Source organism: Cavia porcellus, unplaced genomic scaffold (assembly GCF_034190915.1).
Source record: "Cavia porcellus strain 051 isolate PalLab524CR breed Dunkin Hartley unplaced genomic scaffold, mCavPor4.1 scaffold_11, whole genome shotgun sequence".
NCBI lineage: Eukaryota > Metazoa > Chordata > Mammalia > Rodentia > Caviidae > Cavia > Cavia porcellus.
The window spans coordinates 7898427-8006578 of NW_026947494.1; the positions used below are offsets into that span (position 1 = coordinate 7898427).

The 108152-nt window shown below is 55.5% G+C and overlaps 2 protein-coding genes and 2 long non-coding RNA genes across 9 annotated transcripts; 3 read left to right on the forward strand and 1 right to left on the reverse strand.

The window, feature by feature from the left end:
* Positions 1-4089: 4089 nt before the first annotated feature.
* Ropn1l (rhophilin associated tail protein 1 like) lies at positions 4090-49051 on the forward strand. Of its 4 annotated transcripts, none has more exons than XM_063257964.1 (7): positions 4090-4243; positions 4327-4479; positions 7852-7975; positions 9299-9460; positions 15429-15604; positions 47765-47891; positions 48319-48827. In XM_063257964.1, the coding sequence occupies exons 2-7, from the start codon at positions 4349-4351 to the stop codon at positions 48589-48591; spliced, it is 993 nt and encodes a 330-aa protein (XP_063114034.1). In that variant the 5' UTR covers positions 4090-4243; positions 4327-4348; the 3' UTR covers positions 48592-48827. The 4 variants fall into 4 exon arrangements, with proteins under 4 accessions (XP_063114034.1, XP_063114035.1, XP_003466766.1 ...); XM_063257965.1 differs by having other exon boundaries at positions 48125-48454; XM_003466718.5 differs by lacking the exons at positions 47765-47891; positions 48319-48827 and adding an exon at positions 17113-17282.
* A 144-nt stretch (positions 49052-49195) lies between these two features.
* On the forward strand, positions 49196-56070 carry LOC134478054 (uncharacterized). The gene is made up of 2 exons (XR_010050397.1): positions 49196-54703; positions 55139-56070. It is a non-coding gene; the product is annotated as an uncharacterized LOC134478054 (long non-coding RNA).
* A 2117-nt stretch (positions 56071-58187) lies between these two features.
* On the forward strand, positions 58188-94995 carry Ankrd33b (ankyrin repeat domain 33B). Of its 3 annotated transcripts, XM_063257968.1 has the most exons (4): positions 58201-58660; positions 77850-77979; positions 84802-84942; positions 93510-94995. In XM_063257968.1, exons 1-4 carry the CDS (start codon positions 58295-58297, stop codon positions 94340-94342), a joined length of 1470 nt encoding a protein of 489 aa, XP_063114038.1. In that variant the 5' UTR covers positions 58201-58294; the 3' UTR covers positions 94343-94995. The 3 variants fall into 3 exon arrangements, 2 of the variants coding, with proteins under 2 accessions (XP_063114038.1, XP_063114039.1); XR_010050396.1 differs by lacking the exon at positions 77850-77979 and having other exon boundaries at positions 58188-58660; positions 93510-93665; XM_063257969.1 differs by lacking the exon at positions 77850-77979 and having other exon boundaries at positions 58424-58660.
* Positions 94948-100892, reverse strand: LOC106026984 (uncharacterized). The gene is made up of 2 exons (XR_001200578.3): positions 99092-100892; positions 94948-98250 (listed from the first exon to the last, which is right to left on the reverse strand). It is a non-coding gene; the product is annotated as an uncharacterized LOC106026984 (long non-coding RNA).
* Between the last annotated feature and the right edge of the window lie 7260 nt (positions 100893-108152).

The following is a 108152-nucleotide window of genomic DNA, read 5'->3' on the forward strand; positions in this document are numbered from 1 at the left end:
TAGACTGGTACTGGGAACGAAACTCAGGACCTTGCGCCTGCCAGGCTGGTGCTGTGCTGTTAAGCTGTATCCCCAGCCCCAAAATAGCTCTTTTACAACAGCAGACAGAAACAGAGCCTTCCTTCTGAACTAAGGTGTCATTAGCCTACAGTAAATTGTATGCATTTAAAGTATACACTTCCTCCAGTTTTGACACACTGATACATGTCAGGCCAGAACCACACCGAGGTACCGGGCATATCCGTGGCCGGTTCCTTCACGTCCCCGCCCGCCGACTTTCCCGGAGATTCGTTTTCCCCACTGACTGCTCGGCGTCCCTTTCCTTTCCCTTCAGCAGCTGCCTTCAGAGCGCCTGCTGCCTTCCAGCCCCACCCCCGCCAGGTGACCCTGCCACTACTCCATCAAAATTATCTCGTAAACATCTCAGGTCTCATTTTTCTTGTCTCTTCTGACCCTGCTGATCTCCGCTCTCCATGGGCACTCTTCCTCAGCTGCAGAACACTGCACTCCAAATTTCCTTCCTGCCTGTGTACACTCTGCTGCTTAAACTTTGCTGGCTTCACCTTTTCTTCCAATTGTTACAAACCCCAGGCCTGAGTCTGGGATCCCCGATTGTGTGGGGATCAATCTCAGGGCTGTACAGATCATCTGACACCCACTCCATTTCCTTCCCTCACTCCATACCAATGTGCAGCTGCCTATGTGAACTCTTTCCAGAGATCCCCACTTAGGTGCAAAGCACAGCCTAACTTTACTCCTGTGTGGTGGACCGATATGGCGGTCCACTTGTAACACCAGCTGGTCCGAATCAGCGTGGTGCTGAGCATGTATACCACCTGAGGACTGCTGCCAGCACAGAAAGGGGAAGTGGAGAGGGAGAGAGTAGTGTGCTGTTTGGTGCTGCTGGTTCTCCTGTTGCTGTGGGTTCTCCTGGAGGAGCTTGCTGAGCTCCTTTCCTGATACCAACTGTGCTGTTCTCAGGGAAGCTTGGGGCCTTGTCCCTGAGGATGGCTGCGGTGCTTTTCAGGGGAGCCCTGGCCCTTATTTGGAGCATCACTCCCTGGCTCTGGTGCAGATCCTTCAGCCTCTGACACAGATCCTGCACCATGCTGGCACAGACTTTCTAGCTCCCCCCGCTGACCACGGCTTTCCCCTGCAGATCTGTGAAACACACTTGCAGGAGACATTGACACGGGCTCTAGGTCTTCAGCTGGACTCATGCAGGACAATGCTGTGGGATCCGGGCCCTTGACTGGATTCTCTAGGTCTTTAGGGTGGGGAGATTTCCTGTACTGATTGTATTTAACTCTGGGGGACTATCATAAAATAATACTATAAGTATGTGTCCTGTATGTAACTGTTTTCTGTGCAACTCCTGACTGTAACATCCTGTTACAGTTGATATCCGAGATGCTCCCTGAAGGTCCCATTGCTAGGAAGGCCTGGTCGCCAGCTGATGGGCTTTAGGTGGCTGGATTGTGGTGGCTGGATTGTGAGGGCTTTAACCTCCTCAGCGGGTAACATGCTGGTGCATTTGTAGCTTAGCTGACTGGGTGTTGCCTGTAGGAAGCGGGTCTGGGGTGACCTGGAAGGACATGCTTGCTCCCTGGCCTCTTCCTCTCTGGCGCACTCTCCTTTTGTTTCCTGGTGCCTGAGCAACTTTCTTCTACCACATCCCCCACCTGCTGTTTCTGCTTGAGCAAAGGCCTCAAAGCGGGGGAGCCAGCTTCCCAGGAATTGAACCCTACCCTCTAAACTGAACCTCTAAGGTGTTTCACAGCAGCAGAAAGCTAACTCAATCCCTGATCTGCCATTTCTCAAATTCCCCCCATCTCCAAGGGTAAGGAGTTGGATCTAAAGATTAAAGTTGCTACATCAAAAATGTTGGGAAAAGCCAGGCATGGTGGCATGTACCTATAATCCCAGCACATGGGAGGCTGAGGCAGGAGGACTGCCCCCAGTTCAAGGCTAGACTGAGCTACATAGTGAGTTCAGGGTGACCTGAACTATACAGCAAGACCCTGTTTCAAAAGAACAGAGCAAAAAACAAAATGTTGGAAAGACCTCCGACAGTTTTTCTTGCACACTCCATGTCCAGGATGAATGTCTCTGTTCTCTTCAGAATGAATAGGAACGAGTGGCTTTGCCCACCTTGCTGCCAGCCTCCAGGGTAAGGCCGGTGGCTTCTCTGCCCCTGCCTGCGCCATTGCTGTTTCTCCCAGGCTCCCTGCCTCTGCCCTTGACCTATTTTTTTTCATCCCTTCTCACAATGAACCCAGATGGCTGTCGAGAAGACTGATGCCAGATCATGTCACTCCTACAGTCCAGAGCCTTTTGATGGACCACCACTGTGATGTCAGCGGGATTACTGTCACAATGGCCTTCAACCAGCGAGACCTGACACCGTTGGTTTCCCCTGTGATGCTTATCCCAGTGTTTGCAGCCCTGGGCCTCAGGGCCTTTGCACTTACTGCTCGCTTTGCCTCAAGTTCATTCAGGCTTGCCCCTTCTACTCATTCGTTAACCGAGGCACATGTAAATTTGCAGCTACTGGGTATTCCTGTCTGGTCCTCTACTGCATTTTTCGTACTTTGTAAAATACTGTGTGGTTTACTTATTTATATGTATGCACATTTTTCTCACTTGGAGATTTTATTTGTAAACCAAATTACTACTGTATGCTTAGAATCTAGAATGGTCCCTGGCACATACCTGGTTCTCAGCAAGTGATGCCAACTAAAATGGTTAAAATAAAACTTGAGTCCTCTGTTTTTAAAAAGTTTCAGCCTCCAGTGGCAACTGCATCTCCAGCCCCTGCTCTGCAGACACCCACAGAATCACAATACAGGGGTCACGCTGCACAGGTGATTCATGGTGTGCTTTTCTTCCTCACTTCACACTGCATGCACACTCCACGTGCCCCAGCTGGATTGAGTCCAGGGTCTTCACACCAAGGTACACTTGCAGTCCTTTCCGTTTTGAGACAGGGTCCTGCTAAGTCGCACTGGCTGGGCCCCACCTCCAGATCTTCCATCAGCATGGGGTGTATCAGTGCATAGAAGCTCCCTATTTTTTACCCCGTCTGGAGCTTTGAGGCATAATCTTGCTTGAGATCCTTCTGCCTCAACCTGCTGAGAAGCTCTGATAACAGGTGTGGGCCATCTGGAGTTATTTTGGAGATGAAATTTGGCTGGCTGTGTGGTTCAGGCTGGCCTCCAAGTCGGGTTCAAATAATCCTCTCGCCTCAGTCCCCTCAGTACCGCAACACTCACCTTTACCTAATTCTGAAATCCTGGCTGTGCTGTACTCAATTATGTGCCTAGACTAGCATTTTAGTTTTCTGAAAAAATAGTTAACTCCCTTAATCACATGTGATAGTTACCATTTTGCCCATGTTCTTTATACTTGGGCTAGTGTTTCTGCAGGGTATATTCCTAAGAGACTGCAAGTCTTCGGAGATTTTTGTGGTACGAACAAATGTAGTAATCAACACTGCTGTCTTCAAGGGTAGAAGATTCTTGTCCACACTGTCAACTTTCTTCAGTATGTGTCAGCGGTATTGATTTGAACGTATGTTTGTGTGTGTGTGTGTGTGTGAGTGTGCTCGCGCGCGCGCACACACACACAGACACACACACACACACACACATACACGCTCGTCTGGCCCGTAGGTGTACGGATCACAAGGAAAACTGACAGGGACCAGTCCCCTCGAGGGTGGGCTGGTCACGAGTCCGTCCCGAGCAGTTCACAGGTTTGCTGGCTGCCAACGAGAAGAATAAGAAGCAGCTCCCAGGCTCCCGGCCAGGTGCGGGTACGCGGAACCACAGACCTGGAGCCTCGCGCTGGCTTGGGACACCCCGCCAAATGCGCCGCTGCCTTTCTCAGATGGCCGAGGCGCCTGCCGCTAAGCCTTGGAAGCCGGAGCAAGGGCAGAGGGTCGTGTGGGAGCTCGCCGCTCGCCTTCGGTGTAATCTGTGGAAAGTCGCCTTCCAAGTGAAGAGAGCTGTTCGTGCAGTCGCGGTCTTTGGCGCCAAAGACCTCCGGGCCCAATGCGCATGCGCAAGCCCCGCCTCTGCCCGGCCCAAAGCAAATACGCGTGCGTAATGCGCGGAGCGGGGCCCGCGTGTCTGGTTGCCTGGATACCGCTACGCAACAGTACCTAGCGGGCAGAGCGGCAGCTTCTGCTGAGTCTCTGCCCGGTCAGTTGGCCCTTATTTGCCCGGAGCCAGAGGAGGAGCTGGTAAGGGTCGCCCGCGGAGGGCGGGGAGGGAGGCGGCCCTGTCCGGCCGCTGACGCCGGCATCCGCACACCTGATTCCCCCAGGCCGTCGCGGACCGCCGGAGCTATGCCGCTTCCCGACACCATGTTCTGCGCGCAGCAGATCCACATTCCCCCTGAGCTGCCGGACATCCTGAAGCAGTTCACTAAGGCTGCCATCCGCACGCAGCCCACCGACCTGCTGCAGTGGTCCGCGGGGTAAGCGGACCCAAGGCTTCGCCCTGGCCCCGGCCCATCTCCCTTGTCTGTCTGTCTGTCTGACTGTCTAGTCACCATGGCCATCTCTGATCATGAGGGCAGGAATTGTTGCCTAAATGCTCGTTTACCTACAGGGTGACGGCAGCTCAGTTGTGCAGGCACACTAAGGTTCGCGAAGCAATCGCCTTGGGTAAGAAGTTTGTTAGAGCCGGAACCCCCAGGGCCCTCCTTTGGCGCCCCCCCCCCCCCAGGCGGTGACAGCGGGGGTCACAGCAAGTGGATCTCTGGTTTCTTAGGCAAGCAAGCAAGTTAGCAGACCATAGAACCAACGTAATTAAAAACTTGGCGGAAAAGCTCTTTGCCCCTCTCAAGAGCACACAGACAGAAAGCCCCCTTGGTTAGTGGCCGAGAGTCAGCCCAAGTGTGGCATTAATATTTTTAGCAATCAACACATCGAACTTTGCTGACTTTTTTCCTAAACTGCGTACATAACAGGGTAAATTAGTTCCCTTTGCTGTTATAGCAAATGACCACAAGACTCACAACAGCATTATCTTTACAGTTATGGAGGCGAAGTGTCCAGCATGTTTGATTAGGCTCAGATCAAGGACCCCTCTGGTGGCTTAAGGAGATTCCCCGCCCCCCCCCCCCCCCCCGTGTGCTCCTTGGCTTCTGAAGTTGCATTCTTTGGACTTCTCTGTTCATGGGTGCTTCCGTTCTCTTTCTGCTTCCCTCTTTTGAAGTTTTTGAGACAAGGTCCTGCTCTGTAGTTCAGGCTGCTCTTGAACTCACTAAGTAGTCCAGGCTGGCTTTGAACTTGAGGCAGCCCCCTGCCTCAGCCTCCAGGGAGCTAGGATTATAGGCATTTGCCGCCATGCCCAGTGTTATGCCTACTTCTTCTGAAAACATGTGTGGTTTACATTTAGGAGGTGTCTAGTTCCTGCTAAAATGGATAACCGCTGAGACGCTGTTACCATATACAGTGACACAGGTTCAGAAATGAAGACCGGGATGCTGGAGGCGGGGATCATTTAAAGGAGCAAGGAGGCTCTTTGTTAACCCCGCTGCCTTCCTTCTGTGAGGCCCTATCCTACCTTCAGTTGCCTTTGAAAGCTTCTCTCTAGGTTCTTGCTACAAAAAAAAAAAAAAAAAAAAACAAAGAAAACCCTCTGGCTGTAACCATTATTCAAGTCTAAGGAAAAGATAGTAAAGATTTTTATAAGTTTTTTTTTTTAACCACTGTACAAAAAGAGTCCAAAGATTTAGCTTTCTCTTTCCCTCTTGGATCCTCAAATTATATTTGGTAACACATTAGAGATAATTATCTTAAGCTTCTTTTTAATTTGAAAGGCTTCCTGGAGAATTTTCTGCATGCTCCATGCTGCTCATTTCTCTCAAGAACAGTTTTAGAGTTTGGTAGAAACTCTGGTGTGCGCCAGTCACCAGACATCAGAGGCAAGTTTTCAAAGAACTCCAGGGTGAACCTGCTGAGTGTGTGGACACAGCTTCCTTTTTTCAAGAGTTTTTTCTTTCTTTCTTTTTTAATGGTGGGGGGGGGGGGATTGAACTCATGATTGTGCTCTTGCAAGACAGGCACTTATGCCGCTGAGCTAAATCCCCAGCCCCTCAGCTTCCTGAAGGTGGAGCCTCAGAGAGCGCCTGGGCTTTAGGAAGGCGTTTTAGCAGAGCATGGCTCATGTACACCATGGATAAGGAAGCAACATGGTAACGAGGGACAGGGACACGAAGAAGACAGCCAGCTAAAGACAGGACCAAAGCCAGGATGTAGATGACAGTCGCCCTGCTGCAAATGCCAAGGCAGGCAGCCCTGCTCCTTACAGGCCTGTTCCGAGGAGACCCTCGGGTGGCCCGCGTCACAGTCGTGTCCACTGTCTCCCACACCTGACCACTCCATTGGGCTGTACTTCGAGCTGTCCCTTATTATGTCCTCACCTGCCACCAAATTGGCCAAGGGACAGAGGCAGGGAGTGTAGCATTCATTGGTCTCACTTCTCAAGCTGGCTGTGCCAAGCCATGTGTTTTGCCTCACACTCATAATCCCAGCACCCAGGAGGCAGAGGCTGGGGGACTGCCGTGAGTTCAAAGCCAGCCTGAAATATAAAGCGAAACCCTGTCTCAACAAAAAAAAATAAATAAATAAAGTACCTTTCTTAGCTAAGGCAGGACTGGTGTGTGGCTGGGGGACCAGAGGAAGTGTTAGCCTCTGGGCCTGTACCCACAAGATGCCAGCAGGGCCACCCTCACTCTGACCTGACCACACCTGTCTCCAGAAAGTACCAGTACCTCCAGAACGTGGACCAAAACTGCTGCCTGCGAGAACCCCCGCTCCAGAGCCCTATGGGTCCCATGGGTCGTTTGATCTCTTAGGAAGAGTCACTTCCTGGAGATGCTCATGCTCCCTAGCAACACTACCTAGCAACACGCTCAGCACCATCCCAGCTGGCCCCCTCCCTCCGTGCTGCCTGGGTCTGTGCTTTTCCTCAAATTGTTCGTGAAAGCATGAAAAGGAGCTCAAGTCATCTCACAAGCATGAGAGGCTGAGTTTGAGGAGTGAAAAGACAAAGGGGATGAGGTGACACTGCTGTCTGTCCGTCCGGCACAGCTGTGCCATGTGGGGCTCTGTGACTCGTTTCGCAGGATCCCAGCTGCTCTCGCTTTTCTCTTGCTACCTGTGACCATGGTGGTGACTTAGTGTCACTGTCCTAGCCATGCCGCCCCTTTCTGTGTCAAGGGACTGTCAATGGAGGACCCAGCCGGGCCTGTGGGCTGGTGGGACCGCTCATGCCTCAACACCCCAAATTGTTTTTTTGTGTATCTTTTTGAGACAGGGTCTCGCTATGCACTTCAGGCTGGTCTTGAGCTCACTTTGTAGCCCAGGTTGGTCTCAAACTCACAAAAATCTTCCTGCCTCAGCCTTCCCGGTTCTGGGATGACAGGCATGTACCACCGTGCCCAGATAGCACCCCACATTTTTTCTGTACCCTTCAAGCTAAGCAGTGTCCTGGGAAGGAGCACTTTAGAGGGAAAACACAGGTAAGGTCAGGGAACCAATGGCTGCTGTGCTCCCGGGTCACCTGGAGTAAGGACCAGCAAGGCTGAGGGACGGGAGCGGCACCCACAGTGTCACAAGGAGCAGTGGGTGTTGGGGAGCCCCTTCTCAGCTACTACTGGGCCTTCCCCATCTGGGAGTCCTGAGGAGCGTGCAGACAGACAGCACAACTGAGGCCCTTGGAGATGGCTAAGTCAGCCAGAGGAGACACTGGGAAACGTCACTGGCATGTCCAGGGTTTGGGGACCCACTAGACTTGGGTGCCCTGGTGCTGACTGGCTTCGGGGATGTCTTGTTACCAGGTACTTTTTAGCTTTGTTGCATGGAGATCCGCTTCCTATAAAGGACAGAGTGGAAATGCCCATGGCAACCCAGAAGACAGACACAGGCCTGACCCCAGGGCTCCTGAAAGTCCTGCACAAGCAGGTAGGCGGGGCCCTGCTGTCCTCCTTCCTTCCTTCCTCCTTCCTTCCCTTTTTCTTCCTTTTTTTGGGGAGTGGGTACTGGGAGTCGAACTCAGGACCTTGAGCTTGCCAGGCAGGTGCTTATGCCTCTGAACTATATCCCTGGATCCCCCGCCATTCCTAACCCTATGGGCTGAACCTCGGGTCACCCTGCCAGCCTTGCCTAAGAACCCCAAAGAGCTGTTGATGTGTAGGTTTTAGGAGGTGATGTGTGTGATATTGCACACCTGTAATCCCAGCATTCGGGAGGCTGAGACAGGGCGATTGCTGTGAGGTCAAGGCCAGCCTGGGCTACAAAGTGAGTTCAAGGCCAACCTGAACCATATGGTGAAACCCTGCCTCAAAAAAGACCAGTGTGTCTGTCTGGAGATGTGGCTCTGTGGTAGAATTCCCCTGGTTGTGTTCCCTACTAACACACACACACACACACACACACACACACACGAGGTATAATTTCTTTTAAATACAAAATAAAGATGAGGCAGATTCTGCTGAACTAAAAAACATAAAGCAAAAATCACCACAGAAAATTCTAAAACTCAAGTGCCTGCAGTCAGGATCGCCTCTGCTTCCCGGCAGTACAGGAAGCAGTCAGGTGAACAGGGCAGGGCTGGGGACAGACTTCTCGGGTTGCTCTGTGATTCCCTGCGCGCTGCTGGCCTGTCACCGCTGACTGCTCGCTGACCGTCTGCCCCAGCTGCTGGAAACAGTTTAAGGACTGTGCTGGCACTCAGGATATTTCTGCTGGGTCCCAATTCCCATGCTTAGAGGGCTGAATTTTCATTTCTGGTCATTTACTTTTGTGGTCCTGGGGCTCAAGCCTTGGCCTCTTCCCTGAGCGACAACCCCAGCTCAGTTTTTACAAATTTTTATTTTGTGATTGCTAAGTCACTCAGTTGCCTAAGCTGGGCGCAAACATGTGACCCTCCTGACTCAGATTCCCAGAATGGTGGGATTACAGGTGGGTACCCTCAGCCACTGCTGGTCCTGCATTTTAAAATGCTTTTACTTCCTGAAGCGTGTGTGTGTGTGTGTGTGTGTGTGTGTGTGTGTGTGTGTGTGTGTGTGAGAGAGAGAGAGAGAGAGAGAGAGAGGGAGAGAGATTTCAGACAGCAGAGGATCCCGTACTCACCATCTGCCCGTTTTGGGGGTTGTGATTTCCCGTCCTCTGTCCCCTGATGGCTGCCCCGCCCTGGGCTGACGTGCTGGTGGCCCTGCCCTCTACCCCAGTCCTATGCCCAGGGGAGGTGTCTTAGGTCCCCACTCCCTTGCTGTGTCCCCACAGTGCAGCCATAAGCCCTATGTGGCCCTGACCGACCTGGAGCAGAAGTGGCGGACGCTGTGCCTGCCTGTGCAGAGGCTGTGGGCGCTGCTGCAGTTGGACCCCTTCGAGGACCAGATCGAGTGGCTCAAGTTCCTGGCCCTGGGCTGCAGCACGCTGGGTGGGGTACGTACCCTGAGGTGGCATCTTCCTGGCGCATGCAGCCCCACATCTGGCTGAGAGAGACACAGGGGCAGAGCATGTCACTTAATGGGTGTGGTGGTGAATGTACGCAATCCCGGCATGCAGGAAGCTGAGGCAGGAGGATCACACCATTCAAGGCCAGCCTGGGCTACAGTGTGAGTTCAAGGCCAGCCTGCACTGCACAGTGTGCTCAAAAACAAAACAAAACAAAAAAACCAAAACCAAGCAAAAAAGACAAACACATTGAGTAATTCTGACTTAGAAAAAATGTTTTTCCCGCAGAGGCCATGATATGTTCCAGTTTATAGTTATTTTTAAATGAATTATGAACACCTCGATGTCACTGGAATGGTTTCATTTAAAAGACCTTAGCTGGAGAGCCAGGTATTTAGTTCAGCAGCATAAGCACCTGCCTGGCAAGCACAAGGTCCTGAGTTTGATTCCCAGTACCAAAAAAGGAAGATTGTAGCTATAGATAAAACATAGGGGTACAGTTAACATGTAGCTAGGATTTAAGAGAATGCAGCAATGGTGTTTTTATTAAACTACATCTTTTTTGTATCAGGACTTGAACTCACAACCATGCAATTGCCAGGCAGGCACTTGTACCACTGAGCTATATTCTCAGCCAAACTGCATAATTTTGTAAAGCAATAATATCTATTTTCTTTGCTTGTGGAAAAATGTGTGAAATTATTTTATACTTCAGTTACAGTCAACTTTTCTTTTTCTTTTTTAATGCTAGGGATTGAACTCAGGGCCTTCACACTGAGCTGCATCCCAGCCCTTTATCTTTTTTCTTAAATTTGAAATTTAAATTTAAATTTAAATAAAATGAAATTTTTCTTTAAATTTCTTAAGTTGCTAAGCTGCCCGGGCTGGACTCAAACTCACTACCCTCCCGCCTAACAGATACCACATAGGATTAATAGCTGACAGACAGTGCAACTGAGGCATGCAGTGTGGGCAGCCCTCTGTGTGGAGGTGACAGTCCCTGAGCCCGGAGGTCAGGGCGAGGCCAGGCTACCCGCTGGCAGGGGCGGGTGTGGTCCAACAGACATCTCCAGGTGTCCAGAGTCCTTCCGGTCCGGTCAGTGTTGCCCTGGGCTGGGGAAGTTGGGAGGAGGGCATCTGGCATTGCACTACAGAGAGAGGGTTCTAGCTGGTGACGGTGGTGCACGCAGAGAGGAGGCTGAGGCAGGAGGATGGACAGGCCTGGACCCCGGGCGACTTCCTGAGACTTCATTTCAAACTGGAAAATAAGAAGAGCAAAAGCCCTGGGGACGTCGCTCTGTGCAGAGACGCTGGGTCCAATCTCCAGGAACAGAAACAACAAACAAAGGAAAGACAGACACAAAACAGAAAAGAGTTCCGGTCCTCTGCCCCGCACAGAAGAACGGTCTCATTTTCCGAATTCTGAATTCGTGGGCTGCCTCTCGGCTTGCTCTCTCGCCCACACGGAAGGTGCTTTAATTTTAATGTCTATGGATTTATCTTCCTTTGAGGCAGAGTCTTGCTGTGCAGCTCAGGCTGCCCTAAACTCACTTTGTAGCCCAGGCTGACCTCGAACTCACTGCAGTTGTCCCGTCTCAACCTCCTGAGTGCTGGGACTACAGGCATGTGCTACCGCGCCTGGCTTAACTCAATTTTAATTTTTTTTCAATTTTAATTTTTAAAAAGTAAAACTGATACAACCACCACCCCTGAACCCGTCCCACCTGGTCACTAACAGTACCTTCACCCCAGTCTTGTGCTGCCTGCCCGAGTGACAGTCCCGGACTCCGTCCCCCCACTCCCCCGCCGTTGCCTTGGCTCTAGGCAGGTGCTTTCCAGTGCACTGTAAACACAGGGCTCTGTGTGTGTGTGTGTGTATGTGTGTGTGTGTGTGTGTGTGTGTGTGTGTGTGTGCATGGCACCCCCACAACCGCCGGGCTGGCTGAGCTGAACCTGGACATCCGTGGATCAAGCGTCCTCAGCAGCCGGGGCCCCTGGCTGTCACAGAGGGCGACTCTGCTGCTCGGCTGGAAAGGACGCGGAGGACGCCTTTCTCGGGGTCTGTAGGAGCCCCGCGAGGTCCCAGTGGGAGCAGCTCAAGCCGGGTGTGCGCTGAGCGCCCCTCGCTGCTTCTGCCTGTGCACTCAGGTGCGGAGTCTGACCACAGCGGTGACGGGAGCAGGCGAGCAGTTCCGAGCTCTGAATCCAGCTTTGGAATTGACCTTCCCGGTCGTGAGAAGGAAGCCCGAGGTTTCAAACCAACCTGTTGTGGAAACCGAGGTCCCTGATCCATACACTAGACACTAGATGGCGACCTTCTGTTAAAGATGGAGCCTCACCTAACTGCAGTAGGTGTGGTGGCATCATTGTAGCATTTGGGAGGCTGAGGCAGGAGGATCACTGTGAGGTCAAGGTCAGCCTGAACTGCAAATCAAAACCCTGTCTCCAAAAGACAGCAAGTAAGTAAATAAATAAATGGCTGATCCACAGACTGGGCGTGGTGGCCCACACCTTTCGTCCCAGCACTCAGGAGGCTGAGGCAGGTGAATCGCTGTGTTCAAATTTGAGCTACATAGTGAGTTCAAGGCCAGCCTGGACCATATTGGGAAACCTGTGTGAGAACAGATATCTCTGGAGCACTCAGCTTGGCTTCCAGCCTGGTGATGCCTTGATGTGGCTGCGTGTTAAAGGCTTCAGGTCGAGGGCGGCGGGATGAGCCGTGGTCTGACCTTAACACTGGAACAAAGTGGTTCTCATTCAGCCTTTGGGACTTAACAAGTGTGGAGGGCTCCACATGTGATCCCAGCACGCAAAGAGGCTGAGGCAGGAGGATCGCCACAAGTTTGAGGCCAGCCTGGGCCACATAGCAAGCCACCATCCATGTGCAGCAAACCCCAAACCAAAGTGGTTGGTTGCTCCACCTTCCGTCTCCATCGTTATGCTCAGGTGCCTTGAGGGGAGCCCCTTCCAGGGGTTCACGCTTGGACTTGGAACCTCCCAAACCTCCTTTCTTCCTAAATTCCTCACCTCGGGCATTTGGCAGTTGTCATGGAACCCAGCTGCCACAGGACCTAGGTGGAGAGGGCTGTGAGCGCGTGATGGGGCACCGTCCCCACACTCTCGGGATGACCTCCTGTGATGTCGAAGCACCGAGCCTGGCTCCAGGCGTCACCTCCAGCGTGGTGTCCTGGGCCCCAGGCGCTCTGTGAACAGCCAACCGTGTCTGTGACGGCTCCCCAGGTGGCCAACGACGGACGCCCGGCCTCCTCCCCAGTGCTGGGCTCACACGGCCGGATGGTGGCGTGACTTCCATCCTCACCCACCCGGCACCTTAGGGACTGTGCAGTGGAGCGGTGGCCCCGAATCTCTTTGTCCCCAAGCACGCAGATGTTTCTGTGAGATAAGAACAGAGTGAAGAAACTGCGGGCCGGAGAACCAAGAGCTAGCCGCACTGGAAACCGCACCAAGCTTTATTCATCCTGGGAGCGGCCAGCGCAGGTCACCACAGGAAATGGAAGGTGCGGCTGAAAATGTCGGCAGTGTTGGAATTTTAACAATGAAAGCGGATTTATGAAACGCTCCAGGTCCCCTCCTGGCCCTGGACACGTGTCCCCATGGTCCCAGCCACCACCTGCCCAGCACCGGTGTCGTCCTCTCCTGAGTATCTGAGCTGTGCTGTCCCCACGGCCTTGCTGTCCTGCATGCACCGGACTGCGTCTCCCCGTCTCAGGAAGAGCGGGTGACGGGCTGGACGGGGCCTGCCGTTGTCCTGCCTCCCTCCTGAGCTGGTCCCAAGCTCTTGGCTGCAGTGCTCGGAACTCCTGGGCGTGGGTCACGTGGTTTCTGCTCTCGAGGGTGGCCCAGTGACTGAGCCCAGCCACACCTTCCCTCGCTCCCTGCACTGATGGACTCAGGGCCAGGACTCGGCTGTGGGTGTGACACGGGAGGTACACAGCCCCAGGTTGGGACCCCGAGCTGCAGCTGATGTTCTCAATCTCCTGTCTCAGAGGCTCTGAGACCAGTGTCACTGTAGGCCGTGAGGTCATCCCCAGCCCGAGAAGCACTGTTCCCTGGGAGAATGCAGCCCCAGCGGCTCTGAGCCGCTCCTGGTTTTTGCAGCTTTGGCCGCCAGGTGGCGGTCACGCATCGGCCTTGGGTTGTGCCCTGGTCTGCAACTCCCTGCCACTGCCACGCAGTGGCCTTTCAGGGTCCTCAGCATGGGCTCCGAGGACTCCAAAGCAGCCAGGAGCGGCCAGCAGGGTCCCCGGTGAGCCCTGAGTGGCCCGCCCTGTGCTGACCTGGCCCTGCTAAGATCAGAGGCCTGTGCCACTGTGCCCAGCTTACACAGTGGCTCCATTCCCTGGGGGCTTCGTGTCCTCAGGGCTCAGAAGCAGGCACCTCCCACCCAGGTCTCCAGGTCCCTGGGAACAGCTGGGTGTTGGGTGGGAAGGCACCCAAGGAGGGGTTCTGTCGGTGGCCTGGCGGAGTGGGAACCTCGGCCTAAGCCCTTGTTGTGAGCCCGGTCAGCCAGGAAACTCCAGGCAGAGCTCAAGGCCAGGGGCCGCCTTCGCAGGGGCTGCCAAGCGGCCTAGGCAGGAACTCGGGTGGAGATGTGGCCTGGGGCCTCAGCAGACCTCTGTGGAGGATGGTGTTTTGACTTTCTGAGCTGGGGATGGGACTCACGGGGCTGTGCTGAGCCACGTCCGCAGCCCCCTGCTCTACATGTTTGATTACAGTTCCCGGAAATTCACTTTGGACAGGGGCCAGCAGCTCACGAAGGCCCAGGCTGGGCTCACGGTGGAGCCTCTCCTGTCTCAGCCCCTCACAGACTGCTGGGGTCACAGCGTGTGCCGCCACACCCAGCTTTTCCTCCTCCTCTTTGAGACACTTCTTGCTTTTCAGTGAGGATCAGCTGGGGGAGTTGGAGCTGAGAGCCTGAGAGCTCGTGAGGAACACGGTGGCTCCCGGCTGTTCCTGTGGGGACTGAGGGTGGGTGGGTGCCCTGGACCAGCTGCAGGGGGCCCTGTGAGAGGGATGGAGGTGGGGGCTGGTATTGGCAGTGGCAGGACCTCCCACACCTACCCTCCCTCTGCAGGTGGCACCCCTGAGAGTAATAGTGTCTCCCAGTCCCTCCAGCATCCCCAGGCATCTCTGAGCCTGACAGGCATGGGCTTAAGAAGATCACTGAGTAGCTAAACAAAATGGGGTTCTGGTATTTACACACTGGAGTACTACTCTGCCAGAAAGAAGGAGAAACTGGAGTCATTTGTAGAAAAATGGATGCAACCGTTGATTGCAATAAACCTGGCACAAAAGGCAGTTAAATGTCATGTGGTTTCTCTTACATGAAAAACCCAGGGTAGAAATAAAAAAAAGAGAACAGGAACAGGCAGGTGCATCTTTTGCAGAAGGGAAGGCGACTGATAGCTAGGGCGAGCCGGCAAGGGGGGTGGGGCGGAAAAAGAGTGTGTTGTGCGCCGGAGCCTGCTCCAGGGCCTGGCTGTCTTTACACACTGGACTAACCTGCTAGGAGGTTAGTCAGCTCAAACAGCTCAAGAAGATAAAAAGCACAGAAATTTAAAAAATGAACCAGGTGTGGTGGCACAGCCTGTAATCCCAGCACTCGAGAGGCTGAGGCAGGAGGATCATTGCGAGTTTGAGACCAACCTGGGCCACAAAGTGAGCTCAAGGCCCGTCTGAACTGCATGGGAGACCCTGTCTCAAAAGACAAAAACCATAAACAAGAAACTCCCAAAGCCAATCAAATTTACAAATGAGAGGCCATCCTCAGCGGTCCAGCACTGCAAGGTCCCCGTTTGGTCCCACACCCTGGTCCCTGTTGCTGAGGCCAGCTGCTTATGGCGGTCACGGCCCGGTCAGGCCTTTCCGTGTCCCTGGCGGCCGTGTCCTCCCCTCGGGTGGCCCCAGGAGTGACCGCTGCCTCCCTGCGTTCCAGTCCCTGAACAAGGCCATGAAGCACTTCTGCGAGATCCTCACCACCGACCCCGAGGGCGGCCCAGCCCGCATCCCCTTCGACACCTTCTGCTACGCCTACCGCTACCTGTCCCGGCTGGACTCGGACGTCTCGGAGCTGGACACGGAGTCGTACCTCGCCTCCCTGAAGGACAGAGTGTGAGTGGGGCTGGGCCACGGGCGTCTCGGGCTCCGCACGCGCATCCTGAACTGGGCTCGGTTCTTTCTTGCACTGGAGCGGGTGCTTCCCAGGGACACCAGAATGCGGCAGTGCCTGACCGCTGGGCCTCAGGCAGGGCCAGCTGCAGAGAGCCGGGCGGCCTGTTGACTTAACACAGCTCTCGGTTTGCTGAGTGTTCAGGTGCCGTCTTCTCCCGGGGCTGATCACAGACTCTGGCAGGTGGTTAGATTTTAAAGACAGACACGTTGCCATCCATGTCCTCAAATCCTCCTCCTCCCGGCTTTGCAGACGCTTGTCTCATTTTCTTGTCCCTCTCTGAAGCACTTCTGGGATCTTCCTTCTAGAGGGTCTTCATCAGGTGTGATCAGAAAGAAACTTGGTGAACCCCGCTGTGAGCGCCTGCCCTCCAGCAGAAAGGAGCTGGTGGAGACATGTCCGCCTCCATCACAGACCTGGCTCTGTGCCGCCTCTGGCTCCTCCCCAGGGTCAAAGTGACCGTGAACGGGGCCCAGGTCTTTCTGTATCTGAGAGCATCACTGTGACCTCTCAAGAAAGAGGACCTGGAGCTGCTTCTGGGAGCACAGAGTGGCTGACGGGAGGGGATCAGTGCGGGTGTCTCTCTCTGGTACTGGGCATCAGACTCATGGCCTCATGCTGGCCGGGCAGCTGCTTACTCTGCTGAGCTAAATCCCGGCCCCTGGGGTGTCTTACTGGAATTCTCCGTCATCTGCGGTCACCCCCGAGTGTCGTATTTTTGTACTGTTTGCGTTGAGTCTAAAGAGTCCTGAAGGTCGGTGGCACCCTTGGTTATCTCAGCTCCTGCCGTTGTTCCCTGCAAGTGGCCTCAGTGGTCCCCCCGGTGCCCACTCCCTGGTCTGTGCTCCAAGCACCTGTGAGATGCTGGAGGCGTTTCCTGGACTGACGGGGGTGTGGTGGTCCTTTGGGGCGCCTTTCTCTCCCAGTTATTTCTCAAGATCACTGTCAGGAGAGAGTGACTCTGGGGAAGTGAGGGGGGCACAATCAGCATCGCCCAAGGAGGTTGAAGGACCGGGGCCTGGGTCCCTCCACATCTTCTTGACGTGATGCAGAGGACATGGTCCCCCTGGACTCCACACTATTATTAGGGTTGCCATGAGCGGGATGGCCCTCGACAGTTCCCCCCTCCCTCCATCCTTCCCTTCCATTCTCGTTTGAGACAGGGTCTTGCTAAGCAGCCCAGGCTGGCCTTGAACTCACTGTGTAGCCCAGGCTGCCCTTGAATCCAGCAGGCTTCCTGCCTCGGCCTCCAAGTGCTGGCGTGACAGGTGTACACTGCCATGCCCCGATAGAATTGTTTATTTCTGGTGGAGGAATACCTGCTGTGAGGCCATCCATGCCCTGGTGCTGGGGTGACCCTGTCAGTGACCCAGTTCTGTAGAAGTTGTACTGAATGTGCCTTGGGAATGACTAACGGTGTCCTTGTCCATTTCTGACTCGGTGGCCCTAGGAAGAACGACATGATAGGACTCTCGGATTTCTTCGTCCCACAGAGAAGCCCTACGGAACCGTAACGGGGAAGCGCCACCCTGGAGGCCACGCCGGAGAAGGCGTCTCCAGGTCACAGCAGGGCTTTGTCAGCCTTGGCTACAATACAGCTTGCCACTCGCTTGCATGGTACCCTGAGGTTTTCTCTTCATGGAGATGAGGTGTGGCTGGTGCATCCTGGGGCCCAGGCGACCACTGTGTCCACTCTGCCGTGCAGTGGGGGCCTCGGCTGGGTCTGGGCAAGTCACAGGTGTGGGTGACATGGAGACGCATGGTTTCAATGCCACGGCCAGGACTTAGAAGGAGCCTCTGTGACACCACCTCCCCGCGAATTAGCACCTAGAGAGAAGACTTCCCCATTGGTCACTTAAAAATACCTGCCTGGCACGGCGAGCCTGTGGGTTAGAGGAGAAGCCCTGGCCTTGGTGGGAGGGCGGTGCACGGATATGGTCTGTGTTCTGAGCTCGGTCCTTGGTGTCAAGATGCTCCTGGTGGGAGTCCTGGGGGGAGACATCGCGCCCTGGGGACCCTGTTTATAGGGGACGGGGAGGGTGTCCTCACCCGAGCCGGCTGTTCTGTGAGCAAGCCTGAGCCCACATGACTCGGGCTTCCTGCCTCTTGCCGTGAAAGCTCTCTGTGGCCTCACCATGCTCAAGCTAATGCAGGCACCAGTACCCCGAGCCTCAGGGAACTGTGGGCTAAGTCAACCTCTTCTCTTCATAAGGTCCCCCAGCCTTGGAAATCGTGTTATAGCAGCAAAAATGCAAATTCAAAAATATCTGCTTAATATTCCTTAATGGAGGGTTGGAAAAACCAGAAAGTGCAAATCAGCCCCTGGAGACCACTGTGGTAGGGAGTGGCCTGTCCCCTGAGACACGTGCTGGGGGGTGACCTGTCCCCTGAGACACACAGCGGAGGGCCTCGCCCGCTACCAGCTGGTGAATGACTTAATGTGGGGGAAGAGCTTTGTGCTGGCCCCTGCACTTTTCATCTCCAGAGAAAGTGGGTTCTTATCCTCCTGCTGACATCGAGCTAGAAAAAGGACGAGGTAGAGGTGACTCCAGAAATACACTCGCACCTGGCCTGAGGCAGCTCCCATGCGGCCGGGCAATGTGGGGATTTTGTTTTTTAAATGACCAAGCCAAGAGTCTCCTGTCTAACCTGTGATTAGCTGTTGCTTCTTGGCAATCACTGGCTTGCTTATGAATCCTTAGCATGGGAGTTTCAGATGTGGTGAGGTTTTTTTTTTATGTACACCGGTTTAGCAATTAGTGAAGAATTAATATATAAATTATCCTGTGGAGTCTGATTTTGCACCTCCCTTAATTTGCAGCCAATCATTTCTGTCAGTGTCAGACATTTCCAAAGGTCCTTGAAATGCTTAGTGAGGGAAGAATGGGGTGATTTCTGAGAACCCCCACAGGAAGGTGCCCCCTGTACAGTGTTGCTCTGCAGAGTGAGTTCTCCTGGCTGCTGTGTGGTCAGGGGGAGGGTCAGCTTGATTGGATTTGGGGCTTCCCTGGGGACAGGTGGGGTACCCTGCTGGCTGTGTCTGGTGGGTCATGGAGGCGTGGCCTCAGGGTCCATATCTGACCCCCACCCCTTCCTCTCTGGCACCATGAACTGAGCAGCCGTCTTGGTTACTTTTCTCTTATTGCTGAGACAAAATACCCAATGCCCAAAATAAAGGCAGGAAAGGTTTCGTTAGCTCACAGTGTGTGGAGGTTTCAGTCCGTACTCAGGTGGCTCCAAGGCAGGATGGCACTGGGGCAACACCTCAGAGTGACAGAAGACAAGCAAAAGCAGCAGGAGGAAAGAGGAGGGGAGACCAAGCCTCTTCTCCCCCTTTATGCTGTACTCCACCCTGCTCCCTCAGGGCCAGTGGGGCGCTCACGACCTGCCCTCTTCCTGCATGGGATGAGGGTGTTTACAGTGTAAGGACCCCGGCCCCACCAGGTCCCTTGGTGCAATTTCTGAACCTCTCAAGCTGATGCAATGTATTGACTGTAGCGGGGGCTTTGCAGGCCAGGTCCTCCCACCAGATGGTTCTGCTGGGACCCTGCACTGAAACTGTGAGCCTAATCCAGCTCCCCTCAGGGTGCTGGATGCCGGGGATCACGTGTGTCCAGCAATGCAAAGGTGAAGAAAACGGGAGTGGCTGCTCCTGGACCGTGCAGGGGCAGGCTGCAGAAGTGGGGGAGTCCCTGTGGAGGGCACGCCAGGGCACCAGGTCCTCCTGCCCAGGGCTCAGGCCTGCGTCCCTCGTTCTCCCCACACCAGCCTGCATTTCTGTTGTCTGGTACATTTTCCCCAGTGCTGGCTTCCCGTGAGGCAGGAAGACCCAGCACTTGGGGCCGGTGAGTCCGTGTGCAGTGTCTCTGGGTGTTCAGGGACTCCCCAGAGGCTGGGTGGACCCCGCTGTGCACCTTGAGCAGTAGGCAGGTACCCTGTGCGTTCCTGGTTGGATCTGGGCAGCCAGGATGGACACTGCTCCCTTCTGGGCCCGGCCCCACTTGTTGCATTACAGTGTAAGGACCCCGGTCCTGCTAGGTCCCTTGGTGCAATTTCTGAACCTCTCAAGCTGATGCAATGTATTGACTGTAGCGGGGGCTTTGCAGGCCAGGTCCTCCCACCAGATGGTTCTGCTGGGACCCTGCACTGAAACTGGGTCAGCCCGTGCTCAGCCCTGAACACAGGCGTGGACAAGGAAGTGACCAGACGGTGGGCTCTCACAGAGGTGGTCACATAGGGCCTCAGAGGCTGCGGGCACATTTGGATGGGGGACACCATCTGGGCTCAGGCGAGACATTTCAACAGCTGGATCCTGTGCCAGCCGAGGGTCACAGGAAACGGCTTCCACACGACCGGCGTTTGCTGGCGAGGTCCCGTGCCTGGTCCAAGGTAACCCTCAGCAGAAGGCAGGTCAGGGTGCTGTGACCACCCTGCCTACAGTGCCCAGGGAGCCCTGCTCCAAGTAGCTGGTCTAGGGGCATGTGGCTCGTAGGGCGGGGAGGGGCTGGCAGAGTCCTTTCTCAGTTTTCAGCCTGAAGAGGGCTCCCAGTGGGCCACCTGATGGGGAGACCTGCACCCAGGCAGGCGGCATGGATGACTGTTGCTGGGGCAGCAGTGACCCTGTGGATTTCTAGTGCTGTGCCCAAGCTCCACAGGCCAGGCCACTTGTGAGGAATAGAGGGTGCACTTTGAGGAAACAGCAGCCACACTTGAGGGGCTGAATCAGGGAGGTCAGTCGGCTGGCGGGTGATGCAGAGTCCAGCAAACTGGCTCCCCAGCTGTCACAGAAGGGAGCTGCTGCCTTTGAGCCTCCATTCGGGGCTTTTCTACATGCATGTGTGTGTGTGTGTGTGTGTGTGTGTGTGTGTGTGTGTGTGTAAGAGAGATTCTAGGCAGTCACTGTCATGTGTGGTTGCAGTTCATGAGAAGATAAAGAACTCAGTCTCATAAATCCCAGTTTAAGAAGTGGTGCTTGCATTCTGGGAGATTGAAGCAGGATTGCAAGTTCAAGCCCAACTTATATAATTTAGTGACTTAGACCCTGTCTTAAAGTAAAAAACAAAAATAGTTGGAGATGTATCTCAGAAAGCCTGGGGTTTAATTCTCAGTACTGCAAGGAAAAACCAACCCCACCCCCTGCCTATACATATATGTGTATATATATATATTCCCTGTAGCCCCCACTCAGTCCAGCAGGGGCAGTGTAGAGTGCACTTGGCTATGTGACCACTCTGTGCCCAGAGCAGGCTGGGAAATGGAGTCACCCTTGGCTTTCTGTCTTGGGTGGAGTTGCGAGGGGTTGTTGGGAGCCACTCTCCTAGCTCCACCAAGCTCCTCCCCACAGCAAGGAACTGGATTCCTTGTGGAGTCCACGCACTTGCAGTCAGCTGGAGACTTGGGCAGGTGGGAAATACACACCTCAGCATTCTGCTTTGTGCTCAGAGTCGAGATCTTTAAAGTTTGCAAAAAAATAGTTCTCTTAATGCAGGAAAGTAAGAAGGTGGCAGATGTGACTAACAAAACAATCCCAATGCATCTGCCAGGGAACACAGATTTTTTTTTTCTCCTCCAACGTAACAAATTAGGACCCATCTGGGCTCTGGGAAGTCTGAGCCGTTGCTTCCTGGATCTGTTGGCACACGGAGCCGTGATGAGAAGTTCAGGAAATGCAAGTCAGCTTTAAGGAACCACTCTGTACACCTGCTGGAGAGAGTGCGGGGATATTTTTTACACCATTCATACCAGGGAACACGGGCAGGGGTGCTGAAGGATATGGAGGACTAAGGATTAGAACAGTGGGCTGAGAAAATTGCATAACGCATCAGCAAGAGTTCAGACCTTAAACTCTCAAAGGCCCCTGTGTTGAAGGTTGGTACTCTTGAGAGTCGAGGGACCAGCGAGGGCCTGGCAGGAGGGCTTCAGGTCATTAGGCGCATGGCCCCTCCTGACTCAGGTTACTCCTGGCCACACAGTGAGCAGGTTTGCTGCACCACACACCCTGACCTAAGAGCAAAAGGTCTGCCTGATCATGCAGCAGAACCCTTAAAACCACGAGCCCAAATGAACCTGTTCTCTTCATGTTAACCCCTGGGGTATTTTATTACAGTAACAGAAACCTGCCTAGCACACCATCCACAGTTCTCTGCCAGGCACTCTTCTAAGAGCTTAAAAATAATTCTAATTCTTGCAAAATACCTTGAAATGAGGACGATTGTGCCCCTGTTAAAGATGTGGAAATGGAGGCAGACAGGGAAGAAATAGCTCACTAAAGTTGAGTGGCCTGTGAGACGTGGATCTAGGATTTCCAGGTAGAGAGTCTGTTCCAGGTCTGTGCTAGGGAGCAGCACGCTCTCACCGCAGAGCCCAGATAGCAGGCATTTTTGCCTTTGCTGACCATGTGGTCTCTCCACATGGAAAAAGTGGAAAGGAACAGAGTGGCTGTGCGCCACTACAACTTTATTGACGAACTTTATTACATATCATGAGACATCATCATCCCCTTATTCTTTCAGCTACTTAAAAGCCATTAGCTTGGGGGCCAACCCTTGGTCCAGCGATGCACCTTGATTCTCTTGAATGCTTTGGTGCCACCCAGCACATCCTGGGTACCAGCTGCCCCAGGGGCTGTGCCAGAGGCTCTTGGGGCTGGTCCTGGACTTCTGCCTTTCTCTGGGAGCTAGGAATGACTCTGTCATTCACACCAGCAGATAAAAGCAGTGTCCCTTGTATGAGATGGGCACGCTGCAGCCAGACAGGACGGGTGCTGAGACCTGTGGAAGGGGAGGATTGGGGCTGGCACACTCCAGTGCAGGGGTGGAGAGAAGTGGCAGTGCTAATGTCACCTAGGCACGGGTGGCGGGGAGGGCATCATCACATAGCAGCGGTGAGGGGAGGGCACATGTGCCTGACACTCTCCAGTCCTCCAGGGATGAAGCTCACTGCTGAGGTCATGCAGTGAGGTCACAGATCCTGGTCAGGAACAAGCACTCTCAGCCAGGCATGGTGGAGCACCTCTGTAATCCCAGCAATGGGAGGCTGAGGCAGGAAGATAGCAGTGAGTTCAAGGCCAGCTCGGGCTCCATAGTGAACTCAAGGACAGCCTGAACTACAATATGAGACTGTGTCTCAAAAAAAAATTATACATATCCTGAGCACTTGTGGCCTGCACCTCAAGGCAACGGACCTGGGATGGACCAGCTCTGTAACCTGGGTGTCCACAGCCTCCTCGGGTCCCTGCCCAAGCCACCTGGCTTCCAGCTCCCAGCTCTATCCTTTACCAGCTTCCTGGGGTTATACCGTAATGAAGGACCACAATCCCAGGGCTCAGTGACAACACAATTGACCTTTGTGATGGCCGAGGGTCCAAATCAAGGTGACAGCAGGACCGCGTCCCCTCCATGTCCTCCTGTGCCTCTCCCAGTTCCCAGTGGCTGCTGCTCAGCTGGGAATCCCTCGGCCTGAGGACGCAGCGCCCAGATCCCTGCCCCTGCTCCCTGTGTTCCTGGGTGTGTCCCTCTCTCTCTGAGGACACCTGCCCAGCACCACTGCAGTACAGCTCTGTCTCCTCTGGATTATGTATCAGCAAGGCCTGCTCTCCAAGGAGAACCCCAGTCAGAGGTTCTGGCCGGATGAGAATCGGCAGGATGTGGGCACAACTCTACCCAGAGCATCGCCCTCTGCAAATACTGCGCGATTTTTTAATGTGGATTAATTGGAGAGAGCACAAATAGTTTTCCTGCTCCCCCAGGGGTGAGAGGAGACAGCTAAGTGACACTGGCAGTTCTGGAAAGAATACGCAGTGCCTGGTGAGGACCGGGAGGGCCGCGTGCTCACACAGATTAGCTGCCCCGCCTCTCTGTCCACACAGAGGCAGCTGGAAATACTGTAAATGGTAGCACGTGCACTTCAGCACTTCACTGTTCCCGGTATTTTTTGTTTTTGTGGGTGCCTTGACGGTGGTGGTTAACCATGACCATCAACTTGATTGTCTTGGGAGGTTAGTAAAACACCTTCTTGGTGTGTGTATGGGTCATGAGGATGTGGCCTTGGGGACTGTATCCAGTCCCTGTCCCCCTCCTCTCTGGCTCTCCCCCATTCAGCTTCCTGGACACCATGAGTTGAGCAGCTGTCCTCTGTCCTGCTCTTCGGCCATGACACAGAAGACCATGAACTGAACCCTCTGAACCCATAAGCCAAAATAAACGCGAACACAGCAGTGTTTTGCTTAATGGCACGAGTGTCACCGATAAGTGTATGGTTTTACCATTGTGTAGACATCGTAGAAGGTGTGTCCACAAACCTGTATGCAGCTGTCACACACCTGGCTTGTGTAGCATAGGGTGGGTCCTAGGTTACAGTGCACAGAGCGCGTTAGTGTATCAAATGCTATGCGGGGGTGTATCTTGTTAAATCTAAATCTAAAATGTCCCCCATGTCTCACGTGCGTGGAAGGTGCTATTTCATGGGGCACCACATTCATCAGGGATTCATCTTGGAGCCTGGTGGAAGGTGGTAGGGATGTGACCTGGAAGGGTGTCTGCCTATCCTAGATCCTCCCCTTTCTGGTGGATTCTGGGCTTCCCTGGCTGGACAGCTTGTCTCCACCAGGCCCTTATTCCGGGCTTCTTCTGTCCTGGAGGCAGCCCATTGTGGACTGGACCCACGGGGAACCGTGAGCCAGATCTCTCTTCCTCTAAGTCATGAGTTGGATATTTGTCCCACTGAGGGGACATCACTCAATGGTATTTGTGAATCTGAACATATGAAAGGCACAGTAAAAATACCTGGAGGTAGGAATTTCTCAACATCATCATCCACAGGCCCACCATGTGGCAGGCTGAAACATCATTATGTGTCTTCCTGTATTTAAAAGGTTTCCTGAATGACTCGTCTATAAACCAACCAATTTAGAGTGCGGGACAATGAGTAGCTCTTTCAGCTCCTGGGAACAGAAGTGGGGTGGGGGTGGCCCACAGTTATTCCCACATTATCCATGGAGACCCAAAGACCCAAGTCCTTTGGGCCAATATATCACGTGATCAGAAAGTTCAGCCGGTGTTTAAATTTTTTAAAAAATAGACTACCGTAGAAAGCACATTACATTGCCAAAGTTGCCCTCACTTCAAACACAGTGACCCCTCCTCCTTGCCACTCTGAAGCAGCTCTAGAGGCGCCTTTATGAGTGTCTTTAGTTACCACTCCATGGCTGCCTCCGTGCCCTGAGTGGATTCAGAATGTTTCTCTCTTGGTCTTCGTGACTTTGGGGAAGCCCCGGGAGTCACGCGGTGCCGGAACCAATGAGTAGGATTGGTGTGGACCAGAGTGCTGTTGGAAAGCCTGATTTTCCCTTGGATGGCATTCACTGTGTGCTTGATTGCACAGAGTGCTCAAGAGGAAGAGCGCTGAGAGCTGCCCTCGAAAACGCCCAGAGCAATGGCATAAATATGTTCGAAGTGAGGGGTGCTGATGGCGATGCATTCTTTACTATAATTTTTAAAATTTTTAAAGTTTTAAAATTCAGACATCTGCCTCACCTTCCACTCATACCTCGTTCTGGAGAAATCATGAACCCAGCACTGGGGTGGCAGTGGTCATCGCTGTCAGACACCTTCCAGCACGCAGGTGGGGGTTCATGCGTGGCCTGGACACTCCCACTTACATGCAACCCCTGACACTGAACGCCCACAGAACAGCAGACAGCATAGTGGACCACAGCCCCCAGGTGGAGGAGCCTTGTGAGGGGGACTCGGGGGGCCCCCACAATGACCTCCGAGGACACCTGTGCTGACCTTCCAATGCCTACTCGAGTCTGCTGCTCTCAGTGGCTGGGCTTTCCTAGGCTCTGTCTCTGCACAGAGGTGATTCTGCAGCCAGGGATGGGAAAGGTCAGATTTCCAAGAGAGCTCGGACCACAGCAGGGGTGGTGCTGAAACAGGCATCTGAGCTTCCAGAAGAGCCAACCAGCCATCAACTGTTCGTGGACACAGGTGGCTGTTTCTGCAGGGCATATCCGTTTCCTGTCATTGTCCCTGGGGTGCCCAAAATGCAAACAGACAGAGCTGCTCTGGGAGGGTATAAGCAGATGGTCAGCAGTGCCAGCTCAGATGCTGGGGGGTTGACAGGGAAGACACTCATCAGAGTGCATGCTATCATGTAGAGAACATGTGCCTCTCCCCTGTGAGGCAGAATGATGTTTGGGTGCTGCTCCAGTCAGCTTTTCCTCACTGGGACAAAATGCCCGACGGGCAGGATTTAAAGGAGAAGGGGTCAGCGTGGCCCACGGTTTCAGAGCACCCAGTCCATGGCCGGCGAGTTCTAAGGCAGGATCCTCACAGCAGAAGAGCATGATGGAGCAAAGATGTTTAGTTCATAGAGCCCAGGAAGCAGAACAGGGTAGAGGGCCAGACGAAAAGGGGCCAGGAACCAGATACAGAGTCCAAGCCCGTGACACCTCCATGATCCATGCGGCTTCAGCTAGAAGTGTGTTCCACTGAGCTCCGAAAGCCAGTCAAGCTGGCTTCCCACCCTAACCATGCTAGGGCAAGGGAGCAAACGGGGTGTATGCTGACTCCCTCGGGCCACAGCTGCCGACCTGTCCAGGTCCTGGACCTGCTGCCCCGGTCGATACTGTAATCCACAGATCCCACCTAGTGCATCAGGTGGGCTCCACATTGGGGTTGAAGTGTGGGGTACAGGTGGTGGTGGGGGGGGGGGAGACACAGCAAGCACAGTGGAAAGATGCAATCTGGGCACTGTCCTTGGCTCTGGGGCCATCTGAGCAGCTCCTCTTGGCTGTCAAGTAGCCCCAAACGTTTCCCCACTGCAGGAATAGGTGCCATGGGTTTGGGTGACTCCTGTCTTAGAGACAGGGACAGGCCATGAAAAAATGGCAGGGGAAGGAGGGAACAGGGGGAAGAGAGAAGGAGAAAAGGGGCGGGAAGGGAATGTAAATGAACGTCCTGAGCTGCTCCCCACACATGGAACCCTGGCCTGGGTACTTCCTGGGCAGAGCCTGGCCCACTGCCTGGCCCATGAGCCTTCTGTTCCCCGGCCTGGCTGGAGAGGGGGAGGGGATGAAGGCAGCTCGTGGTCTTTCTCACAATCATTCCTGAAACACCACACAGCCACAGGTACATGGGAGTCTGGATGTTCCATCTACCTGTGTGAGGCAGGTTTCATGGTCCTGAAAATCCTCTGGCCTGGGGCCCTCTGTGATGCTCCAGCCTGGCTAGGAGAAACCCAGCTTAGCAGGCTGTGGTGTAAGTGATCTCTGTCCTACCCAAGGCTTCGTGCTTTAAAAATCTACGCCGCGTTCGCACAGTGTCATGCAGGACACACATTGTCTTAGCCAATGGCCCACCTGCTTGTGCTGTGGGGAGGTCCCTGACAGCTGGTGCACACCTGGCTGATGCTTTAGTAAGCTCCCTGGAGGGTCCTACTTGGTCCTTACTGCTGGTTAGAATACCAACTCCTCTCTCTAACTCCTGTTCCACCAGCAGGTGTGGGGAGGAGCCCAGGGGGCATCTGGGGCCTTGAAAGACCAAGTGCATATGGGGGTGGGGGTGGAAATTGCCAAGGGAGGGCGCCATGTCAACTTGGGGGGGGGCAGTGCGGCAGCTTTGCAGAGATTTCCAAGATGTGAGTGTGAAGGGGGAAATCGAGGGGAATGAGTTTCGACTGCGAGGGGAAGGAAGGAGGTGTCTGGGGAGCCCAAAGAGTGGGGTGATTCCAGGGACCTCAGGAGCCAGAGCAGGCTGTGGAATGGATCTGAAGCTTCCTACTGCTCAGACATTGGTTGAGGTGTCTCTGTTCTTCCTTCTGCAGATGGGCACTCCCCAGGCCAGGGGAGCCCCAAGGCGGGGACCCCAAAGGGCAAGGCACTACCAATGGATGTCACTGCAGCTTAGAGACTCTAGTCTTCAAGGTCTGTGTGAACCATCCAGGGGAGGAGCCTGATTGGTCTAGTTTCAGCCACATGTCAATACTGGACCAATCACTGTGGCTGGGCCTGAGTCACGTGACTGCCACATGCCCTAAGCCAAGTGGTCTGTGGAGGAAGAGGAGGGCTTACGGTGATTGGCAGCTCCCTTCCACGCTCACCACTCCCCTGAAGGAAAAGGGAGAGAGGTTGACAGTGGTACAGCAGATGCTCGCCGTGGGGAAGGCGCCTCACAGGCCTTCTGGGGTGCTCGGGCGGGAGGCCAGGGCGAGGCCAGGAGGTGTCGCTGCTGCTGGGAGAGGCTGCGCCTGGCCATCGGCCACAGAAATGTTTCTTGACTTTGCTCGACACAGACGCGCTCCCCGCAGCCAAGGAAGGAGAGCTCAAGCTGCTTAGCGCGGGCTCTGGAATCCAAAACAGATTGAGTTTCAGGAAGATAAATAAACCAAATGAGCACTGCTTGGCGTCCAAACTGCACGCCCGTTCCGGGGAGGCAGGCGGCCCACGTGCTCCTGCTGGGAGCCGCGCTCAGAGCTGCGGGGGGAGCAGTCGGTGGGGTGGGAGGCAGGGACAGAGCCAGGTTGCTCCTCTGCAGCTGCCGTGCACCCCGGGTAGTGGGAGATGAGGGCTCTGTCCTGCACTTCTGGGGCGGGCTGGAACCTGCCAGGGCCCCACCGAGGTGTGAAGGAGACGCCAGCCTCCCCCCCCCCCTTCACGGTGAGGGGTGTCTCAGTGCGGCTGGAGGAGGCCACAGGGAAGCCTCCAGGATGGGCAGCATGAGGTCGGGTGCTGAGCCAAGCGAAGCCCCAGCCTTTGTCACCCTGGCCTAGTGGGGCCTCCTTGGGCAGCTCCCACCCACTCTTGGACACCTGGAGGACGCGGTGGAGGGGGGAGCGGGGGGGGGGGTTCTACTCAGGGTGCTCTGGGCGGGGGAGGGGCAGGCTATCTCCAGGGCCTCCATCAGCCTGGGCTGCCGCTGGCCACCTTGCCTGGTACTGAGCAGGGCCACTGGCCTCTGCTCTGTCCTGGGCGGGACGGTGTCCCCCAAGACGGCAGGATTCCCTTGCAGGAAACAGTGGTTCCCTCCCTGGCACAGACTCTGCAGATGTGGTTAAATACAGAATGGCGGGAGGGTTGATGTGGGTCGAATACAGCACTGTGGACGTGTGGCAGGGTCCACGGGGTAAGAAAGTTTCAGACGCGGAGGGCGTGGGGAGGCACCGGGGGCTCCTACAGCTGTGGCCGAGGGGCATGGCAGAAAGGATTGTCCACAAGGGACGTCCTGTGCCCAGGACCCCTTCCTCCTCTCAGCCCCCCCCCCCATCCACTGGGAGGGACCCAGGCCCCTTCTCAGCCACGCGGTCCCACACCTGGGGTCCCTTTCAGGACCTCTCTCGGTGTCTCCCTTCGGAGTCCCTGAGCCTGGTGTGGGAATCCTAAGCCCTGGCTGCTGGCAATTGTCCTTCCTCAGCGCTGTCCCCTGCCACCTGCCACGGCAGCCCCTGTCCCCGTGGGCCCTCTCCTTTTAAATTTTTATTTTGAGACAGGGTCTGGCTGAGTCACTAAGTTGTCCTCCTGCCTCAGCCTCCCATGGCTGGGATTACAGATGTGCCTCACTGCACCTGGCCTTTGTTTGCTTTTGGCCACTGGTGTGTGATGTGTGTCCAGGAAAGCACATAGTCCACTACCCTGCTGGAAAAACTATGACCTGCTATGTACACAGAAGTAATGGTGCAATGACCAGGGACGGAAATGTCTGACATATGAACCAGAACTAACCTTTCTTCTTTTTAAATTGAACAGCTCAGGTGTTTTGTTACAGCAATGGAAAGCTAGCACAGTATCCTTCCTGAGTGTGTGTGTGTGTGTGTGTGTGTGTGTGTGTGCGCGCGCGCGCACGCGCAGGGGCCAACGCAGAGTGCCAGGCCAGCCCTCTGCCAGTGCCCTCCTTGCTGGCTTTTGGTCCTCAGTGTCTTGGGGCCTCAGCTCAGATCCTCCAGCCACAAACTTAGACTCAGGTGACAGCTTCCTAAAAGCACACAGCCCACAGCAGGCCCCAAACTACCGTAGTTACTTAACACTCAGCTGTGATTGCAAAGTAGACTGGTTTTCTGGGGCAGCTGACAAACTCCCACAAACTGGCTGGCAGGAAGCTGAAAACAGCCACTTTCTCACAGCTTGGGAGGCCTCGAAACTCAATCCCAGGTGTCGTCAGGACCAGTGTCTCTGGAGGCTCCAGGAGGACCCTCCTGCCTCTGCTGACACCCCTGCCTGCCAGCTGCCCCTGGGGTCTTCGCATGGCTCCTTGCCCGTGGATCTGGGTCTCTGTGTCCCAGCTTCTCCTCCTCTCAGGATATCAGTCCTGGACAAGGCCACCCTTATCCAGTGGGGTCTCAGTTTCATTCAGTGGACCCTGTTTCCAAATAAAGTCACTCTGAAATTCTGAGTGGACTGTGTTTTAGCAAGGCATCGCTCAGCCCAGCTTACAGATTATTTCCTGCCTCCCATGTATTGGACTAGAATGTTCCACAAGTGTATCACATTTGAGGCAAGCCTGCCTGGAGGGGATGGGCGCCTAGGGGTGACTTGGAAGAGTGGGTCCCCCGCCCCTCCCTCGTCCTTCCTTCCTGGCTGGCATGTGTCAGCTGTTCTGTGCCAGGCCCTTCTGCCATGTGGTTTCTGCCCTGCAACTGGCTGACCATGGACTGAGCCCAGTGCAACCCTAAACCCACATAAACTTCTCCTTCAACTTGTCAGGCATGTTGTTACATGTGGGACAATAACTAAACGTGATTTCAAAGTGGTTTTCTGCTAAATCCAATTTGCTGTGGAGACTTTTCCTCCACTTCCTTGATCTTGGGTTAGAAGCTGCGCATTATAAACACGGGTGTGCGTGGGTCACTGTAACAGGATGTTTGTAGCTTTCGAGTGTGAAGAAAGGCATTCAGGTGTGTTAGGTACATGTACCAACTCTGTGTGATAAATGCAATCATTACTGCTGCAAGCATAAGCTAACAACCACCACAGGCTCCCTCCAGGGAGGGAGGCGAATGTTTCTGTTTCCTGTCATTTACTCAGTGAACTTTACACAAGGAGACACTATTGATTTCTGAAGACAAAAGGCACTGTTTTATAATTGAGAATTATAAAGTATTCTTTTCTTATTCAAGTCTTTTTCTTCCAACTTCTTGTACCTTTTCTTCAGCCTGTTCCTCTGAGTGAATGTGAAAATCCTAATCACCAGTCTTGAAAATGCGGTTGTAAACACCAAATATATAAATAATGTGAATTCTTAATTTTGTTTCTAGGAGAATAATAATATGCACGTGATTATTGCGGCCTTGGAGCCAAGGCAATGGCTGGAAAAAGAATCCGGGGCGGAGGTCATTATTTTTCTGATACCAGTCAAAAGCTGACAAAATTACCGTGAAACCAAAGAAAAGCAATAACAATTCCAAAAGACTTTAGAATCCTTTAGCATTCAATGCGCAAGCCAGAGAAATATGCACTACTTGTCAGGGCCACAATGCTATCGGTGTACTAGGACGCAAAAAGGGACCTTCTTTTCAAGCAGTAGCTTACTTGTCAAAACAGTTAGATCACACAGTAAAAAGATGGGCTCCTTGTCTCCGAGCTCTTGCAGCTGCAGCCCTCCTGACACAGGAAGCTAAAAAGTTTACATTAGGACAATCTATTACAGTACACTCACTTCATCAGCTACGTGAGTTTATCTCACATAAGGTGCTCCCTGCCCTAATGACCCTCCTTGCCTTCAACATGTACACTTAGCTCTCTCTCAGGACCCTCAATCTCTATTGCAACTAGTGGTCCTCTTAATGTGGCAACCTTACTTCCCACCTCAGAAGGCCCTCCTCACCATGACTGTACTGAGTTTTTACAGATGACTCCCACCCCTTCCCTCACATCAGTAGCACACCTCTCTCCTTGGCCTTGGACACATGGTTCATAGATGGCAGTTCAACAAACACAGACAACCAAAAGAAGGCAGGGTACTCGATAGTTAACCAGTCAAAAGTTATAGAGGCAAATCCACTGCCACCTGGCACCTCGTCACAGAGGGCAGAACTTATTGCCCTTGCAAGGGCTCTTACACTAGCAAAAGACAAGATTATAAATATATACATCGACTCAAAGTACACATTTAGCATTTTACACTCTCATGCCTCTATCTGGCAAGAACGGGGTTTTATTACCACTCAGGGGACCCCCATCATTAATGCTCCCCTATCCTTAAACTTCTAGAGGCAGCCCAGCTTCCAAAGAAGGCAGCAGTTTATTCATTGTAGAGGACACCAAAACTCTACAGATCCTATTGCTCAAGGCAATGCCTTTGCAGGCTCACAAGCCAAGTTAGCTGCACAAGGGCCCTGCCCTTCTCATCTTCTCCCGTTAGTACCAAGCAGTCTACCTCAGCCCAGTTATTCACCAGAGCAGTTACAGCTACTTCATAAACCGGGTTACACACAAAACACTCAGGGATGGATTTTTCAGGGATCTAAACTTGTTCTCCCACATCAACAGGCCTCAGACATCATCACTGACTTACACAACTCTTTTCATATAGGATCACAGGCCCTATATAAACTCTTAGCCCCAATAGTCCCACACCCTTCTCTAAAAGCTATCATTCTTAAGATTACTCACACCTGTGACCTCTGTGCCAGGACCTCTCCTCAGGGACGCATGGCACCCCCTTCCTTTCCTACCTATCAGTTTCGAGGACACACTCCTGGTCAGGACTGGCAGATAGATTTTACACACATGCCCCGCCACAAGACTCTCAAATATCTTCTCATCTTTGTTTGTACCTTTTCAGGATGGATAGAAGCCTTTCCTACCACCAGGGAAACTGCTGATGTAGTTACCAAAGTCATATTACAAGAAATCATTCCAAGGTTTGGTCTACCTCAGAGTATTCAGTCAGATAATGGTCCCGCCTTTATTTCTCAGATCACTCAACAGGTATCCTCGAGCTTACACATCACCTGGCACCTACATATCCTATACCATCCACAATCCTCAGGAAAAGTAGAAAAGGCAAATGGCCTCATAAAGACACACCTTACAAAACTCACTTTAGAACTACACCAACCTTGGCCTCAACTTTTGCCCTTAGCCTTAGCCAAGCTCAGGGCACTTCACCAGGCTCCTACTTTCTTGAGTCCTTTTGAACTTATATGTACGGCAGGCCATTCTTACTCCACAATCTTTCTGATCCTCAAAAATCTCCCTCCCCTGGCTGACTATGTCCCAGTCCTCTCCTTCCTCTGACACCTGTTGCAACAACATGCTGATCTCTGCCTTCCACAGCCCTCTGGAGAGGCCAAACCAGATCCTCCCATATCCCCAGGAGATCTAATTTATCTCAGATGTTCTAAATCCACAGGACTACAACCAAGGTAAAGTGGCTACCTGGTCTACTATCTATCTGGTCTACTTGGCTACCGCTACAGCAGTCAAAGTTGCTGGACTCCCATCCTGGTTTCACATCACTCAGGCTAAGAGGTGCCCTCCCAGCCCTAAATCTGATCATTCTGAGTGGTCATCTCATCTTCTGTCACCCAGCCGTCACCGTTTCATGAAGGCCTCGAAGCCACAGTTAACAGGCTAAGTCATGTTTTGTTATACACTTTGGTTCCTAATTTCTTACATTCTATTAATGATCATTTTTACAGCAGGACTCTTGACAATCTTTCCCAAAGACTCCCACATCATGCGTAAGATCATCTTCATGATGCTCTATGCAATGACTGTGGTAGTTCTGTCTACCCTCAGCTGTCTGGATAAACGTGACATCCCTGAAAGCCTAAGCCCTTACCTTCCCTATACTGGTACAGCCACCGCCTTCCCTGCTCCCCCTATTTTTTCCAATTCAACTCCTGGATTGGAGACAAGTTTTACACACCTACCCTCTTAACTTTTATGCTTTCAGATGGGGGAGTAATCACCTTTCATAACATCACTCTTCCTAACCTCACACTTATTTTTCAGAATTCCACCTCACTGTGACAATGATCCTACCTCAACGTCATCCTGATATAGTGACATGTCTAAATCAAAGGCACCTTTCCTTCTACCTCATCTGGGTCCTTAAATATGACAGTGCCATGTGTCCTCATAACGTCATGTCTCTTTGTTTTTCCAGTCTGACATACGTGCATTTACCAGTGACGTTGTCCTGGCTAAAACACCTGGCACCAGCGTCTACCTGGGCATCAACCGCCCGCCTGTAGACTCCCCTAGGCTCCAGTACAGCGCCCCCTGCCAGCCAGCAGAAAGTAGTTAAAGAGAGAAATCTTCGCCCCTTTTCATAATAATAATCATAAGATGGGATATGAAAGGGTTTTGGCCCACACAGGACTCTGTAGCCAGAAAAGCCTCAACTGGAACCAAGGAGCTCCTATCTCCCCCACCCCTAGGGATTTACCTGTGACTCTATCTCCCCCACCCTTAGGAACTTGCCCCTGGCGCCAAAGGAGTGCCAATGAGATCCTGTGCATCTCTAATGGCCTTAGGGCACTACCCTAAGCTTAGGCTACTTATATACCCCCCCACGCCACGTGTCCGCCAGAGAGAAAGCTGGACTCCAGCGGTGGTGGTGGAGGGGGGTGTCGGTTCTCTCTCTCCGTGTTCTCAGAATAAAGGTCATTTATATTTCACACTTCTTATCTTTTCAGTCGCCGCTGGTCCCCCACAGTTCAATCAGCGAGAATTAATGAACTTTTGTTTGTTTGCTTGTTTGAGACAGAGTCTCATCTTGTTGTTCAGATTGACCTTGAAGTCACTATGTAGCCCAGGCTGGCCTCAAATTTTGGTGACCCTCCTGCCACAGCCTCCCGAGTGCTGGGATTGCAGGTTTGTGTGCCACAGTGCCTGATTGGGGATTAATAGATTTTCAGGAGCAGCAGGAGCCTTAGAGCTCGCCCAGTTCTTGAGAGTGTTTGACAGATGAGGAGGAACAGGCAGGGAAAGTGGGCAGGCGGTGAGGACCACACCCTTAGGGTGCTGCGGACACCCCAGTGGCCTGGATGGTCCACACTGGCAGGTGCATTGGGCACCCGAGGACAAGCTCCACACCAAACCCTGCCCTGTGCCCTCGGGACCCCCTGCTGCTCCCTGGCTGCAGGTGGTGGTGCTGGTGGGGAGCTGGTCAGAACTCCAGTGACATAAACAGGCTTGCAGGAGGGTGCCTCCTGCAAGGCTCACCATCCCTGCCAGCAAGCCCTAGGCACAGGTCAAAATCACACTCGCTGGTCTTCTTCCTTCTCACTGGTGGTGCGCATTTGCTGGGCAAGGCCATCTGAAGCCAGCTTTTAAAAAACAAAGTAAAATACTCTCTGGGAAGCTGAGGCAGGAAGATCTCAAGTTCAGACTGCCCAGCCTGGGCAATTTAGCAAGATCCCTGTCTCAATAAAAAGTAAAAAGGGCTAGGAAGCAGTGCAGGGCCAAGGCCCTGTGTTCCATCTCCACGACTGCAAAAAATAAATAAATCCATACTAAAACAAGACCTAGAAAAATGGCAAGGCTCAGAAGAGGAAGACTGTTTTGTGAACCCTTAATTCATTTTTATGGCCCCACAGTGAGGTTGTGGTGTGAAACATTGTTTATCAAGGGTTTATCAAGGGTGGTTGTCAGAGATAATTGAAAGCCACCGTCTGCAGACAGACTCAGGAAGTGAGTGACAATGGGGGGCGGGGGAACACACACAACTGTTTTCCAGGCTTCCCTAGCACTGCTAGTGCGGTGGGGTCCTTGGTTTCGCAGAAACAGAAAGTAAAACAAAAACTCGAACTTATAGAAGCGAACAGCCGTACTTGGAAACTGAAAGGGAAGATGGGGGAACCCCGCTCCGGTCCCTGGTGACAGGGACCAGACAAGGTGGAGGCCGGAGTGCGAGGCCCCGGGGTGCTGAGGGCTGGGCCCCGCCTATCCGACCGGCATCCCAATCCTGTGCCCGGCTCTGGAGTGTGTCTTCCCCGCGGTGCCACCTTTCCTGGGGCTTAGGTGACCCAGGTCGGCCCAGACTTCGGGCCAGCCATGCATCCTGGAGCTCCCCTCTCTGGCCGCCGTCTGCGGGCACACGGGAGAGACGGGCCCTGTGACCCCAGGGCTGTGCTGGGTCCTGTAGCACTGTGCAGATGCCCCAGAGAGACACAGGCAGCGAGGAGACCAGAAGTGAGCAGCCGGGGTCCTCAGCAGGAGTGGCCTCGATGCCCCCGACTGTCCCAGGGAAGGCACAGGCCGTGCTTGGGTTCGTTGGGCTGGAATCTGCTGTGGTTTGATTACAGAGCTGTGGTGTCACAGTACCTGAGGACCACAGCTGAATTCCTCCTTCCCCTCCCTGACCTCCCTGCCACGGCCTCTTTTTCCTTTGGCTGTTAATGATCCATCAGGGAGGACCCAGGTCACATGCCTGACCGTGTCAACGGGGGTCGGACAGTGTCCAGGAGCGGCCTGGGCTGGTGGGACCCTCTCACCACAGCGTGGCTGAGCACCGCACAGACACCAGGGCTGGAGGACAGGGGAGAGGTCGGTGCCACCAGGACAGTGCGCAGTAACCTTGCCTGGGGTGGGGGAGCCGGTGTGCTGGGGACGCACTGGGGACCCCTGCAGACCACTTCTGGTAGCTCAGCCAGAGACAGAAGGGAAGGAGAGAGCAAGGCAGGGTCCGACTGGCAGAGAACTGTTTTATCTCAGGCCCTCTGTCTTTGTTTCTGTCTCTGTCTCTGTTTCTGTCTCTGTCTCTCTCCTGTTTCTCTCCTCCTTCTTTCCTATCCTGGGGATTGAACCCAGGGCCTTCACACTGAGCTGCTCCCCAGCACCTCCTCCCCAGCTTTTCTTTTTCCAGACAGGGTTTGCTAGGTCATTAAATAGCCCAGGCCAGACTTGAGCTTGGGATGTTTCTGCCTCAGCCTCCCAGAGTGCTGGGGTTACAGGTGTGCAGACACCACACTCAGACTCCTACAACCTTTTTTTTTTTTTTTTTTTTTTTTTTTTGTCGTTTTGAGACAGGGTTTCAGTATGCAGTTCAGGTTGGCCTTGAGCTCACTTGATAGTCCAGGCTGGTCTAGAATTTAAAAGGATCCTCCTGCCTCAACTTCCTGAGTGCAGGGATTACAGATGTGTGCCATCATGCCAGGCTCCCAATAACTTTTCAATAGAAACCCAGGCACCTCCAGCCTCCCCACACAGTGTGTGTGTGTGTGTGTGTGTCTGCGTGTTCCTGCAGGTTTCTGGGGCCGGGGAGGGCATCAGACAGCCATTCAGCCTTGCAGAATTACTGTGTCCATGTCCATCAGCCTGTGCGGGTTGCATCAATGTCCCTGGCTGGGTGTTAAACTTGGGCGAGGCCCTGGCTGGGCCAGCGGTCAACAGAGGGGTCAGAGCCTTGCTGAAGGCCCCTGGGAGGCTCCATTCCCCTGCGCCCTCCTCCTTAGCGCTCCCCGTGCGCATGCGCATCATCTCTTCCTCCAGGGCCATCTTACTGAACTAGGGCCTCCTAGCTTCGTCCTCAAAGCCCAGTCATTCCCCGGCCCCACCTGGCCTGCGCTGAGAAGAAAACGCAGGTTTTTGGTATAAAGAGAATTTGGTGACTATAATAAGAAACCCAGCAACGCAATAGCCCCTGAGGCTGCCGCCAGCGCCTGGGCTTCAGCAGTCCAGGTGCCCCAGCTGCAATGGACCTCGGGCTCCGGGGTGGCAGGGGCCTGCTGGGCTCCCAGGCCGGGGGGCGCTGGACCGTGCTCCCCGGCTGCCCACTGCGGTGGCACCTGGAGGAGCCACGGAGCCACTCAGCTTTGCCCAAGGCCCAGCGCCCAGGAATCCTGCCCAGGAAGCCCCACACCAGGGCCGTCGTGTTTCCAACGCCTCACGTGACCATAGTTACATCCTTTTTCTCTAACGGGCCTTTTTTTTTTGGACCAAGAATTGAACTCACGACCTCGCAGTTAGTTGCCAGGCGGGCGCTGGCTGTGCCCCTGCGCTCCATTGCCATCCCGCTGTTGGGCGTTGGGGGTGCAGTGTTTTCCACGGGTTAAAGCTGGTAGTAATTGCACGGAGCTCCATGGATCAGTGACATTTTAGCCGTGTGCTGCTGATACCACATCTGTGTCACATTTTAGAATCTTGGAATCTTTAAAACCTCCTTATTACTGTTACAGCATGGCGGCTGGTGACTCTTCCAGCTTCATTTCATTAACGTGCCTGCCACACGGCACCGCGGGGAGCTGTGTGTGTGTCATGCGCCTCCCTTCCCTCTGCATCCCTGTGTCCTGGTCCCCTTCCCCTTTACAAACGGCCCGACCCCCAAAGATGGTCACGTTGGGGTTCGGGCCTCAGTGTGTGGACTTAGCTGGGCCACAACCCGAGGAGCGGCCTTCGAGTGGCTCTCGGAGCTTGCCTGGGCTGCCCTCAGTGAAACTGCCCGCCTGTGCCATGCGCTGACTTGAATGAGCATGCGTAGGAGCGGGCGTGGCTCACCAGCTTCAGCCCCGGTGACCGAGAGAATGTCGCTCCTCTGCCTCACGTTGGCCTAGGGTGACCTTGAGGCATGCTGGCTGGGAGCTTACTGTCGTGGAGGGTCACATCCTGTGTCAGTTATCATCACCGTGACCCAGATCCCCACGACAAAACGGCTTCAAGGAAGGAGGCTTAGCTCTGTTCATGGTTTCGGGGGATTCGGTCCATGGCTGGGTGATTCCATCGCTATGGGCGGGGCAGGCAGAACTTCCTGTGGGACAGCAGAACAAGGCTGCCCGCCTAAAGGAAGCACAGGCAGAGATGGGGCTGAGGCCTAGGCCCGGTCCCAGGCACGTCCTCAGGACCCCTTCCCTTCAGCCAGGCCTTTCCTCCTGTTCCTGTTCTCTACCAACAACGCCACCAGATCACAGACTCATCCTTGATCAAGCTGCCGGTGCGGTTTGAGCCCTGATGCAGTCACCTCCAGAAGACCCAGTGGGAACCCAGCCCTTTGCACAGCAAGGCTTGGGGGACATTTGGATCCCAGCTGCAAGTGCCCTGGTGTGGCCCGCCCCACCTTCCTCCTGCACAGAGCCCAGACTTGAGTGCAGGGCACTGCCCCCACAGTCTTTCCCGTGAGTGATCCAGGCTCTCAACGCCACGCAGAGACTGTGGGACTCCCAATTTCAACTCCCCCAAAGAAGCCAGGACTTTCGTCTCATCGGGAGGGGGAGGACTCAATGGGTCTTAGTCACTCCCCTCATTGTGGGGACACAGTGCCTGACACCATAAACTCCGTAAACTCCGGGGAACGGAAAGGGGAGCAGAACTGCTGGGAGGTGGAGGACCAGAAGTGGAGACCCAGGAGGAGCTGGGGAGGAGATGAACCCCTCCAGGCCATGCCCCTCTTCCAATCAGACCCCACCTCCTGACATCAGGTTACCTGCAAGCTCCCCAAACCCAACCAAAGCCCTGCCTGTGGTCACTCGAGGCTTTGGGGGACATCTTAGTTCTGAATGGTGACACACTCAAAGGCACTGGGGTCACGAAGGCTACTCCCTGTGCTCAGAAGTCACCCTTGGAGCCCAGGCTTGCGAGTTGCCCTTACTGCCTAGTTGTCCACTGCAGCTGCGGTCAGGGCCCGGTGTTTCTGGTCTGATTCATCAGTGCCAGCAGGCTTTGAGAGAAACTGTGTAATCTTAGCCCACTTTTCATGTAGTTAATGAAAGGGAAGCAGGACAAGTCTCCACATGTTTCCTGGCTGTGTGAACGTTTGTGGTCCCCAGCCTAGCTGTGTGTGTGTGTGTGCACACTGTGCGTGGGGTTATGTATATTTCTAGTCACTGTGGGACCCCTTATGAACTGTCAGTGAGCTCTCAGCACGGGTGCAGATACATCTCTGCCGTTTAGTTTGACTTCATTCTTTTTCTCTGTTTTATGCAATGGATTTTTTCTTACACAATCGCAGACCTTCGGGTTGGGAAGAGAGCGACCCCTCTCCAGACCACACCTCTCCCTATTCTTCTGCTTTGTACTCCAAGACGCTGATTGACCTGCTTGTGACTGCCTTGAGTGGCTGTCATAAATCACTCTACAGCGAGTGACGGAAGCACAGAAATTCGCCCTCCCACAGCTCTGGTTGTAGCAGGTGGAAGCCGAGGGGCTCTGTCCCTGGGTGCCTCTGCCTGCAGCTCCGCCCATCTTTTAATGAAGACACCAGCAGGGCCCTGGGACATAGCTCAGTGGCACAAGTGCCTGCCTGGCAAGCACAAGCCCTGAGTTTGATCCCTGTTACCAAATAAAAACCCCCACCAGTCATGTGGGATTGACCCGCCCTGATGATCTCACCTTGATTACATGAGCAAGGACCCTCTTCTGAAATAAGGTCTCCTCCCTAGGTGCCAGGGTCAGATCCCTGCCTGGCAGGGGAACAGGGGGCACACAAAGCAATCCACGGGGTGCAGAACAATCCCCTTCCCACCCCAAGACCTGCTCAGCATTCTGTGCTGCGTCCTGGACCCTTGCCCGTTATCCCTGGATCTGGTGCTCCTGTAGGCTACGGACGATCTTGGCTGAGGTCTCCTACAGCCAGCAGGGGCCAGAGCTGGGTCTCTGGGGCATGCAGGACCGCTCCCAGGGTCACCATCTCCCAGGGTCACCCGGGAGGGACAGGCCTGGGGCCCTGGGATGCCTCAGCAATGTCACACTGCCTCCCAGGCCTGCCCTGCCTTTGGGTCTCCATGGAAGGGACCAGGCAGCCCTTGGGGGTCATTTCCAATATGCTAGATGAAGCGTTTTCCCCCAGGCCACCTGTATGATTAGTACAACCATCTGCCGGGATAATGAGGCCGGAGCAGCTGGCCTCTCCACCCCAGAGCTCGCAGATTACCGAGCAAAGCCGGGGAGCAGGCTGGGAGCAGGCAGAGCAGCTCAGCTGGGCTGTGCTGGGGACAAGCAGGGAGGGTGGACCCCAGGGATCAGAGGGGGAGAGAGAGGGAGGGAGGCCGGAGGGAGGGGAAGGTCCGGACTTTATTTTCCAAGCAGCTTATCTTAAAGACATAATCAAGGCAGGAGGCGCTGGCCAGACAGCAATTTCATTATGCATATTCTACAGCTGCAGACAGGCTAGGAGCAGAGATAGGAAAACAGGTGTATATGTTGCCGAAAGGGAAGCCTGCTCATTTCAACATTTTCCTTCGGATTGGAAATCATGAAGTCCATTTTATGGAAAATGTTGAAATCAGGGAAACTACCAAGCGCCCAGGACAAGAGGCCTTGGAAGAGGCTGTGGGGGGCAAGGCAAGGCCCCTGGCTAAGGGATCCCAAAAGGGACGCATCTGGTGGGGGGAAGGGGGCTCTCAGCAGCCCAGGAGCCATTTGAGGGGGCACAGTGCTGCTTCCTGGAGCTGTGAGTTTCTGATGTCTGGTCACAATGTGCCGTGGACAGAGTGGCTTCAAGTGATAGAACAGGTCCTTTCACCCGTGAGGAGGCTGAAGTCCCGAGTCACGGGGCCCTGGAGACGCAGGGGAAGAGTCCAATTCCTGCGGTCTCTGATGGTGGGGAGTGGCCCCCCGAGGTCTGTGTGTCCCATGGGTCACCACTCACTCGGTGTAACTGCAGCCGGATCTCACCAGTGCCAGCAGCACAGCCTGGCCTCCAGCTGAATTTGTGTTCTGAGGTTCTCGGGGGAGGGCTGATGAGTTCTTGAGGACACCGTGAAAACCTTCCAGAGACTGGTGCAGAGGGGAATGGGGGTGGAGGGTATGGTGGGGGTGGAGGGTCTAGAGGAGGCTCAGTCACGTGTCCACGGTGGTGGAGGCAGACTTGGGGTGCTGCTCTGGCTGTCCCCGGGATTTGACGCATTGCTGCTCCAGCCTGAGCTCCTGCAGGGAGAGGCTCCAGAGGGCAGTGTGGCTCACAGGGGGTGGTGACACAAGAGTACCGGACACAGTGTCTGTGAGAAGCCCTGCAGCTTCGGATCCTCCCTGGAGAACGATTCAAGCGGATCAGTACCCGGGAAGGTTGGTGAGGGCCTAGGCCATGGGCTGCTGAGCTGTCTGCTGAGCAGGGCCACCAACTTGTGTGGCTTATTCAGAATTAGTCTCAGTGCTGAAAGCCCTGCACCTGGAAATGTGAATGTCTTTATAAGATGTGATCAAATACAAGGTCAGTGCTGCTGCCAAGTGTCACCTGACAGAAAGGAGCCTCAGGAACATGTGGCACTGTGTCTCCATGCACCTTATTCACCAGATCTGGCACCATGGGACTTTGGGCTGTCCCACCAAAGTCCAGATGACCTTGAATAGGAAATGTTTTTGTGTAAGTTGAGGCAGCCAGGACAGACAACTAAAGACACTCATGAAAGGGAACTTTCAGAGCTGCTTCGGAAAGCAGCATGAAGGAGGAGACGACTGTATCTGGAGAGAGAGGCAGTGTTTTAAGGGGAATTTTACTTTAAGGAAAAACTAAGCTTTCACCGTATTTTTTGGTAACACCTCATATTTGCAGACGAGTAATTGCAATTAATGGAAGCTCTCAGTAAATATTGGGTGAACGAAGGGCTTGGATAGCTGAATCATTTTCAGAGTGATGTGCTGACCAATAAATGAGACAAGTTGATTAGATTTGTGCAAGAAGTTGTAGAAAGTGCTGCTTCAGGGAAGCAGGGCTGAGTCCTCTAAAAACAACAGTCTAGGTTTAGAGGGACCAGGTCTGATCCGCTCCTCAGGACTGAAGAGTCAGATCTTGCTGTCTGTCACCTAAAACAGCAGTGTCACAAACACCCCCAGGTGGGATGCGGGAGACTGTAGGGATGTTCATAAGCACACTGTAATGCCTGACACATGGGGTCAACTTGAGAAGTTCAGAAGTCTAACTAAAAGACTGAACAGGGGGTGAGGGTCCTCACTTTGTAAACATCCTCAGCCTGTGCAGGAGGAGGGCAGGGAGGTGGTGTGAGCGCTATGCCTCCCTGGGGGGTGGTGGCCTGCTTACAATAGAAGGGAGAGAAAGCCTCCTCTCCTCTCTTCTGCTCTGGCCACTTTGGCTTTGCTGTCTCCTGCTGCCTGGAGCTGTTGCCCCTCCCCACACCACCCTGCCTTGGAGCCATCTGAGAATGGCCTGAAATCTCCGCACACTGTGAGCTAAATAAACCTTTCCTGCCTTAACTTTGGGTGCCCCATTTCACTGTGCCATGGCAGATGCCCAGAAGTGGGAAGAGCAGCCTAACAGGTCTGGTTGCCCTCAGCACCTGTCATCTCCAGGGAAACCTGGACCTTGTCTGACCCTTTGCTAGCGTTGTGGACCGCGGCGCTGGAAGATTTTCCTCTGGGTGACTGGTGACTGCCTGGGTGTACCTGGAGGGATGGACCACAGCCTAGGTGCTCACGAGGACTGAGCAGGAGCCCGGTGCCACTGCTGCTTCCTCGATTGTGGTTGCACGGGTTTGTTGCTAAGCAGGAAGCCTCCAGGTATTGGTTGTCCCTCTTGGGTTCAAATCCTCAGGAGAATCTCTCAGGTTACCGCCCCCTGGAGGTGGCTTCCTCTGGATAGGCAGCCTGGAGACCTCAGCAGAAAGCGGCAATCCAGGGCACAAAGGGAGGGGGATGATGGCCTTCCCGAATCTTCGAGGTGTGGACTCAGAATAGTTTATGTGTAATTTGCACTTTGGAGTCAAAGCCACACAGTGTCCTCGGTCTGTTACTCATTATGGGCTCAGCCAAGGTGGCTTCCAGCCCTGCAAACCTGTGTGCGCATTTCTGTTCCTGGGTCCAGAGTTCTTCGCAAACCCATTTTCTCTGTTCCTCTATACCTGGAGTCCCCGCCCCAGGGCAGGAGGATCTCCGGAGTTCAAGGCCAGCCTGTCTCAAGACAAAACAGCTGAGCAAAACGTAAGTTACACTTGTTATTCAGAGAAAATCCCGCCTTTCTTTCTGGGCATGCGCACGAGTCGCTGCTTAGAATAACCACAGCGAGGGGCTGGGGATTTAGCTCAGCGGCATAAGCGCCTGCCTTGCAAGCAGGCGGTCGTGAGTTCGAACTCCGGTACCGATTAAAAAAACAAAACAAAACAAAAAAAAACAATAACCACAGTGACCCTGAGCAAGCAAGGTAGGAGACTTCTCGAAAGGAATCTTCTGGAATCCGCGGTTCCCATTCATTTCTAGATCCCGATTTCCCAGGCACTGACACAGCTGCGCGTGGCTGTCCAGATTCGCCGATGATGCCTGCACTCCGGAGCCCACCACGTCGCCGTGGGCCGCCGAGGAGGGGCGGGGGCCGGCCGTGGTCTCCGTGCGGGCCTGCACGGCGCCTCCAGCGATGCCACCTGTCCTGTCCCCACTGTCCCGTGGGGAGGGCTCGTCCTCCCTCCGTGCAGCTGGAGCCCGAATACCGAGGCTGAGTCCTCCTGCCGGAAGTCACACAGCTGGAGGGGCAGGCGGCTCCGGGATTCACCTCCATCCACGGGGGCCTGGCTGGGCCCGGGGGCGCAGTGGGGTCCAGCACTAGTGCCACGGTGACCAGGGCGCTGTCCACTGGGTCAGCGTTGTGGAAGCAGATGCTCGTCTCCCTCCCTCCCTCTCTTCTACTTTTGGGGTCCGTGACTTCCGGGCTCTTGGTCCCCTCAGTGCATAACGCAGCTCTGTCACTCTCCGGGTTGTTTAGAGCCCGGGCGGGCACTGCGAGTTCCGGAGACGACGCTGATGGAGGTGCAAAACCGACGGTGACCCAGCCAAGGCCGGTCCCTCTGTCAGTTCTCCGCTCTTCTCCTCCAGCGAAGGCAGGGCGGCCACTAGGAGGAGCACAGAGGGCTCCAGAGCGGGGTCTCGGACACGTGGATGTCCCCTGGCCCGGGGACTACGTCCTCTCTGCAGAAAGCCACCGGATGCCGTGCAGGGCAGGCGAGCAACAGCAGGGCACGTGGGAGGGGGCAGGCGGGCAGAGCAGAGCAAGTTGCCCCAGTCGCCTCTGTCGCCACCTTGAATGGGACAGCAGGAGGGCCAGGCGTATGTCCCTGAATCCTGGGGCTGCGCAGGTGATGGGATCCGGAAGTGGCCTGGTTAAGGATGGAAGTAGTTACGAGGCTCGAGTGACTGGGTCTCGCTGTGAGGTGCAGGCTGGCCTCAAATTCGCAGAGACCTTCCTGCCTCAGCCTTCCTAGTGCTGGGTTACAGGCGTACGCCCCAACTCCTGTCTCCACTGTATGATAGTCTGACAGCCGCGATGAGATTAAAGGCAGCTTTGCACACCTTGATGTCTGAGGGCACGTGGACGAGCGCTCTGGCTTTATCTGAGATAAAAACCATTTGAAAATCGTATCACGTGCCTAGGAAGGTGCCCACTGGGATGGGACAGGACGGTGGGGGGGGGAGCCGTGGACACAGGGGGCATCGTGGGTGATGTAACACTGTACCAGTCACGTGGGCTGCTCTTCTGGGAACTCTGGGGGAGCTGGGTGGGGCCCTGGGGAGGGTGGGGCCCAAGGAAGGGGATGGGGTCTGGAGAAGGGCCAGATCTGGAGAGGGTGAGCCCAAGGGAGGGACGGGGTCTAGGGGAGGGCGGGCTCCAGCCAGGGGAAGGGTCTAGTGGGAGAAAGGTCCCTAGGGAGAGGCAGGGCCCATGACAGGGGCGGGTCCAAAATAGGGGCGGGGTCCAGGGAGAGGAGGGGCCCCAGGGAGGCGGGGTCAGGCAGGAGGGTGCAGGCGCTCACCGCTCACCGCGTTGAGGGCTCAGAGTCCAGCCCCCACTCCCTGCTGCCTGCAGGGGGCGCTCTGCCCCTCGCTGCTGGACTGCGGAGGGAGGCGACTCCCGTGCGCCCCAGGGCCATCCCGTCTCGCTGTTCGGGAAACGGGAGGGGGCTCTCCCGCCCTTGTGCCAGCTCCACCTGCCTCAGCCTCCCTGCAGGCTCCGCCCGTTGCCCCACCCCACCCCAGCTGTCACCAATCCCGAGTGACAGAAGAGGATCTAGGCTTAGCGGTGTCCCTCAGAACTGGGGCGGCGGGAGATTAAGGACTGCTGCATTATAAAACCAGGCGGCCAGATCAGATCCCCGAGTGGCTGCAAAGCCAGCGGTGTAGACACGTCTGCTTGCCCTCTGTCCCGGCTGTGTGACCAACCCGTGGTCCTTCTTCTGGGGTCCAGAGACAGAGAAGTGGTGTTCCGAGGGTCTGTGCTTCAGCAAAGCCTTGCAGGGGGAGCCGTGGGTGGCGGCTCATGCTGGCCATCCCAGCATTTGGGAGGCTGAGGCAGGAGGATCGCCTTGAATTCAGGTTAGCTCGTGCTACCCAGAGAGCTCAAGCCGGCTTCCTCAGAGAACAGATGAGTCACTTGCTCTTGGGTGAATCATTGTGCCTGGGATGGGAAACAGGTCATTTTGGGTCAGGGAGGCCTCCAGGGGCCCGTGGAAATAACCCCAAATATTTGCCAGGCTGTCAACCAATCCTCGCAGAGGGGGCAGAGCCAGCACGTGGCTGTGGGAAGCAAGTCCAGGGCTAAGGCAGCCCACTGCTGGGCAGATGGGAGACGTCAGGCCCTTGGAGAGACACCATCCTGCCTCAGCCTCTCCCGGGGACTTTTCAGTGATCAGTTCATTGAAGCAGAATTTACATTTGTTCTTTACACAGGGCGATGGTTAGGATGATATGATACTAAAGCAGTGCAGCGTATTGTGGGCTCGGCCAGAGGTGCAGCGGTAGAGCGTGTGCTTTGCGTGAGTTCAATTCCCAGCCCTGCAAAAACAAAAAATTTGAAAACATGCTTCCTGCCTAGTGAGATGGTACATGTCTCAGGGAGGCAGAGGCAGGAGGACTGCAAGCCCAGGCACAACCTGAGCACAGTTTAGTGACTTAGGAAGACCCTGGCTTAAGATTTCACTCTGCATGTGTGCAAGTTTGTGTGTGTATGTGAGTGTGAGTGTGTGTGTCCAACTGGAGCTGCTGCCACCGAGCAGGCCACCTGGCTCTTGGCCGGGAGAGTCACCACGGTGCAGGGTTTATCAGAATCCTCTCGTCTTGGTCCCAGCTGCCTGCACTGTGCCTCACAGCACATCTGAAATCTGCGCAGCTCACACAGAGCCTGTGAAATAGAAGGGATTGTGCTCAGCAAAACCCATGTCCCTGCAGTCCTGTCCTGACCCCGACAGCTGTCACTACCACAGGGAGAGTGCCCTGGACTCCTGTGTGCGCATCCTCAATGCGCCAGGGGCTCGGCTCTGTCCCCTCCAGTCATCTGCTCAGCTTGGGTGGCCGAGGCAGATGGACTCCAGGCTCAGGGGACTCCTCAGCTCTCTCTTGCGGACATCCCTGACACATCGGGAGAGGCCCAGGCCGGCAGCTTCCTGCCTTTGAAAGTCCCATCGCAGCAGCAATTAAAGCCGAGCTGGAAGTGATGGCACAGTTAATCCCAGCACTTTGGGAGACTGAGGCAGGAGGATCTCACGGTTGAGCTCAGCCTGAGTAATTGAATGATTTAGTCTCAGAGTAAAAAAGCTAGAGACAGGGATGCATTTCAGTGAGGAGGCTCTGGGTTAAGTCCTTAACTGGGAGAAAAGAATAAAAGAAGCAGAGGGGGCTGGGGATATAGCTCAGTGGCACAAGCACCTGCTTGGCAAAGTGCAAGGTTGTGAGTTCAATTCCTGGTACCAAAAGAGAAGCATTGCGGGGCTGGGGATTTAGCTCGGCGGCATAAGCGCCTGCCTGGCAATGAGGTCATGAGTTTGATCCCCAGTGCCAAAAAAATAAAAAATAAAAAAAGAGAAGCCGTGGCTCTGAGGTGAAGCCCAAAGCCTCAGAGTGTTTAAGAATGGGCAAGGGCTAGCCCTGAGCAGGGCACTGTGCAGGGCAAGCGGAGGTCATGAAGGTGATGGAGCTGGGATGGACATGGCAAGCACCGCCCAGGAGCGGACGGGTGGGGTGGGGGTGGGGCGCTCCCGCCTATGCAGGGACCTGCACCTCGCCTGCTCTGCCACAGAGGCAGTGACTTTCCCCAGAAGGACAGGATAGAAAGGCGACGGGGATGGTGACATCACCGCAGGAAGACCCCGCAAACCCCTCAGTCAGACGGCTCAGGCCACACTGGATGGATGCTGCGGGGGGTGGGGTGAGGGTGGGGAGCCCTTGCGGGGGTGCGGTGGACGTGGGTGTGGGCGTGGACGCTGCCTCCAAGTTCTGCCTTCCCAAATCACAGGGAAAACAATGCCAAGTCCGTGCTGATGAAGGGGAGCCCCTGCTGGGGGTGGCGGTGCACACCTGTAATTCCAGATCTTGGGAGACTGAGGCAGGAGGATCTATGTGCCTTTAAGGCCAGCTACACGGTAAGTTCAAGGCCAGGCAGAACCACATAGTGAAACTCTGTCTCATCCCTCTGCCCCCCTCCCCAAATTACTAATAGTGTGAAATACTAAGGATGGGGAAAATTGGGGTGCAGCATCACACAACTTAGTGCTGTGTGCTCAGAGGATCTGTAAGTAGACCTGCGGTTTCCGAGGTGTTACCGGGGAAACATCTCGCAGCCAGGAGCTGAGCCGGGATCCCTCTCTCCGAGCAGCAGGGTAGCTGCCGGCCGTGCAGCCCACGCACGTGTATGCCCCCGGGAGCCGCTGCTCGCGGTGCCAGGGCGGCCTGCAGAGTGTCCGGGGACAGGGCCGGGCTGGACAGATGCAGGAGAAAACCTACTTCCCGCACCTTTCGGAAGACATGAGTTCGCCTTCTGTGCAAGCCAGAGTTTTCTTCGTCAATCAGATTCCTGTTCCCGCCCGCGCTGGACCACACAATCCTGAGATCCTCGGCGACTCGGCCAGCCAGCCCGGAGTTCCCACCAGAGTCTCTGGCAGAGGTCGGGGAGGGGTATCCCCAGCTTCAGAATCGACCCCCATTTCCCAGAAATGTCACAAACCACAGGCTTGCCTTTCATGGGACTTGAAATTTCCAAATAGACCAACCCAATGTAACGTTTCTATCCTTTTTGTGTTTGCGGCACTGGGGATTGAAGTCAAGGCTTTTGCGCGGACCTAGAGCACCCCCGGCCCGTTTTTCACGGTCTATTTTGAGGCAGGGGCTTGCTGCATGGCCACACGGCCCAGCCCGGGCTCGATCTTGTGGCCTTCCCGCCTCAGCCTCCCCAGTACTGAGATTGCAGGCAGTCGCCGCCCCCCTCTGTCTTTTTAAAACCTGACAAAGAACCCCCAAGAATTAGCCAGCATGTTCCAGAACACTTCCTACCAAGTTCCCTAAAATAAGCGCATTAGTCACTCGGTCTGTCTGCCGAGCTGCAGTCGAAGGCAGCCTAATTAGCCGCTGCACCAGCCTGTGACAGGAGCTGCCAGCGCAGGGACTAGGGGCCTCTTCTGAGGCTGGGATCGGGACCCACCCCCAGCTCCTGGTGCCCCACTCTGATCCAGCCAAGCTTCCCCGCGTGATGAGTAATGAAAACCCACTTCAAATGGTAAATGACGAGGGGAGGCCTGGGCTCGACACAGCCGCAAGGTTTAGTTCCAGAGCCCCCCTCCCCCCAGCCACCTGGCTCCTGGGCGGGGCTTTGGAAGGCGATTGGGCCGCGGGGGCTGACTGGTTGTTAGGGGCGGGGTCTGTCATAGGGTGGGGCCCGGGCCTTGGAAGGTGATTGGACCGCGGGGCCAACTGGTGTTGGGGGTGGAGCCTGATCATGGAGGTGTGGCCTGCAAAGGTCTATCTTTCCCCTTGTCTCCGCCCTTCCCCATTCCTGCGAGCCCTGTGGTGCGCACCTCTATTCTTCCCAGTCCCTTCTTCTACGTGCTGACCAGACGAGGACTGACACTACTGCCCCCAGCATCCACTTCAACTTCTCCTCCTTGAAGCTGCAGGAATCAGGCCTGGAGTCCCCAGGGAGGAGGCGGGTGGTGTGGACACCGAGGGCTCCTTGATTGGACAATTGCTGGCATGTGATCACCTCTTGGCCCAATGGTGTCACCAGGCAGATTGACCAGAATTAGACGCAGTCCCAGACCTGACTGGGGCGATTCCTTCACCTTCTCCAGGGTACCCACCATCTGGGATCACTGTGAGCGGGAGGCCAGCCTGGGATCAGGACAACCTGCACCTCATAGTGAGACCTTGTCTCTAAACAAACAGAGAAAGAAACCATTAATAGGGCTTTGCCTGACTGTGCTTAAGAAATGCTACACTTTGAAGAAATAGTGAAGACCAAAAGGAAATAACAGTACACACTAGAAATGGGTCTTTTGTTTTTCAGTTGAACTCACTGTGTAGCTTCCACTGGCCTCAAACTTTTGAGGATCCTCCTGCCTCTGCCTCCTGAGTGCTGAAGTTATAGGTGTGCATCCCTCTGCCCTACTTGGGCAATTTACTCTAAAGAATTTTCACACCACTCCCTCAAACTCAGCAGCTTTTGCAGTGCTGTCTAAGGCCCGAGAAAACTGCACTGCTCTTGCAATAGCATCTCAACCGTTTCCTTCAATAAATTACTGCTCAATTTCTTTTATTGATGTGTTCAGCAGAAGCAACAGGAGCAGGAGGGGAATTGAAGCAATGCTTTCCCGAACTTGAAGCTTCATGCCCTAAGCTAATTTAGCTAATCATTGTTAGATTTGAGACTTGGACCCGCTTATGCAACGATCTGAAAATTTCCTGATTCCGCTCCAGAAAAGCTTTGGCAGCTATCAGTGTGCAAATTTTCACGCAGCTTCCTGTGCCATGAACGGTTTGGCATTGTTTTAATCTCACTGATGGAGAAACTGCTTCTTACTAAGTCTCCTGCACTTTGGAGCTGTCTATCTTCTGCTACATCCGTCCAATCTTTCAAGAGGCACAGAATGCTCCTCTGGGGGAAAAAAATAAATCTACAAACACACAGAAATCCTTCTTCAAATATTTTGACTGAAGTATTCTGTAGATCGAGAATTTCTGGCACTCTTACACAACGTATACTAAAAAGTCCTACTTCCCTCATTTTGCACAAATCTGCATATGACAATAAACATTGTCAAGAAAATTTTGGTGCTATCTTCAACGTCCTCTGTATAACAACCCATTTTTCCACTACCATGACAAATTACTGGAGGCTGGAGACTTTATAAAGAAAAGAGTTTACAAAGAAAAGGCTGAGGACTGCAGCTCAGTGTTGCAGCACACAGCATGAGGTCCTGGGTTAGATTTTAAACACTGAATAAAAGAGATAGGAAGCCAGCCCAGCTGCAGGGGGCCAACTTGGTTTTTTTTTTTTAAAATTTATTTTTATTTTTTATTTTTTTTATCAGTACTGGGGATTGAACTCATGACCTCGCGCTTGCAAGGCAGGTGCTTATGCCCCTAAGCTAAATCCCCAGCCAACTTGTTCATTTTTTGAGGTCCTGGGATTGGACTGTTGTGGTGCACTAAGCAGCAGCCCTGTCCTTTGCTCTGGGCTCTAGTCTGTCCTTGAGCTTTCAGCCTTCCTGCCTCAGCCTCCAGGAGCTGAGACCACATGTGAGCCCTGCCACGTCCAGCTCAGGCTGATTATTGTTATTATTATGTTTTAAAATAAATCTCTTGTGAGAACTGACTGGGGAGCTCTGAACCCCTCTCAGACCCTGTCTTGGAGCACGGGCACCCTGGGGACCAGCCAATCAGTGTGAACCTTTGGGGGCTGCATGAGCTGAACCAGAGCTTCTCTCTGCCACCCCAGGAATCAAGGGGCAGTGGAGGATCAGGCCCACACCTACAGAAGGATGAGAGGTGTGGGGCTGGCCGCAACATGTCAGGAAGGTGAACACTGTGTCACTGGAAGGTTCCAGTGCCCCCGGCTCCGCCCCACCACACCTAATGACACTCTGGCAAGACTCCAGGGTTTTTCTTTCTCCTTTTGGTTTTTTTGAGTTTGAGCCTCACTATCTGGTCCAGGCTGGCCTGGAACTCATGGGGATTCTTCCGCCTCAGCCTCCTCAGTGCTAGGATTATAGGTGTGCACTCCCAGGCCTGGCTGGACTGCATAATTTTTCTTGACAACTACCGGATGTTGTGCTTGGGTTAAGACAAAACCAGCGTTAATCTTACTGACACAGAAGCATCCAGGCATCTATTTTTATACTTTTGTACAGCATACATTAAATGCAATGTTATTTTTAACAATATGCATATTTATATTTAAACAGAAAGCACATATACTGGGCGGTAGGAAATGGCAGAAGAAATTAGATTTTCTACACTAGGTAAATACAGTGTATTACATTAATGCACACATTTCCTCTAAATGTTTTCTAGCTTTTTAAAAAATATTTGCTGCCTAACCTCTCCATTATTTTCTGTAATTTGTATTAGAAAATACATATGTCCTTGTAATTTTCTAAGTATGCATGAATCAAAATTTGGCATCATGGCACATACTTGCAATCCCAGCACTCTGGAGGCTGAGGCAGAGGACTCACCATGAGTTTGGGACCAACCTGGGTTCCATAGTGAGTCCAAGGCCAGCCTGAACGACATGGTGGAACCCTGGCTGACAAAATAAAAGTAAATAATTAAATAAAAACTGCAAAGTACTCTGGTGCTAAGCTAGGACGCTGAGCAAGTTAGGGTAAGAAATGCATTTCCAGTTTAGCTTGGTGTGTCCCTGGGTAAGCAGAGGAGCCCGGACCCTGACACTTGGCTTCCCAGCCATGTCCCCTGCCTGCTGTCTGTGTTCCTGCACCCCGCCTTGGAGTGTGTGGCCGCATGTGGTCCGGTGGACCCCAGCTCAGCCCTGCTGTTCCTGAGTGGACCACAGATCACAGCCCAGGTCCCCAGAGGGATCCACAGATGAGTGTCCCAGTGGCTGCTGCCCACTGCTCACCGTGCAACTCCTGTGCCCACCTGAAGCACGGTCCCAGCCAGGGACGCCCTTGGGAGCTGCAGGGACCTTCCAGGTGGCTGTGTCCGGCCCGCTGTCCGGGAGTCCCTCGGGCTGCAGGCCCTGATGGTTTCCCAGGGCGGAGGGCGGGGAGGGGTGACAGAGGACCTCCAGATGACAAGAGGGAGTTGTCCTAGCTCTAACCCGCCAAGTGTTCCAGGTGCCGAGCTCCTGCTGTCTTCGTTGGAGCAGCAAGTTCTAGGAACAGCAGAGGTAAGAATAGGCAGTGTTCTGTCTCCAGCATGTGTCACTGAGCAAAGCCAGGAGGCGAAGCGAGTGCTAGGTGGGACAGAGCTGCAGCCCACTGGTAGGATTCCAGGACAGTCGCTCGGGTAACATCGCTCCAGAAGGAAGTCACAGTGCCACAAGGGGCAAAGCCATGGTGATCCAGTAAGGTTACGGCAAGACCGGGGGCTCGGGTGACACTGACTAAATGGGACACAGTCACGGAGCAGGCTCAGCTGGGCCTGACAAGGCCTTTCCTGGAAAGGGTGGGTCACGGAGGTTCGGCCCCCACCCCAAGGTGACTGTTGTCTGCTTAGAACACTGATCCCAGCTCACTGCGGGGGAAGCGTGTGGGTGGGAACTTCCGATTTGCTTGGAGCCGGGCCTGAGGTGGCTGGGCCTAGAGTCTTGGCTGTCCTTGCACTGACCCACCAGGGTCCCCACCTACAAGATTTCCAGATAACTTGGCTGCTGTCCCGGAGACTCCGAGGTTGGAGCAGCAGGCCCTGCCCTTAGTGAAGCCTCCAGGAGAGGGCCCACCTCCCCAGCTTCCTGAAGGGGACTGGGTGCCTGTGTCCACATTCCCTTCTTCTCTGAGAATACCATCCCTGAGCTGCATGGGTCTGTCATGCCAGCACTCAGGAGGCTGAGGCGGGAGGATCCCAAGTTTTTTGTCTCAAAGTAAAAATAAAAGAAAAGAAAAGGTTGGAGCTGTAAGCCCGTGTGAAGGCCCTAAGTTCAATCCTAGTGTGCTAAGATAGGGCATACAGGTGCACGCACATGCAGACTCAGGGACAGGGCAGGGACACAGTGCCGGACACAGAGAACCTGGGGGGGGGGGTAAGACCCACCTGGCATTTCTGGGAGGGGAGGCTTGGGCTCCTGAAAATAAAGTGCGGGACCCTTCGGGAGGTCCGTGGCCCAACAGCTGTCAAACCAGGACCAGCCAGAGGTTGAAGGGCAAGAAACGCTCTGAGGGGAGCAGTGCAGGGCTGAGCTGGTCTTTTTATTTTTTCTGATGGCACCGAGACCGATCCAGAGCCTTTGCACTGAGCTACTTCCCCAGGCCTTTTGAAATTTTATATTTGGGGACTGGCCGGGCTGGAACCTGTGATCCTCCTGCCTCAGCCTCCTGGAGAGCTAGTGATATAGGGGAAATGCTAGATGTCAGACACGCCACGTTCCTGAAGTCAAAGAGTGGATTCTAAGGAACAGTGGAGGTTAAGAGTAGGAAAATCTACTGGACAAGAGGGATGAGAATGGGATGGGGTACAGGAACAGCTCCCGAGAGGCAGGCGGGGACCCGAATGGGCTGTCGACCAGCACCTCCTGGAAGGAAATCATGAGGCAGCTACAGTGTGCATCAGAATTACGATCGATGAGGGTATGTGGGTGACATCCCTGGTCCCTGAGCTAGGTCTCGGTCTTGTCTTAGTCTACGTGGTCTTGGTCTTGGTCTTCTTGTTTTAGCCTTAGTGGGTGGGAGAGGATGGCCCACCCCAATGGGATGATGGGAAATCTCCAAAGGCCAGCACCAATGTCCCGAGCCTCCGTTCTTCCCCTGGGGAAGTGTGCAAAGCTGTGACTCCAGCCGCAGTCCCGGTGGACTCTCATCTCCTGTGCTGACCCCCGAGGGCCCAGCCCCTCCGGCTGCCTGCTCTGTTCCCACCTCACTTTGCTGTCTGTGGAGCTGGGCTTGGGAACCAGGGAGAGTCACTTCCTGGTTGGGGTGCAGGCTGCTTTAGACTTGAGGGGCCTGGCACCCCATGATGGACTCATCAGAGATGTGTAGGAGCTGGGTCCGACCTCAGCTGCCAGATGCTTGGGGACACTGTGGCTTCACAGGCCAGCCTTGCCCTTAGCAGCCCCTGGGACTGAGCTCTAGCACCTCCCATTCCCATGGGCCCCCACTTGCCGACCTGCAAAGCGGGTGACCATGGCCTCTGTCTCCCCTTTTGTGGACAGCCCTGGCCCAGGCAGAGAACAGATGCGTATGCCCGCCTTGCCAGACCTCAATGCTCAGCACCAAGTAGGAAGAAGGTGGGACTCTCAGGAAAGGGGTGGGGTGGGTACAGTGGGGGACATTCCAGAGGAACAGACCAGAGAGGGGTGGGGGCTCCGCTAGCTTATAGGTCATGGTGTTCTCCAGCTTCCCCCAGAGGGGAATTTTCAAACAGAAGCTGGGGGGTGGTGGTGCACACCTGTAGCCCAGCACTCAGAAGGCTGAGGCAGGAGGGTTGCTGTGAGTTTGAGGTCAGTCTGGGATACATAGTGAGTTAAACGCCAGCTTGGAGTACACAGCAAGGTCCATCTCAAGCAAAAAAAAAAAAAAGATAGATAAAAATAGAAAAGAAAGGGCTATTATAGGTACATACAGGGAGGAGAGGGTCGGGCTTTCTGTCCTTCGGGAGGGACAGTCTAGTGGGCAGTGGAGAAGCTCTTGCTGATCTTGTTTTTTTTTCCTCTTTCCCCCAGGTGCTGAGGATTGAACCTAGAGCCTTTGCACTGAGCTATACCTTGAAGATGAGAGCTCGCTGAGTTACTAAGTTACCCAGACCAGCCACAAACTTGTGATCCTCAGCCGTCTCTGTACTGGGATAATTAATGGGAGTGCAATGCTTTGCCCAGATGACTAGGGGTATTTGTGTGTGTGTGTGTGTGTGTGTGTGTGTGTGTGTGTGTGTGCATGTGTGTGACAGAGAAGAGAGAGAGAGAGAGAGAGAGAGAGAGAGAGAGAGACAGAGAGAGAGAGAGAGAGAGACAGAGATAGACAGACAGAAAGACAGCGAGATGGAGAGAGACAGAGAGACAGAGAAAGAGAGAGACTCTGTAGCCCAGGCTGGCCTTGAATTCACAGCAATCCTCCTGCCTCAGCCTCTGAGGGCTGGGCTGACAGTTGCACACTGCCACACCTGGTGGAAACAAAGTTCTTTGAGGGCTGTGGGTCACTAGCAGGGCCAGACACTGCCCCTCAGCAGCTGCTGTCTTTGATGGGAGCAGGCCGACCCCAGCGCAGCCCTCTGTGCTCCGAGGCGTGCTGCTGACTGACTCAGGACTCAAGGTTGCTTCTTCTCAGGGCACACACCTCGGGGAAATTTGCGAAAATTCCACAGAATCATTTTGGTTTATTTGAATGGTTTTTGAGAAACCAGTGACTAAGAGATGCACTGTGTCCCCGGAACCACTTCTGCTTCTGTGTGGCAGCCTGGGGAGCAGGTGCAAACTCTGAGGGCAGCAAATCACCCTGGCCCTGACGTTGGGGGACCGTTGGTTTAAACAGTAAGTGTCAGCCCTGCGCTGACTGTGAACACCTGTCACCCCAGCACTCAGGAGGCTGAGGCAGGAGGGTCACCATGAGTTTGAGGCCAGCCTGAACTACACAGTGAGACTCTGCCTCAGAAACAAAATTGAATCATTTGTTTTGTTGTTCCAAGAATTTCCCCTGGAATTTGGTTACATCATTTCTCCAACAGCACAAGCTGTTGAGGTTTGTGGCCTTGAATCTTTTCCTGTGAGACCAAGGTCTGTTTTTTATTTTTATTTTTATATTGGTATCAGGGATTGAACTCATGACCTCCTGCTTGCCAGGTGGACATTTATACCACTGAACTAAACCCCCAGCCCAAGGTCTGGTTCTTAGCATCTTTTATAGAGGACAGATTTTGTTTTGTACTGAGGACTGAACCCAGGGCCTTTGCATGTAGCCGCATCCCTAGCCATTTTTAATTTTTTATTTTGAAATGGTTTTGCCAAGTAGCTAGAGCCCAGGCAGTGTTGAGTCCTCAGTCCTCCTGCCTCAGCCTCCCTGAAGGCTTGGATCCTACCATTTGGTTGTCCACATCTTTGAAAATAAATACCTTCCTTCTAACTTTAAAAAAGCTTGACTCGGAAATATAATTGAGCTATTGCTGGATATTCTTCTAATGAGCCAAAGGCAAATGATTCAGCTGAATGAACAAGCTGTGTAAATCACATGCTGTATACATTTAAAAATTATACATTAAAAGCAGTTCATTGAAACTGAATAGTCTTGTATATAACACAATTTCTCAAACTGACATTGATTTAAAGATCAGCCTGAAAGCATTTGAAACTTTTAAAATTGTAACTGTTCCCTCGTGGCAGCCCATCTGATGACCAAGGTTCACGGAGACATTTCTGCTGGGCTCCAATACCCCTGCCCTGCTGCCCGTCTCTGTTGGGCCCTCTTGGTCCCCAGTCCTGATCCTCTGCTTTCTCCCTCTTTAGAGTCCGCACATAGTATATAAATGTTATTTTTGAAAAAAAAATCTGAGCCGGGTGTTATTCTATCATGCTATCATGCGCCCCCGGAGAGGCTGCGCATGCGCGGCCCTCGTGGCTAGGGGCATCTCTGAGCCCGGGGGCAGGGACCCTCGCTTCTCCATATCTGCATCTGCTTTACTTCTCTTCCTTTAAAGCTGGGAAACCGTTCCCCACCTCCCCTTCTTGCTTTATGGGGACCCAAGTTGTAAGAAAGGAAAAAAGGAAGTCAGGAGACCTACGGATGGGGTCCGAATCCCCTTGTCTGGGCCCGGTGATAAGGACCCCCGGTCTGCACGCTGCCCTGCACGCTACTCCCAGAATCGAGGTTGGGGCTTTGCCGGGTGGGGGCGGGGCCGGTAAACCCCGTTGGCGGCGATCGGGCGCGCGCAGGCGCCGAGGTGGGGAATTCCTGGCGGGAATCAGGGACCGTGACGCCTCAGGGGAGGGAGAAGAGCCCTCCGCCTGCTGCATCGGGGGTTCAGAAAGCAGCCTGTGCGGGGCGTAGAATGTCGGGGCGTGGGCGACACGGGAAGGCGCGGACCCCGGGTCCGCACTGCCGGCCCTGGGAAGTGGGGCCCGGTCCCTCTGCGCCCCCTGGCTGCGCCCGGGTCCCCAGCGCGGCGCCCGTACAATTTTGTCCCCTTTGGACTCGAGAGCTTGGCACGGCGGGCGCGGGCTGGGCAGAGCGCATGGCAGGAGGACAGGGGACCTGGGGGTCTCGCGTGGGCCCCGAGACCGCGGCTCGGGCTGTGCACGAGGATCCAGCGACGAGCACCCTCCTCCCTGATGGCGGGGCTGGGCAACCCTGCACCCAGGCAGTGGGGCGCGGGGTGCCTTCGCAGTTCCGTGCCTTCGCTCTTCTGGAGTTTTCCCAACGCTTCCCCACTGTCGCTCTTTTCTTTAATCAATTTTTCTTTTTGAGGCAGTCTCACTATGAAGCCCACGCTGGCCTCGAACTCCCGGCGACCCTCCTACTTGAGCCTCCCGAAGGCTGGGATTACAGCCCTGCCCCACCAGGCCCCACTTTCAAAGTTTCGCTCAGGTCTCTGAATCGGCAGCGCGCTCCGCACCCCGGCCGCGTGCCGGGTCCGGGTGCTGCCTGCAGGTCGCCGCCCACAAGAAGCCCCGCCCCTAACAGCCCCGCCCCACAGCGCGTCCCCTCTCGCGCAGCCGCGAGCTGCACGCTTCCGGATAGGGTGCCGGGCGTGGTCCGCAGGCCCCGCCCTCCCGCCCAGGCCCCGCCCTCGAGGCCCCGCCCACAGCCCCCGCCCCTCTCGGCGCAGCAGCGAGCGCTGCGCTCCGCCGGGCTGGGGCGCGGGCTGCGCGGTGACCCCGGCTTCGGCCCGGATGGTTCTCCTGGCGGCCCTCGGGCCCGAAGGGGGCAGCGGGGCGTCCTGCCTGTCCCCGTCCCCTTCCCCGTCCCCACCCCGGGACGCGCAGGTGGGCGAGGATCCCGCGGACGACGATGAGGACTTCGAGGACTTGTGCCCGTGCGATGCCCGCAGCGTGGCCGCGGACGACGGCTTCTACCCGCCGGGGCTCGGCGAGGAGCGGGGCGCCGTCGTCCCCGAAGGCGCCCCCGAGGTCGTCCCGGTGCCCGCGGGCGCCACCGTGCTGCGCGCGGCCGGCGCCAACGACGCGGGGCTGCTGCGGGCGCTCGCACGGCGGGGGCTGCGCGCCGAGGAGGTGCAGGAGACGGACCGCAACGGCCGGGTGAGCGCGCGGCGGCCGGGCCGGGCCGGGCCGGGGCGGGGCGGGGCCGGGGCCGGGGTCGGGTTCGGGGCGGGGCCGGGGCCGGGGCCGGGGTCGGGTTCGGGGCGGGGCCGGGGCCGGGGCTGGGGTCGGGGCCGGTACCGGGGCCGGTTCGGGTTCGGGGCGGGGCCGGGGCCCGGGGCCGGGATGGAGTCCGGGGTCGACCCGGCGACCCTCGCCTGTCCCCGCCCCTACGCCCTCACCCAGGAGCCGAGCGGCCACCCGGCCCGCCCGCGCCCCTCGGGTCCCCGGGCGAGGACGGCGCGGCTCCCTTCGTCCCTGGACTCGGGGTCCCCGAGTGGTGCGGGTCGCGCGTGCTCCCGGGCCCGGCACAGGTGCCCGGTGGCCTCGACTCCCGGTCCTGGGGTGGACGCGCGGCGCGGACTCGTTGGTGTCCGCTTTGCTGGAGGCCCCCGGGGTCTGCAGACCCAGCTTGGCCCGAGTCGGGCACGAGTGCTCTCTGCGGGGGAGGAAATCGTGCTTTTCATTCGGGGTCCCCGCGGCTTCGCGGGCTGGCCACCCCGGTGTCCCCGGCTGCGGTCCCCTGCGCCGAGGCACCTGGGGCGCGGGCTGCGAGCGCGGGTTGGAACTTGGTTTGTGTTTGTGACCCGGGGGAGGGGCAGGCCCGGGGGTTGCACCCCGGATCCCTGCAGTCAGAAGGTGCACGGCACCCAGCACGCTTCCCGTCTCCTGGCCGGGGCAGGGGTCGCCCGGGAGGGGCGCTTTCAGTTTCTCCGTGCGCTGCGGGCTCCGATGTCCCCGCCCCTCAGAACCCGACCCGAGAAGGGGACCCCGAGCCGGCTAGGACGCACGGGGCTGCTGGTCCTCCACCCTGAGCGCGCGGGGCTCGGCTCGGGGCGCCACCCTGGGAGAACCGAAGTTCGCAGGTGGCCCTGGCGGGGGTTCCCGGGTCCCCAGAGAGCGCCCGGCGCGGCCGCTCAGGTGCTCCGCCCGTGCGTGGGGGCCGAGAGCGCTGCGCCTCCGGGCTGTGCGCAGGCCCCAGCCTGGGCGACGGACCCCTGGCTCGCCCAGCTGGGGACCGTCTGCCACCTCGGACTGGAGGACGGTGCCTCCTGCTTTGTGGGTTTCCGGTGCTGGGCAGGGACGTAGCCTCCTCCTCCTCTTCTGCCCGGGTTTGTGCCGGTGGAGCCCAGAAGCCCTTCTGTCTCAGCTTTCAGTCCCCTCCTCTAGCTGTTGGAGGAGAAGGGCCCTTCTTCCCATCGGTGGCTCTGAGCCCTCGGTCACTGTGCCTCATCACCCTGGCTGGAGCACTGTCGGAGGCTGAGACAGGAGGATCCCTTGTTGAAACCCAGCCTTACCATTTTGTATTATTTTGTTTTTCAAAATTTCAAACGTTAGTGTGTTTTCTGTTGAGCATACACTTGTGGAACCTCTCTTGGCAGGAACTGTCACATCCTGATAAAAAGGGGTAAGAGGCCGCTTAAAATAAATACTATTTTTAATAAAATAATGAAACTTCAAGGCCAGGCGTGGTGGCACACACCTGTAACCCCTGCACTCGGGAGACCGAGGCAGGAGGAGCTCTGTGAGTTTGAGGCCAGCCTGGACTACATGTTAAGACCCTCCCTCAAAGAAACAAAACTTCAAATAAGTATTCTTTACACTGCACAGTAGGATGAAAATAAGGTGGAACTTTACTGTGATCATGAAGATCCAGAAGGAAGGAGACTCAGAATAAAGGCAAAACACAGGCAAGGCGCGCTGGCCGGTGACCTCTCCAGAAGGTGCAGTGAATTCACCCTCCTCGTGGGCTGGGCCAGCCTGAGATTTTAGTGACGTCACCTTGACATAGAAGTGAATGGTGGAATGAATGAGGAAAGGTGAGATACTAAGGTCCCAGGTCTCAGGTACCACAGGAACTGCCTCACTTTTTATTCATGTTATTCCTTTTGGTTTTCTGAGACAGGGTCTCACTATGTAGCCCAGGCTGGCCTTGAAACTCAGGTGCTTCTTGCCTCAGCCTCCCCAGTGCTGGGATCGCAGGCGGCTGGCTGGGCAGTGGTGTGTGTGTGTGCAGAGCCCGTCCAGGCTATCGGGAGTCCTCGGTGCCCTGGTAGCTGGCCCAGGAGCAGCAGAGGGACCCAGGCTGAGGCTGAAGCCCACACCAGCCCTCCACCCCCACCCCAGCTTTCCGTGGATGGCGCCCCCTCCTCCTGGTCTGGCTGCCCCTGCCTCCCTGGCCTGCACAGAGGGGCTGGCTGTGTACCCCCACCTCACCTCCGCTGATTGCCAAGTTCCAGCCCCAGCCTCCAGGGCATTGGGACATTGGTCAGGCCTATGTAGCTGCAGGGAAACCACCCCCATTTTCTCTGTCTCGGTCCCTTAACACTGACTTCTGTTTTCACAGAAAACTGGCCCATTTTTTCTGTTTTACAATTTATATTGTAAAGTTGTCACAGAACTCTCTCTTATTTTTTGGTAGTGATGCTTAAACCCAGGAGCACCCAGCCACCAAACTGCAGCCCCAGCTCTTTAAAAAAATATTTTAGTTTGATACAAGGTTTCACTAAGGAGCCCAGACTGGACTTGAAGTTGTGTGTGATCCTCCTGCCTCAACCTCCCCAGCAGCCATGCCCTGTGGGAATTCTCTTTGTAATCTTGACTGTAACCACTGTATTCTGGTTTCCTAGTTTTTGTTTGTTTTTCTATGTGTTTTGAATTTGTGCTATTTCTCTCCTTTGTGGCAGACCCTGTTAAAAATATCTAATTTTGGGGCAGCTCACTTGGGATCCCTTCTGTCTCTCTCCCAGACAGAAGCTTTCTTTCTCTCAATAAATATATTCTACTCTTTAAAAAAAACCACCTAATTTTTAGTTTTCTTAGAGGCCTGCTGTGGATCTGTGGGCCTGGCTGTCTCTGTCGGTTTCTGCTTTTTTTCCATTTGTTTGTTCCTTCAGGGTTTCCCTGCCTACACTTTCCTCAAAGTCTCACTGTTGCTTTTCTCAGCCAGTTTGAAAATTAATATTTGTGTGATTGCTTTCTTCGGGTTTGTAGTATGTTTCTTTATTATAATTTTCCAAGTTTTATTAGCACATTTGCCGTACACAGCGATCCCATTCATAGGGGACCTGGTGTGTGTGCTCTCAGTAGTCTGTCCTCTCATTCTCTTCCCCTCCCCATTATGGTTATTTTTTAAAGTGTAAAAATCTACTTATTTATTGATTGATTATTTTGATTCAGGGCCTCTCTGTGTACTCCACACTGGCTTGAACTCACCATGCAGCCCAGGCTGGCTCTGAGCTCGCGGCGATCCTCCTGCCTCAGCCTCCCAGATGCTGAGGCCACCATGGCGCCTGGCCATCGCTGGGTCTTGCTGCAAGGCAAGGAATTTCCCACATTTCCTTTGGCTTCCAGTTCTCTGTCCAGGCAGCATCCACGGGGCCAGGCCAGCGAGTCCATGTCTGGAGGGTCCCCCGTGTCCCCGTTAACGTGAGGGACACTGGTGTCTGTTGGTCTTGCTGGTCCTGGGGTCACGGTATAGACCAGGTCTCAGGAATCCGTTCCAGGGTTGGAGCCAGGCCCGGCTGACCTCGAATTCTTGAACCCCGCCTGCTGCCTTAGTGGCTGGACTTCTGGACCCTGTGCCCCGCCCCCACTTTTTGTTTTTGTTGTTGTTTTGAGACAGGGTCTCACTATTCGGTTCAGGCTGGCCTTGAACTCACTGTAGCCCAGACTGACCTCAAACACGAGGCAGTCCTCCTGCCTCATCCTCCTGAGTGCTGGATTTCTGGCTTTGTACTTTCATGCCTGGCAGGGTGATCTTTTTAGGGAGCCCTTGATGATGGGTGCGTATGGGGTTGGGGATGAATTTGGGGTTCAGCCTCCATGGAAGTACAGGAGAAGTAAATATATTTCCCTAAGCATTCAGTGTCTAACTCACACTGCGGAAGCTGTGGTGAATTCGTTTTTAATAGAAGTAATCATTCTTAGCTTGTCTCGGCTGTACGCGAATCTGAATCCTTTGGGTTTGTCTGCAGTGAGGCACCAGTGCCCTGAGTTAATTGAAAACCCCCACGTGATGTGATCTTGTTTGTTAAAGGCAGTGAGTGATGAGCGGGGTCCCCATTACTGTTACCTTGAAGAGTTACTCTTACCTTTTTATTCCTGACTTTTAATTCAGTGGAGAGACTTCTGGAAAGGACTGAACACTGAGCCATCCTTTTGTTTAGAAGAGGCGAGTTCCACCCCCTCACTTGTGGATGGATTCATTAGTCCTGTGATTCCAGCATCTATGGGAAGGCTGTGGGGTTTTAATCGATGACATAGAAAAGTTGTTCCTGAGGGCTTTTTTCTCCAACGAAATGAATATTCTTAAACTTTTGCTATAAAAAACTCAATATTAAATGCTCAAGGAATAATAAAAATTGTGTTTTAAATAGCTTTCCACGTGCAGAGGAAGCAATTTTAAAACTTTTGAGGCAGGTGTGGCAGCGCATACCTGTAATCCCAACACTCGGGAGGCTGAGGCAGGAGGATTGACACAAATTCCAGGCCAACCTGGGCTACCCAGTGAGGTCAAGGCCAGTGTGACCTACATAGAGAGACCCTGTCTCAAAATACTAGATAAATAAAAACATTTGAATGGAGCTGTAGATCCATGACTTTAAAAGTCACTTAGAAAATCCCAGGGTCTCACATATCAGCTTTAAACGTAGAGAATCCTCCTACTGTAGGATTTTAAAAGTGTTTGTGATTGATTAAATGATCCAAATTAAGTAGCACAGGAGGCCTAGGAATGGAAAAACAGTTTTTTAAAGAAGAAAGCTGATTAGCGTCCTAAGCAGTGGGAAATCCCTGACTGTAAACGGAGATGCTGCTGGCCTCGTCTGGCCGCCCTCCCAGGAAAGCCAAAGGCGTTACCGGCTGGGCGTAGGTGCCCTCAGCTGTCATCAGCCCCTGGCCCGGACAAGTGCTGATCTGCTTTCTGCAGATTATGGGGGTTATTTATGGAAGGGTTTCCACGTATTTATAGAAGGCTGTTCAGGAAAGCAGCCCGGCACCCTGTGACCTTGGTCCACCTGTGGGCCCTGCACCTTGCACCCTGGGCACAGTAGAGCGGGAGCCCTGGTGTGACAGGGAGTGGGGTCACCTGTGACCCCTGCCTGTGCACAGTGCGTGTCCCTGAACTACTGGCCCAAGAGGAAGAGGCAGTCTGTCCTCTGGGGATCCGTTGGCCCCTTTGTCGGGGATCAGATGGCCGAGCGTCTGGTGTGGTTTCTGTGTCCTCTGCTTGGTTCCATTGACCACAAGTCTGTTTTTGTACCAGTACTGTGCAATTTTGTACCAGTACTGTGCAGTAGCTCCTTAGCAAACTCCATGGAGTACTACTCTGCCATAAAGAAGGATGAGCCTGAGCCATGCTGGGTCGAGGCTGCGCTTTGAGACTACAGTGTTTGGTTGAATAAGTCAGACACTGAAGCTTAAATATCCCATGGTTTCCCTTATATGAGAATCCTGAAGTCCGTATATTTTGATTTGTATTTTTTTTTTGGTTTTTGAGACACAGTCTCATCCTGGAGCTCAGGCTGGCCTCGAGTGGGGCTCGTCCTGTCAGCGTCCCGTGGTCCCAGCCAGACCCACCCGGCGCCACCTGCCTGGTGCAGGGTGGGAGGCCAGGGCCAGCGTGGGCTGCGGTGGGATCGGGTTTGGGCTCTGAGCTCCGGGTTTCTGCAAGCAGCCTGGGGTCACCCTCGTGGCCTTGCGCTGTGGCCTGAGCCTCACCTCGAGACAGCACTGACCTCACCATGCAGCGGGTGTCTGATTCCACCCCGGGAGGGCCAGCAGTGGGGCGGGGAGACGGGCACAGGGCCCGTGCCCAGCACTGAGAGGGTGGAGCTGGTGTCTGCTGACCGTTCCTGAGCCGGCTGGTGTGTACCCGGAAAGGCTGCTCCCGGCTCTGCCCCGTAACCCTTAGCGAGCTCCCAGTGCAGTGCTCTGTTAGGGACGCTTCGGGTCTCCTGTTTGTATCATGGTTCACGTGGTCATTTGGGGACAGTTTGGCTGATCCTGGGGCCTCCGAATCTTCCCCTCCCTTTTCCTCTCCCTCCCCCTTCTTTCTTGTCTGTTAGAGACGGGGTCTCACTAGGTAGCCTGGGCTGGCCTTGAACTTGAGGTGCGCCTCCTGCCTCAGCCTCCCCAGTACTGGGGTCCCTGGTGTGCACCCCACCCCTGGTTCTCATCCTTTCTCTCTGGATTGATCCCTGGAAAGATACTCACTTGGTTTAACAGCAGAAGCCTTTGAAAAGCCCCCTTGCTTTCTGAGAAAACTACGAATTCTCCCTCTGTAGGCAGGCAGGGTAGGAACTGGCTCATTTCGGGGATTTTCCTCCCACTAAACATTAATGATTAAGAACGGACATTGCTTTATTGGTCTTTGCAACAGCGAAAGCCACGTGGCTCATTGTAAAGTCAGGTAACATAGAAAGGTAAGGTCACCGCTGTTGCATCATCTAGACTTACAGATTTAGGCACGACTTAGAGGCATTTAATACAAAACAGTACGAGAGTGCCCTTTGCCCATGGCGCACATGCTGAGGGCATCGTTCTCTGTCATGAAATCTTGCAATACACTCTGTTTTCTGGAATTTTCCTTTTCTTCCTTTTTTTTTTTTTTTTTTTTTTTTTTTTTTGGAGACAGGGTCTTGCTGTGTAGTTCAGGCTGGCGTTGAGCTCACCATGTGGCCCAGGTGGCCTGCAAAGGATGGCGACCCTCCTGCCTCAGCCTCCTGACTGCAGGGATTGCAGGTGTGCCCCACAGGCCTGACTCTTCAGATGGATTCTTTTTGAAATGCAGTCACTCTTAGTAGTGGATGTCAGTTGAAGAGAGGGTCTGATTGAGACAGCCACTCGTAGCTGAAAGTCTCTGAATTGTTTTCATACTTTTTTGCTGAGGAGGTCTAAATTTTTGCGTAGTCAGATTTAGCTTTTTCTTTATGGTTTCTGGCTCTGCTGCTCCGCTTCAAATTGCTTTTTCGAAGCCAAGTTTAGAGAAGACGTCATCTACACTTTCCTCCAGCACTGTGACGGTTGCGTATTTAGTGACTTGCTTGAACTGAGGTATCTGCTAAAGATTCGGCCGGGGATTTGCTGGCACCCTGAACTGAGTAATGTGCCTTCTGTGCGGCTCCGGCTTAATCTGCACGGTTAAGTACGTGTTGTCTCGGTAATGTTTTAACTTACGTCACTCTGCTCCTGGTGAGGCTGTGTGTACATCCGTATGTCCACCAGCTCTTTGCTTCAGCTTCTTTACTAGCTTGAAAAAATTGTCTTGTCAGTGTTTTCTTGTTTATATTTCCATCAAGATGTAAATTATCCCAAGTAAAGCGTTCATTTTGACTGTTGTCTTTCTGCTGGCTTTTAATTCTACTGATGGTGTTCATGGAATTGAATTTTACGCTTTATGTAGATTAAATGTATTTATATATTTATTTTTATTGTTTGTTTGTTTGGTGTTTTGAGACAGGGTCTCGCTACATCGTTCAGGCTGGCCTCAAACTCACAGCAATCCTCCTGCCTCGGCCTTCTGAGAGCTGATGGCAGGAGTGTGTCACCCTGTCCGGCTTGTTCTTTGAGACAGGGTCTTACTTCATAATCCAGGCTCATTTTGGAATCAAGGCTGTTCTGCCTCAGCCTCCTGAGTGGGGATTATAGGCGTGTGCCAACATGCCTAACTCACCACATTTATATTTATATCATAACACTATCTGGGGAGCTGGCATTGCCTCCCAGTTTTGTATATTTATATTTTATTAATTCATTTATTTTTTTTTATTTTTTATTTTTTTTTTGAGACAGGGCCTTCTTGTGTACTTCAGGCTGACCTTGAGCTCACCATGTAGCCAAGGCTGGCCTCAAACTTGTGATGACCCTCCTGCCTCAGCCTCCTGGGTGCTGGGATGACAGCCTGCATTATCACGGCTCGTTGCGTAGACATTTTACATGACACATATCATAGCCTATATTTTATTTTGCCTGGTGCTTATCTTTTATTTTTGATCCAGCTCAGGCACTAATACCCGAGACAACGCTGGCCTCAATGCCTTCCCTGCAGTGCCCCGTGCTCCTCGGTTACCTTGGAGGCCCTTCCTCAGCCGCCCCATCCGAGCAGAGGTTTGCAGGCGGGCGCGGAGTCAGAGCCACTCCATGCTCTGAGGGGCCGAGGAAGAGGAGCGGAGCCGGAGGGGTCAGCGGTACAGCGGTCCCTGTGTCCAGGGCCGCCTCGGGCTAGGACGGGTGCAGGGTCCAGCTGGTCCTGCCTGTGAGCAGCCGAAGCCATCTCTGTCTCTGTGTTTGGGTCCGGCAGGGCTGGATTTGTAGTTTGCTCTGCTCCTCCCCAGGAGCCACATTTTCCTGCTTAGTAAAATCCGGGTGACCCGGCAGGGCGGATGCTAAGCAAATGGCCAGGTGTCCCGAGGATTTGAGTGTGCAACGCAGGCAGCTCCGATCACGGTTTTGCAAATGTGCAAAACAAAACTCCTTCCCTGTGCAGGGACCACGGGCGGGGCGGGGACAGGACAGGGGACAGCGCCTCAGGGTGAGGGGACACAGCCCTGGTGAGGTCCCACGGGTCTCTGTGTGCCCAGAGCATCGGCCGGAGGCCCCCCACTTTCTGTTTCTTTTTGGTTTATTTTCTGTTTTTTGTGTTTTAAGACGAGGTCTTGCTATGGCCCACTGTGGCTGGCTGTTTTATCTTTTTAAGTTTTTAAAAATTTTTGAGCAAACTATTATATATAAAAATTTTTAGTTTTGTGGTCCTGAAAAACTCACCCAAGGCTCAGTCCCACAACAGGGTCCACCACTCAGCTCCACCCCCAGCCTGCTTTCTGCATTTTTAGTGCATCAACGTACATACATTTGAGCTGAATGTTTTTATTTTTCTAACCGAAAAAAATGGCTTTAATGAAACAGGGTCAGGCAGCTCGGCTGTTACTTCTATAAAAACCTTTGTAAAAATGCCCATGTTCTAAAATATTTTTCCCCACAAGATCTCTGTAGATGGTGGGCAGTTCTGACTGTGAAACATCCCAGAATGTGAATATAAATTAGGAAAAGGAAAAGAAAAGCACGCTGGCGAGCAGCCCTCCGGGCGCAGTGATGTCCTTGCAGGTGGGGAAGTTTCCCGGACAGCCGGCGTTCAGAGAGGCAGCCAGGGCTCCGTGGCAGGGCCGGCTCAGAAGGGCTGAAGTACAGGACAGAATTCCATCCTCGCACCATTTCCGGTGCGGCTTTCTGTACGCGTGGGTTTGTTCCCAGTCACAGGCGGCGGGTGGTGTTTTGTGATTTGTGTACGCGGTGTGTCTCCCTGACGCTCGGCCAGAGCTCGCTGATCATACACTTTTTGGTTTTGTTTGTGTGGTTCGGTTTTGTCAGACAGGATCTCGTGATGGAACCCAGGCTGGTCTCAAACTTAGGGCAGTCCTCCTGCCGCAGCCTCCAGTGCCCCCGGCCAGCACAGGGTCACAGGTGTCCTTCTGAGGCCTTCTGCAGCTGTCATGGTTGATGCGTTGTGTCAGTTTGAGAGATCCAGAGGTGTAACCCAGCAGCTCGCATCCTGGGCTGTGGAGCACACGCTGCCCTTACGTGCTGTTCATGGAGTCAGCCTGAGAAGTTCAGAAGTGTAGCCGAGTGTGCAAGAGCACCGAGGGCACGGAGGTGGCGGAGCGCTGTGCCTGTGCCGGGGCGTAGCTTGTTCTCCCCCTTCCTGCTCTGGCTGCTTTGCCCTTCACCACGCCACCCCGTCTTGGAGCCAGCTGATTAGGGACCGAAACCTCCACACGCTGAGCTGAATAACGATCGAGAAGTAGCTAAGTCACCGCCACCCCATCCGAGCTGGGCTCCTGTCGCCTGGTGCGCAGGGCTGACAGGGCGGGATTTGCTCTGATGTCTCCCAGGTGGGCCAAGCTTGTGGGCCCTGTGGTGGAAGACGAGCTCAGAGCCTCAGGAGCGGGGGCTTCGCCCTCCCAACAGGGCCGAGTCCCTTCCTGAGCTGTCCCTTCTGGACTGTCCCTGGGGATGTGTCCCTGTCCCCTGTTCCCTAGGGAAGGACACCAAGGACAGGGCTGGTGCCCCTTCTCTCCCCTGGTCCTTTCTGCTCCTGACCCCTGTCCCGGTCACCGGAGCCGCTCACGGTAGAGAGGAGACTCGGGGTCACTTGCGGTTCTTAACCTCTACAGAGGACAGGGCTCCCGTGTGGCGCCCAGGAAGCAGGAGGAGGAGGCCTGAGCCCCACCTGCCCTCTCCATGGCCTGGTGAGCCCCAGGCCTGCCAGAGTCCCCAGGCTGGAGGATTTCTAGAGCCAAACCTTCCAACGCCCATGGTCATGTGCACCCCGCAGACCTTGCAGGCCCTGTGGGGCTCTGGAGCGTCGGGGCTCCAAGCTGAAATCCAGGGAGGGGGAGGTCTGACCTGTGAAGGGGTGCCAGGGCAGGTCATGGGGTGAGGAGGATGCAAGTTACCGGGTTCAGGGCTCAGGGAAGGCAGGGAGGAGACGGGAAGGCCCCCAGAAAGGGTCTGGAGGCAGCCGGACCCTCTCTGGCCTGTGGAGGATGGGGGGCTGCAGTGGGGTGCGGGGCTTCCTGCGGAGGGGAGTCTTCTCCCCGTGGGGGACGCCCAGTGGGGCTGCAGACCCTGCTGAGGGCAGGTGTCTGGGTCTGAGCTCATCTTGAACCAGTGGCTGACTGTGGTGCTGTGTTCTCTGGGGGTCCTGGAGGCCCGATGTCCCAAACCCAGGTGACAGACCACTACCCCATAGCCTCCCCAGCTCCTTCGCGTGTGGGGAGCTCACTCCAGCACCACCCCCTCGCACAGGGCCTTCTCTGGGTGTCTGCGTCTCAGGAGTCCTAGGCGACCTTCTCTTCCTTCTCTTGAGAGCCTCAGTTGTCACCTACAAAGACCCTTTTCCAGATATGGTCACAGTCGCACCTGCCAGGGGCTGGGGTCTGGATTCTGTTCTTTTTTCTATTATAGACGGAGTGTCACTAGGTGGCCAAGTTGGCCTTGAACTCACTACCAAGGCCAGGCTAGCCTAGAACGTACAACGGCTGTCCTGTCTCAGCCTCCCAAGTGGCATCACAGGCAAGTGCCACCACACCCGCTGGCCGGTCTCTCTAGAGGGCACAACCTGTGCACCCCAGGCAGTTAGGCAGTGCAGGAGAGGGATGGGTCCCTCAGATCCAGGTCCACAGAGGGCGCCCTGAGCACCCCTTCAAAACCCCCGAGTGCCTGCAGGGGTTGAGTTGGCACCCACCATGCCCTGTGCAGGTGCTCGCCCTGCCCAGCTCTTCCTCCCGATCACAGGCCTTGGGAATCACCCACTGTCACTGTCACCTACTTAGTGAGCAAGTAACCGGTCGGGGACGGGGTGGCATAACCTCGCTGCTGGCACTGGGGCCGGGGACCCCGGGGAGCCAGTGCTCCTGCTTGGGCCGCACAGCCTGTCGGGGCCGGGAAGGGACCCAGCCACACTGCCAAGAGACTGGACTCTGACCCGCGCCTGGAGTTGGGCCTTTCTGCTTCCCTGGCCTCAGGCTGCTGGCCTTTTCCCCGGGGTCGGATGTCCTCTTCCTGCCGCAGTCCCCTCTACCTGAGTGATGCCGGAGTCTCCTGCTTGGCGTCCTGTGCTGGTCCTGCCGCCTCTGCCCCATCCATGTCGTGAGGTGGTCGCTGGCCTAGTGTGGCCGGCTGCCTGCCTTCCAGCGTGCCAGCATCATAATTTAAAGAGACCGCTCTGAAACAGTGATAGAACAGTGCAGTCCAGTAACAGCAGAACGGTCGCTCATTCCTGTCATCTTGTGAGGTGGCATCTGGCTGTGTATTTTCAGGTGGCCTTGAACCCAGGCCAGCCCTGAGCTGGTGGAGATCCTCCCGCCTCAGCCTCCCGAGTACACCTCCACCCCCTGCTTAAACCATTTTTATTTGTACCTGTTTGCCGTGCACAGTGGACACTCACAGTGGGGTGTTGGGGTGTGCACACCTCACAACTCAGCCCTTTTTCTGGCCCTGCCCATCTGCAGAAGGTCTTATCCCCCCTCGCCCCCTTTCCTGCCGCCTGTAAATGTAGCTGTTCAGTAGTAAGTGCTGTGCCCTGCACAGAGCTGTGTGGTCTGCTTTTGTGCCACCACAAGGTGGTGCGTTACGGGCCCTAGTGTCACCCAGGAGCGGTGCTGTGACCGCTTGGGATCACTGGCTGTTACTCTAATGGGGCGGACTTGGGGCCTGGCACTGGGCAGAATTCCAGGTGCAGCCTGTGGCTGGCTGTGCATCCGTGTGTCCCCCTGCCCAGGCTGGCCCGGGTGTGTCCCTCTGTCCTCACCTGAGTCCCTGCCGCTCTGCAGAAGCCCCACCACTTGGCCTTCAGACCCAGGGGTCAGTGGAGCCTGGACTGGACTTCCCACATGTCCGGGCACCGGGCTTCTGTCCCAGGTAAGGTGGTTCTGAGGTTTATCCATATTCTGTGTCCTTTAGGCTACATAAAAACAAAAACAAAATCAAAACTTCCCATTTTACAGGAGGTGGACTGAGCCGGAGGGAGGGGAACAGGCGCCGTTGACCACGACGTGTCCTGGGAGCACAGCTGATACAGACAGAAGCCCAAAGTCAGGCAGCGTTTAAACACGGGATGAGATGCGGCTAGCCCTCCCGTATGAGCTGTGCCGCTCAGGGTTTTGCGGGTTACATCCCCGGCTTTTTAAATCATGGTCAACGCACATTGTGTGAAGTCAGATGTTTGACTCCGTGACGGGTGGTGACTGCTGGCATCAGCTGCACCCAGGTGCTGCAGATTGCACATTGTCCTCTGCCCGCCGGGCAGGAGCCTGGAGCCAGCAGGCAAGGCCGATTCTGCTTCCTCCCCCACCCCCAACCGCTGTGCTGCGTCCTGTTTGGAGAGACAGGCTCAGGGCGAGGTGTGCAGACACAGAAGGCCTTGGCCACAGTCAGTGCGGAGGGGTGCAGGGGGCCATCTGCACGGCAGATCACAGGGATCAGTCACAGGCTGGGAGCTCCGTGCAGGGTCCCCAGAGTCCCCATCAGTAGGTGGAAGGGTCTGCACAGAGAACAGGAGGGGGTGACGGGAGCCCTGCGGGTGGGTCGTGCTGGGGCTCAGCCCCTCTGCCGCCATGGACGTGGGTCAGCCACGTGCTCAGGGCCTGGGCCACGGCTCTCCACGGCGGCCCATGGCGCAGTGGTTTTGAGTTCTGAGAGGTGAGGCATGGGGTTCTAGTTCTCCAAATCCTGGCAGAGGCTCCTTAGGTTAGATTCAGTCTCTCTGTCTGTCTGTCTGTCTGTCTGTCTCTCTCCAGTGATTTGCTTTCAGTGCTCAGGACTGAACCCAGGGTTGCACCCCCCCTCAGCCTGACCTTTGCCTTTCTGTCTTGAGTTAGGGTCTTGCCACATTGCTGGGTGGGCTCAGATCACACAGAGCTGGGGTCTCGGGCCTGGGCCCTGCACCAGCCTGAGTGTTGATGAAGGGGTTCACACTGTGACCCCCCCACCCCAGCTCTGACCACGCTGGGACCTCAGACCACTCCCCCACCCCTCTGGGGCAAAGGCCCTCCAGCCTTCTGTTATGCTTGCCCTCCTCTGGGTTTCGAGGGTGGAACCGGCCACCCACCCTGTCCCACCTGGGGTCCCCCAGTTGGGTTTGAGGCATCTGTGTTGCAGAGACAGGCTGCCCTCCCCAGGCTGGGGGCTTTGCTGAGTCATCCCTCCCCGTAAGGGTGCACCGAGCCGCCTGCGGCCGAGGCTGTCACTGGCTGAAGCTGCCCTGACCCCTCCTGGTTCTTGTCCCCCTGCCTTTCCTGGTCGGTGGGGAGCAGCGTGCTGGGCGACGCCGGGTCATGACAAAGGCCTGTGCGGAGCCCGAACAGAAGCCCTGGATCCTGGCTCCCGCCCACCCCTTGCCACCAGCCCCACTTGGCACTGTCAGCCTTTAATTCTAGCGGTGCTGTGGGTGGGTGGGTGGTGCCTTCTCCTGTGGGCCGAGTTTGCATTTCCCTGTGACTGACGACACCGAGCACATCACGTTTGGAAATGGCTACAGCTTAAGGTTTTTAACTTTAAAAAAATGAAGGGAGAGACCTTATCGAACACCTGCAGGACGGACACCCAGACACCTGGGCGGGAGCCTCACTGTGCAGCCCTGACGCTGTGACTCAGACAGACGCCTGCCAGCCTCGGTGACAGCAGAAGTCACGGATCAGTGGGTGACTCAGTTAAAATTAAAAAAAGAAAAGCAGGAGGGCGACGCACTTAGGGAATATTTGAAAATAGAAGAGAACGGCAGGGCTGTTGCCTCTGCTCACCTGCGCCGAGAGTTGGGGTTTTAGGAGGAAAATTCCGACTGCAGCCCAGGGAGGCTGCAGCTCTGGGAGATACTTCAGGGCTCTGCCCCGCCTTCCTGCGGTGCTGGGCTGAAACCCACGGCCTGCACAGCGAGCTGCATCCGCAGCCCTGTTTTTAATGTTTGATTTAGAGATGGGCTCTGCGGGGTGGCTGAGCTGACTGGGCTGGCTTTAATCTGCCATCCTCCTGCCTCAGCCTTCGGGAGAGCCACCTCGTGTCCCTCCACATGCTCAGCTCTGGCCTGGGAGGCCCAGCCTGGCTCCCTCCCAGCTCGCCTGGTTTCCTCGGGTCGCAGTCCCCGGGGATGCCCGGTCCTCTGCCGGCCTGAACTTCCCACGGGAAGCGCTCTTTGCTCCCAGCCTTGATCTGTGCTGAGCAGGGTCCTGGGGGACAGGGCCACCCTTGCCCGCCCTGTCTCTTACCACCACTCATGGTTTTTAATTTAAACATTCACCGTATTTTTGATCATGCTTCGTTCCTAATTCTGGAGGCTGAGTGGGACTTGGGGCTCCGGGTTTTTTGCTCTTGCTGGGGGCCCAGGGTCCCTCGTCACACGGCTGGGGTGGAGCCAGAAGCCCCCAGGAGGCAGCCTCTGCATGGAAGTGGGACGCCTGGCCAGCCGCTGACTGTCCATCTCCATGCTGACCGCATCCACTTCCACCGCACCTTCCGTGAGATAAACCAGGCTCTATCACTCGGGGGCCTGGCTGAGGTCCTGGCCTTTGCCCACCTCCACGGGGCGCACTTATCAGAAAGGAGGGGCAGTTCTTTGATTAGAGCACAATTCAGATTCCTGTCTTGCAATTTTATGGAGCATTATGTGAGAAATTCTTAAAGCAGATTCATAAGCTACAGATCCTGAAAGGTGCCACTTATTCCTCACTGATTGATTTCATGTTATGAGTTTGTTCAGTCAGGCACAATGGCACACATCTGTAATCCCAGCACTCAGGAGGCCGAGGCAGGAGGATCCCTGCAGCTTAGAGGCTCAGCTGGGCTATATAGTGAGACCGAGACCCTGTATCAAAAATTTTTTTAATTAGAAAAGAAACAAGTATTTATACTCTCCCAACTGTTTTTTTGGATAAGAAGTAGCCTTTTTTCCCCCCTCATGACCTGTGAACTTAGTTATGTAATTAAATAAGCAAGAGATGGACACTTTGGCAGAATTCTTATTTCCTTAAAATGCTGTATTTTGTGATCATAAGTAGAAGTAACTGTTCACTGTAGGAAAGATGTTCACTTTTGTTTTGACTAGGTTTTTTGAGATGGGGTCTTATTACAGAGTCCAGGCTGGTGATCCGCCTGCCTCAGCCTCCTGAGAATTGGGCTGATGTGCGTATCGTATGGCAGTTTGCTGATTTCAGAATCGTAGAGTGAGTGAGTGGTCTGAGGGGCAGGCAGTTGTCAAGGCCATCATTTCTTGCCATCCCTAGGTGTAGTGTGACAGCCACATGCAAACCACTGCCAGCCTGGGAGCGAATGGGTCAGCCTCTGAGACATAAATTGGCAGCAAAACTAGCTCATAAGTGACTGGCAATCTGAGATGGAGATCTCGCATCCAAAAACAGTTCCGAGTGATACAATAAAATACAGATTTTGGTGGGCATGGGGATGCACACCTGCAGTCCCAGCACTCGCGAGGCTGAGGCAGGAGGATCCCTGTGAGTGGGCAGCCAGCTCACATCCTGAGCTGAGGGCACAGTGAAACTTCGTCTCTGAGACAAAACAAAGTAAAACAAAACAAAGAACATTTCACATTTTATACAAAACTTAGCCCTGAAGGAAGTGCTTTTGAATTATCAACAACCCACCAGGGAGCCTGGGCGTGGCTAGAATTTTTTGTACCTATTTTCCATGTTTTTAATTAGTGCTTATCCTGGCTTTCTTATTGCAAACGTCTCATTAGGCAGCTTGTCATCGGAAACAGAAAGGTGTGAAAGCATAAGCATGCTCGCCCCCCTTTGCGAGTGTAAACTGAGCTTGACCATTTCAAGTGCGGGCCCCTTGAGGGGCAGCGACTGGACCCGGGAGGAGAGAGGTCCCTGCACCCCAGCGTTGCCCGCCAGGGGGCGCTCCTGGGCCGGGTCCCGTTTTTTTTCCCCAGGCCAGACGGAGACTGGCCAGGAGTGACCGTTCCCCCGGTTCTCCTTCGGGTCTCCAGGGTCTTCAGGTCATTTCCTTTCTGGAAGGCTGGGGGCTGGAAGCCCCCTTAGCTCTTTGCGGGGCTCGGGTCAGAGGGCCCAGAGGCGGGGCCTGGCCCCTTGGGGGCGCTCATGGCGACCTCCCTGGGCTGCAGGTGCGGCTCAGCGGCGCCCGTGGGGTCTGTCTCAACCGCACAAACGAAACAGCGCATGCTGACCGGGCGTGCTTGGTGCTTGACTGCAATCCCAGTGCTCCAGGAGGCCGAGGCAGGAGGATGTCAGCTCTGAGCCAGCCTGGGCAGCTAGTGATGTACTGAGACCCCGTCTCAGAATAAAGGGCGCTGGGGCTGTTGCTCATCGTGCAGGCCCCGGATGCAGTCTCCGCACACACAGCGAACGCTTCCCAGTGTTTCACAGATAGTGGGCAGCCGGGAAGCAGGGTGAACCTGTCCCCGGTCCCGCTTCTGTGGAGGGCTGCTGTATGCCAGGCAGTGTGGTAGTGGCACAGCCTGGGCCTCCAGGGCTTTGAGCTGCAGTTTGCAGGGACCACGGTGCAGGCCAGCGAGGATGGGGGAAGTGCAGCCAGAGGGGCCTGAAGGAGCCACATGTGGCCACCCGGGACAGGGGTGAGGGTGGGACCTGCCCGGGTGCAGAACTGAGGCCCCGAAGCTGCTGGCCTGGCCCCGTGTGAGAGGCTTGGGAGCACGTCGCGTGGGCATACCTGTTTTGCAAGCATATTTGGCAGCTTTCACGTTGCCAGTCACGATGCTTGGATCCCCGGAAGTTAGAGGAGGGGAGGTGTCACTGGTTACAGTGTCAGGGGGCTCAACCCATGGTTGGCAGCATCATGGTGGAAGGGCCTGGTGGAGCAGAGCTGCCCAGTGCATAGTGGCCAGGAAGCAGAGCAGGGGCCAGCGCCAGGGAGGAAGGGACCAGAGATCAGATCCTGTCCCGTAGGCCATCCCTTGGTGATGCACCAGACACAGCCGAAAGTGCGCTCCTCCAGCCGTGCTGGATCCCAAAATGGACCAGCTGAGGCTGCACCCGAGCTCCATGTCGAGAGCTGAGGGGGAGGGTACAAGCCGCTAAGGCCTGGCCGTTTGTGCTGGGAGGTCTGCCCGGCCTGGAGACGGAATGCAGTGTGAAAGTCTAAAAGTCGTTCTTCAGGGTGGGGTAGCCAGCACGCAGCGCTGCTTCCCGGCTGTGCATGGCAGTGACACCCGCTCCAGCAGGCCGGGCCAAGCATGGTGGCATGGTGTCCCTGCAATGGCTTAAACTGGAGTGTAGCTCCTGCGTCTTCCTGCCCGTGCCTGGGCTGCCCAGGCTCCAGCGAGCAGGGGTGGAACTTGTGAGGGTCAGGGGTTGGCACTCAGAAGAGTCAGTGTGACTCCCTCTCTTGTACCCCAAAAACGAGACCCCAAAATGTTGTCCAAAAAACGAGGCAAGACATCTTTAAAAGAAAAAGAAGTGCTTTATTTAGGGTGGTACCCAGCAACACAGAACGATGGAGTTTGCAAAGCTGTGCAGCTAGGTTAGATTTTTGGGAGGCTTATAAAGGAAAAACCGGACAGTGTGGGGGGGTAAGGGTGAGGAAGGCTTTTGTTCCCTGTTTGGTTTGGGGACAGAGTTTCTCGCTTAGTTAGTTGCCTTGCAGAAATTCTCGCAGCTGGTGGTCGAGTTCCTTGCTTACAGGAACTTGGCGATTGTGATCAGCTAATTCCAGGAACAACCGTCTTTCACAAAGGGGGACAAAGGCTGAGACAGAGCCCAGGGTTACCGGGGTAAGGACGCATACAGAACAAGATGGCGGTGTTTTGGTTAGAGAGCACAACTCCCTCCTGACCCGGCCCCTGCCGGGAGCCTGCCGTCCCCCCTTCCCCTGCTGTCACACCAGAATCACTGCAGCCTCTGGAGTGCTGAGAGGGAAGAGCAGGGTTTTTAAGATACCAGGTCCCATGGGGGCCCGGTGGGCTGGTGGGGCGGCAGACCCGAACCCCGAAATGCATTCACGCATTCTGCTCCTGACTGTGCCCGAGGGCCGAGCGGCCGGGTGCAGACTGCTGGAAAGCTGCTGGGAAAAGCAGCCCCAGCCTCCTGCACTGTCATTTGGGCAAGAAGGTGTGGAGGCAGGAGGCAAGCGATGAGGACAGCCCTGCCAGCGTGCCGGAGGGGCTTCAGTGCCTCCTCCTGAGTCACAGAAAGGAAAACCAAGGACAGCAGCCGGGCGTGTGGCACACGTCTGTAATGCCAGAACTCGAGGGGCTGAGGCAGGAGGATCGCTGCAAGATTGAGGCCAACCTGGGCTACACAGTGGGCCCGGTCTCCAAAACCAAAAAATGAGAAAAATTCCACCCGCTGCAGGCCGAGCTCCGCCAGGCTGCTCTCCCAACCTCGGTCCCAGGCTCCTCTGTCCCCTTGGCCTCACTGCTAGGGTGGAATTCGGGGTCACCTGGATTCTCCTCTTCTGCCCCCGCCCTGCGGGCACCTGGCTGTCCCCTGGGAGTGGCACTGGCCGTGGGTTGTCCTCTCCACGCCCTTCAGCTGTGCCCACGGTGGGCCTGCGCTGGTGTCATGGGGCACGGAGATGGGGGTCCTAGTCACCACCTGTCCACCGGCCTCTGACCTGCTTCCCCTCTTGTTTCTAGACTGGCCTTCTTGTTGCCTGCTACCATGGCTTTGTGGACGCCGTAGTGGCCCTTGCGGAGTGTCCCCACGTTGACGTCAACTGGCAGGACAATGAGGGGAACACGGCGCTCATCATGGCTGCCCAGGCAGGTAAGAGCTGCCGGCCCCTTGGGGCGCAGCCGGTGGCCAAGGCTGGGAAGGCTCTGCTTTGGACCTGGACAGTGCAAGAGACCCTGTCCCTCTGCCAGTGGCACCTGGGATACAAAGCCGGCCGCAGCCCTGTGTCAGGGACCCCGTCAGGGAACCACCAGGAACTGCTTTCTGGGAGCTGGTGGGGTGCAGCCAGGCTACACGAAATCCCTGAGTCCTGTAAGCCTGTGCCCAGGGACGTGTGGGGGCCCATAGTGGGCATCTCACGTGGCCAGCCCCACATTGCCAGGGCCAAGGGCCGTGTGGTTCCCTGAAGGGGAGGACTGTGGTCAGTCAGCGAGGTGTGGCCGAGCACATCTGTACGTGGGAGGCTGAGGAAGGAGGATCCCTGCGAGGTCCAGGTCCGAGTGGGCTATGCAGCAAAACCCTGTCTCACATGCGCGTAAGAAGCGCTCAGCGTTCAGACAATACAGGTGGCCTTGCACCTTCGTAATCACACCTGATTTGTAACTGGCCTGGACCAAGAATATAAACTAGTTTTTTCCTTTGGAGTTCCTGTAGGGATTGAACTCTCCATTGTGAGCTTTGTTCCCCGCCTTTTTTTGTTTTGTTTTCTATTTTGAGACAGTGTCTCCTGGGCTGCTGAGTTGCTCAGGCTCAGCTCAAAATTGTGATCCTTCTGCCTCAGCTTCCCGGCAGACAGGGCCTTGTGATAACTGGACGGTTGCCCCAGCTCTTCGAGTTCCACATGGACAGCTCTAGGCTGGACGCGGCGTGGGAATTGTGTTTGCACTCCCCGCAGCCTGCTCTGGTCAGGGCTCTCGGGGTCCCTGCCTTTGCAGCCAGGCCGTGGGTAGGTGCTGTGGGGACCTGGGAGGACAGAGCCTGCCAGGTTGTGACAGAGGCCCCTGGCAGTGCACTGCGGTGCCTTTGCGCCTGAGTGGCCGCCTCCTGTGCCCACCTCTGGCTCCGGTTCACGGATGCCCCATCTGCTCAGTGCTCCCGGCCTTGACGGTGCGGAGCTCGGCCTCTCCCGGCAGTGAGCACAGCTAGGGTGGCCAGGTAGAGTCAGGGCCCGGGTGACCTCCTGGAAACCCACGTGGCTTTGCCCTTGTGGAACCAGTGCCCCGGCAGTTCCGGTATCTGGACTCCACATTGTGGCTGGGAATTGTGCCAGGGCCTCAGGGGAGGAACAAATCCCTGTCCGTCCCTTTTACGAGACAGGAGGCCAGGCGTGGTGGTACACGCCTGTCATCCCAGTGTTTGGGAGGCAGAGGCAGAAGGATTGCCACAAGTTCAAGGCCAGCCCAGGGTGCATAGTTAGTTCAAGACCAGTCTGAACCCCATAGAAGACCTCTGCCCTGTCTTAAGTCTGGCAGAAAAATGCAGTTTATCAGAAAGAAGCCTTTACAGCAGCGGGTTGCTGTTGTGGGCAGTGGGTGACCGGTTGCTGTGCCGTACGTAGCCTGTCCACCCCAGCTGTGCAGCCTCCGCGTGCCCGCCAATACCATTTGCCAGGGCATCGAGTTGTCCAGGAGTGAGGAGCCCTAGCTCCCAGGGGGACTTGCATCGATGGCTGCAAATCAGCGTGCGGGTCTCCCCCATCCTTCTAGGGCTTGTGGCAGAGCTCTGGCCTCCCGGGGCGTGAGTGTGGGGTGGAGATGCAGCCTTGTCCTGGGGGGGCGGGCTTTGGAGGTACAGATGAACCCCGTACCTCCAAAAGCTACCACAAAACCAACCAAAGCAGCGGGCCGGGGGTCCCCCCGGCAGGGTGCACCACTTTCTGTTTCATCCCCCCAGTTAACAGAGTGGAGGCCTGAGGGTAGTGGGCTCTCCTTGGACGGTGGCTGTGGGTGCCGTGGCCCCACAAGTCCTCACCACTTGTCGATCCTTGTCTATGAGGTTAAATCTGGAAGATGGGCTCCGATGGCCAGCCTGGCGCTCCTGGTGCTGTCCACGCCCGGGCTGGTGGGCCTGGGACTTCTGGGGCTATGACCAGGCTGCCATGCAGGGTCCACTGCGGGCTGCAGCTGGAGGGACTGGCGCAGGGGCTGGACACTCGCCCAGGACAGGGAGGAGAGGCTGCTGCTGCTCCCCTTCCTTTCCCTCCTCCCCTTCCACCTGCTCCCCCTCCTCCCTTCCTCCTCCTCCCCCTCCTCCTCCTCTTCCTCCTCTTCTCCTTCCTCTTCATCTTCCTTTTCCTCCTTTTCTTCCTCCTCTTTCTCTTCTTTCTCCTCCCTCCTCCTTTTTTCAGCACTGGGGATTGAACCCTTTTAAAGTTTTTCTTTCGAGGCGGCACCTCCCCGAGTCACCAGGCGCCATGGCCGGTGGCGCACCCTGCGCCTGTGCCCGCCTGCAGCTCCCTCTCCTGGGGCTTCTCTCTCCAGGGCGGCCTGTGGGATGCAGCTTTTCCAAAGCCGATGGTGCCCTCTGCTGCTTCACTTGGAGAACTGCACTTTTTAAGATAACGTCTCACTAACGCAGTCAGGCAGGCCTTGAACCCTTGGGGACCAGCTGGAAGGGTGGCGGGGACACCGGCAGCCAGCTGGGTCCCAGGCTGGGGGATGGGGAGTGGGGCCAGGCAGGGCCATGAGGGGTGGCATGGCCGGATTCCCTGGGGCTGCTCTGGGGATGCGTTGCCAGCTAGCGGGGCCCTGCCCTGGGTAATTAGGGAAACAAACTAAAGCACCCAGCTCTGGGGTGCCCTTCCGCCGCAGCTCCGCCTTCCCTGGGGCCCAGGCTTTGGGCTCAGCTGCCCTCCTGGGGCCACCTTCTCTCCGGCTGCCGTGGGGGGCCCCGTGACTCCGGAGCTGGGCCTGGTCCAGCAGTGCTATGCTGACACCCTGGCGAGTCGCAGCCCTGTCCTGGGCGGTCAGTGATGAGGCCAGGAGTGAGGAGGTTCACAGCAGAGTGGCCCCCAAGTCCCTGACAGGCCCGTGCTTTTCACGAGCAGCAGGCAGAGGCCCGGGGTCCTGACTGCCCGGCCCTGTGGTGGCTTCTCATGGCAGGGCCGAGGGGTGAATGAAGCTGATTCCCGCAGGAGGCTGGGGTGGGGGCTCTGGTTCAGGGTGCCGGCGGATCCCGGGGTGCGACAGCTGCAAGGTCCAGGTGGGAAGCTCAGGGGCCAGGGAGACTCAGCTGGGACTTGGGGCTGATGCCAGCACCCAGGGAGCAGGAGGGTCAGTAGGGGCAGGGGGAGGACAGGGTGCTTGGGCATCCCAGTGAGGAAGGAGAGAAGGGGAGGTCCAGGGCCACGAGGAAATCTGCAGGGAGTGCCCTGCGCTGTGGACGACAGAAGCACTCAGTGCCAAGGGAAGTCCAGGAGATGAAGAACTGTTGGATTCACTGCCGGTCACCACAAGGCACTGTTGGGATTTGACAGAATTAGGGGATCATCTGTAGCCACAGTGGGAATGTATGAAAGGACTGGGGGGGGGGTCCATGACAGTGGCCCATGTGAAGCCAGCCCATGGGGATAGTGCTGGTCCTACATTAAGAGCAAAAACACTAGTGTGTGTGCCAGCTAGCTAGTGCTGCATAACAAAGAGCCCCTAAAGCCTTGTGTCAGAAATTTTTATTGCTTTTGCTCTGTGACTTAGGACTCTTTGCTTTTGAGGGTTCTTGCTCCTGTCAGTGACTAAGCGGGGGTGTGGCTCCATGGGCACCTGTGTTCTGTTCCTTCCTTCTCATCCTTCTCCTGGCAGCAGTGAGTGAGCTGGGCTACGTTTAGTACAGCGAGAGGGGGCTCATCAAAAGGGGCACACGCTGAACACAGCTTCATCCTTCCGCACTATGCTCATCTCTGGATCCCCTTGGCACTTGCCAAAGACCTGTCTCTCTGTTTCCCATTCTTTTTAAAAAAATTTATTTACACTTTGGGTTTTTCAAATTAAGAAGCCATGTGATATTTAAGCTTGTGCATCATCTGATTTCTTCTAACACTGTGGTCTCAGGCCCCATCCATTTGCTTACAAATGACTCAAGTTTATTCTTCTTTGCTACAGAGTAGTACTCCTCAGGGTGTGAATTCCCACCAGTCCTCCTCGGGGTGTGACTCCCCACCGGTCCTCCTCGGGGAGTGACTCCCCACCGGTGCTCCTCGGGGTGTGACTCCCCACCAGTGCTCCTTGGGGTGTGACTCCCCACCGGTGCTCCTCGGGGTGTGACTCCCCACCGGTGCTCCTCGGGGTGTGACTCCCCACCGGTGCTCCTCGGGGTGTGACTCCCCCAGTGCTCCTCGGGGTGTGACTCCCCACCGGTCCTCCTCGGGGTGTGACTCCCCACTGGTGCTCCTCAGGGTGTGACTCCCCACCAGTGCTCCTCGGGGTGTGACTCCTCAGTAGTGCTCCTTGGTGTGTGACTTCCCACTTCTTTATCCACTCCTCCATTGGTGGATGTAAAGGCTGTTCCCAAAGATCAGCGATTATGAACTGTGGTACTGTAAACACGGGTGTGTGTGGATCATGTGATACGATGTCTTCAACTCTGTGGGAAGATAGCTCTGTAGGGGAACAGCTGGGCCAAGTGGGATTTCTAGTTTTAGCTTTGAGGAGTCTCCACGCAGGTCTCCGTCATCGCTGAGCCAGTTGAAGTCTCCCAGGCCATGGAGGAGGGGTTCTCTGTCCCCTCCGCCTGCCAGCATCTGTTATCATTTGATTTCTTGATGACGGCCATTCTTTCTGGAGTGAGATGGAATCTCCGCGTGGCTTTCATTTGTATTTCTGTACTGGCCAAAGATGTAATGCCTTTTCATCAGTGTTTTCCATCTGTGTTTCTTCTGAGCGATCTGTTCATTTGACTTGTGGAATTTTTGATTGAGCCTTTTCTTTGGGGGTGGGTCTGTCTGAGGTCATTGACGTGGTTAGACCTTCTGGATGTGAGATCTCTGTCAGAGGAGCAGAGGGTGGAAATATCTGCCCGCTCTAAAATTGCCTCTCCGCTCTGCCATGTCTCCTTCACTGTGCAGAAGCTCTTTAATTTGATGTGGTCGTGGTTGTTGCTTCTTGACGGAGTCATCACAAGCCCCAGTTTCAAGCCATATTGTAAAGCTGCGGTGATGAAACCAGCGTGGTATAGACACAGAAACACGCCTGTGGTCAGTAGAACAAAGTGGAGGACTCAGGGCAGCTCCCGGAGCCCCCAAGATCCCGGGGGTCTTTGACAGAGGGCCCAGAGGCTTGCTGGGAAAGGTTACCTCTTTAGTAAAGAGTGCTGGGAAAACTCGTTGACCTTCGGCAGGAGATTGAAGCTGGACCCGGGTCTGCACCGTGCACCCAGTAATCAGAGTGGATGGAACATGCAGATGTTAAGGCACAGACGCTCAGTCAGGGGAGCTAACCTGGGCGAGCTGCTGAAGCAAGGCCCCGGGAAGGACTCTAAGCAGAGCCTGCACCCTCTCCTGCTGTTGCTTGTTTTTCACTTGGAAGTTGGTGGTAACGGCTCCTCGGGATTTACCATTCTGGGGTGGATGGCAGCCTGGAGTGACCCGTGTCCCTCGGCGGGGACACGGGCTCTGGCCTGGGGGACTGTGTCCATCTGGGGCATGGCTGGAGGACAGAGCCACCGGGCAGGGAGGATTTCTCTCTGCTCCCAGGACCTGGGCAGGGCTGGGGCAGCAAAGGCCAAGGGCACAGGTCCTGGGGGACCCTGGGGCAAGGTGAGGGTGAGGCCCTGTCGTGGGGATGCAAAGGGGGACCCGGGCTGGATCTGTGTGTGTGAGGCTGGCTGGCGAGGCACCGTGGCCATCACCTGCTGGGGTCACGAGACACAGCAGCTCCGGGAGGGGCCGGAAGGGGCAAGCTTGGCAGCAGCGGCATCTGCCTGTCCGGGCTGGCTTCAGGGCAGGGCCGTTCCATGGGACTCACCTCACCCCCAGAACCTGAGCTTGTAGCTGGCACAGTCTGGGCTTTGGTCTCCTGGCATCTAGAGGTGGGTGGAGACCAGGATGCCACTAAGGGTCCAGGCCCTAAACTGTGGCTACTGAGGGGAGGCCAGGCCCTGCTTGGGGACTGTGGGCGGAGCCCCGGCGCCTTGCGGGGCAGAAGCGCCTGTGGAGCTCGGGGTCCCGGCGGCTCACCCTGGAAATGCTGCCTCTGTGTCACCTTCCTGCGTTCACCCCAACCTCTGGCTCTGCACATTCTGAGAGCAGCAACTGGGGAAAAGCAGGACAGCACTTCTGTCTCTCTGTATTTGATGAGCAAGGCGACAAAAGGGAGAGACATCCATTTTCTGTGCTTAACAATCTGCTTGCTTTTGACGTCTCTAAGTGCAGATGTGCAGTGCACGGTGACTGCGCTGCTGGCAAGGAGTTGGTGGGCACGCGGGTGACACAGTCCTGGTCCTGCGCCTCCCTCTCCCCGCCTCCTGGCCCCCTCCCCACTGCAAAAGCTCTGCCTCACTGGAGAAGTCTGCTTGTCAAGTGAATAGTCCTCCTTGCATAGCGTTGGGGCCGAGGGCGGTGTGTGTGTGCGCGTGTGTAACAGAAACTCAGGGACACAGGCATCTAGTGGTAACGGAGGTGTCAGCAGCCACAGGCGACATCCACTTGCTTGGATGAAGCTGGACATCTGGGGACCCGAACTCATTTGCAACTGTTTGCAAGCAGCTCCCGCTGGGAGCTCGCAGCCGCTCCCCATCCTGCGCTGGCCGCTAGCCGCTGGCCTGCAGGGGTGAGTGAGGCGGAGCCTTGCAGCGTGGGGATCCGGGGGAAGCCTGGCCCTGACCGCGCCGGCAGGGCGCACAGCGAACTCCAGACCCGGGGCGCCGGTCATCTGTCCTGTCTCTCTCCCCCTGCCGCACTCACGTGTCCGTGTCTCGTTGCAGGCCACGCCACCATCACCAACTACCTGCTGAACTACTTCCCCGGCCTGGACCTGGAGCGGAGGAACGCGTTCGGCTTCACGGCCCTGATGAAGGCTGCCATGCAGGGCCGCTCGGAGTGCATCCGCGCGCTGATGCTGGCTGGTGGGTCTCGCCCCGCCCCTCCTTCCTGCCCCGCCCTCCTTCCTGCCCCGCCCTCCTTCCTGCCCCGCCCCTCCTTCCTGCCCCGCCCCGCCCCCTCCCCGCCCCCTGCCCCCTCCTGTCCCGTCCCCGCCCCTCGAGTTGTGGACGGAGTTTGTTTCCCTTTCCCTCCCCTCCCCTCCCCTCCTGCCTTCCCTTCCCCTCTCCTTCCTCTTCCCCTTCCCCTCTCCTGGTACTCCTGGCCTCTTCCTCTGTTACACTGGGGATTGAACTCAGGGCCTTCACACTGAGCTAGATCCTCCGTCCTCTTCTGAGGGTTTTTTTTGTACTGGGTATCCAGCTAATGATCTCGAGCTTGTCAGGCAGGTGCTTATGCCACTGAACTAAATCCCCAGCTTCTGAGTTTTTTATTTTGAGACACAGTCGCTGAATTGGCCTTGCACTTGGAATCGTCCTGCCTCAGCCTTCCACAGTGCAGGGATCTCAGGTGGGTTTCCAGTTTCATTTTGAGTGGAAGGGGTTCCAGGCAGCAGGGCCGTCCCTGTGGGGCAGGACAGAGACCCCGGGCTCCGGATACTCGCAGACACCAAGGACTGCAGGACTCTGGCGGCTCCCAGTCCCTGGGGTTTGTTGCTGTGTGGGGCGCAGCCGGCTCAGGTTGTTTTGAGAAGCAAGCAAAGCGTGTGGTGTTGGATGCGGAGCTGGTGCCCAGTAACTCGGTCCTTACTGCTGTTACTGTGTCTTGACTTCGTTTAGCTTTGGTTTTGTTCGTGGCCCTGAGGTTAGCCAGGCCAGCTTGGCCCTGTGGTCCTGGAAAGGTGGGCTTGGCCTCTGGCTCAGTCTGTGTCCGTGTCCCCCCCCTCCCCCACAGGTGGCTTACAAACACAGGACCCCTGGCTCCCAGTTCCCGGAGCCGAGCAGCCCCAGGTCAGGGCGCCAGTGCCTTCCGTCATGTCGTATCCTCTCATGGTGGAAGGGGCCTGTCAAATGAGGGCACTCATCCTGTCTAAGAGGTCCCCACCCTGGTGACTAGTCGCCTCTTGATCCCGTCATGGCGCATGTGAGGTTCCAGTCTTGGTTGGGAACCCGGTTCCCCGTGTCTTCAGCTGGGAACATGGTCAGGCGGCTTCTTTCTTCCCGCCCCTGCTGTCTGGGGCCCAGCTGGCTTCTTCATCTGGGCACCGTGCATGGTTTGCCTGCCGTTCGGGGCTCAGCAGGGCACAGTCCCCAGCCCGAGTCCCTCTGGTCCTTGAGATTAGTCTGGGCCTGTGGGGTGCAACATCTGGGTTTTTTTTTTCTCTGCTGCTTTATCCTGGGAGAATCAGAGAAGGTGATGGGGGGAATAAAGCCAGTGGACAGGGATGGAGGGCTTCTGGGCAGGGAGAGATTACAGCAGAAGCGGCCCTTGCCTTGGCCTGGAGGCTGAGGGGGCGGGCTCCTTCCTGTGCTGCAGGCCCTCCTCCCTCCCCTCCCCCTTCCTCCTCTGGTGATCCCAGGATGCATTTGTGTTTGGTGGCAGCTTGGCTGGAGTTGGCTTCCTCTGGCTCTAGTCAGGGTTCCTTGTAGGTCTTCAGAAATTTATCTCTTCAACCAAAAATGTGAGGTGCCAACCCTGTGAGTGCATCCCCCAGCCAACAAATCCCAAGTGCCGAGCTCTTTAGGGGTTGTCGGGTGCTGGGCACTCGCCCTAAGTCACTGTGGGGCCCTGTCTGCCCTCCCTGCTGCCCCTCTGCCCGCTGTCTTAGGTTTCAGGCATTTATGGGGTTAGAGAGGTGCCTTTCCCTTCTCCAGAGAGGTGAGTCTGCTTCCAGGCAGCGGGTGTTGGTGTTACCCTTTTTTTGGAGACAGGGTCTTGCTATGCAGTTCAGGCTGACCTTGAACTCACTATGTACCCCAAGGTGGCCTCACACTCATGGTGACCCTCCTGCCTCAGCCTCCCAGTAGACATTCTTATTGAGGATAATCAGCGTGTAACTTGGGCGTGCCTTAATCTTTTTTGTTTGTTTATCTGTGGTGTTGCTGTTGGGGATTGTACCCGGGCCCTATGCACTGAGCTGCATCTCCTTTTAGAAAACTTTTATTAAATTTTTAAGGCAGGGTCTTGCTAAACTGCCCAGGCTGGGCTAGAACTTGCAACCCTCCTGCCTCAGCCTCCTCTCAGAGTGCTGGATTGCAGGTGGGAGCCCACTCGCTGGCTGAAGCTGTCTCTTCATCTTAATACTGTTGACGTTTGGCACCAGACGAGGCTGTTGTGTGAGCTGTCCTGGCAGCATGGCTTCTGCCCTGTAGACGACCCAGGCGCCCTCTGGTGAGACAGCCAGCAAGGCCCCCAGACATCACCAGCTGTCCCCCTGGGGCTGGAGAAAGGTGACTGTCCCTCTGAGCACCGGGGCAATTAGTCTAGATGGAGCGCATGAAAACAAGCAGGCGAATCTGTCTGTTTTTAGATATATTTGTCGTTTGCAGCTCTCTCTCTCCCTCCCACCCCTTCTCTCATTCTCATTTGAGATGGGGTCTTGATACCCAGCACAGACTGGCCTCAAACTCAGGTGGTCCTCCTGCCTCAGCTTCCCATTGAACTTTCTTACTAAGGACAATAAGCATTGTCTTACTTTTCTCTTTACTGAGACAAAATACTTGACCCAAGGTTAAGAGAGGAAAGGTTTATTTAGCTCAGGGTTTGTGGAGGCTTCAGCCCATGACCGGCTGGCCCCAAGGCAGAGGGGAGAGGACGGGGAGCAGGCCTCTTTCTCTCCCTTGTGTTGTACACAGTCCGCTGGGCCACGGGTGGGTGTAGTGTTCTCATTCATGAGTCTATCGCAAACTCTAGAAGCCACCCTGGGCCCCATGGGGCTTCGGGGGACTCCCAAGCCCAGCCCATAACAGGCATGGAACTGGGCTCACCTTATCCTTGCCTAAAATAAATGCACACTATTTGGGGAGACAGTTGAGCTGCTGTCTCTCTCTCGGGCTGGATTAAGCTCGGGAATGGTTTCACTTGGTGCAGTCACTACTCTGTGGTTCGTCCAGAAAAGTGAATTCCATTGTCCTCTTCCAAGCTGTGTGTTTTAAAAGGAAGAAATATGTGACTGAACGGCTTTCTTGGGCTCGGTGGACAGCATGAAGGATGCTTGCAGAGCTATTTAAAAACTGGGCAGAGTCACTTTTATGTTTTATTTCCGTTTAGATATATCAATGGTAAGAAAAATTAAATCTGCCCTAGTGGTACAATGTAATTGTCTATATACCTACCAAAAAAAGTGTTTCTACCTTTTGCAAGATGTTTTGGTTGTATTAAAATTGACTTGCCAGTTATGGTAATGTCACTATTAAAATTATGGTAATATTATCATTATTGAGACTGACCAAAGTAAAGTATCAACTCGCCCTTTCACATACATTTGTGTGATTTGATGGCACATGCTTATAATCCAGCTCTCAGGTAGCTGAGGCAGGAGGATCACTGAATCCGAGGCTGAGTACATATTGAGACCCTATCCCCCCCTCCAAAAGAGATACATTTGTATAGTTTAAAAGGGTTGGCATGCTTCCTTCTTCTGTAATAACTATTTCCTTTTTTTTGGTACTAAGGTGAGAATTATGAATGCACACAGGTATATTCAGTAAAAAGCAATTTTCACTAAGGAAAATGTTAAAGGCGCTGATAGCAATTCTTTTATGTATGTTTTTTTGTGTGGGTGACAGGGTGCACTATCTAGTGCTGGCGGGGCTTGAACTGATGAGGATCCTCCTGCCTCAGCCTCCGAGTGCTGGGGTTACAGGCATGCGCTAGCATTTGTTTTAGATACGCCCTCAACACAGAGTGCATGAGACACAGTGAGACAAGCAGCTGACAGCCGATTGCAGAGCAGCCACCCTGCGATAATCGCAAAAGCGAGACCGCGTGTTAATGAGAAGCAGCCCCTCGTTTTCCTCTCCAGGTGGAATCTCCCTCAGTCCCTGCGTGCTTTTGCGCCCGAGCCGGGCTGGGAGCTGTGCTTGCCTCGCCTCGGTGGGGAGCTCCGCGCACAGGGAGGGTGAAGGGCGAATCGGGTGACCCCGAGGTCGAGCTCGCAGGCCCAGGCCCTCGCATCTGCATTGCCGCGCGGCAGGGAGTGAGGTTAGCGTCAGCGGAACTGATTGCACTGGAGGCCGACATCGGCTCCTGGGCCCCGGCCAGCCTGGAGTCACGCGGCGGGCGCTGGGGCGGCGACAGCCCGGGAGCATTCCCGCCCCGGCGGCAGCGCTGTTCCTCTAAGTGGCGCCGAGGAGCCGAATCCAGGCCGAGACATTTTCTCTCTCGGGGGCTGCAGTTTGCAGCGCGCTCATGGCCCGAAGCGTGGTTAACTGCTGCAGCCTCTGCGAAGGAAAACAGGCAAAGAGAAACCGGGCACCTAGCTGCGGTTCCCGGGAAGCCAGCAGGGGAAGGCGGGGCGGGCGCAGACCGCAGACCGCGGTCGTTCCGGCTGGGCCGAGCCCTGAGCGTCCCCCTGGAGAGCCAGGTGATTTCCATCGAGACAGAGGCTGCTTTCTGTTCCTGGGGGGCAGGACCCGCGCTGGAACTGCTCGGAGTTATTAGCAGAGCAATCTGCAGGTCAGGAATCCCACCCACCTGGAGGAGGACTTGGGGACAAGTAGTTTTTTTTTTTTGCGGCGGCGGCGGGGGGGGGGGGGGGGTGTGACCTCAGGAAAAAGTAAAGGGCTGCAGGGAGTGCGGTGGGAGGAGAGGAGATGTGGCTGTGAACATGCAGGTCCTGAGCTGGTCAGCACTGGGTTTCAGCCCTGCCGGTGGGGAGAGGACCCCTAGGGGCAAGGGAGCTGGGGTCAGGCCTCCTGCCCGTGGTGCGCAGGTGCAGGCCCAAGGCCACACAGGGGAAGCCTGCCAGGCTGGTCCCTGGGGCGGGGGCAGGCACAGGTGGAGAGGGGACGGCTGTGACCCTGCCCCAGGCTGTGGTCTGGTGTGGCTCCCCAGAGAACTCTGGGAATGACGGATGCGAAGCCCAGTTTTTCCCCTTAGCATTTTTTCACACACTTTTGGCTGCCAGGGACAGGAATCCTGGCTGAACCTCGGCTTAAACAGAGGCAGCGTCGGGTCCACTGGCCTCACACAGGGCTCTCTGGCAGCCCTGCTCCACGATGGCCCGGGGCCCCGGGCCCAGACTTGGTTCTCTCCTCCAGACTGCCGGCTCCCTGGGCTTGTTGACCTTTGTCCCCTCCTGGTGCCACAAGAGTCACTGTACTTCCAGACTCTGCCCAGGGGGAGACAGGAGCCAGCAGTGTGGACTCAGGGTCCCTTTATGGGGGCAGATGTTAGGGTCGCTGTCCAGCGTTGAGCCAGACAAGTGGGGAGCCAGACTGCAGCCTTTTGGTGAGTCTGAGTCAAGGTGACATTTGGTATTGGCTGGAGACTCTTTTGGTTGTCACAGTTGTTGGAGTGCTATGAAAAGTCCTGCGGTGCACAGGGCAGCCTCACCACTGATAATTATCTGGCCAAAAGTCCCGTGACCCTGTTTCCTGATGTACCCAAGGTCACACTGAGATGGAACACCTGGGCTAGGTCGATCACAATGTATGGCCTAGACTGGGGTGGTGAAGCTATGGCACGCGTGCCGCAGTGGGCTGTTTGTTATCACTGAAAACTCTGGAAGGTTCGCCATCACTGGCCTATTTAGAGTGTGTTACTGCCCTGAATACACCGAGCGTGGTATGTGGGCAGCGTGCTGCGGGCAGCATGGCGGCCGATAGGCCACTGGCCGCAGCTCCAGCCCTGTTGTAGGCTGGAGGCCTGGGAAAAACCTCCCTGGATGGCGGGAGAAGATGGGTGGGTGTGCGCGGCAAAAATCCTCTGTTTTCCCTGAAAGGAATTGTAGAAGTTGTTAATCATTAGTGCAGTCAGCCCTCCGCATCCACGGATTCAGCGAGCTACAAACAGAAACTATTTTTTAAAAAATGCATTGGTCCTGAACATGTATGAAACTTCTTTCCCTAAGCAGCCAGTCTAGCGACTATTTGCATACGTTTTATCTTTTACTTGGCAGGACAAGTCGGATTGCACAGGAGGGTTGCGTGCTTTTGCTGGAATGCTCTACTGTCTCCCATGAGGGATTTGTGCATGCTTGGGTTTGGGACCCAGGGGGTCTTGTAGCCCAGACCCCGCCCTGTAGGAAGGAGGACGTGCCTGGTGTTCGTGGCTTTGTGGTTGGGTTCCAGCTGTTTGTGTCACCCTCGGTAGTCTCTTCAAAAAGCGCAGGCTGACTGACAGGAGCACACTTGGGACAGCCTTGGCCTTTGGGGTTCACGTTTTCCGGAGCAGCTGGAAAAGGTAGGGGACAGGGCGCTGCACTTCAGACAGTCGCTGCCTTCTTTTTCATCAGCATTTGAAGAATGTCGCGCTCAGGCAGCATTCATTAAGATTTTAATTTTGCAATTTGTTCCTTTTCTTAAGTGACATGCAATTAATTAGGGTTTAATGTGTCATCTATTTTTTGCGGTGACATTTTTACTGCCCCCTTTTCATTGGTGCCCGTGTATAAATTGTACCCTGGCTAATGAGTTCCTCCTGCTCTCCTCCGGTTCCAGATAATGAGCACTCTTCCCAGGTGCATCACGGGACCGAGACCCGCTCAGGAAGCACAGGGTGCTGGGGCTGCGGCCGGAGCTGGAAGCACCGCACCACCAGGATGCTGCTGCCTCTGTCCCCTTCCCCGGGGAGTTGGCAGTGCCTTGATTGCCCTAGTTCTGCACATCGCTTTGCCGCTAGAGAGAGGACAATGGCATACCCTTGGAAAACCTGGGTGATTTTTAACCGTGTGTGGGACTGAGGTTGGACCAAGATTGATTGAACAGCAGTTCTGTTTTCACTTCTGCGTTACCAGGCTGAGATGGATGCTGATTTCAGCATGGCACGTTGGGTTGCTGCTGTGCTCTGGGTGCACCAGGCGGGATGGGGAGATGCTGGGAATCCAGACCAGGTTGCCTAGGGAAACGGACCGGCGATGTGTGTGCTGAGATGTTGTGTTAAGGAGCAGGCTCCTGCAGTGGTGGGATTAAGTCTAAAATCTGCAGAGTGGTTCTCAGGTGGGAGCTGATGCTGACTTGAGGCAGAATTTTTCCTTTTGCAGTCTCTGCTTAAGAAGGCAGCCAGCTAATCAGGCAAGGCCCACCCTATCTCTGAGGGTGCTCTGAGACCTACAGCCAGCTGCCGATGGAGGCTGACCACAGCTGCAGACCCTTCCAGGCTGGCACTGAATGCAGTGTGCAATGAGACCGCTGGGTACGGAACCCTCATGCCGTCCTGCCAGGCTGGGGGAAGTACTCAGCTCGGTGCCGTGCTGGGACCCAGGTCTGAGATCTGCTGTCTGCTCCCTGTCACCAGCCGAGCAGCCACTGTGCCCACTGTTCACTCTGTGCCTCTGGCTCTGAGAATTAGGTGTGTTGAGGAGAAGACGAGAGAGGGGCGGCCCCTGTCTTGTCTGGTAAAGGCAGTAAGCATCCCAGTCACCAGCCACCCCGAGGGTGCGCAGGGAGGGACCAAATTCCCGCAAAACAAGCCCACCACAGCCCTCTGGTGAGTGAAGAGGAGTCGGCCTTGCTTACCTTCTCACTGCTGAGACAAAATACCCCACACCCAAAGTTACAGGAGGAAAGGTTTATTTGGCTCACGGTTTGTGGAGGTTTCAGTCCACAGTCAGCGGGGTCCAAGGCAGGGTGGCATTGAAGGGGAGAAGCAGCCACAGAAGGGCAGGCAGGAGACAGGAGACCAGCGCAGCAGGGAAGCAGCAGCAGCCACGGCCTCAGTGTGTGCAAATGGCAAACCTGTAGATTGGTGCTGTGTACACTCAGGGTCACTCTGCTGAGCCCAGCCTCACACCCTAGATCCAGCCATGCAGAAAAAGCCCTGCTTATGACTGTTTGAGGCTTTGTGGGACATCGAGATATGAGCCATAACAGATGGGATCCAAGGGCTGTGCAAGTGACGTCTGCTGTTGGCGTTTCCAGAACCATCCGTCACACCATCAAGGGGTCTGCAAGGCGCCTGAGTGTCTAGGCATGTCTGTTCATGGCAAATCACAGGACTTTATTCCTTTGAAAATTACCTATAGATATTATATGTATCTGTGTATGTATCTATAGATATGCATATGCATATATAGATATATGTAGTTTTGTTTCTTTTTTGGGGGGGGGACAGGGTCTCACTGTGTAGTTCAGACTGACCTTGAACTCACTATGTAGCCCAGGCCGGCATCACACTTGTGGCAATCCTCCTGCCTCAGCCTCCTGAGTGCTGAAATTACAGTTGTGCACCACCATGCCCAGCTAAAAATTCCATGAACAAGATAGTTCAGGCAGGCTTTTATTCAGGAAGGAAGCCATTAAACGGCACACTTAAAAGGCAAGTTGCGCTGTGACAGTAGACACCGTGGTGGCCCCGGAGGCAGGCAGTTTTCCATCCCGTGGCCTGGGCTAGGATGAGGCCCCTGTGAGAGATCAGGCGTTTGCGCCATTCCCCCAGCGATAGCGGGGCTCTGGCCGCGGCCACCCACTCCAGTTTGTGCTTTGCTTCCCAGGGGCGGATGTCCACGCTCGGGACCCCTGCCGCGGGATGTCGGCGCAGGAGTGGGCCGCCTACACGGGCCGCGTGGAGGCTGTCCGCGTCATGCAGAGGCTGCTGGAGCGACCGTGCCCGGAGCAGTTCGGTGACAAGTACAGGCCGGAGCTGCCCGCCCTCCCCGAGGCTGCCCGGAAGCCGGCCGGCTCCAGGAACTGCTGGCAGCGGCTCTGCGAGTTCTTGCGGTGCGCGCTGAGCCCCCGCGCGAGCCCAGGCCTGGAGGACGGGGGCGTCCTGGACCACATGGTGCGGATGACCACGAGCCTCTACAGCCCCGCGGTGGCCGTCGTGTGTCAGACCGTGTGCCCCGAGAACCCGCCCTGTGTGGGCAGGCGGCGACTGGCGGTGCAGGAAATCCTGGCGGCCAGGGGACACCGGGATGCGCCTGCTCCGGGGCGGGACCGGGCGGAGCCCGCCGAGGAGCCACCGGAGCCACCGGGGACCGCGGAGGCGCCGGGCGGCCCCCGCCCCGCGTCCCCCCAGCGCCCGCGGGCCCCGGCCCCCGTCCCGCGCAAGGCCAGCCTCCTGCCCCTGCAGCTGCTGCGGCGCGGCAGCGTGCGGCCCGGCGTGGTGGTCCCCAGGGTGCGCGTGAGCAAGGCGCCCGCGCCCACCTACCAGCCCGAGCGCGCGTCGCGCAAGGGCAGCGCCAAGGACAGCGGCCACCTGCAGATCCCCAAGTGGCGCTACAAGGAGGCCAAGGAGGAGCGGCGGCGGGCGGAGGAGGCGGAGCGGCGGCGCCTGGCCGAGGCGCAGAAGGAGAGGCGCGCGCCGCCCTGGAGGAGGAGGACGTGAGGCTGCGGGCGCCGGCCGGTGCGCCCGGGGCCGGTTCTGCCCGCTTCTGCCCGGTTCTGCCCGACCCTGCGCTAGCAGGGAGGGAGCGGCGTCAGTTTTTTAAGCCGATTTTTCAGAGGGCGTGTTTTGCACAGTTTTGTACTTCTACTCGTTAGGAAATTTTCAGCCTTTTACAAGGTCGGGGTTCTTTGTAGTTAAGGCAGTTTAATACACGGGTCGGAAACCCCTTTGTTAAAACACTGTTTGTAGCCGTAAGAATGTGTGATGATCACAAGAGTCAGGTGGGGTTCAGGGGTTCGCCCCTATGCTGCTGGGCTTGGCCTCTGCGGTCTCTCTGGTGGCCTGCTTCCCGCTTTGCTTCGATGACAGACGCTGAATGTGTTTTCTCATGTGTCTGGGAACTGGTCACTGCAGAACAGGCCAGGAGACAGGGACCAGGGTGCACTGTGTGACATTCTTAAACCCCCATCCTCACGGGGTGATCACAGCGCTGTGAAACATAAATAAACGTGCGTTTACTGCTAGAAGTAAAGTCATTTAAACAGGGGCTTTACAGGAGCGGGATCTGAGATCCTGAACATGAACACAAACCAGAAGCAGAAAACTCATTTAATAAGGTGGGGTAAATTTAATAAATGATTGCTACAAATACAGACTTGAATCTCATCTGCGCATAGATAAATCAGATCTGGATGCCCTTAAAAGGAAGATGGTAGGGACCTGGGAGAAGGAGACAGCCGCGAAGGCAGCCGGGAGTGTGATCGCTCTCTCTTCTTTCCTTCCTTCCTTCCTTCGCTTTCTTTCTTTCTATTTCTTTTTGCTTTTCTTCTAGGAAAACAGGTTCATTGAGTATTAAGCTTTTTTCCAGCCAGATTCTCCTGATGTGGAGCTCGGGGTGGCTTCTCTCCTGACCTCGGTCCAGCTCTGCAGAACTTCCAGGGTGTGGGTCCTGGGCGGCAGGGTGTGACCTCCCGGGCCCCTGGTGGTCCGATGGCATTTCCTGTTTATACTTCGTGTCACAGATGGACTGGGCGAGGGAGGAGCTGCTGGAGAGGGCGGGTGACCAGGGTCCCCTCACCTCCCTGTGCGGCAGGAAGCGGAGAGCCTCCTGGTGGCCAGGAGATGTCACTGCGTCGAGCCTTCCTCATTTGCGCTCCTGTCCTCCTGATGTCCTTCACATGGGCTCAGGACCGGCAGACTTGGGGGGTGTGGAGTGGGAGGTTGGGGAGACAAGGGTGCTCTGCACAGGGTGGTCTTCCTGGCCTCTCCCTGCTCAGGTCAGGAGGGGGCAGAGGACGGCGGGCCTACAGTCCCTGGCTGAGGGCATGGGCAGGCTGAGCCACCTTGGGATACAGCTCAGGGGGACCTCATGAGCCAGTCCCTACTTCTTTTTCTTTGTAGTGCTAGGGACTAGACCCGGGGAGCCCTGAGCAGCACCTCACTAACAGGTACATTCTCGGGGTTCGTGGACAGGTGCAGCCAGCACAGGCCCAGGGGTTTCCAGGCTCCTCAGCATTTAGGTGAATCGCAGCGGAACTTGACTGAACAGCAGCCGCAGGGTGATGCTGCCGCTGCTGGCTGTGCTCAAGGTGCCGGGACTTGGCCTACAGTGGGCCCGTGCGGCCTCAGTCCCTGGGCCCTGGAGATGCTGGTGGGGACGGTGGCTGGGGGTGACCTGTAGTCACTTCCCAGCCTGGGACCCAACGTCGGAGGTGCTGTGGATGGACTGTCACTTTCCCCTCCAGAGCTGGACACGGGAGGCTGCAGATGACCGAGAAGGACACTTGTCGTTTTCTTGCCATGTGTGTAGAGTGTCACTGGGCAGCCCGGCCCGGGATCCACTTGGAAGGAGCAGGGAGAGGGGAGCGGGCTGTCTGGGATGACCTCGATGTGCAGGGGCCCTGGGGCCACTGCAGAGAAAGGGGTACCTCAGGTGACCTCGTCTCAAGCTGCCTGCGGGTCCCAGGCATCTTGCAGTCCCGGGTCGAGTTGCCAACCTCCTCTCCACTTCGCGCACTTGTCCTCCGGACCTGGGAAGGGGTTTTTGCATGTCAGCTGGAACCTGGGATGGTGCATGCAGAAGGATTGTGGCAGAGGGACCCAGGTCGCTGCAGTGGGACAAGGTTGTGGGTAACACAGACACCCAGGAGTGGCAGATGTCATGGCTGAAAAGATGCAAGGCCTGAGGTGGTGCAGTCACATGGGCTCCCTGTGGCCACCCAAGGGCCAGGGACCAGCCCCACCCCGCGCCTGCGCACAGAGCTGCGTCCTGCATGGCAGCTGCTTGTGGATTCAACATGGCCTCGATTTGGTCTGAGGAGGGTGTTGCCGGGCTCCTGTCCTCCACTGGGTAGGGGAGCAATTTGTGTCCTAGTCCTCGATGGATAACAATCCAAGCCGCAGGCAGGCAGCCATCTGAGGGCCATGACCCACTGCAAACAGGGCGGCACAGGGCCTTTTAAATCCTGCCGGCTCTGGTGAAGCAACAGTGCCACGCACCGGACACTGGGGTGCAGGTGTCACTGTGTCGCCGCTGTGCGGTGCTCACAAGGCGACCAGCTCTTCCAAAGCCCAGACCCTTCATGCCAGGACTCCCTTGGGCTGTTCTCCCGTCTCTGCAGCTCTTGAGCCCAAGGAGTCGCAATTCTAGCATTTTGAGTCAATGGCTAAAAGTCTCCTCTGAAAGCTTTTTATTTTATTTTTTTAAAGAAACAGGGAAAATAGTCCCTGCACAGCTGGGCTGCTTCTAAGTGGCTGCGTGGACGCCGGGGCTGCACACGCTGGCTCTGGCCTGGCCCAGCCCCTAGGAAACTGCTGTGCCGTGGGGCAGAGGAGCACAGGTGTGAGCACCGCTGGGCAGGGCCTTGCACACCCTCACACTGAGCATAGACAGGACTCTGTGCTTGTGAAGGTGAATGGGATCCTTCGGTGGCCCGAGGACCAAGGTGCTGAAGGACGTGGCTAGTCGTTGTAACCCGGGCCTTTCATGCCAGGGCTCCCAGTCCATGCTGACACCACTTGGGGCTGTGATCGTTGTAACCCGGGCCTTTCATGCCAGGGCTCCCAGTCCATGCTGACACCACTTGGGGCTGGTGAGAAGTCCTGGCCTCCGCTCTGAGGCCTCCAGGGTCTGCCAAGGCCACGTGGCAGCTGATGAAGGAAGCTGGGTGTCCAGGCGGCCATGGTCGGCCTGTGCTTGCTGAAGTTTGGGGGCTCAGAAGTCAAGGGACCTAACACTGAGTGGACATTCTGGAGGCTGGTTTAGGTACGCTGCACCCGGGGTACCCTTGACGGGAACAGTCAGTAACAGGAGACAGCGCCCCTGGAAATACACCAGCAGGCCCGAGAGGCTGGGGCATCCTAAGGAATTGAATCAGATGCCCCAATCTGAAGAGCAGTTCACATTCATCTTCCTGCCGTTTAAATGAGCACACTTGCTGCCTCCGAGGACCCGGGTTTGGTGACAGTGATTTTCTGTTTTTGAGACAGGTTTGTCTTGAACTCAAAATAATCTTCCTGCCTCGGCCTCCTGATGCCAGGATTATAGGGGTATCACTGGGATTATAGGGGTGCCTGGACAGTGGTGACATTCTGACAGCAGACTTGTGCCAGGGAATCAGGTTTCAGGTGCGTCATCTCGACACAAGCTGTTTTGTGAGTGTGAAGCGATTTCCACATCATCCCTACGTGGCCATGATGTCTACCTTTCAGAGTGCTGTAATTAAAGGGAGAGCTTTGTCACATTTATAAGAGATATTTTCTTATTCAGACCTCAGGCCATCTCAGGACCTACAAACACACGTCACGCCGCCCCAGTCAGTTTTTTCTGTTCATCATGTTCCCACTCCTGAGGTTCACGGATATTTATGCCGCGGAAAAGTTCTGACCGGTTCCCATGTTAAAAAAGCCTAGAAAAAGAAAAGATGAGATTAGGTAAAAATGTGGGGGAATTATGGCAAAAGAAATACAAGCCACTGGAAACTAAGCATTCCGATGGTGTGGATGTGTGGGATCTGGACAAACAAAAGTGTCTGCAAGTCAGAAAAGGTAATGGGGGGAATGGCAGTATTTTTCTATTGCTTATTTTAACTGAAGTACTTTTTTATTCCACATTCTGTCAATTTTTCAAAGATAAGGGTTTAAAGTTTGTGAGGTACTTGGCGAGGTGCAGTAGTGCCTGCCTATAACCTCAGATTTGGGAGGCTGAGGCAGGAGGATCGTCTGAGTTTAAGGCCAGTCTTGGTTACACATCAAGACCTTGTTTCAAACAGACCAAAAGAAAAGTAAAAAACAGAGTGGGCTTGGGATTTAGCTCAGCAGCATAAGCGCCTGCCTTGCAAGCGTGCAGTCATGAGTTCGATCCCCGGTACAAAAACAAACCAAAACAGAAAAAGGGTTCAGCCCCACGTTGGAGTTTGCTGTGTGTTCTGTACACAAACAGAAAAAGTTTGATTTGCTTTGTATTCTTTTATGTAAAAGATGGTATTGTGTTGTCTTCCTATACACCCCCAGGGGCTTTTAAAACATTTTGAGAATCAGATTCTCTGTCTCTGTCGTCTCTCCTTCTGTCTCTGTCTCTGTCTCTCCCCTCTCCCGCTCTGCCCTCTCAGGACTAGGGATGAAACCTAGTGCCTGCTGGGCAGTGCTGTACCCTTGAGCCCCTCCCTCGCCCTTTTGATGTTTTGTTGAGACTGACTCTGAGTTCCCAGGATGGCTTTCTTTTAACAGTTAAAAAAGTAACACACGAACCAGAGGAATGAACCCAAGCACTGTCAGAGGGTCTCGGGTGACTTGGCTTCTCCTGGACTGTCCCTCTGACAGCCACTTGTTCTTCCTGGAGAACTGCACTTTCGCTGAGTTCGTCTGTCTTTGGTGTTGGCTTTTGGAGACAGGGTCTCACTATCTAGTTCAGGCTGGACTTGAACTCACCGAGAGTCCAGTGTGGTTGAGAACTTGTGGCCATTGTCCTGCTTCAGCCTCCGAGTGCTGGGCTTACAGGTGTGCACCACCCGCCCAGCAGGACTGCCCACAGCCCGTGTCCTGCTGCATTGTGATGCCCATGTTGCCCCTTTCCTGGGCCCACCCCCAAACCCAGCTAGAGTTTAATAAAGTTTCCTGGCCAAGATGAAGAAAACCTGCCATCCCCAAGCAAAGTCACCTGGATGTGTCAAAAAGTTATTTTAAAGACCAGAAAAACAAGAAATAGCTGCTTCTCCTTGGTTTGTATGAAGCAGAAGCTTTGGAGCTGGGTGAGATGCTGGACGCTTGTAATACCAGCTTCTCTGGAGGGAGAGGCGGGAGGCTCTTGAATTTGAGGCCAGCATGGGCAACTTAGCAAGACCCTGTCTCAAAATAAAAAGGCCTGGGGACGTGGCTCAGTGGCTGGGTGCTTGCCTCGCATGTGCGAGGGACTGGATTCAAACCCTAGGACTGCAATGGTGGAATCACAGCAGAGCATGACTGGCACTTGCAGTGTCTACTGTGGGGCTCTCAGGACGAGGGACAGCAGCCAGCTGGGCTGCCATCTTTCCCCCAAGCATGAAGGGCAGGACCCACCGCGTTTGGGGCCTGGTGCGAAGGTTGGCTGAGGCCAGTCCCCATCAATGGAAGGAAGGAAGAGAAAAGGGCGGGAAGGAGGAAAGAAGGGAACAAAGGACAAGGCTTGTCAGTGCCCACGGTTACCCGAGAGTCCAGGCTGTGGGCCAGCCTGCCGTGAGGAAGTTGGTAGCCCATCGTGAGAAGATCACGAAATGCCCTTTGTCCCCAGATGAAGGAGCTGCTCTGGGTGGCCAATGGGTGACCCTCGGCATGGTCCCTGCCCTGGGGCAGCCCCGAGATGCTCCCCCAGCTCCATCCCGGCCACCATGTTCAGGGGAGGGAGGGTCCCCTAACCAGGCCTCCTGGGTGATGGGTCCTCCTGACTCAGGTGCCCGAGTTCTCTATGGGTGACAGGGAGCAGTTGGAGGTGGCGAAATCTGCAGGGGCCAGGGCTGAGCGGCTCCTTCCTGACCCACGTCAGGCTACTCCTGACTCTGCTGTCCTGGACCCCAAGAGGAGGCACCTGGGACACCGAACAGCTTTCACCTCAGTCTCCTGGCGACCTCTGCTCCCTCATCCAGTGCATCCCAACACACAGTTCCCTGGCCAGCAGCAGCAGCACGAGGCTGCCCTCAGTGCCCACCCTTGGGCCACCAGGTTAGTGGCATCAGGTGGTCATGGCAACTTGTACCTAGGGCCACACTGCAATGGTGGAATCACAGCAGGGCATGACTGGCACTTGCAGTGTCTACTGTGGGGCTCTCAGGACCAGGGACAGCAGCCAGCTGGGCTGCCATCTTTCCCCCAAGCATGAAGGGCAGGACCCACCGAGTTTGGGGCCTGGTGCGAAGGTTGGCTGAGGCCAGTCCCCGGGCCCTGCACTGGACAGTGTCCCCTAACCTGACCTCCCACAATCCGGCCCTGTGAGCCCGGAGATGAGGCAGGCAGAGAGAAGCAGGCCTTTGCCGAGCACGATGGCCCCAACATGGTGCCCAGGGAGCCCAGCCCTGACTGCTGACCTGGCTGGGTCTTTGTGGTCAGATCACATAAAGGGGCCTAGAGAGGCTGTCTCTGAAAATGGGAGCCCACAGCCAGCAGCAACTTGGAACTTTCTCTCTTCATCTCGGGCAGGTAAATGTTGGGCTTCTTTCTTAGAGAAGTTTCTGAGGCATAGGAGGCTGCAGATCAGGGCTGACAAGCAGACACCATGTGTTATGGATTAAAAGTTGGTGGGCACCTTAACACCAGCTAAGTTAAATCAGTATGGTACTGAGCATAGAGAGCCCACCCGAGGAGAGTTGCCAGTGTAAATAGAGACATGAAGAGCTGGGTGTGGTGGGTTCTACGTGTTGCTGTTTCAAGACATTGGTTCTCCTTAGGAGACTAGTTTCCTTAGTGTGAGTTTGGCCATTGTCATCAGGACCTTGTTGGTGAGAGGGGCTGTGTTTCACTTTGGGGGAGCGCTGGTCCTTACATCTAGCATTGCTTCCTGGCTCTGGAGGGGAAGATGTGTGCTGTTTAATCTCCAGGATGAACTCATCATGCTGACTTTCTGGCATGTACTCATCTGTTCTTGTTGGAGGAGCTTGGGACCTCTATGTTGCTGAGGATGGCTGTGGTGCTCTTCAGAGGAGTCGTGGTCTTTATTACAAGCTTCATGTCTCAGCTCCAGTGTAGAACCTTCAATCGATTGGCACACTCCTTCACCCCACTGGCATAGACTTTCTAGCCACCACCGCTGAACTTTGAGCCTTCTCAGTGCAGATTCATAAAGGACTTGTGTGAGTCCTTTGCATGGGCTCCAGAGCTCCAGTTGGACTCGTGGGAGGCGTTGTCTTGAGCTCTAGGTCTTCATCTGGGCTCATGTGGGACACTGCTGTGGGATACAGGCCCTTGGCTGAATATTGTAGGTCTTTAGTGCTGTGTACAGATTTCCTGCACTTTCTTGTGTTTAACTTTCTGTGACTGCTATGGATTAAAAACTGGTGGTCAGCTGGATTATATCACCCTGGTGCTAGGTGTAGACGGCCCACCTGGGGGAAGTTGCCCTTCCCTCAGAGATGTGGAGGAGAGCGAGGCATTGTGGGTTTCTCTGAGAAGTAATGTAAGTTCCTGATTCTAATTGTCCTCACATCCCCTGAGTAAAACACCATGTCCTGCGTGGCTGCTGCCCACCTCTTCCTCCAACAAGACCCAGCACAGAGGGCGACGCCCTCCTGACCGTTAGAGGCACTGAGGTGGCCTGTGTGGCCTGTGGGCACCTGGGTGCTCATCTCTTTTCCCAAAGGATCACATGTCTCCCCAGCCTGGTCAGCCACACTGCAAGGTGTGTGGTGCAGCTTCTAAGTCCTCGCTCTGCCCTGACAACTGCAAGGTGGGGGGGCTCCCTCAGTCTCCCCAGGCCGATGCTTTCCCTAGAAGGACCCGGCGGATCGGTGGAATCCACAGACCCCTGGACCACAGGGTGAGGCTACAGATCAGCACGGCAGGGCACCCTCATCTCCTTCCTGTCCAGCCTGCCCTCAGCAGCTCTCCTCCTCCAGGCCCCACTGCCAGGCCATCCTGCCCGCTCCCTGGCTACAGACTGAAGCCTGAGCCGAGGTAAACCACTCCTCCCTTACGTGGTGGTGTCTGTGTTTCCTGCCAGCTGTGAAGAGGGTGAGAGAAGCCGTGACAGGGCTTTGCTGTGCGTGATGACTGACTCACGTGATTGAACTCGGCCTCCAAGAAAATGCCTCGGACCCACCCCACCCCCACAGTTGCTCTTTCTGGTGTGGCCAGTCCACCCTCAGGCCAGCGGATGTGGCCGTCCACACCCTAAGAGCTGGCATGGTCCACTTGTGCTGTTGACAAGGACAGGCCCTGGGTGTGATGTAGATGAACACCAAGAACCTCGGGAAGTGGCCAGGCCTCTCTGGGCAAGGCCAGTCCTTCCCTTTCCACCTGTCCCGTGGGTCCACTCACTCCCTAGGGAGTCCTAGCCACCGACCACACCCATGGTCACACTGTGAGGACCCGCGTGCTCTCGTGCCATGGGCACCCCTGAAGGCCCAGAAGAGCCCCTGGGGGGCCGCTGCTCCCAGAAGGCGCTGCCCTGCCGGCTCCCTCCCCCTGAGCTGTCTCTGGATGGATGTCACAGCTGGGGAAAACTCTGGTGCCCAGAGCTCGCTTGGCAGCTCGGCCTGAGAAGCACGCTCACCACCCAGTTCATAGGTGTGGCCTCTGCGGCCCCAGAGGACCCAGCAGGACCTGCCCAGCTTCACCAGAGGGGGGGTGACCCTTGTCATTGTCCTTCAGAGTTTGTGATTGCACAATCTCGGTACACAAGGGCAGAGACACCGTGGGCCCTCTCATTCCTGGCAGGAAACACAGAGCCTGGTCTCATACTTGCTTCACAAGAGGGGAAACTGAGGTACAGGGTGGCATACCTGACCGTGGTCTTAGTGTGCGGGATCAGAGTTGCTAAGGTGCCACCCGGCATGTTTGGCATTAAAGTTGATGCTCTGGGCTTCTCTGTGGTGACCAAGAAAATGTGGTGTAAGTGCTTAAGGGCCGTCATGGGGCTGGGGCTGTTACCAAGGACCCATGCTCCTCTTACTATTCTGCTCAGCCCCACTGTGACAGGAGCGTCCGTATTTCATTGCCTCATGGTCCAAGCTGGCTGCCGGAGGACAGGTCATCACACCTGCTTTGCCCTGCTCTTTACAGATTAGTGGTGAAAGCACAGTATTGGTGTCAGCCAGGTCCACCTTTGTCACCTGCTAGCTATATGGCTCGAGTACAGTGTGTCCTTTGCTTTACTACATTTCAGTTTATCTGCAAAGCAGTAGTAGTGACCATGCCTACCGGGTGGCTGTGAGTAGCTGGCACATAGTAAGTGCTCAGTAAGCGCGGCTGCAGCTGGTGGTGATGTGATGGCGGTGCTGGCTGTGATGACTGGGTGACAACTGTCTTAGCTGCTTCCCATCGCGGGGATACAGTGCCTGACACAGCTTAGAGGAGGAGGGGTTTAAATCCGGCTCACAGTTTGGGGTTTCGGTTCACGGTGCACAGGCTCAAGGCCGCAGGGCGGGTGAAAGGGGCTGGCAGCGAGAGCGGGTCACAGCATGGCGGGCAGGAAGCAGAGAGAGAAGGGAGGGGACAATAGGCCACGCCCCTGGCCCGCCCTTGCCCCAGGCTCCGCCCCCGACACACAGTCGGCGGGAGCTTAGCATGGATCAACCCTCCCGGGAGTACAGCGTCCATCCGCGACCCAGTCACCTTCCCGCCGCCCCACCTGGGCACTCGAGGCTTTGGGGTCCGATTGTGGCTCTGACCCCCCACAGTGACAGTGCGGGTGATAACAGCAACTGTGATCTAAACCCGGAATTGCCTCTTCCATGTCTTTGTGATTCATGAAACAGCATTCCATGGCTGCCTCTGCATGGTTTGAAGAAAACAAAGGTCCGTTTATCATCATCTCATTATGATTGGTCATCTAACTGTCCTTGTTTAGGAAGCCAGTGCTGCCTCTTTCTGGGATCCCGTAACAGTGCCGTGCCTGCAGGGTAACAGTCTTTGGTCTGTTGCACAAGGTTTTTGAGCTTTATTTTTATGCTAAGAGCATCTATGCAGGTGTAAAATGGTTTAACCTGTGAACTGGGAAACTGCGTGCTGAGGCAGGAAGATGTCCGCTGTGACAGCCAAGCATCACACATCCGGGGGACCCCAGGAGGACTTCTGATGGGCAGTGGGGCCTCAGGACTCTTCCAGGACAGATGCGGGCACAGCCAGCCAGTCATGGTGGCTTTCCCCAGAGCCTGCAGTTCTTAGGTCTTCAGTTATTTGCTTTTGGTTATTGTAGTTGCTTAGGGGTCCTTCCTCTCGTTTCCTGAGGTAAGGTCTCACTATGACCTCCAGGCTGGCCTCAAACTCACTACGTAGCCAGGCTGCCTCAGCCTGCCGAGCACAGGGCTTTCAGGCACCCTGCGGTCTTTTCCTCTTCCGAGGCCCGTGTTCCTAGTGGTTGCCCTTCTGGGAGGAGGTGCACCTCAGGATGTGACCACTGGCCACTGTCCTGGGGGAGGACACTGCCACGGCCACTGCTGTGGGCCTGCTCTGTGCTCGCCTCCCTGGCCCCGCTGCTCAGCCATGCATCCTGGGGACTGACGTCCAGCAGCTCAAGGTGTGTGTGGTCCCCGGGGGCCAACAGGCCGCCAGCACTGGCAGGGATTTCCAGACCATTCTGGAGGAAATGTAAACAGCTAAACCCAGAGCCTGGTGCAGTCCTCATCCTGGCTGCCCTCGTGGAGGAGATGCTGAGGGACGCGGCCTCTGCTCTCCATGACGGGGTCTGGGAAAGCAGTGCCGTGCTGTGGCGCCTCTGCGCCCCCCGAAGAAGAGATTTGCTTAGGTCACATGCTCCCTGGCACCCAGGAGCAAAGTGGCACCAGGGCACTTTTCTCTCTTCTGCTCTGGGCTCTGAAAGCATGCACAGGCTTGGGGTGCTTCGGCTGCACCTGCTGAACCTGCATCCTCACAGAGATGTGGTTCTAGCTCAGAAATGCAGGCCTCCAATAGCTTAGGCTGCAGACTTTTAGCAAGGTGACTGGGTCCTCTGCAAGCGTTACAGCCCCACACTCAGCACAATGGGTGTCTGGGTGAGGTCTGCCCCTGTGCACCAGCAGATGCTCTGCAGTGTTCCGGCTTCCCCTCACCAGGTGCCACCAACCAGCCCCTGCTCTAAAACTGTCCCCGGAGCACTGGACATGACGTGCAAGCCTAGGAGCCCTGCATGCCACAGGCTGAGGCAGGAGGGTCATTCCTATTGTAGGCCAGCCTAAGCTGTATTGAGAGACCATCTCCGAACAAACAACAACACACAACCCTGCCTCTGGATAGTGCCCCGTGCTCCCACGGCAACAACCTGCAGTGGTGACCTGAGCACCAGGGTGATGAAGATGGACATTTGTTCTCTGCGCGCTCTCATCTCTTTGACAGAGACGCAGGTGGTCTCTGGGGATGTGCCGGGAAAGCTTGGACTCTGCCTGGTAAGTAACTGAGCTACAGAAGCACAGAATGGAATCAAAAGCTCAGAGCCCCCAAACCCCAAGCTACATCAGGCAGAGCCCGCAGACAGCGTTGGGGCATTTCCAGTTGACAAGCTGGGTTTCTCAGAAAGTGCAGCTATTGGATTTATAATAATGTTTCAGATTCAAGGGGGCAAAAAGAGAAAGATCATGTTCTCTGGTCATGAAGATCCTCTACTGTTAGTAGTCTGGAGGAGCTCTGTGAGGGCATGCAGGCCTCTGGCCTGGGACGGAGGAAGCGGCCGCAGCAGCTGCACAGCAGTGGTGGCCACCAGGGCTCCTCCTGGCTGGAGGTCTGGAGAGACAGCCTTGCAGGAGGCAGAGTAGACTGCAGGGTCCCTCTGTAGTGCCGGCTGTGGGGGGTCCTGCCCCAACATGACCCAAGCACCACCCCAGAGAGACAGCTGAGCCGCTGCCAGGCTTCCCGAAGTCACTCCTGCCTGCCCCGCCAGCGCCCCCTGCAGGTCCAGACTTGCAGTCTCCTTGAGCTCCAGGCCAGTATTGGTACAGGGGGTTGGACCCAGAGCCTTTGCATTGAACATTTCTAGGCCTTTGAACTTTTCGTTTTGAGAAGCTCTCAATAAGTTGCTAAATTGCCCAGGTCAGGATTGAATCTGCGATCCTTCTGCCTCAGCCTCCCAGAATGTTGGTACTTACAGGTTAGGGTTAGGGGCTCCATGGGCAATTCTTTAGGACGTGGACACACACGGAAGGAGATGGCTAGGTGGCTGCAGGGCTCAGGGTGGAGACCTCCCTGCCATGAGCCACGACATGCCAGTGTGGCGGTGGCCAGCAACGAGGTGGGCAGGGCCCTCACTGCCTGAGCTGGAGGGGCCCAGAGGCCTCCTGGTTTCATGCTTCTGAAGCAAACCCAGGGAGGGGCACACACCTGTTGTTCAAAGTCACCATCTAGGGGACCCCGTGATGGCAGGTGGCGGCAGGTTTGCCCTCGGCAGACAGCCCTGTTGGACCTGCGCTGCTGCCTCTAGGAAAGCAGTGGACAGGACACATGAGCAGGGACAGCAGGGGCCACACGGAAGGCTTGAGAGGAGACTGGGGCCGTGGGGAGCTGCAGACCGAGCAATGGCTGTGCCTGTGCTCTGCCTCCTGGACACCGAGGGCCTCCCAGCTTGGACTTGGGTTTGCGTCTGGGCCTCCAGGGTTCACAGCTGTGCCCATGTATTGTCTTTCTTCCGAGGGCTGCAGGAGGTCTGATCTGGGCAAATGTCTTCACCTAGAGCACTGCTCCCCACCCCAGCGGAGTGCTGACAATCCGGGTCCCCAGGGGCCACCCAGCACGGGGCGGCTGTTGGGCCATGGGCCCCACTTCCGTCCGCTGTATTAAGCTTCTGTGTTTCCTGACAGTTTCAGCAATGACCGTGCTCCAGTTGCCAGGTGTCCAGCAGTTCCACGTTGTGTCTGGGAACGATTTTTTCAGATAGCTATCACGCGTGCACCTTTGTGTTTCTCCTGAAACCATCTGGCGGCCCCATTAAAGTGTAAATGGGAGCCTCTGGAATGAAAGGAAAACAAACCCCAAGAAGAAACGCGAGCTTCATTAAAATCACTATTGTTCTGGAAGCAGAAGATTGAGAACTCATTGCGAAGTCACCGTGCGTGCTGTGATCTAGAGCCCGGGACCCTGCCACATCCAGCTGGAAGGACACAGCCCTGCGCCTCTGGGGACCAGCTGACCTGGCTGCAGAGCTGCAGGGACTGAGGACGGTTCCCCATGGCGGAGGTGACCTGGCCTTGCTGGCGCGGTCCTTTCCAGCATCTGCTCTCATGGTTCCTTCCCCTGCAGCACTGCTTCTCACCAGTGCCTTGGTCGGTATTGGGAAATGTGAGCCCCAAATCCCCTCCTGTGAGTCAGCTCCCCGGAAATCCTTGCTGCACCACCCATAAAACTCAGGCGCTCCTCCCTGGGGGCGGGGGAGCCAGACCTACAGCAGGGACCAGGCAGCTGTCAGGATGCTCCCAGTGCCACTGTGACCCGTTTGGGATCCACTACCGATCAAGGGTACACAGGCCCCAAGGGCTCTGAGGTCCTGGTCACTAAAGGAGGCCTCAGATTCTGAGCTGAACTGTGCATGCAGTGGTCAGAGAGCCCACATCACTGTTGCCCAGGGCAGCGGATGGAAGCAGAAATCAGCCAGGGAGGAGAGCCGGGGCGCACACATACCAGAAGGGATGCAAGGCAGTGA

Coding starts and splice junctions, on each gene's coding strand:
- Ropn1l (XM_063257964.1), top strand. CDS start 4,349: ATGCCGCTTCCCGACACCATGTTCTGCGCGCAGCAGATCCACATTCCC. Junction 9,461..15,428: donor GCTGCAGCACGCTGGGTGGG/GTACGTACCCTG, acceptor CCTGCGTTCCAG/TCCCTGAACAAGGCCATGAA. Junction 47,892..48,318: donor CCTTTAAGGCCAGCTACACG/GTAAGTTCAAGG, acceptor TTCGTCAATCAG/ATTCCTGTTCCCGCCCGCGC.
- Ankrd33b (XM_063257968.1), top strand. CDS start 58,295: ATGGTTCTCCTGGCGGCCCTCGGGCCCGAAGGGGGCAGCGGGGCGTCC. Junction 58,661..77,849: donor AGACGGACCGCAACGGCCGG/GTGAGCGCGCGG, acceptor TCTTGTTTCTAG/ACTGGCCTTCTTGTTGCCTG. Junction 77,980..84,801: donor CATCATGGCTGCCCAGGCAG/GTAAGAGCTGCC, acceptor GTCTCGTTGCAG/GCCACGCCACCATCACCAAC.